Here is a 111,670-nt window from a genome sequence, read left to right on the forward strand (position 1 = left end):
CTGCATTGCGGACACCAAAGATTACAATGTATTATGCGGACACGACCTTCACCAATGAAGAATGCGTCCAAGAAGAGAGTTTATAGTTATTCGTACTAGGCATCCGTAAGACCGGATTTTACGATAGGGCTGGATTAAAGAGGTATATGGGCGAACGAAGTCGAGTGCGTCCGCTAGTTGATTAAAAAAGTGTATTAATATAATATGAATGATCGAAATCCTTTAGCTTAATGTGTTGAGCGAAGCTGTAGGTTGCACAAGGCCCGGTTTCCGATGCCTTTACATGGCAATGGTGGGCGAGCCGCTTTTGAATCACGCGCCCACGGTATGACTGCACTGCGTAATCTGAACACAGTTACCTCCAGCTTAATGCGAATTTTGAGAAGGATAGTTATATTCTCTTCCGTCATTCCATGTATTATACGAGGTGAGGTACCAATAATGCAAGTGGAAATCGAATAAAACTAACGTGACTAACTTTCGAAGTACCGCCAAGCGATTTAGCGTTCCGGTACGATGCCGTGTAGAAACCGAAAGGGGTGTGGATTTTCATCCGCCTCCTAACAAGTTAGCCCGCTTCCATCTTAGATTGCATCATCACTTACCATCAGGTGAGATTGTAGTCAAGGGCTAACTTGTAAAGAATAAAAAAAAAAACGTGAAAGCCCAGTGGAAATGACCTCTGCCTCAGATTCCTAAGGATGTGGGTTCGAATCCGGTCCGGGGCATGCACCTCTAACTTTTCAGTTGTGTGCATTTTAAGAAATTAAATATCACGTGTCTTATACGGTGAAGGAAAAACATCGTGAGGAAACCTGCATACCTGAGAATTTTCTTAATTCTCTGCGTGTGTGAAGTCTGCCAATCCGCATTGAGCCAGCGTGGTGGACTATTGGCCTAACCCCTCTCTTTCTGAGATTAGACTCGAGCTCAGCAGTGAGCCAAATATGGGTTGTTAGTGATGATAATGATGATGAATCAATAACAGCCGATGCTGGACATAGGCCTCTTGCAAGGAATCCTATGCACCATGGTCTCCAGCCGCCAGCATCCAGCGATCATATATACCCTTATTAATACATAATAGGTATCCTACCGCCATTTGTTCTGCGTCTGGCAACTTCGTTCATAACACTCCCGATGGTCCGCGCGGGCCGGGGGGCGTTAGCGATGAATGAAAACCCCACAACTAATGTACCTCACTACATCTACTTATTATCGATACAATATATTCATTAGTTGTTAGGTACATACTTATTCAATACACATCAGAATCTCAAACTACCCACTAGTCAGGGGCAAAAATCGCGACTCATTGAACCAGTAAAAGTTGGTGTCTGTCAACATCACACACATTAAGGAAGCCCCGGGATTTTCTGAAAAGTACTCTAACCGATGCATTCTGATTTATATGTGCGCCAGCTGGGCTCTCAGACCAAATGGTCCGAGGTTGGGCTGATCCGTGATCGTAGGATGAGAGTAGTTGCTAGGAGTAGTCCTAGCAAGCATGTTTACCTAGTCACCAAAGTCACTAAGTTTAAAACGTACCTACCTAACTATCATCTTATGGGTGCCACTCACCTCTAATAACCTTATGCATCGATTTGGTCGGTGGTTCATCGATCTTGTCTGATGTCGTAACTTCAGGCTGCTCCAGAAACGATAAAGATTACATTGAAAAAAAAAATTCTCAACTCAGTCATTATTTTCAAATTAAATAAAACATGTATAAAATAAACTAGTAACGCCCTCTATTGACAATAAATGAAATTAAAATATAGTATGAAACCCGCCATCTACAACATCTTGTTGTAAACAATACGCTACAAGTTTGTTTTTGATGCCAATGTGTCTACTCAAAACTAGATGGCTCTAGCAGTACAAGTTTGAAGTTTCTCATCACAGTCGATAAATGGCTGCGTGCGTCACATCGCTGCGCAATCAAGTCAAGCACGGAAATAACTAACAGCTGTTCTACAATATTCGGTCGGGCAACTCAGGTAGCAGCTGTATACAGAGCAATACGCAGCCGTTTTCCTTGGAAGTGCGATTGTTTGGACGTCGAATTGTGGCAATCTCATTGTTATAATTCGCATCGCTTTGTGAACAGTTCCAATTTTTAGTTGAAAAATCTACGCACGTTTTAGTGCTGGCGTCAGTGCGCGAATCGTGTTATTGAGTTCCTGGTGATATGTTTACCAAAATTCATACTTTGTTATTGTGATTTGAGACGAGTGGAAATGCCTCGTGAATACGTGGACCGCGAGGAGAGCCCCACAGTGTTATGTTAATAGATTCTCTAAATAGATAGCAGTTTTAATTTTGTCACTGTAGGGTAGGTGATAATAATGTCTAATACGGTGCCGACCAGTTCTGCTCTGAGGGCTCTGGCCTTAGAGTACAAAAGCTTGCAAGAGGAACCCGTGGAGGGGTTCAGAGTGAAGTTGTTGGGAGATGACAATTTGTTTGAGTGGGAAGTGGCAATTTTCGGACCCCCAGACACTCTTTACCAAGGAGGCTATTTCAAGGTAAGACAATTTTGCACTTTAGATCACAAATTACCTACATTATATTAATAATTTCAACTACACTTTGTTTCTATAGCCATTGATAACAAACTTACAAAATATTATACACAGAACAAAAGAATATAAAACACCTATTTTGGCCATCTAAAAAAACCATTATTCCTGCATAATAAGCAGTAGTTTTTATTAATTAGTAGAGATTTGTAAAGCTGTCTAAGTAATATGAAATGCTTTTCATATTTATTAAGATTCAAAATCAAATGAATGTAACTAAAACACACATAAGTATAATAGGTATATAATATATAAATAGCTAGGAATAAAATAATTATTATTAAGATTTAAAAACCTATTTTATAGGTACCTATGTAATTTGTATTGTAACTTGTAACATCACACAATATTACACACACCTAAACACATTCATTCATTTACTTACTGTATTGTTAAATGGATGCAAGATGTAACTTTTCAGTAAGTGGAAAACCTATAAAAAGATTAACAATTCACAGGGTGTGCAAGGTACTCAAACAAATTAGACATGTGAAACAATTTGCAGCCACATTTCTAATTCGCACCACAAATATTTGGAATGCCCTTCCAATGTTTGTGTTTCCTGACACTAATTTAAACACCTTCAAAGCAAGGTATCCATCTTCTAGGTAAGCATGCTACAAATTGGATCGCATTAATGCTTTCCATCATGCTTAATTGTAGTTAAGTGAAAACCTATATTGCATTAAAAATGGGAATGTTTCACAATATTGTAAGACTATATCCTTGGATGCTCTACAAAGTGAAGTTCTGTTATTGGTGACAGTCTAGTATCAGTGGGCTATCCGTTCATTTCTTCAACTACTCATATATACAGGTTGCTCAGGAGTATTTCCCATAACTTCAAGGTGTTGACGAATTCACTTATAGGAACCGAACTGCATGACTAATATTTATTTACCTTAATATACAAACTTTTTATGATTTCATACAAAGTAATTCAAATAATTCCGACTATTAATGTAACACATGCCTTTATCTATCCTTGCATTTTAAAATACTTTAAACTTGGCTACGTCATTATTATAAGGATGAGTATGTGGGACACATCTTAAGATCTATTTACCAAAAAAATATTATGTACCCCGAAAATATGAACTTTAGAACACATTTCTTGAACATTTTTATTTACTTAATTTTCAGTAAAGAATATAACCCCAGAGGTATAGGAAATATCTCAGGAGCACCCTATACAATAGATAATGGAAGGGTATTGTGGCTCAGCTAAAGAGCTATTTCTCACATAATGATTCCAATCTCCAATTTTCTTCTCTGCCCTCTGGCACGAGATGTTATTTATTCAATGTATAAATTAAGTATGTATAGATGGCATACAATACTTGGCTGAATTTCTAAATGCTTTTGGAATACATTGCATATAGTTATGGATTTTTTTTAATAAAGTACTTTTTCTAATTTCTTTCTTGATCAGTACCAACAAAGAAATTAGAAATGAAAGTAGAAAACACATGTCATTTCATAACTTATTTATTTTAAATTCTGTATGGTTTGTTTATAAAATGTTATATAAATTATATTAACCACTAGCGGACGCCCGCGACTTCGTCCGCGTGAAAGTCGTTGTAAACTTTCAACTACCCCTATCCTACCCCTACCCTTCCCCTTTCCCAACCCTACCCCTACCCTACCACTACTCTACCCCTACCCTACCCTACCCCCCTACCCTACCCTACCCTACCCCTACCCTACTCATTAAGGCTGCACTTCTTTATTTATTCCTCCCACCGCGAGTCGCGTCGAGCGCGGCAACCGTTACACAAAAATAATCCATATAACATGAATTAGTATTCACGCGCGATGGCTTAGCATATTTCTTGTATAACTTTGGTGTTTCTTTACCGATTTTTATGATTCTTTTTTTATTGAATAGGTTATAATGTTAACTTTCTTATTAGGGATGAGTGATGAGTGTTATAAACATAAGAGTAGACAAATATAATTAGAAAGCTCCGAACTGCTAAGCTATTGGGAGTTACACGTGTTATTGTGAGTCAACCATAAAAGATAGACATATATATGCTGTTGTGTTTTTATAGATAATTTTAAGGAGAACATTTCCGTCATACATGATTTCTATGTAGCTTTAACCATTAAGGCTGTACACGCGACGGAAGCTTAAAAAATTGAGTAACTTCTCCCGTTTTCTCAACATTTCTCTTCACTGCTCTGCTCCTATTGATCATAGCGTAATGAAAAGTATACTATAACCTGCCCAGGAGTATGTAGAATAATTGTACCAAGTTTCGTTAAAATCCGTCCAGTAGTTTTTGTTTCTATAAAGAACATACAGACAGACAGACAGACAGACAGACAGACAGACAGACAGACAAAAATTTTACTGATTGCATTTTTGGCATCAGTATCGATCACTAATCACCCCCTGATAGTTATTTTGGAAATATATTTCATGTACAGAATTGACCTCTCTACAGATTTATTATAAGTATAGAAGATATCTAATTGGTTAAAGCTTACTTATCAAATTTATTTTCATTAATTTAAGAACAAATTAATTATAATTATTTTTAGGTGTGAAATGACTAATGATTTATACCCTCATTTTTAATTTGTTTGATGGTAAACAGTATTCATCAAGAAAGGCTGTGGTATAGTTAACGCCTGTTTTTATTCAAAATTTAAAATAAAATCAAAATCTCCTTTTTTCAGTCAAGTACAAGTAACTACCTAATATACCTTCTGACTAACAATAAAAGTTTCACTTAACAAAAAACTGACCTTAAAGATGCATTACTCTAAAAAGCGAAAAATAACATTGTACCTACAAGTAGTGTAGTAGTCCTTTCTAATGTGGTTTGAATGTGGTGCCAAACAATAAGCTTTAAGTGCTTTGGCATAGCATGGCTGGGAAAGGGATTTTAGTTTTATTTTTAATACCTTTTGTTCTCTTAGTACACCTTTGGGACTCTTATGTTAACATTAATTTCATTACATCATGTAACAGCACAACAAACAAACAACCACACATTCCACATTCACAATATTAGTTAGGTTTACCAGGATGATAATTGTTATCATTAGCTCTCTCTCCTCTCTATAGAGAGGCCAGACAATAGTCTAGTTGTCACTTGTTTAAAAGGCTCTTAAATTGTTCATTACTCTTCTAATAGATTGAAAAAAAATATCATATTTTTTGAGACATGAATACATGAAAATTAAAATTTTTAAGTAAATATTTTTTTAAAAATAGGAGCCAATAGATGATGGCCGTGATGGTCTATATTTTATCTGTGTCATGACGTCATGTTAACTCTAAACCATATCAAAACTGAGAGAAGCAAAACATTGGACATTTTATTCCTCTAGTGACATCAAGTATCATTGTGACGTCACAAAATGGACGACAGCGTTTAAATATAAAAAAAATACATAATTTTTAAATCAATAATACAATCCATTATTTAATATAAATTAATTAATGTTGATATAAGTATTTTGGACCCCTTAATCATGTACTATATGAAAATTTATATTGTTTATATTAAATTTGATTATAAGTCAACTACCCTATTTGAAACAAGTTTACTATTGATAAAGCCTTAGTATGTGCATTGTTTAAGCCTGTAATAATCATACTATCGGATGTTAACATTATAAAAAACTGTGTTTTAAAAACAGTTTAAAACTATCAACTTCCCTACCTCCAAGGCATAAATAATATATTGAATATAATTAATATATTTAAGTTTAACCCTTGTGTGTATATTAAGTAAACTATTGTTCATAATTTTTATTTTTGTTCCAGGCACATATGAAATTCCCTCCGGACTACCCATATTCACCACCCACAATTAGGTTTCTAACTAAAGTTTGGCATCCAAATGTATATGAGGTGAGTACTTAACTTATAAGTTTAATACAAAAATATAACTTGATAATTTTACTAACTTACAAAATAATATCTTCAAAATTACCTAAATCTCAGAATTATACTCAGAATTACACAAAATTACAAAAATATAAAGCTAAAATCTCGTGATATTTATTTATACTTATAATAAAACTGTAACTGGTTCTATTATGTACATTGAAGATAATAATAATAATAATAATTTATTTGCTTAATTGTGGGTAGATAATTTCAATTGATTGTGGAAGATATTTTGATAATTTCTGTTGGAAGGCATGATACAATGGATACTGAATTCATAAATATTCTTTATTATTCTTTCTCAGTCCGTGTTTATGTTGACCGGGCATTATGCTGAAACTAGTGAATTAATTTAAATTGAAATTTGTCGTGATTTGAGACCATAGTACGAAGAATCAGAAGAGGGTGAAATAGGAGTTGAAAGTTTGTAAAGTGCTTCATATGTCAAGTTGAATTTGTAAAAATAGTATGAACTACCTGAAAAATACTAAAAATTATTCAAGATTTTTATGATTTTTTAAAGTTCTACCCATAAAGGTTTAACAAGGTTGCAGTTTTTCTAACATAAATCGTTCATGTTTTAAGTTATATTTGTGTAAAATGATTAGTGTCTATTATAAGTACTTATATAAGTAAGTGTATAAAACATGCGAAAATATTAATAGGAGAAGGTAAAATAGGGGATGAAAGCTTACAATTAATTCACGCGGCCGAAGTCGCTTGTTTTAAAATATTTTGAAGAACAAAATTGTGGTGATAACATGCAACTAATTGAGGAGAAAATATATTCAATCAATGGCATGGACAACTCCGCCGCCATTGGACGAAATTTTGTCCATTTCTCTTCTCAGTCGCATGTTAGCACTACAACTCTACATTAACAAATTGTAGGTACCTATAGTCGATATCGCTGCTTGATTATAATCTGTGAACAATTGTAAACAAACAAGTTATCTTTATTGGCGGCCCGTTTGACAACGTTGGTCTAGATAGAAAAGGAAGTTAAACACGAATGTACGTACCTACCTACGTCCTACATTTTTCATTCCTCTTTAGGGTAAACACGAACTACATATTTTATCGTACTAATATTATAAACGCGAAAGTTTGTATGGATGTTTGGATGTTTGTTACTCTTTAACTGAAGCGATTTGGCTAAAATTAGGAATGGAAATGGATTTTACTCTGAATTAACACATAGGCTACTTTTTATCCAGAAAAAATCCATGGCTTCTCGAGATTTGCGAAAACTGATGATTTTAATGATATGAATGTTTGTTACTCTTTCTTACTACTTAATCGAATTAGCTGAAATTTGGTATTGAGATATATTATAGCATTATATACAGATACTCTACGATAGCAGATACTTTTTATCCCGGAAAAATCTATGGTTCCCGAGGGATTTGTAAAAACTAAATTCCACGCGGACGAAGTCGCGGGCGTCCGCTATAATGATTCCTACTAGTTGAGCTTCCGTTTGTTGATTTCCGGCTGTCTGCAACCCGCTTGATGTCCTCGGTCCACCTAGTTGGGGGTCGACCAACACTGCGCTTTTCAGTGCGGGGTCGCCATTCCAGCACTTTGGGACCTCAACGTCCATCGGTTCTTCGAACTATGTTGCCCGTCGCCACTTCAGCTTCGCAACGCTGCTGAGCTATGTCAGTGATATTGGTTCGTTCGAAGAAGATCACAGTTTTGTGTTTGTTTTGTTTGTAATGATATTTTAGTAAGGTTTTGCGGCATTTCTTGCGATGCTCGGTAGGTACCTATACTACAGCCTTTCTTGATGAATACTGTTTACCAACAAAGAAATTAGAAATGAAGGTAGAAAACGCATGTAATTTCAGAACTTATTTATTTTGAACTATGTATGGTTTGTATAAAAAATATTACATAAAATATTTTACACATATCTAATTGTTCTAAGCATATATCTCAAATTTATTTTCATTAAGAACAAGATAATTATAATTATTATTAGATGTGAAATGACAAGTGATTTATACCCTCATTTTTAATTTGTTTGTTCGTAAAGTGGTAAAGATTGTTGGTAAAGTGTTTTTCAGATAGCATGGGTACGGCGACAGTTGAGTCTTACGACGTCTATAATACGTACTATTATCGCGAAACACGGACAACTTTCAAGAGCGAAACGAACTGTCACCTGCACCATGCTATCTGAAAACGCTTTAGGCATAGGATCGACTCCGTCTATTATAAAATTGTAATAGGTAACGTGTAGACAAGAATTCACAAGATTCATCACAATCGGATAATTGATTTAGAAGCTCACTAATGAATCACATTAAAACGGATTTTTTTACCGACCTACTAAGAGTACAGGCGTCTCTCCAGTGGGTCTGTAGCAGAGGGGGATTTGTGGCTAAAACCCACCACACTGCCGCAATGCGGATTGGCATATTTGCATTCACGATAGTAATAATTGTAATTACACATCGTTCGACATAAATAAGGTTGTAAATTTGCAATGTCCAACAAATCTGCGATCATAATTACAGTTCCATTTATATCTCGTTCGTATTTTCGACAGACAAAGGCTGTAAAATTGCAAAGACCTAAAAAACTTCGGTAAAAACGAAAAACGCTATGACAATGGCAGAAATGAATGTAAATCTTGTGTCCTTTACAAAATACGCCATAAAAGGCCAACGTTTAATAATAGCGACAGTGAATATAGGGCAGCGAAACCCAACGTTTGGTTTCCGATTTCCCAAATTTCCAACTTACCTACACCCAAGAGATTGCAAAGTTGCCTTTGAGTAATGACAGATCTTGATCACGTGACGTGTCGATAGCAAATGTCATTCCCACATTTACATTTTTCTAGTTTTCGAAGCGTTTGCGATCGTAGAAAGAGAATCGACGTGCCATTTGGCTACTGGTAGTAATTCTCGAGATTAACGTTATAAACAAACAAACTCTTCAACGTAGTTTAGATTAATCCCTATATCATAAACCCAGAAATAACTGCAAAAGAATATATTGATGACTAAAAATACCTTGTAGTGATAATCTCCCGGAATGTTTACGCATCGTCGACGTTTAATTTATTAAGTGATCTCCTATGAACACACATCAAAGCTCTCGAGATTCTTAGACCGGTGAATCATGGGTTATACTTGTGCCTGTTCCGAAACCGCTGATACACACTTTGGGGAAAATACTTACCTGTCAACGAGGTAGGTTCCGTCCTCGATAAATTATTGTTATTGGTTACTAATAATAATGTCCCGACTATATTTTCGGCAATAACAGTCAATCTCACCTCAGAGATTCACCATTATCAACCCATATTCGATTCACATGATGAGAGCAGTGATAGCCCAGTGGATATGACCTCTGCCTCCGATTCCGGAGGGTGTGGGCTCGAATCCGGTCCGGGGCATGCACCTCCAACATTTCAGTTGTGTGCATTTTAAGAAATAAAATATCACGTGTCTCAATCGGTGAAGGAAAACATCGTGAGGAGACTCGAGCTTAGCAGTGAGCCGAATATGGGTTGATGACGACGATTCGGCTCACTGCTGAGCTCGAGTCTCCTCTCAGAATGAGATTGGTTAGATAAATAGTCCACCACGCTGACCCAATGCGGATTGACAGACTTCACACAGGCAAAGAATTAAGAAAATTCTCTGGTATGCAGGTTTCCTCACGATGTTTTCCTTCACCGTTTAAGACATTAGAGGTCATATCCGCTGGGCTATCACGGCTCACCTCAGAGATTACGCAGAAGATAAGTGCACCTGTGTTTTCCGACACACATGTGCACTACAAGTGTGTCGGAAAATACTGGTGCACTTATTTTTTTACATGTTCTTTAAGGAAATGAAATTGTATGGAATGCACTATAGCTTTGCCTGTTCGTCGATGACACTCCCTTGATATGCTAGGACTGCGCGGGTATGAAGTCGTGCGCGCGGAGCATCGGGAGTGTTACGAACGAATTTGTAAAGCTATAATACCGCTGAGACCCCAAATTCAGGTTGTAAAATCAAAATACCTGATTTTTTTATCTAATCTCGAACACTGAGCCACATTATAAGTAGCCGAACTAGCTAACCGCGTTGTTAATGAGGCAGTTACTTAATAGAATAATTACTTAAAGGTCTATCTTATATATTTTATTTCAATATAAAGTATCAAACAACTATAATGGAAGATAACAGATCTCATGGACGTAATTAGTGGAAACGGTTCCTCCCCAAAGAAATGAGAAGTAGGTACAGACAAAAAATCAGTGTCATTTTTAAAGAAAATTGCTTCGGAAATAAAGAACGTCCATTTGACTTCTTCTCTCTTTTGGTTGAGATTCAGTACGAACCTCTTAAACTATAGCTTGGCAACTTCGTTCGCAACACTCCCGATGGTCCGCGCGGGCCGGGGGGCGTGTAGCGATGAATGAAAAACCCTCGACTGATGCACCTCACTTCCCCGCACGCAGGATGTCACACCCGCGCAGTCTTTACCCCCCGTCGCCCGCATATCATGGGAGTGTCATCAACGAAGTTCATCATCATCATATCAGCCGATGGACGTCCACTGCAGGACATAGGCCTTTTGTAGGGACTTCCAAACATCACGATACTGAGCCAACTGCATCCAGCGAATCCCTGCGACTCGCTTGATGTCGTCAGTCCACCTGGTGGGGGGTCGGCCAACACTGCGCTTACTAGTGCGGGGTCGCCATTCCAGCACTTTGGGACCCCAACATCCATCGGCTCTTCGCACTATGTGCCCCGCCCATTGCCACTTCAGCTTCGCAACTCGTTGAGCTATGTCGGTGACTTTGGTTCTTCTGCGGATCTCCTCATTTCTGATTCGATCACGCAGAGATACTCCTAACATAGCTCGTTCCATCGCCCGCTGTGTGACTCTGAGCCTTCTTATGAGGCCCATAGTTAGCGACCAAGTCTCGGAACCATAGGTCATCACTGGCAACACGCACTGTTCGAAGACTTTTGTCTCAACGAAGTTGCCAGAGTATAATATCATATTTACGAAAATTTAACTCATGTCTATTTTCAATGCAATAATAGTTTAGAACTTGAAATTTTTCCAACCATTACTTCAAATTTGTAGTGTTATTGTTACAACCAGTTATCAATTTTCGACGTTGGTCGGGTCGAGATTGCAACACAATTTGCGCCTTTGACACCGTGTCGTCATTTTGTCCTAGATTAGCATCTGATAGTAATGAGTAATAATAATAATAAAATCATTTATTATCTCTAAAACATAACAAAAAAATAATAAATAAATAAGTAAGCCAGTTATTCGGACTTTTTAACGAAATCTTACACTTTAGTTAATACATACAATTTACACATATAATAAAACTGGGTCGATTTCTATACATTTCTTCGCAATTCGAGATTTTACCTAAACCATTTGTAACGTTAGCGTGGCATAAAGGAAGCCAGCGACATCTAGAATCTATAGTTATAATACGACTTCTGTACATTCTGTTTAAACAGTATATTGAAGATATTTTGAGATTTTTTGTTGGGGGCATTATATAATCGATACTGAAGCTAAAAAATATAATGATTTTTTTGATTTTTTGTCTGTCTGTCTGCCTGTCTGTCCTTGTTTTTTAGTTATTCGGGCATCACGCTGAAACTATTAAATGAATTCAAATGAATCATGGCACAGTTTAAGACCATAATACGGAGAGGGTTATAGCATACTTTTTATTCCGAAAATAAAATGAGAAGGGGGTGAAACCGGGGTTGAAAGTTTATATGGAAAGTCCTTCATTTTTAGAGTTACAGTTTTAAAAATTTGTTCATAAATCATTAAAAAAAACATTTTTTTTTAAATTCAACCCATAAAGTGGTGAAATAGGGCTTGAAAGTTTAAATTGATTTCCACGCGGACGAAGTCGCGGGCGTTCGCTAGTAAATAAATAAATAAGCCTTTTATTCGGACCTTTTTAACAAAATCTTACACTATACTTTATACAACACAAAATATTACAGACATTTACATAATATATCTACATACATACATTTGAAACTATTCGTATATTTTGTTCTTATATATTTTCTGAAGGTTCATTTGCCAATTGGCAAAGGCCTCCTTCAACCTTCTCCATTCAAATCTTTTTCTGGCTACTCTCTTTAAAACATACGTTACATCTATACTAATATTATAAAGCCGAAGAGTTTGTTTGTTTGTTTGATTGAACGCGCTAATCTCAGAAGGTACTGGTGCGATTTGAAAAATTCTTTCAGTGTTAGATGGTCCATTTATCGAGGAAAGCTATAGGCTATAGATTATCCCCGTATTCCTACGGGAACGGGAACCACGCGGATAAAACCTCGCGGCGTCATAAACAAATTCATGTAGCTTAACACTATAATTAATGGATGAGTGTGTGTATCACAGACTTGCTTCTTCTATTCTGGTATTCTCGTCCTAGCACATACTCGTGTATGCGTACATCGCAGCATGTGTCAGGTAACTTTGCTTTTAAATTTAGTTCATCTAAATAACATGCGACGAAATAGATAAAATATCGTCCAATAGCGGCCGATTTGTCCCAGTCCCATTTCGTCCCAACGTAAAGAAAGAGATAGCTGAATTTTCGGATGCACCATTGGTTAAAAGGGAATGTCTATCCCCGGCCTAACCACCCGGCAATTCACATAAATGTCTAAAAATCTATATATATAAAAATGAATTGCTGTTCGTTAGTCTCGCTAAAACTCGATAACGACTTAACGGATTTATCTTATCTTGGTCTTGAAATGTTCGTGGTGTATAGGGAAGGTTTAAAAGGTGAGAAAAAATCAAATAATTTCCGGGAAAACCCTAAAAACTGCCCTTTTCTATTTCCCATACAAACGTTTTAGAGTCAAGCGGTAGGGGTAGGGTAGGGTAGGGGTATAGAAGAGTAGAGTAGGGATAGAGAATAAGTGCACTTATGTCAAAACGAAGCTTGACCGGGTCCGCTAGTTCTTGATAAATCTACTTTACTAATGAAATCATTACTGCATCGTAAAAAGTTTGCTACAACACTTAACGACATTGTTAATTTCATCTATAATTTCTCCCCAACAAGCAAAGATCGTTGACCATACAGCCTGAGTTTTAGGACATTTATTGAAGACAAATTTCCGTGATAGCCCAGTGGATATGACCGCTGCCTCCAATTCCGGAGGGTGTGGGTTCGAATCCGGTCCAGGGCATGCACCTCCAACTTTTCAGTTATGTGCATTTTATGAAATTAAATCTCTGCGTGTATGAAGTCTGCCAATCCGCATTGGGCCAGCGTGGTGGACTATTGGCCTAACCCCTCTCTTTTTGAGAGGAGACTCGAGCTCAGCAGTGAGCCGAATATGGGTTGATAATGAATTTAAGACTTATGGTTTGTTTGTTCGTTTTCTTGCTTGTTAAGCTTCTTGGTAATAAAAAAAATAATACAAATAAAATAATACAGCTTCAAATGTTACTTCGCCGCTTTGGTAACTTTTTGAACAAGAAGAGGATAAAAATGCAGTTTTCTTGAATAAACATACATTACAGTACATTACAGTACATTATATTATCATCTCCATAGACTTATATACGGGGGTATACCTGGGTTACCTGGGCTGGTGAGCATTTCCTTCGTCTTATAATCTTCACGAGATTAACTCAACGATGACGAAGAATATGGGAAATGCTTGTACAAAGCAATGCAGTTAGACAGCGGCTTCTGTCTACTTTTAGAATCTTTGAGATATTGAGGCATTAAAATTAATTTATTCACACTAGGAAACAATGAAAATCCAAGCAAAAAGTTATTCCGCAACGGATGTGCCGTTAGTTTTGTGAAGACCAATCCGTATAACGCGATGAGACAGGTCATCAAACTAAGCATGAATCACGCGGTGACACGAACCGTTGCTACAGGGGAAATGCAAAGATTTTCTATACTGTAGATATGTTACGTGCCTACAAAATCACCGCAAAAGGTGATCCGAATTTAGCTACTCTACTGAGCGCACAATGCACGTTATACATATAGGTTTAGATAGTTTTTACACTTCCTGAACACACAACTCGACTTTGTAGACTATTATTGAAGAATATTTAGGTACTAGCTGACGTCGCGCGATTACACGCGTGGTTACCGTTCCGGAATACGGAGATAATATATAATATAGCCTATAGCCTTCCTCGATAAGTGAGCTATCTGACACTGAAAGAATTTTTCAAATCGGACCAGTAGTTCCTGAGATTAGCGCGTTCAAGCAAACAAACAAACTCTTCAGCTTCATATATTAGTATAGATATTCAGGTACTGGCTGACGCCGCGCGGTTACACCTGCGTGGTTTCCGTTCCCGTAAGAATACGGAGATAATTCATAGCCTTCCTCGATATCTAACACTGAAAGAATTTTTCAAATCGGACTAGTAGTTCCTGAGATTAGCGCGTTCAAGCAAACAAACAAACAAACTCTTCAGCTTTGTAATATTAGTATAGATTATTTGTTTAAATAACTTTCGTTCAATGTGATTAAATGAAATTAAAACAATTAGCCCCCATTCAATCAATCAATTCGCACGAGCGCTTTTTTAACGGACGTTAAAAAAGCAAGTAGAAAAGTAAAGAGACTCAAGTAGAATAAATGCATTCCCAAGTATATGTTCACACGTCAGCGTTTAAAAACGCGACGCTTTTCTTCGAGCTGTGTTGCATTTTCAATTTTGGGCGTTGGAAATAGACCTTCATTTAACTTCATACTATATTTGAAAGCTTAAACGCGTTAAAAAAACGCTCGTGCTTTGAGGGTTTAGCCACTTTTGTCCGCCTCAGTATCGACGCGCTAGTGACATATCTAATAGCATAAAATCTTTAGGAAAATGCAACAAATATTGGACAGAAATATCGCATGTTATAATGGCGGAACCACAGAATAGATAAATAATAGTAGCGGAACTTTGAGGTTGTGTAATCTTTGACGTTTTGCTCGTTGGTTGAAGTATGGTTATGGTTAATCACATTACCTGCATCCGGGAGTTCGTGATATGTGACCAAACAAACCAGTACCAAAAAAACCAGTGGCATGCAATAGGTTTTACTTAGGGGTATATAAAAAGGGTATGCTCTGTGTACAATTTGTTCACAGAGCATACTCTTTTTTATATTCTTTACAAGTTAGTATATTATTTTAATTTAATTTTAAGTTCAATTTGTTTGTAAGTATATTATTTTTCCTCCATCCAAAATTTAATGTTAAATTATGTTAAGGAAAATATTGATACCTACTACTTAGTATAATTATACTGTTGGGATTTATCGGCGTAAAAAGTTCTTAGAACAGTTTTACATAACACATTTATATCCATAAGTACCTAATTCCAGAAAAATATTTTAATAAATCTCTACATATTCAAGATGCGTTAGTATATAATAAACCTAAAGATTGATAACGCCATACCATACCGTAACCGTCATAAACAAGGTTTAAAATAAAATTCGGAAATGCCCTAATGACAATCACAATCCATCTAGGTAGAAAGTTCTCATTAATACAAATTAATGAAGCCTAAACACAAGGTAATTAATGTAAATCGTTGAGGAGTTCCCTCATCTGTATTTTAGCTCTATCATTAGATCGATTAAAAACCTTAATTAAATTGTAGTGCTTAAAAATACTCAATAATAAAATTTACGAACACATTACGTACGGACGACTAATGTGTTCGTAATTTTTTTTATTTGATTTTTTCAAAGTTCCTCTCGATTTCTCCAGGTTTCCATCACCAGATTCTGACATGATGAATATGGGACCACATGGGGACACCCTTTAAAACAACAAAAAATATTTTTCAAATCGGTCTTAAAATAATCGATGTACATTGAATGAAAATACCAGTCCACTTGAGAACCTCCTCCTTTTTGAAGTCGGTTAATAAAATCCGTTCACTACGATCCGTACGATTTGGATCAGTGGACGCACTTGAATGACTTTCTATACAAAGAACACTAAAACCCTGCCATAAAGTTGACTTACTCACTACTACTTAAAGTTCTTTTTATTTTGAAGAAAATTGAGGTTTATATCTTAATCCATGTTTATAAATACGGCGGTAAACGTAGTACGTTCCGTCCAGGATACAATGGTTGAACGACCTTTAACTTGTGACGGTGATTACTAACCAACATTCAAACCTACCAACGAATTTACAAGCGTGTGAATCACGAAGTCAACGAACTAGTCTCAATCAAGTTTAAAATCACAGTTACATATATTGTGATGTATACAATTTGCATAATGATATGCGTTAATTGAATCGTGATATATTTTATTGGGTTACCTCAATTCTGTTGTTTTGTTCACGAAACTGTGTTTACTGATGTTGGAAAATTTTCAATTCCTTCTAAGTGCTTGTTGTGTTGTAATGTATACCAGCATATTGTTATTTACTGTACCCGGAAAATTTCCTATTACTTTAGAATAGTAGAAGCCATACTCGAGGAATACTGTTTACTAACAAACAAATTAGAAATGAAGGTAGAAAACGCATGTCATTTCATAACTTATTTATTTTAAACTAGCGGACGCCCGCGACTTCGTCCCCGTGAAACTCGATGTAAACATTCAACTACCCCTACCCAATCCCTACCCTACCCATACCCTACCCTACCCTTACCCTACCTATATACTAAATAATTTTTCTGGTTAATTTTTTTACACCTTGTGTCCGAAAAACCCAAATATCTTACGGAACCCTATTTTTTTCCAAAATGAAATTTAGCCTATGTTACTTGTGGATAATGGTGAAAGTAATTTCGAATGGTGAAATAATTTTTAAAATCGGTCCAGTAGTTTTTGACCCTATTCATTACAAACAAACAAACATACAAACAAAGTTTAACCTCTTTATAATATTGCATTGCTTATTTATAAAATTTTATTGAAAATATATTAACTATATCTAATTGTAGTGAGCTTCGTTATCAACCCATATTCGGCTCACTGCAGAGCTCAAGTCTCCTCTAAGAATGAGAGGGGTTAGGCCAATAGTCCACCACGCTGGCCCAATGCCGATTGGGCCAGCGTACTTCACACACCCAGGTATGCAAGTTTCCTCACAAAGTTTACCTTCACCGTTTGTGACACGTGATATTTAAATCAAATTTATTTTCATTAATTAACTTAATTAAATTAACTCAAGAACAACTTAATTATATTATTTATTATTAGGTGTTAAATTACTAGCAATTTATACTCTCATTTTTAATTTGTTTGTTGGTATACAGTACACATCCAGTAGGGCTGTAGTATAGGTTCAATTGTGTTTTGAACCCATTGAAATATGCACACAAAATCTGATCCAAATGGGTCCAGCCGTTTAGGAGGTGACAAAAACATGCACAAAAAGCAAGTGACCACTTGACCGGTAAAGTTTTTTTATAATGACTAGGTTCGTTAAAACAAAATGGTTTAAAATTGTGAAAAGAAAAACAGCTTTTAACGAAACGTACTCGTATGTGGTGACTCTATGCGGATAGCGGTTAAATCGTTATAATATTGAAAAGGTTGCCAAAATATGACGTAACAACACACGATTCGTTTCTGCCCTTTATTAAATGGCATAGGAACAACATACTAAGACTATATTTGCGATTATCTTAAAGTGTATCATCGCATAACTTCCGGTGAAATAAAAATTTAACGCTTCCTGTTGAATAACAAAAATAATGTGATGTGGTATATTATCATCATCATTATCAACCCATTTTCGGCTCACTGCAGAGCTCGAGTCTCCTCTCAGGGTTGGGCCAATAGTCAACCACGCTGGCCCAACGCGGATTGGCAGACTTCACACACGTAGAGGATTAAGAAAATTCTCATGTAAGCGCAGGTTTCCTCATGATGTTTTTCTTTCACCGTTCGAGACACGTGATATTTAATTTCCTAAAATGCACATAACTGAAAAGTGCATGCCCCGGACCGGATTCTCTCCGAATCGAAGGCAGAGGTCATCCACAAGGCTATCAAGTCTTATTTTCTTAGTTATCGGTATTATTATTTCACTGTCTGTTATTTTGTTTAACCCCACTATTAACTACTTACTACGTGGCATCGATTGTTATACTAAGCGCTGAAGACTTTAAATTAAATATATGTTTGCAAGGTACTCGTAATAGGTGACAAATATCATCAGAATTAATCTGAGACATTCTAAAAGGTTTAAATGAAAAAAATCAGCTCCTCGACGGGCACGAAACTCTTGTGCCTCTCACTTTTAAGGTCAGCGCACACGGCTTGCATAAGAAAACTCAACGAAGTCTACATTTCTCAGGTGGCAAAGAATTAAAAACAGTTTATATTTCCGGGCTTGTCGAAAATTACGCTCGAGTTTTTCTTGAGACAATTTCAGCAACTAAATCATCTTCTATGCTAATATTAGTGAACGCTCGCGTCTTCGTCCGTTCTTAGACCTCCTTAATCCGGCCCTCTCGCTAAATCCGTTCTTAGCGGACCTCTACTATCTATAAACTACCTCCCTGCGTTGCAGGGGTAATCTCTGGATCTCATAATTATCAACCCATATTCGGCTCACTGAGCTCGAGTTTCCTCTTAAAATGAGAGGGGTTAGGCCAATTGTCCAGTACGCTGGCCCAATGCGGATCGGCAGGATATTCTCACGGGAACAGGAACTACACTGATAAAACCACGGGGCTACGACTAGTAATATTCTATTGAAATAAAGTTTGTTAGATTGTACGAAGTAGTCATTGGATTTACTGAACCGATTTTGAAATTTCTTTTACCAATAGAAAACCACTTTATTTGTGAGTGTCATAGGCTATATTTTATAACCATATTCTCACAGGAACGGGAACTACACGGATAAAACCGCGGAGCGTCTGCTAGTAAAGAATACGTCGTACATCTTATTATCCTCGAACATTGGCACTATGGCCTTGGGGGTAATTAACCTTAATCACGACGTGATGTCTGAAGTCTCTCTGAACTTGTGCTACATTCACACGTTTCTTTAAATAGCTCCAGAAGTCGCTTTCGTCTCAGCACTGCTGCGCGTGCCAAATATTTCAATCGCATTCAATTCTTTGTACACAACGCGGTTGAGATTTTTATTGCTCTGCAACGCATCGTAGTATGCTAATAATGCGCAGTGCTTCCTCTATTTCTTACTAGCGGACGCCCCGTGGTTTCGTCTGCATAGTTCCCGTTGTCGTGGGAATACGGGGATAAAATATAGGATGATAATGTAGCTTTTCGTTGGTGCAAAATAAATTTAAATCGGTTTCGTATTTTAGCCGTGAAACCGGAACAAACAGACTCACTTTTGCATCCTACGAGTAGGTACTTCCCATCCTACTAATGTAAACGCATAAGTTTGTATGGATATTTCTGTTTATCGCAAAAACTACTGAATGGATTTGTCTAACATTTGGAATGGATAGGCTATTTTTTATCCCGGAAAAATCCATTGCATGGGATTTGTGAAAGCTAAATTTCACCCGTAGGTACGAAGTCTATACTAATAAACTAATAAAATCTAATTTTATAAACAAACCATACTTAATTTAAAATAAATAAGTTATGAAATGACATGCGTTTCCTACCTTCATTTCGAATTTCTTTATTGGTAAACAGTACTCATCAAGAAATGCTGTAGTATAGTTTATAGCAATGGATTTAACTAGGGAGTTTATAATATAATTAAGTATGGATTTTATATATATTTCACGTCCTTCATATTAAATAGTATTGATACATAGTACAAGTACTGATTGAGAAGACGTTCAGTTCATTTTTAACCGAGTTCCAAAAAGGAGGAGGTTCTACGTTTGGCTGTATGTATATTTTTTTTTCATGTATGTCCAGCGATATTTCCGACATTTATGAACCGATTTTGAAATATTTTTATTACCAACTTTTCTCAATTCGACCGTATATATTTTTTTTGTTACCTAGAAAAACTTCCTTCTCGAAACACCTCCGAATGCCGTCTTTTGTAAAGCACGGACACAACTCTAACGTCGAGTGTCATACGCCTTTATGCCACGGTAAAACCGCTTCTGTGCCACTTGACACACAAAGAGAGTAAAGTGGCGTCTTTTTACTAAACCTTTCTATAACAACAGTTTTTAATTCAAGAAAAAACTACCTGAAAATATCGTTACTTTGTGAGACAAATGGTTCTGTAACTTAGTTTAGGATTTTTTTTAAAAGGCAATCCGACATCCCGTTGTTTTCGCCCGCGTGGTTCCCGTTCCCGTGGAAATACGGGTTAAATATAGCCAATTTATAATATACTAGCTGACGCCGCGCGGTTTCACCCGCGTGGTTCCCGTTCCCGTAGGAATACAGGGATAATATATAGCCTATAGCCTTCCTCGATAAATGGGCTATCTAACACTGAAAGAATTTTTCAAATCTGACCAGAAGTTCCAGAGATTAGCGCGTTCAATAAAACAAACAAACAAACTCTTCAGCTTTATAATATTAGTATAGATACAAATTTATAATATATATAATATATACAAATAACGTGGTTTTCTACTGGTAAAGGTATTTTCAAAATTGGTTATGTAGATCCAGATATTTCCCCCTTCAACCTCACAAAATCTACCTTTTTATAATACCTATTAGTAACTAGCGGACCCGGTCCAGCTTCGCTTTGACTTATGTGCACTTCTTCCCTACCTCTACCCCACCTCTATACTACCGCTTCCCTACCCCCTAGCGTACATACACCTACCTACCCTAAAGTCGCCCAATTGTTTTGCCTTCTCAAAACCTCTCCATTAACACTTGAACTTTATGTTATGGTATTAAAGTTCAAATTAACTTAAGTATTATTCTCGTTCGCTCGTATCGTATATTATGGGAGTAAAGTAAAGTTTATTTAAGAATTTTTCGTACTTCAAGGAGTATTATAAAAAAAGAATTAGCAAAATTGGTTCAGCTGTTCTTGAGATTAGCGGTTAGCAAACATTTAGCAATTAATTTTTATTACTAAAGAAGTATAGATGAATGGTATTTAAACTGCCTCGTCGATCCAGTAGTTCGATCGTAATACGGAGTCATATAAAGTTACTATATAACTTCGGATGTCTTCGGTTCGAATCCTGAGTCGAGCTATTAAGTACAATGTTATTTTCTTCTTGAAAATTTTGCAGTAAAAAATCCCGGTCTAGTGTTCTCTCGGACAGCTTGTAAAACCATCAATATAATTATCGTTAACACCTGGTAGAGTTCGTTGAACAATTTTACATTACTAAACTGCCAACTCGCATTGAAGCAGCGTGGTGTGTCTAATCTCCATATCCCCTATCCTATAAGGACGAAAGGCCTGGCCTTTTGAGCCGATTATATACGGTAAAGAACTCTTAATACCTATAAACATTATGAGAGGGATGTAACGTCACGCAACCTTCAACCCACCCATGGTCATATCACCAAGGCCTTTGTGTCTCAAAATATTCTAACGCGCTTGTTCCGCAATACGCACGTTTCCTTTTAAAACGCTTCCTGTTTAATAAATTTGCAAGTTAAGTATTCATTTGCTTGACGTAAAAAATAATATCTACTACTATGAATGCAGAGGATATCCTATGTTCGGCTCACTGTTGAGCACGAGTCTCCTCTTAGAGTGAGAGGGGTTAGGCTAATGAATGGTCCATCACGCTGGCTCAATGCGGATTGGCAGACTTCACACACGTAGAGAATGGGGATGATGACTAGGTTTGAATATATTGATTTTTATGATACATTCGGGTAAATAGGGTCAATGTTAACTAATTTATACATAAAAAGCAAAGATTGTCTGGATATTTGCAAAATAAATGAGATTATAAAATTTCAAAAACTATTAAATTTTTTTTATCGTAATTAGAAGAAAATTTATACAGTTTTAGCTTCCTTACATTAAATGTGACATTTTTTAATATATGAACTATAAAGATAAACGCACAAATAACAAAGATATTAGTAATTTTGTTTGAACGCGCATACAAATCTAACGATCATTACATTGCCTATGACGTCATTTTTTCGAGCCATTTTGTATGGGGCGTTTTTCAGGGATCCGCGGCAGCGCCGCAAATCTGACTCTTTAAATCCCTGTAGCTCCGAAAGTAATGATCTCAGATACCCTGTTCCTTTTACAAAATTGCTTTACTATTAGTATACTCTTAATTTATATACAATTTAAAAAACTGTCATCATCCCTATTAAGAAACTTCTCTGGTATGCAGGTTTCCTGACGATGTTTTCTTTCACTGATTGAGTCACGTAATTTTTAATTTCTTAAAATTCATTCACACAACTGAAATGTTGGAGGTGCATGCCCCGGACTGGATTCGAATCCACACCCTCCGGAATCATATCCACTGGGCTATCACGCATGTTTATTTTAATAGGTTGATAATAAAGGCCAAAATAGTTAATAGGTTAGCAGGTTGGGTCGCTAAATAAGACTGACATTGATGATGAAGATGGAAATAATAATTTTATGGCTATATCAACAATGTATTACATTGTTTTGAAACAAAAACTCGCAGTGGAGGTCAAGACACGCTTTCTTTGTAAAGCCGTTCTGTGAACTGCCGTAGTATTTTTAGTCGAGGGCGACGCACCGAGATCCTCACTTTGTGCTCAATCATCGTAATAAATGTTAATTCAACATTAACCATTATTTTGACGGCCTCCGTGGCGCAGTGGTATGCGCGGTGGATTTACAAGACGGAGGTCCTGGATTCGATCCCCAGGTGGGCCGATTGAGGTTTTCTTAATTGGTCCAGATCTGGCTGGTGGGAGGCTTCGGCCGTGGCTAGTTATCGCCCTACCGACAAAGACGTACCGCCAAGCGATTTAGCGTTCCAATACGATGTCGTGTAGAAACCGAAAAGGGGTGTGGATTTACATCCTCCTCCAAACAAATTAGCCCGCTTCCATCTTAGATTGCATCGTCACTTAGCATCAGGTGAGATTGTGGTCAAGCGCTAACTTGTAACGAAATAAAAAAAAAAGAATTGACCATGTTGGATGTCACTGACGGAATCAGCCTAACCCACCTTTTTAGTTTATCTGGCTTTCATCATTAATTATCAGCCTATTTTTAATGTCCTACTATAGGGTCTGACCTCCTTTGTGGGAAAGGGGATATGGAGCTTAGACCCACCAAGCTGCTGATGTTAAATCCATTAATATAATGACCGAGGCCGACGGCTTAACGTGCCATTTCCGCGCTGAGAATTTTAACTGATTTTTTTTTTCAACGAACAACAGGATTCAAATCGAGCCAAAATGTTTTCAGCCATGATGTTCTATATTTTAACTGTTTCATGGCATCACGTTAACACGTTAACCTTAACCAAACGTAGTTTGACGTTTATTCCTTTAGTGACATCGTGACGTCACAAAATTGACAACATTTTTGAAGTTTGTCAAAAATTTAAAAAGTAAATACATAATTTCTAAATTAAGTTTTCTATGAAATACTTAACTTTTACTAAGATATCAATATACTTCAACCCATTTTCTTCAGACCCCTTTAATAAATATTGTTTAATGTTTAATATTAAATTTGAGTCAACTACCCTATTAATTCTTATAAAAATATATCTTTAGAGAGATGGCTTAAAGATGGATAAAAATGTGCGCGAGTGGTATTATAAGGATTCCGTTTTTGTACTACGTATGTTCGGAACGGAACCCTAAAAATTGACGCTAATAGTAGGAGTAGAACTAGGACAGTGGGTCGCGCATTTATTTCAATGAACAATGTTTTGCATTAGTATTTCTACTGAAATATTTTTGATCAAAGCCACATTGTCATTGCTGTAGCCATATTTGACATTTCACTTTGTAAGGCCTACTTTGGAGACATAGACTTTGGTTTACCCCCACTCCTCCCTAGCTAGGTATCCAGTTATGAGTTAGAGTAGTATAGAAAACACGGGAAAAGTTTTCAGTTTGCCTTAAATACTTACCCAAAAATACAGACCACTTTAGTTGTGCAGCTAATAATACGTAGGTATGCCAGTTATACATATAGTTAGAGGGCGCTGCTGTGCGCACGTCAACATCTTGTCTGCATTTAATTGTGTTTTTAAAATATAAAAAGTACATAAACAGTGTTAAAAAGTAATTTAATGTGAAGAGTTTTTGCCAGTGCACGTGAACAAACGTTATCCAAGTGAAATACCGCTTAATATCAGCAAAAACAACAAGACAAATATGTAACTATCAGTGACAGTTTATCATAATAAATCAGTGACAATTCAAAACAATAACAGATTTTGTACCAAATAAGTAATTCAAGTGATATTTTGTGACATTATTTTGACTAATTAGTGACAATACCGACAAATAATAAAGTGATTTTACGAAAACATACTTGTGTGATGACTCATAACAAACCGAATTGACGGTTTTTAAAAAACTCCTACTGCCACCTATTGACGAGTATCCGTACTATGAACTGATCCAAGATATTAACCATTGATACTTTGGCACCTCACCGCTAGATGCCGCTGTCAATTTAAAATAAAATATTGACTGCTGACAAGTTGGTACTCGTGGTATAAATATTCACAAAAATGGAAGAAATGATGAAATTACTGATGGAAATCCGAGAGGATATGCGGTACCAAAAGCAAGAGATGAATAGAGTTCAGGATAATTTGCAAAAACTTAATGAAAATATATCACAAAAGTTTGAAAATATGGAACTAAAAACAAAAGAACTTGAAGAAAAGTTGGAAAAACAGCAACAATGTATGGACAGATTTGAACAACAGTTAAAGAGAAGAAATATAGTATTTTTTGGACTAGAAGAAAATGAAAAGTACTATGGCGACCTAGAAGATATTATATTAAATTTATTGAACACTACTATGAAAATAGCTTGCGACAAAAGAGACATTGAATTAGTCAGAAGATTGGGAAAACGAAATGGAAATACTAGGCCGGTTGTACTATCTGTAACTACAATGGGTTTAAAAATTAAAATTTTAAGAAATAAAAAATTACTCAACGGTACAAACATTTACTTAAAAGAAGACTTTACCTCTAAAGTTCTTCAAAAGAGAAAGGAACTGCAAGAAGAATTTATTTCTAGAAGACAGCAAGGCGAAAATATTATTATGAAATACGATAAAATAATATCACTGGGTAATAATAAAAACTATACTAAAGATAAAGTTATCAACCAAGAGAGTCCGAAGTCGCGAAGCAACAAGAGAAAGCCACTTTCTTCTCCCGAAACTCTACCGATGCGCAAAAGTACCTATTATGCTCATAAAAAGAGTAAAACCATTGACTCCTATATGACATCAAATACTACTCTATCGAGCTCTACAATAGTATCGCCTCGAACTTAGCAACGAAAGGCCTCTCTCCTTCCAATATATAAAAACAGTGTAACAAACAGTATCTCTCCCAAGCCGGCTGGTCCCCGAGGGAGCAGTAGACCTTCACCCTCCATCCAACATCACCATCTATATTACATTGCTACATTTAATGTGAGATCTCTTGTAGGAATAGGCCGCCTAGAAGAATTAGAACATGCCCTACAAAATATCAAATGGGACATATTAGGAATATCGGAAGTTAAAAAAGAAGGAACACATATCATAGAGCATGACGAATACATATTACTTTACACAGGAAAGAAAAGTGGAAGTAATGGGGTAGGATTTATGGTAAAAAAGAAGTTTAAAAATAACATAATTGACTTTATGGCAATTTCTGATAGAGTCGCTAGATTGGACATACACATAGAAAGCATTTCAATGAGTATCATACAAATCTACTCGCCAACTGAAAATTCATCTGAAGATGAACTAGAGTGTCTCTACAACAACATTGAATTGGCCCTCGAAAATACTCTATCGAAAACATACTTAATAGGAGACTTCAATGCCAAGATCGGGTATGCCAACTCAGAGGATAACACTGTTATGGGCCCATGGGGATATGGAAATCGAAATAAGAGAGGATCAAGACTTATTAATTTTTGTTTTGAAAACCAACTCTACATAATGAATAGCCACTTTAAAAAGAAACCAAAACAAAGATGGACGTGGAAATCGCCTGATGGTCGTACATTTAATGAAATAGATTTCTTTATTACCAAAAGTAATGATATATCCTGCATCCGTAACATGGAAGTAATTAACACCTCACACCCAACTGATCACAGATTAGTCAGAGCTACTCTTGCCGTTACAGAAAAACATCGCAAGCACAGAAGAATTTTTGGAAAACATCAGTCAGGATACCAGCCAATTGAATGCGAACACGTAAAAAATGCCTTCACAGAACTATCAAAAACACTACAAACTACAAATGACATACAAAAAACTTATACAAATCTTATAAATACAATCCGAGAAAGCATTAATACATTGCCGGATAGAAAAACGGAAAATCGAATTCAATACTACGTGACAGATAAAGTGAGAAAAATGATTTCAGAAAGAACAGAACTCAAAGGAAAATTATTTAAAACAGACTCTGAAAGAAATCGTTTAAAATATCTTTATAAAAAAATTAGAAAATCCTTAAAAACTAACAAAGAACACTACAAATTAAAGATATTTGAAGAGGAATTGAGCAAAAAGAGATCTGTAAAACGCGGAAATAAACGTTTAAATAACACGAAAGAGTGGATACCAACTTTGAGAAACTCATCCGGCGCCACTACTACAAACAGAAACACCATTATTAAAGTAGCTACCGAGTTTTATCAAAATTTGTACAAAACGCCAGTCGAAATTGTAAATAACTCACCAATAAGAGATAAGAATATAGTTGAGATCCCTGTATTTCTCGAAAGTGAAATCCGGCGCGGAATCAATTCTTTGAAATGTATGAAAAGCCCAGGAGAGGACAACATAACAAACGACACTATCAAAGCAATTTCCGAACCACTGACTCCTATATTAACCGAACTATTTAATAACATTTTAGAACAAGAAAAAATACCAGAACAATGGGAAACCTCAATCATAACCTTACTTTATAAAAAGGGAGACCCCCAGGAAATTAATAACTATCGCCCCATTAGCTTATTACAAGGGTTATATAAATTATTTACAAATATAATACTCTATAGGCTAAAGGGAGAGTTTGAGATCCACCAACCCCGAGAACAAGCAGGTTTTCGAAGAAATTACTCTCCCTTGGACCATATTTTTACTCTTCGTCAAATCATGGAAAAATATGTAGAGTACGGAAAAACTATGTATTTAGCATTTATTGATTACTCCAAAGCTTTCGATTCCATTTTTTATGAATCCTTGTGGAGTGCTTTGAGGAGTCAAAACGTTGCTGAAAAATACATAAATATCCTTAAAGAAATCTACACGAAGAGTAAAGCAATAGTGAAACTTGAAAAGAGAGGGAGACCTTTTGAAGTAAAGCGAGGAGTAAGACAAGGGGACCCAATCTCGCCCAACCTTTTCACGGCTCTCCTAGAGTACATCTTCAGAAAGTTAAAATGGACCGGTTTAGGATTAAGTATAAATGGAGAATGTTTAAGTAATCTTCGCTTCGCCGACGACATAGTTTTACTGGCAAGAAGTCACGATCAGCTTGTACATATGATTAATACTTTAGATTCCCGCAGCCGAGAGTGTGGCTTACAAATGAATTTAGAGAAAACTTGCGTGATGACAAACAGTGACCGATATAAAGTTTCAGTGCAGGACAACGTGATTAAATATGTGGATGAGTATGTATATCTAGGTCAGAACATATCCTTCAAAGGACATTATGTCGATGAAGTCGATAGGCGGATCAAAAAAGCCTGGGCTGCATACTGGTCCTTAAAACATATATTTAAATCAAATATGGATGTTAAATTGAAGAAACAGGCAATGGACTCTGTAGTAACGCCAACTCTTTTATACGGCTGCCAAACGTGGCCGATCACTAAAGAAATAATTCATAAAATACAGGTTTCCCAAAGAGCCATGGAAAGGAGCATGCTAGGCCTAAAAATAAAACATAAAATAAAAAATAAAATAATAAGGAACAAGACAAAAGTTATAGACGCGGCCAAACTAGCATGTCTCCTAAAATGGCGCTGGGCTGGACACATAACAAGGACAACGGACGGGCGGTGGACAGAAAAGGTATTGCACTGGTACCCACGTGACGAGCGCCGGTCGAGAGGCCGGCCGCGACGACGCTGGCGCGACGACATCGTAGACACAGCGGGGACCACTTGGACAAGGTTGGCGAGAGATAGAGATACATGGAGAAGGATGGAGGAGGCCTATGCCCAAAAATGGGCGTTCCAATAATTAACTGACATAAAGAACTGACATAATATTAACAATGACGAAGAATTTTTCTGACATAAAATATTTATTAACATTTAAAATTGAAATTGACATGTTTAAAATTATTATCAAACTTATAATGTACAAATTGGAATTGACATGTTTAAAAATTAATACTAAATTTATTATGTATAATGTTTTGCAATTACTTTTATATTATTGGAAATAAAGGCTTTATTTATTTATTTATTTATTTATGCCAGTTATAGTCTATAACATTTATTATATTAGTAGTAGTAGAGGATAATCTCTAGATCTACTGAACCTATTTTGAAAATTCTTTTACCACAAGAAAGCCACGTTATTTGTGAGTGTCATAGGCTATATTTTATTGCCATATTATCACGGGAAAGAGCACGCACATAAAAGAGGTGATGCAACTGAAAGGTTGATCTTGGCCTCGTATGTTTAGAGATATGACTGTTATTGCTTATCAACCGATTTCTTGGAAACCATTTGTTCTTACTTGGTTTATCCTTCCCATATAAGAGTACAAAAGGATGATGATGATGATGATGATGATGATGATGATGATGACGAGTTTATAAGTATTAGTACATTTCAAAGGTTTCAAGATCTGTTTTATTATAGATTCTATATTTTTATTTTTATAGGATTACAAGTCTTTTCATAGAAATACATTTAAGGAAATTGCGTGTGTAAGTTAGGCTTTTAATGGATATTGCGGGTTGTGTTACCATAACTTGGCAGGCTCTTACTTACTGTACGTATAAAATAGTTGCCTAGACAAGTTTGTATCTCCTTACAGGACCGTTAGTAGTCTAGAAGTTTGGTTACTTTCACTGCGGCTTTGTTTCGCACCTAAGAGTGATTTCGGACTAGCGTATTTTTTTGCGCGTATACGGTCGGTTCAGCATAAGCGCTGAGACGCGCGCTACATTACGTGCTTAAAAAAACCGTGACTCGCGTACACGGGCATATTTCGGCGTGTTCGCTCGAACCGTTGGTGTCGTGTTAGTATCTGTGGGAGGTGTCTTTTGCAACTCGCGCTTTTACGAGCCTAGAAGCGTCAAGCGTGTCAACGCTCGTACGAGTTAAGCGTGTGCCAAAAGGCGTGCCTATATGCGCTTCCAAAAACGAGCTCATACGCGCGTATAAAACGCTAGTCTGAAACAGCTCTAACCGTATATTGTTAGATAGGTATATTATAAGTGTGTCACATATGTCGTTAACATACATAGTAAATATGAAATGTAAACAGCAATATTAGCACTTGTTTTTTTTAACGAAGCAGTTATTTCTAATCATTGGTTGCCAAGGAAATCTAATCTTCTAATATACATATAAAATTCTCGTGTCACAGTTTTCGTTGCCACACTCCTCCGAAACGGCTTGACCGATTTTGATGAAATTTTTTGTGCTTATCCGGTAAGCACAAAAAAAGTCCGGTAGTTGAAAATTGGTATCCAGCTAGGTAATTGTGTTCATGTTGAAAACTGAAAATTTCAACTAGTTGAGCTTTTTTTCCAAATTTTCAATCTATCTTTGTATGGGTCACAGAATAGAGAATGGTACAGAATGAGTTTACAAATATTAATAAAAGTGCGAGTTTATAAACATTAATAAAGTGCCTGAAGACGAAAGTCTTCGATCAGTGCGTGTTGGGGTCCCAAGGTGCTGGAATGGCGACCCTGCACCGGAGAACGCAATGTTGGTCGACCCCCCACTTCGGTCACACGGGCCGAAGACATCAAGCGGGTTGCAGGGAGCCACTAGATGCTGGCGGCTCGAGACCTTTTTGTTTGGAAGTCCATGCAAGATGCCTATGTCAAGCAGTGGACGTCCATTGGCTGATAATGATGAATGATGATGGATATTAATAAAAATAACTCGTATCTTATTTCGTTGGTTTTTGCAAACAGTTATCAAAATATTTAAACATAAGACGCCATTTATCTGGAAATTACTGATGCGACACTTTGGGTCGTACTGCCTCGAGAATGTATTAGTTTTTGAATGTGTATTTGGCTGCGTCACTGCCATGTTGCGTGCGCTCTATCTGCATATTATTCTTTATTCTGTGGTATGGATAGATAAATAAATAAATCTTCTTGTATTTTCAAGCAACATGTGCAATTAGATCGTACGCACTTCCTGATTACATACTTCATGTTGTGCATGATAACAGACTATTGCTATCATATTGCTATAGATTGCTATCATGTTCTTCAATCTATCCTTATTGCCTATTTTGCCCTTACTACGTATTTCCTGTATTCTCGATCTGTTGAGCAATGTTCTTAAATGGCACAATCGAGTTTTGTCATACTCGAATCTATCCTTTGTTGCGATCGACTCTATTGTAGTCGCAATGCCTATCTACTAACACCTGCTATTATTTCCATTCAGTTTTAAAGAGGCCAATTTAACGCTTGTGCACTTGACAGTAAATTGACAATATTTTTAGAACAAGAGCTGATTGACCAATCAACTTAATTTCAAATTCAACTGTTGCTGAATGAATTACTATTCAATACAGCTTGTCGTATACCTCGTTGGTTCAGTGGTTAGTGTAGGCGGTGCTTAGCCGGTGTTGTCTTAATTTAATCCATTTCTGACAGGACCACATGAAACAACACAGTCTGCAAAATCTAAATCTATAAGATATTCTCACATGGCTTGAATTAATACATCACCGGCTTAGCACCGCCTTCATACTGATCAGCAGGTAGAACATATTATGATGTTATTTTTCACTTTTTAGTTTAGTGGGTACGTTTTTAGGTTTTGAAGTCGGTTGTATTTTTTTTATTAAAATTTTTATTATAAATTAGAAGTTTGATATAAAAACGTATGCTATTGCCTATTAACGTTTTAATCCATTACCCACCATTACTAGTAGTCATATTTGGTACTAAATTATTTTATCTGTCAATGCTTCTAGCTATCTCATTACAATTAACTATTAAGTGATAAAGTAATCTTACTAATGTGAATGAATCCTTTGTCTTATCCAACTAAAATATTAAGATTAGAATAAGAGATTGTTGATGTTTTCCGTTACGGCATACACATACGATGATAAAAAATACAACCGACTTCAAAATTATAAAAATGTTTTTACTAAACTAAATAGCGAAAAATAACATCGCATGTGATACCTTCTCAGTTTGCTCAGTGCGATCAGTTTGAAGGCGGTACCAAGGTAGTGTTGTGTTAATTAAAGCCGTTTCTGAAAAAACTGTCTGAAAATCCTAAGTCTTTATGATTTATACGGCTTGAATTGGATTTAAATGGTTTTGACAGTCAGAAGAATCTAACACAGAACACTAACGAATCAGGGGCTTTAGCCATATGGCACGTCGATTCTCTTTCTACAAACGAAACTAACAAAATGTATGGGAATGACAGATACGATCGACAACTTGATCACATGACCGACCTGTCAATAGTGAATGTCATTCCTATACTTTTTTAAATTTTCGAAGCGTTAGCGTTTGTAGAAAAAGCACAAAGAGAATCGACACCACAGGGATACTGCCCCTGTTCAGATCGAATTTAACAGTATACTTATATTTATGTATGTTTGTATTTACGTAATGTTCCTCTGTAGCACCTAATAAACTATTCATCCAATAATGTTGGATTAGGAGGCAATCGATTCGCTATTATAGCCCGGGTAACATAGACTACATTTAATCGACGACAATTGGAGTCAAGGTTATCTTATTATTAAGTTTCAGTGTTTTTTCTGCAGTCGGGGTCCTTTTGTATTGTTTCTTCTTTAGATACGGAACACATGAAATACAAAGTAACATTACATTCTTGCTCAGAAAGTTATTAAACCTTTTCCGTATGTCTAATATATTTGTATGGCTTACGTAGATACTAGATAGGAAACCCGAAACACATTCATGAAGTTGGCTATGAGTAGATGATAGGTGGGTTTGTTATGTCGGACACGCTTTAATGGACTCTCTATACAGGGTGCTGGGGCGTATTTTCCATAACTCTGGGGTAATATTCTTTACCGAAAATTAATTAAAAAAATGTTCAAATTATTAATTAATTAAGTAAATAATATTTTTTTTTAATTAGATCTTATAATGTGTCCCTTAGACGCATCCTTATAATTATGACGTAGCCAAACTTGGAAATTTTGAAAAGCAAGGATAGATAAAGGCGTGTGTTACATAGATAGTCGGAATTATTTCAATTATTTTTTATGAAAACGTATTTTTTTTTTTTAGTTAAAAAAATATTAGTTATGCAGTTCGGCTCCTATAACTGGACTCGCCGACATCTTGAAGTTATAGAAAATACTCCCGAACACCCTGTATAAACCCTAATTACTAATTAGAGGGAATACTAATAATATCGAAATTATATGGCAAACATTCTTTAAAAATTATATAGCGTGCCACTGTATGCATAAATTTCTGTGTCGTATGGTGTTTAAGAACCTAAATGCTGGTTAAATAGTTTTTCTTTTGTAGCTACTAGTATATATGTATAAGGAGATAGCGGAAGAAGCTATAACAGGTAGGCACTCGAAGCGGTTTACCTCCACAATGTGCCCTTGGTCTGTCGATGTCATTTTTCTAGTGCAAATTATTCAACCGAACACTGTTAGGGTGATGTGACCTCGTTGTGACAGTGAATATCAAACAGATTGACATTGACAACCTCTCCGTTGTGGTTCCGTTCTCAACAATGATGTCCTGGGTTCGATACCCAGTCTTGAGTCAGTTTAGAAATTAATTTTTTCTAATCAAGTCACCGACATAGCTCAACGAGTCGCAAAGATGAAATGAGGCACATAGATCGAAAAGCTGATGAACGATGGGGTCCTAAGGTGCTTAGGGACCCCGCACTAGAAAGCGCAGTGTTGGTCGACCCCATACCAGGTTGGCTGACGACATCAAGCGAGTCGCAGGGATTCACTGGATGCGGGTGGCTCAGTATCGTGATATTTGGAAGTCCCTACAAAAGGCCTATGTCCTGCAGTGGACGTCCATCGGCTGATATGTTTATGATGTATCAGATTTGGTGTATGTAGAATGAACTTGTACCTTGTCGAAGTAAGCACGCACTTGCATTTTAGATTGCATCTCCACATATGATCAAGCAGGATTTAACACACGGGATATTTAATTTCTTAAAAAACACATAACTGAAAAGTGCATGCCCCGGACCGGAATCGAACCAACGCTCTCCGAATCGCAGACAGGGATCATTTCCACTGGGCTATCACGGCTGTTACGGTATTTCTTACATGGGGAAATCCTCGTGAATACACGTTTGCCACGGAAAAGCAAGCAGGTTATGTCTCGTACCGACTAAAAACCTACAGTGTTACAACCCGTTCTATCGGCAACTCTACCCGTTTAACCCGAAAACCTAGACAACTATACTATTAACAAGTTATGTAAAAAATATAGGTATAATACGAGGACGATAAGTCTATCTCGACGTTTATTACAAGTCATGATTTTCTACCGATTTAGCGAGTTTACCGTTTGGCTATTAGGCTTTCTAATTTTTTGTACATGTCGTCAAATTCATTAACCATTAAGTAATATACTTAAGTGCGTTTGGCGATGGCTAACAAACAATCCAATCATGATTTCGTGAAAGCATGACTTTGACTAGATCTTTTAAAACCTATATTTTCTGTAAAACAGTTCTTCAATGACAATCAGTATTTCCCCAAATTTTATCATAATGAGTTATTATAATAAATGTGTAAAGAAGCGGGCTCAGTGGTTAGGAGGAGGATGAAAATCCACACCCCTTTCGGACATCGTACCGGAACGCTAAATCGCTTGGCGGTACGTCTTTGCCGATAGGGTGGTAACTAGTATACGTACAACAAATCTTTCCCTACAATGATTCTAAATCTAAAAGCCGCGTATTACATGACTGTTGAATTGAAAAAAAAAACGGCAGGAAGGCAACAATGGACTTTACATAACGAGCTGGTTATGCACCGCCACGGAATCTGAGCTCGAGACGACTCACCGTGAAGCGATAAATTGTAACTAGATTTGATTACCGCACCGATCTGATTCATTGTTATAATAGAGCTAGGCGGTGGCGACTGGCGTGCGTAGTTTTTAGCTAGAGTAAGCATTCATCATCGTCGTCATTAACAACCCATATTCGGCTCACTGTTAAGCACGAGTCTCCTGGCCCGCTACGCTGGCCCAAAGCGGATTACCAGACTTCACATACCTAGAGAATCAAAAAAAATCTCAGATATGCAGGTTTCCTCGCGAAGTTTTTCCTTCACCGTTTAAGATACGTGATGTTTAATTTCTTAAAATGCAAATGTTATACAACTTAACAGCCACAATGTCCTACAAATTGCGCGGTACATTATCTCTTTCCGACGCTCAGAAATTTTTATTTCCTGGTAACTCAGTTAGCTACCAGATTTAAGAATTTTCGAAAATAAAAAAGCTGTTCGTCTCATTCGATAAAGGCGAAGCTACTCACGAAAAATTAGCTTGACAGTAATCAGTTGTAAAAAATGTTCTATGGATCCCGTACGTTAAAACAATATGTGACCTATCTATCTACTACTTTTTTTTTTTTTTTTTCAATTCTTTATTCAATTTTATAAAGTTTTACAATAATATTAAAACTACGTACCTAAATATCTATAACTACATATTATAAAAATTAAAAAGAAAATATACTAAATTTAAATTATATCTAAAGGCTCAGGCGTCGTAGAATTCGTCCGAATCGACTATCATAGGTAAAGTGCCCAGGAGGCTGGCAGTATTGCCACGTTGTATGGCAATACTAATTCTTTGGCCTAAATACAGGCCAGCCTTCTGGTCACGGGAGGTGTCGATTAAACGCTTTGCAATTTCTTTGTTTCTACTACTTCGTTCTATATTAATCGATAAGTTGAAAACGTAACTCAGTGATCAGTCTATTATTGAAATCACTTGTATCGTAATAAATGTTCAACAACTTCCTCCAAGTGCAGCGAGCGGGCTTACTTGGCATAAGGTGCGGTTTATTAAGAAGTAGAGAGGGCGGAAACTTGGCAGCTTGGCAACAGAGACATGTCACTATTATAGACCAAGTATGGAGTTACACATTGGACTTGGCATAATATCGCGTCAGGTTTCCGCTGCTACACAGAATATTTATTTGTTACGAGCAATGACATTTTATACTATAGACATTTATGTACGTTTATGATACGTGTCTACAAAATCACCGCAAAAAATGATACTTTAGCTACTCCACTGAGCGCACGTATGCACAATTTTGCGTTTAATTCCATTATTTAAGTATATCGTGTCTCAAACGTTGAAGGAAAAACATCGTGAGGAAACCTGCACATCAGAGAATTTTCCTAATTCTCTGCGTGTGTGAAGTCGCCATTCCGCATTGGGCCAGCGTGGTGGACTATTGGCCTAACCACTCTCATTCTGAGAGGAGACTCGAGCTCAGCAGTGAGCCGAATATGGGTTGATAATCATACCGTTTCTGCACTTCCTGAATACACAACTCGACATTTGTATACAAACAATATTTAAGTATTATTTGTTTAAATAACTTTCGTTGTTTACTATGCGACTTATTGAAATTAAAAAAATTTAGCCGCTTTTGTTCGCCTCAGTTAGGACGCGCTAGTGACATATGTCTATTATAATATCTTTGGTTAAAAGTATATTCATTAGGTACTGTACGATAGTATCTACCTAATGAATATACTCCTAACCAAAGATTATCGCCCTTGTCCCGTTTAGGTTGAGTTATTTAGTTGTGAAAAAATAACAAACAGACAGACTTTATAATATTAATATTACTTTATAGTATTAGTAAGTACGGATTGAGAGGAATTTTAACCAGTCGCAATACTTTTGTTATACCAATTCCTGTACCAACTCATTATTATATACATACACATAAATGAAATGTTTTTATTTAAAGCTAAAACTATTTCCGCTTCGATTTCGATAGAGTTCTCGAAACAAGAAATCTATATTGGCACTAGTCGCATTTTCTCTATTAGGACTTATTAGGTTAAGGGTGCTTTCCCATCAGAGATGTGCTTAAAAAGCACCCTTACTCTATACTACCTAATGAGAGAATCGTTCCCCTCAGAAAGTTCTAAATAAAATTCCACGCGGACCAATTCGCGGGCGTCTGCTAGTAAAATAATATATTTTAGACTGTTCCGGCATAAAGATTGACAAAATCTACATTAAACCTCGGGCCTGATCTAGTCTAATTATATTCTATCGAATGTTATTTTCAGCCAACGACCGGACTTTTTAGATAAATCAAGATTTTTTGCTCCTTGCAACCTGCTTTTCGATTTCAAGCTCTGTGGTAATCCTAAATAGTCCGAGTATCGAAAATTTGTTGTGCGATACACAAGCGTTACTGCGATATAAATTATGTGAATTTATATGTGAGGGCCAGAATATATCAGCCGCCATCTTATCTGATTCATGAATCTGTCATCGATTTTTCAACTGTTTTCAATAACAAGCCGTTTTGTGGAAAAATAAAATGCGACACAAACATCTCAGAAAATATGTACAAGTTGATACATTTATATTATACTAGCGGACGCCCGCGACTTCGTCCGCCCTTAGACCTCTTTAATCTAGCCCTTACAGTAGTATCGCTGTAAAAATGGAGTAACTTATCCCGTTTTCCTAACATTTCCCTTCACTGCTCTGCTCCTATTGATCGTAGCGTGATGAAAAGTATACTACAACCTGCCCAGGAGTATGAAGAATAATTGTACCAAGTTTCGTTAAATTCCGTCGAGTAGTTTTTGTTTCTATAACGAACATACAAACAGACAGACAGACGAAAATTTTACTGATTGCATTTTTGGCATCAGTATCGATCACTTATCGCCCCCTGGTAGTTATTTTGGAAATATATTTCATTTACAGAATTGATATTTCTACAGATTTATTATACTTAAATAGAGATTAAACTGTTTAATGTTAGCCGCACCCACACTGTCCAGTGTAACCACATGCCTGCAGCGCTGCTGGCAAAACTCATCGTGTGTTCATACAAGCCATAAAAATATGTATGTATTTCAGACAGTGCTTAAACATGTAGTTCTCTCAGAAACGGCTTAAATTAACACATAATCAGCAGGTAGAAAATAATAATATTATAATGGTATTTTAGTCTAGTGGGTAGGTACGTTTTTTGAACGTTTGTGTCAAAGTTAAAAAAAATACTGTAATTTATACTTCAAACAAATATAATTCGACACCCAACCCAAGGAAATTCTCTTTTTCACTCAAGAGATAGGTAATTTCACGTGTGTCTGAAATGAGCAGTCTTGCCAGATAGACAACAAAGTATAATCCTATAAGGTTTCCTTTTTTCCCTTTTATGCCAGCGACTGACGATCAAGTAATCTCACATGCCTGCAGCGCAGCAGCTTGACAACTCGCGATGTGCTTGACATCATGCCGATCGCGGCCAACACACGATGAGTTTTATCGTCAAACCGTTAGCGCTGCAGACTTGTGAGATTACTTCATCGTCAGTGGCTGTCTTTAGTGATGGTAGGTACGGAACCCTTAAAACTAAAGAAATTAGGAGTTAATATACCTAACTGCAATTTCAAGCAATGTTTTAGCAATCTGTTTGATACTGTGGACATGGCGTGATACACAAAAGTGTAGTTGTTGTTAGACAATGAAGCCTTCAGGCGCCAGTCGAGTCGTCTGCAAATTATTGTTAACAATCTCGTTCAATCTTCTTCGCTCCAATCTAGCATGAGCATTGATCACGCAATATACTTGTTATAGATGTTCTATTTCATGAAATCAAGGCCTACTGTAATAGGCAGCTAAAATAGGCTGATAATAATGAAACGTGTCCCTGAGAAAGAAGGGCAACAAAGTCTTACAATAGTTCTGTTATTTCCTTTTGATGTATGCAACCTTAAAAACCGACATCTTTATATCTTAACTAGTAGGACGTCCGCGACTTCGTCCGCGTGGAATTTAGTTTTTCAAAAATCCCCCGGGAACCATGGATTTTTCCGGGAAAAAGTAGCCTATGTGTTAAAAACATCCAAACATCAAAACTTACATCCAAACATCCATACAAACTTTCGCGTTTATAATATTAGTAGGATAATGCACAAATTGTGGTGCCACACCAACACTATGAACTAAACCAGTACAAAAAAAATCATACCCATTTACATGGGTACCCTTAATATATTCGTGAATCTTAAATATTCGTGAATCTACGGGAATAAACAGCCAATTAATACAAATATATCATGTCGTTTCCAGAACGGTGACCTCTGCATATCCATCCTGCACCCGCCGGTGGATGACCCGCAGTCGGGCGAACTGCCGTGCGAGCGTTGGAACCCCACGCAGTCAGTGCGCACCGTGCTGCTGTCCGTCATCTCGCTGCTCAACGAGCCCAACACCTACAGCCCGGCCAACGTAGACGCCAGCGTCATGTACCGCCGCTGGCGAGAGTCCAAGGGCAAGGACAAGGAGTACGAGAATATTATAAGGTAACTACACCCGCCGGTGGACGACCAGCAGTCGGGCGAGCGCTGGAACCCCACGCAGTCAGTGCGCACCGTGCTGCTGTCCGTCATCTTGCTGCTCAACGAACCCAACACCTACAGCCCGGCCAACGTGGACGCCAGCGTCATTTACCGCCCCTGGCGAGAATCCAAGGGCAAGGACAAGGAGTACGAGAATATTATAAGGTAACTACACCCGCCGGTAAACGACCAACAGTCGTGCGAGCGCTGGAACCCCACACAGTCAGTGCGCACCGTGCTGCTGTCCGTCATCTCGCTGCTCAACGAGCCCAACACCTACAGCCCGGCCAACGCGGACGCCAGCGTCATGTACCGCCGCTGGCGAGAGTCCAAGGGCAAGGACGAGGAGTATGAGAATATTATAAGGTAACTACACCCGCCGGTAAACGACCAACAGTCGTGCGAGCGCTGGAACCCCACACAGTCAGTGCGCACCGTGCTGCTGTCCGTCATCTCGCTGCTCAACGAGCCCAACACCTACAGCCCGGCCAACGTGGACGCCAGCGTCATGTACCGCCGCTAGCGAGAGTCCAAGGGCAAGGACAAGGAGTATGAGAAAAACATAAGGTGGACGCCCACAATCGCACACTTAAATGAAACTTTTTTTTTATAATATTTCATTTTAAACACAGTGGTCTTCCATCGGCTTATAATGATGATGATTAAATATATCCTTATCTAGTCCGCGGAGAAATACCACCACTTGGTTGGGATATAAGTAGACACGGTATACGTAGAAGGTCTTCCTCGGGTCAGGGACTAGATTAGACTGGACTAGATTGCATTTGACGGCATTTCGGGAGAAGTAGCAAAACAAATTAAACAAAATTCCGAATACTAAATGGTGCTAATGCTATTTGAAATATAATGGTACTATAGGTAATACAAGTTTGCACTTAAAATAATTTAGATTAATGGATTGACTAATGGGCGCTAAAGACAAATATTGTTTAAGTTTTAGTTTCTTAAATGCATATCTGTGTTATTTTTGCTATTAAGGCATATTCAAGTATTTTCATTCTTCATATATGTATACATATATTTAACTCAATGAACTCTCAAATTATCGCCACAGTATACTGCACTGCCGTTGGCGCATTTCCAATTTACAAGGACTTGGGAAAAACATGCAAAAACTTTCGCTTTGTTTGTTACTGCGAAACCATATCATGTATTTATGACGTGTACCACTTCCTATTCTTTTGATATATACTCGGAGCATTCAAATATTAGCCTCTCTGATTGTGTAGTTGCTATAGGCTGCTTATTGGGACCGCAGCTGCGGTATATGGGATATAGGCAAACGCAAAAGTTCTGCCAAAGTCGAATCCATGGGCTAGAACAACGGAAGATGAAGTGTTCTTCTAAGGATGTCCTTCCGTGAGAGTCGGAACCTCAGGATTGAAGGACATTTGTTTTTTTTTCAATACCTTACCTTTTTAAATATGACTAACTAGCGGACGCCCGCGATTTCGTCCGCGTGGAATTCAGTTTTTCACAAATCCCGCGGGAGCCATGCATTTTTCCGGTATGAAAAGTAGCCTATGTGTTAATCCAGAGTAAAATCTATTTCCATTCCAAATTTCAGCCAAATCGCTTCAGTAGCTGCAGCGTAAAAGAGGAACTAACATACTTACACGCTTACACACAAACTTTCGCCTTTATAATATTAGTATGATAAGCCCTATCCCACTAGTCGGAAAATACTATTAGAAGGGGGTACGACAATAGTCCAGCGGGCAGGGATCCGAACCATGACCTCTTGGTGACGAGTCCGAGCCCTTTACCTTCTGTCTGAAGTCTGAGACGTCTGAGACTCTGTCACAGTAGTGTACAATTCTTAAAAGAAGACTCTCATTTTAAGGGCTTTAATTATTCGTTACTGATTGATGTTAACGAAACAAACTATTTTTATTTTATTTATTTATTACCGGTGAGCTATTGAGCTTTATTACATTGGAATTGATGGACTTTGGGATGGGTTTGTGGACTGACTGAGATGAGTTTTATTAGAATTCATGTCTTCGGGACACTACCAATTATCTTTAATACACACCAAAGGCCTGTACACCAAAAACTTACACAAACATGAACATGCCTATCAAAAGTATGAGTCGGTCTTGCAAGTATGAGTAGGTACATTGTAGTCATGTCAGTTATAAAGAAGCCTTACCCACTATATCGATTAATCTCCATAATCCAGAGTCTTACCAGCTCAGCCTATGTGTGAAACATACTGAATGACCATGTCCTAAAAATAACAGTAGGAATACTCATATTATAAAAAATTGATAATAGGGGTAGTCCTGTTCCTAATTGTTGTTCATTTACTTCAGACACAAATAGTAGATTAAAATAGTAATAAAATAGTTTTCCAATTAATATGCATATTAAAAAGTTAATAAGTTAAAGTTCAATAATCGAAAACGAGTGTCCAAGATCACACTCTCCTATTTGAAATTGCTAACACTACAGTTCGTTTCATGTAGGATGGTGCGGGTGACAGTTTGTTTCGATGCGCTTGAAAGTTTGCCGCGATTCACATTAATAGTACGTATTATGAACGTCATACAGGCGACTGTCACCCATGTTATCTGAAAAACACTTTACAAGCTAGAATTTAAAACAATTTCTACCTATACAAATAAATAAAATTTAACTGAATGTTGGACGGGACTTTTGTTGGTAAATAGTTGATGTTTTTAGGAGTAAAATAGGCTATATTTTATATCCGTATTTACATGGGAACCGGAATTATACGAGGCGTCTGTTAATAATAAGTAACAAAAAAAAGGGACCCCAAAACCCGGAAAAAATTTAGATAGTTTATTAGGGTTTGAGTAATCGCAGTGATACAAACAAACATACATTATTTTATTAATAACATTTAAAAATGACGTGAGTTTACCAATACTTAAAACCGAAAATTCCGTTTATTTCCGTGTCACGAAGCGCAAATAACTGCTAAAGGCACGTCCCCAGTGGGCACGGTGTCTTAAAATCCGCGAAACCTTGACCCTGATATTTCTGAATAAACCTTTATAGCAATATTTAGCACTAAAACTCGTTCGCGAATTCTATTACGTTCAGTGGCGGATTACAAAGGAGAAACCCATTTTCTATACATATTCCCTGGTTACTCTGGTTTTCGGTTTCCTCCCGATGTTTTCCTTCACCGTTTGAGACACGTGATATTTAATTTCTTAAAATGGACACAACTGAAAAGTTGGAGGTGCATACCCCGGACCGGATTCGAGCCCACGCCCTCCGGAATCGGAGGCAGAGGTCATATCCACTACCCACTAGGCTATCACGGCTCTCTGTAACTAGGCTTAAGCTATAGGTATTTGCTTGCCGAACCTACATTTAAATCCGTTTAGTAGTGTCGGAAAAACAGACAAACAAATTCTCGTATTTACGATATATACAAGATCATCGCGATGTTAACTCATAAATATATTTTGTTGTTATACTTTAATTAAAATTACGGCTTCAAGTGCAAGAAGCAATTCTTCACGTTGCAATTAGTAAAACCAATTAAAGTTTACAAACATTGCACAACAGCCTGCAAAAGAGAGCGGTGTTTGTATTAATTAACATAATTATTAACAGTGATTGATCACTCTTCACGTAGCCGAGTCGTAACAATGTTTAGATATAAAAAAACATGACAAAATATAAATTAGTAAAACAAAATGCGCTAAGTATTAAAATTGAACATTTTGCAAAAGATGAGTGTACTCAATTGTTAATTAACAGTCTCTTAAAAAGTTGCGTTAACACATTCGTTGCGGTACGAGGTCAAATGACCTCGTACGTCTTGCGTCTTCAAGAGTTAGGAGGTCGATGGACCTCGTACCGGACCACATAAAGTTCTAGTATGATGTCAAAGAACCTCGTATCGCACAGAAAAATCACCTGTCACTATAGGTCCTTACGTCCGATAAAACTGATCGTGTGTTTGTCGCGATCGGCTTGATGTCATGCACATAGCAACCAACACACGATCAGTTTATCTGCTGTCAAGACGTTACCGCTGCAGGCTTGTGAGTTGGCCTGGTTCTGTTGTGGGCCGTTAATATAGGCTGATAATTGATAAGAATGATGTTTATAGAATAAGCAGTGCCTAAATGTTATCAATTATATTTACAGGAAACAAGCTCAAGTGGCGCGCATGGAAGCAGAAAAGGAAGGAATAGTAGTACCTCTTACATTAGAAGACTATTGCATTAAGACACAAGTCAAGTCGTCGACACAAGAATCTCAGGTAAGCAGATATGATCAAATTTTTACGTATCATCTAATGGCTTCAAAATGCAACTTTTAGAGACTTGCAGTCAATCCCAATAAAGTAAACGAGTCTCCTCTCATTCTGAGAAAGATTCGTCCTCAGGAGTGAGCCCAATATGGGTTGATGATGATGAAACGTCAAGATAATTAGGTATCCTTTGACTGATTAACTTGTTACAGAGATCACCTAAGTTCGGCTACGAAATCCAAATCTATGTTAGAGAATCGCCTCTTCTTTTGTAGGAGACTGAGGACTGGTATAAATATAAGATAATCTGGTGTAATTCAGTTATCACGCATCAGTAACCAATTGAGCTACAGACTAGAGCCACAGAAATCAGAATACATATGTACAAGCAAGAGCTTCAGTTGCCGGGTTGGGCTTACTCGTAGTTTGTCACTTTATGCTCTTAAAAACATGCTTTTGACGAAAAATGGATTTGAATTGAGTCATGGATTAGGTGATATAGAGCAAAATTTGAATGAAATCTAAAAAATTAAGCTGTTTTTCGTGTGTAAAAAGTTCCAAAAAGAGTTGCAAACTTGAGCCCTAATAGGTTTAATACCGTAATATGATTATGGCAAACCGTATAGCATAAGTTCAATAGGATAATCGTACGTCGATTGGGACGATACATGAAATCTTAATTACGTTACGTTTCCCTTATAATAATAATTATCTCGATAAACCAGCACGTTTTGTGATTTCAGTGCCATTGTCTCGCCCGGTTGTTTATTCGGCCGACTTGTTTGTTTCGCAATGATAATGGCATCCCACTAAAGCTATGCTATGTTTCGTCATTGCGCAAATTGCCTGTATAGTAAATAAATACAAATGTTTACGCTTCCCGACATTTGGCTAACGTCTGTATTGTTCTCGGTTTTGTGTAATATCATCATAAACTGCGTCTAAACTGAGCAGCAAGAAGTCGCTTTTTATCTACAGTCTACTAATATTTTAAAGAGAATGTAAATGCTGAAAAATGCTAGATCGATTATGATGATGAGATTTGAAATGCTTACACCTTTGGGAAACTACATTATTAGTGAGTAAAGTGTATCCCCCCCCCCCCTGTATTCCTAAAAGAATAAGAAACCGCAGGGCGCTAAAATACTACAAATATCTACACTTCAGAACCTTACCATCTTTTTTACTTAGCTTTGCTTTATGTATTGAGAAGCAATCCTTTCCTTTATTAACAGTTACCTTAAATATTGTTTTCGAGAGAGGTCAGGCCATGTATAGTTGGCCATTAAAATAGGCCTTATGGTGATGATGGTTGGATTATATTTCCACACGTTTGTTTCCAGCTTGACATGACAGATTTCTACGACGACGACTACGACGACCTCGACACCGACTCCGAGGGCGAGCTCGAAGGCGGCGAGGACGCCGACGACAGCGGCAACGGCGAGTCGTGATACGCCCCCCAGATCTCACGCGACGGACGGACCACCACACTGGAACTTTGACCTCTGAGCATTTGTTGAACAGCAAGGCTGACATGCTCTACCTACCCACTAACACATGTATTAGTTGACGAAAGCAATAACGTAGCATTTTGTATTTTAGATACATAACGGCGGATTCACATTGTGCCAGTTAGATCACTCGCAAACAGTGGCGTTATTATGGCAACACTGGCAAAATACTATGACCACGGCTCGAAGGGGCCGAGAACTAAAGATGAATTAACATAAAAAATATGATGTATTTTGGGACCCCCTCCAATAAATTCGATATGGTAAAATTACGCCAATATTCACAAATAAAGATTTTTAGCTGTAATGTTTTTGTCTGTAAAAATAGTGAGTTTTGTGTATAATATGTGCTGCGTAGATAGATGCACTTTGTCAGGAATATTACTATGCTTATGTATTTTGAATTCAGGAACGAACTAGGAAGTTTTGCTTATGTAACTTATGTGACAGTTGATGACTATGTAGGTAACTACCGGTTCTTGTTGGTCTAAAAGTAACTATTAGACAATGGCAGTAGAACATGTTTTTTGTCTTTAATTTTACTTGGAATTTTATAAAATTAGTGTTTGGTTTTGTTTGTGTACTTTTAAAAGTCTGTTTGGCTTTGAATATATTAGTAAGGTACATAAAATAAATGAAAAAAAAGCACAGCTGAGCAATTATTATGCTGTATTTATTGCGAAATAATCACTGTACCAAGTGCCATAGCCAAAAAAGAAGAAGGAACGTTCGACCGTTTCAACGTCACAACTGCCAAACACTTGGCGGAAGATCTGCCCATAACTGCCAAGACCGTCGTACTGAAAATGTTTACCACGACAAAAATATCGCATCGATTTGAAAGTTAAATATATCGGTAAATACGTTAAACCACTAGACTTACTTACTTACACTATATCCCATCAAATCCAATTTTACCAGAATGGATTGACTGTATCAGATCTGCTATCGCTAAATACTTTATTATTTTGCGCAAGATAATTTCGATTCGGGATATCCATCTTTCTCCTTTCTTTTCGTGCGCCAAATAAATTAAATAAAATTTCAGAAAAATCATCAATTACCTCCTTCACTCTGTCCTAAATACTTAGTAAGCTACTTTTACTGTTGTTGTGTAAATCTGCTTTAACGCTTTGTGTTAAGTCTCGAAGAAATAAACGTGCAAAATTAACACGTGTAAATTTGTAAAAATGTTAATGTTTTAAATATTACTGTACCTTTACTACACCTAAAACACACTTAGTAAAATTTTTGCCAGAATTTTAAGGCACGCATCATCAAAACAACTAAACTAAAAAATCGATTTTGTGTGTTTATTATTCGAAATTACACTGGTTAATAGAATCCCCAATATAATATACATGCAAATACAAATCACTATGCTACTACTACTACTACTTTTTTCTTTCGGTATTTACTCGGTACTTTATTGACCTTTATTTATATACATATTTTCATTCATGTGTTTATTATGTATATTGTTACAAAGTAATTCAGAGTGGTAAATTAAAGCCTTGTGTGTGAACGTTGGAGTCCGTGCCGATCGCTAACATTTATAGCTTAATAGCTCGGCATATGCACCACGCCATGCATGCCACTATGCGAGTATACGCTATGCATGCCACTATGCAAGTGTACGCCATGCATGCCACTGTGCGTTTTAGTGGCATCGTCTAAACATGGCGTCGTGTGTGTGCTCCCGGCTTAATTTTATGTAATAATATGATTCAATAAGTCATTTACTATTTTTTAATTTTAGTCTTTACTTAATATAAATTTAAGGCGTATAATATTAGACCAATATTTTAGTTTTTAGTTGTCATTAACAATAATTATTCTTAAATATGTTTTCTGTGATTATCGAGACAATATTGATTATTATTTTTTTAATAGCTTGACTGTATATTAATATTGTTTTTATTTGGTACTTTGACTAATACAAAATTAATTTGCAAAATAAAGATGGATGGATGAATTAAATTTAAAACTTGCCACAGTTAAGCTACTTTTTATTGCCTATAAATCAAAATGTATTTGATCTTATGTTATTATGTATCTTATGTATTTTATGTATTAAATCATGGTCACTAATAGATACAAGCTCACGTTGTTCGACGCTGAGTACGATTTTATCGTCAATCAGTAGCGTGAACAACGTTTTTAACTAGGGTAGGCATTACACATTTTGACGGCCTCCGTGGCGCAGTGGTATACGCGATGGATTAACAAGACGGAGGTCCTGGGTTCTATCCCCGGCTGGGCCGATTGAGATTTTCTTAATTGTTGGCTGGTGAGAGGCTTTAGCCGTGGCTAGTTATCACTCTACCGGCAAAGGCGTGCCGCCAAGCGATTTCCGGTATGATGTCGTGTAGAAACCGAAAGGTGTGTGGATTTTTATCCTCCCTAACAAGTTAGCCCGCTTCCATCTTAGATCATCACTTATTATCAGGTGAGATTATAGTCGAGGGCTAACGCTAACTTGTAAAAAAAGAAACATACAAATTGTACAAAATGGAAAATACCTTGTCCAATAATGAGTCCACAGTGTATTTCTGAATCTATGAAGGGCTCGTCACTGATCGTCATGTAAGTGACAGGGCTGGCAAAATACCACAGGCCTATAGGCCTTGCCATTTTGTACTAATTATTGATTGATTTGAATCAAAATGTCTAAATGATAATTGGAAAGCAGACTCATTCTTTCCGATTATCTGCACTTATCATTTTGTTTATTTAGCTTATTTGATGATAAAACAAATAAGCTAGATTATTTAGTCGGGTCTTTGAATTTGCCAAATGGTTGCAAAACATTTTAATCAGACAGGTTTTTTGGCTTTAAAAAATCAACACATGTAGGGCAAGTTACTTTGTAATATTAGTGGTGTAGTAGGTACACCTAAATAATTTTTCATCAAAAACATTAAAATACTCACACTACTCTATTGGAAAGATGCGTTGAAGCGATGGTGCATAATTTTATTTACATAAACTGCATTAGAAACAATCAAGTATGTAATGACAAATTTGTTTGTCAAACTTGAATGCCATGTTTGACAAACTCTTTATGCCGGCACTACATGTAGCTTCAGCGTTCGAACACTTGAATCAAGCTATGTCTGGAACGGGACTTTGAATCTTTGCTCTAATAAGTGTTTAAAGAAATGTACTTTTTCTTGTGGTGTCAATTTTTAGCATACATCAAAGCATTCAAAATTAAAGTCAAAGTATTGATACAGCCATTGAATAGGGATGATGACAGTTTTTTAAATTGTACATAAATTAAGAGTACGCTAATAGTAAAGCAATTTTGTAAAAGTAACAGGGTATCTGCCATCATTACTTTCGGAGCTACAGCGATTTAAAGGGTCAGATATGCGGCGCTGCCGCGGATCCCTGAAAAATGCCCCATACAAAATGGTACGAACTTATGACGTCGTAGCCAATTAATGATCGTTAGATTTGTATGGGCGTTTAAACAAAATTACTAATATCTTTGTTATTTCTGCGTTTATGTTTATAGTTCATATATTAAAAAATTTCACATTAAATGTAAGGAAGCTAAAACTGTATGAAATTTCGTCTAATTACGATAAAATATTTTTAGTAGATTTTGAAATTTTATAATCTTATTTATTTTGCAAATATCCAGTCAATCTTTGCTTTTTATGTATAAATTAGTTACCATTGACCTTATTTACCCGAATGTATCATAAAAATCAATATATTCAAACCTAGTCATCATCCCCAATTGCTTCAATAACTGGACCTACATAATCTGTCATTTAAATTTTCAAATGTTTGAATGTGTGCACCATCCTCAATCAAAGCCGCAAATAATCTAATTATTTGACAAACATTAAATTAACATCACAAAAACTATACACATCTACCATTGTATATATTTTATTTATATTATAACGTAATGATAACCCAAGTTGGATAGTGACGAATCAAACGCCTGCTGTACAGAGATTTATAAAATGGATTCAATCATGAATCATGAGTGTATGGAAGCTCAAATCATATGTATAATATTAATATAACTAAAGCTAATTCAGTACATTTAAGATACTAATAATAATCAAAGAGTACATGAATATACATTATGCCTAAGTGGTGGTCTGCTGATTAGTATAAATCAATCCTATAAATAAATATACAGGATGCTCGGCAGTATTTCCCACAACTCTATGGTTATATTCTCTAATAAAAATTAATTCAAAATGTTTGAGGAAATCTGAAAATAAAATGATTATTTTCAGAGTAAATAATATTTCTTTTGTAAATAGATTTTAAAATGTGCCCCATAAACGAATCCTTATAATAATGACGTATTTATATTTCAAAATGCAATGTATTCACCTAAAGGCGTGTGTTACATGGGTAGTCGATATTATTAGAATTACTTTGTAGGTATGGAAATATTTTTTTTTATTATTTTGTAGTTATTAAAATATTAGCTATGCAGTTCTTTTCCTATAAGTGGTCTCGTTAATACCTTGAAGTTATGGCGAATACTCCCTAGCATCCTGTATAGAATGTCGTATACTATCTGTCACTAATTTCGTTTGGTCTATTATTTGCTAAATATATATTAAATTATGATTATTTTTTCATGTTATTAGTGTTTCGTAGTGTGGAATTGTGAATAACATAGTACAAGTCACTAATTTAGTTAGCCACCACTGTATTATATCTAGTGTTACATGAACGAAATTATTTAAGTAAAATATTATAATTAATTTTTATTAATATACCTATGTACCTACGTTAAGCTAAATTTAAATTTCGAATTAAAAATATCTTACACAGTTTTAGAGTATCTTAAGATGTGCTAATATGATATATTGGCTGGGTTTATAGAAATTTATCAATCAAATGCTAAAATAATATAATATATATGTATTAATATAGAAAAGGAGCTAAATGATTACGCAAAATGTGGTGTTATGCTTAATAGATTGTTCTACTTTCTAGTAGCTGTGTATGTCAGACTTGAAAATTTGGCCTTAAAGTCTTTGGCGTCTTCAGACTAATTACATAAGGACTAGTATTACACCCAAATTCACGATTAAAATTGTCTGTCATATTGTGAGGAAAACGAGCTCAGATCGTTTTTTACACCATTCAACTACACAATAGTAGATTGTTATACAAGGGGCAAAAATTCCCATTATATACAAGGTATTTTTAGGGCACGAGCCGTAAAAATCAAATGAAAAAAATACGCATACCACAGACAGGAACGCTGCATTTCGTTCCCATTTAAATTTTTATCAAATAATCAGGCCCTTACTTTAAGTACTCGTACCCACCTAATAATGACTCTATTTGAATAAAACCTCCTTCGTCTTAAGGATGTCATTATTTTAGTATGATACCATTTACGAATTAAACCTTAACAGACAAAAATTAAAAAAACAACATTGCTTTAGCTCCTAAATGCTGAAATGCTTATTTAGCCCCTCTGGAGTGGTAATATGACAGTGTTTTTGAGCGACAGTAGCGATAAAAGGTATTTTTATAGGACTTCTTTAACCGACGAACAAGATTACAACTATAAAATATCGATTCTATAAAGACAGTTTTTGTTATCGCATGAGATCGTTGATCATATACTTTGACAGAAAAGTAACGTCAAGCAAGGCAGGTCCTAATGTAATTAGTCTGAGCTGACGTCATTTAATTCTGAAGTTGTACCTGTTGATTATATGTGTACACATTTTTCATACTGAATACCTCTAAGCTACCAGTCTAAAGGATAAATTAGAATGCCTATGGAAAATTAGCTACTGGATAGTTAGCTTGGAACTTATACTTAGATTAACTTGAGTCATACTTGTAATATACCTATCAGGTCTTAGCTACGTCTATATCATTGTACATATTATTCTATATTTTTAAACTATTTCAATGTATGTATTATTATGTATACTTATTCTAATTCATTCATATACTTACATAATCTTATTTCAAACCAAAAAAATAATGTTTTACCTAAAATTATGTTACTTTTCACTAACATGATTATATGTCAAGTTAAACATTTATTTTTTTACAGTTAGTGGACAAATTAAAAAAAAATACATTTTAGAATGAATGAATATCAAAACAATTTTAAGATTGTCTGACTACAATTCTGTTAAAAACAAAACTTTGTTTACTTAATAAAATGTTTCTAAAACAAATATTGTACAGTCATTACAATCAGATTATTGGAAAATAATTTAATTTGTAGCAACTGTGTGTTTTTATATGAACGCAAGACAATATTTGTTTTTAAAAATGTTAGTTCTTATTTTTAATGTTTTGTATGGACAGAATCATTGCCAATTTGTTGATGAATTTTTGACTACAAAATAGAATGTTGTCGAACGTTGAAGTATGAATTCACAAACTCGTCCGAAAATTATCTGTTAAATTAGATTAAGTCACATTAAGTTATAAATAAGTGGTTTGGAAAATTACTGTAGGCGACATCACGACAAAATGTTAAATATCTCAGTAATAAACAACATGTGTTTGGATGCTATATTGATTTTATTTAATTATTTTCATAAATCATTATCTTACCTGATTATGATTTTGTCACATTTTGATTTATGATAATGTAGATCTTGTAAGTAAATCCCAAGGTGCTGGAATTGCGACTCCGCACAAAAGCCGTGACAGCCCAAGTGCATACGACCTCTGCCTCCGATTCCGGAGGGTGTGGGTCCGAATTCGGTCCGGGGCATGCACCTCCAACTTTTCAGTTGTGTGCTTTTTAAGAAATTTAATATCATGTGTCTCAAAGGAAAACATCGTGAGAAAACCTGCATAGGTACCAGAGAATTTTCTTAATTCTCTACGTGTGTGAAGACTGCCAATCCGCATTGGTTCAACCCCTCTCATTCTGAGAGGAGACTCGAGCTCAGCAATGAGACGTGTATGGGTTGCTAATGATGATGACCCCGTACTAGAAAGCCCAATGTTGGTGACCCCCCTCCCCCCCTCCCATCAGGTGGACTGACGACAATAAGCAAGTGCAGGGATGCAGTTGGCTCAGGATCGTGATGTTTGGAAGTCCTTAAAAAAGGTTCTATGCCATGCAGTGGACGTCCATCGGCTGATATGATGATATCAGTAGTCCCATAATAAAGTTATAAGTTTTAATAAGTAAGTTTGTTGACAGAGTACTTTCTCTGTCTACAGTCAGCTAATAAAGTGTGAAAATGACATGTTCTTATCCCGCATAGCTAGAATTTGGAATCGGGACATCAAACATGGGGGGGGATATGGTAGCTGAGGTGCAGTCACGAACTTTAAATAAGAACATTTAAAATGTACACCAGCCACGCAAAAGAAATAACGACACTAGGTATTGTAGATGCTTTAATTAGAACATTCTTTGGGGGTTTCTACCAAGAAAAAATGTAAGTTTTCTCTGTGAGTGTTAACTGTAAACTCTTAATAGGTAGGTACATTGGAAGTTGTACCTATTAAACAAATAATTGTTTTACATTTAGCTACTTTTTTGTAATCTCTAGGGAGATGGGCGGCTCTCCCCCCCCCCCCCTCCCTTGACGAGGCCTCTGGCCTACTGTAACTGTATACTGCCATAGTTACTTTGTGATACTGATACCTACCGTCACGAAGCTTAAAAGCTTCTTGCCTACCAAAGGTAGACATTATAATTTATGCGTAAATCGATTTATGTGTACCTATCACTTCTTTCAATAATATTTTGGACAACTCAGACTTTGCGTATTAACATTTAACACCGCCGTCTATCGTAAATTTTATGCTATAGATTCTTGACATTTGACATTTGCTTAACTTTTTTATCTGTAAATGTAATTGTCAAAAAAATGTCATTCACGATTGTCATGTCATATCAAAGTCAAATGTCAATTCAAAATTCAATTTAGATTTTTGATGATGTTGTAAATGTAAATCATTTTTGATTTAAATTTTATGTTGTGTTTACTGTAATCTATTGAATTTTTTGAAATGAGTTGCTTAAGTGATATATCACGGTCTAGTGAATATTTGAGTTTTAGAAGTAGCATACCACTGCGGAAAATAGTTGTGGACTCAGATGGTTCCAAGGTAAACAAACAACTTTCGAGTTATCATTTTAACTGTAATAATGGTTCCTTGAATTTTAATTATTGTGCTATTTAGATTATAAATAATTTTATCTTATGTTTTCTTTTAATTCTTGAATAAACTGATAAAAGACATATGTTTTTCTGAGCTCTACTTAACTCTTAAGCCGTGGCTCTATTCGAGTTCTAAGCCTTGCCACCCTATCACACCACTGAGGTCCAGTTCTAAAGTGCAGTACAGCTTTATGTGCCTCTGGTATCACCAACAACCATTCATACAGAGAGACCAACACCAACATCATTTAGAGAGATATCAATGCTGTGTTATTGTTGAAATGAACGTGATACAGAGTACTTTCCTAAACAAACTAAGAGCTGTCCCTAAGAGCTCTGCAACTTATTGTAGAGAAATCAATAACATTATTAAGAACTACCAGGCTCCACTCGGTTTTATGTGTGTGGTTCCCATTACCATAGGAATACAGGGATAAAATATAGCCTATAGCACTCGGGATAGTGTAGCTTCCCAACAGCAAAAGAATTTTTCTAATTGGTTCTGTAGTTTCAGAGCCCATTCACTGGAAACAAACAATCAAGTCTTTCCTCTTTATTATATTAATATAGATCATTAAAACTGTAATCAACTAACCACTAATTATTTTTTTGTAACTGTAATTTATTTACTGAATGAGAAATGTCACTAAAATGTAAAAACTGAATTATTTTACAGGCATGGCGAATATTTGACAGTGGCCCAAAGTCAGTGAGTTGCCCTCTAGTATGTCTGACCCCAGTTTCAGGCACAGCTGACATATTTTTCAAGCAAATAATGGGTCTCACCACCCGAGGCATCAGGGTGATAGCAGCTGAACCCCCTCCATATTGGAATCTGAAGGAGTGGTGTGATGGGTTTAAGAGGTTGATTGATTACTTGGAATTGGATAAGATACATATTTTTGGAGCTTCTTTGGGTTGGTTTTAATTATTTTTTTATTAAATGAAACTTTAAATGTAAACTCTGTGTGATGTTTTAAAAGCTTTAGTGATTGTAAGAAGAAGTAATTTGGAAGTCCATGCTTTGAAATCCTGTAATAGGGGTTGAAAGTTTGTATGGAAAGTCCTTACTTTTTCAAGGTACATTTGTAAAAATTGTTATGTGAACTACTAGGAAAATACTAAAAATAATGCAATTCATTTTCAGATTCAGATTTTTTTCAATTTAAATATTTTATTTTAGGGCTAAAAAGGAGTTGAAGTTTTTATTTAATATAATTTGTTCATGATTTCCGTTATCTTCTTGTAAAATGATTAATGGAGTACTTATCTATACTAATATTATAAAACTGAAGAGTTTGTTTGTTTGCTTGAATGCGCTAATCTCCAGAACTACTAGGCCAATTTGAAAAATTCTTTCAGTGTTATTTTATAGAGGAAGGCTAAAGGCTTTACAATATCACTTTACTCCTACGGCACCGGTACCACTCGGTTGCAACCGTGCGGCGTCAGCTAGTTATATATAAAACATGCAAAAATAGAAGGGGTTGAAAGTTTGTATCAATTTTCACGTGGACGAAGATGTAGGCGTCCGCTAGTCTTAAATATAAAGATTATGAATTTCTTAAATTAAAGTTAGCTTGTAGTTTTATATACTTAAAAAAACAGTTAATCACAACATCCTTTTATAAATCTCCTTATTATAATGCAGCTTCATATTTTGTTAGCATAACCTGATAACATTAGGTGAATAACATTAAGTTTCAAGGTAATATAAATATAGAAAATATGAACTATTAATATTAAATAGTTTGTGATTTTATACGAGTATAAGAAAATATTCAAATTGGGTATTTTTCTTCATAACTAAAAATATCTGATCCTAGTTATATATTAATTTTTGGAGATTACTCCATAAGAATGGATTTTTTCATATATAGCCCCCAGTATGAAAAAATATGGGCAGTAAAATACTATTTTTTGTGCGCAATCTATTCTGCGCATCTTTCACCGTGCGCTGCCGCCAACAACACCCATGAGCATGCTGTTGGCGGGCGCGCACGCTTCGGCCTCCTGCTGCTCTTCGTTTGCGCACCTTTCGCATTTCAGGCGTAGTTATTGATACGTTCACAGTGTATTCAGTATTCACCTATTTAGACAGTCGATCTGAAAGAGTAAACTCCATTCGTGCGTCGAAGGTGACAAACTTTTTTATACTACAATATTTTGTTTGATATTTAGTATCTAGAGCAGCTCATTTCTTTAGTAAAATTTTTTATTTCACCATCCTGCCATGCCTAGGTCGGTGACAGAAGTGCTGCCTCATTTTTACACAAAGAATCAATTTTTCAAAGATGTAGTCAGTCTTCTTGCTGGAATGATGGCATGATTTACGTTTAAAAATAACTATTAGGAGTTAAGTTACCCTAGGCTTCTTTTTGTACTATATAGGTACCTAAATTAAAACCTAAAAAAAAATTAAACCATCAATAAAAATCATGAAAATCTATACACACTAATGTCATAAAGAGTTTGCTTGTTTGCTTGCTTGAACGCGCTAATCTCAGGAACTACTGGTCCGATTTGAAAAATTCTTACAGTGTTAGATAGCCTATTTCTCGAGGAAGGCTATAGACTATATATTATCCCCCATATTCCTACGGGAACGGGAACCACGCGGATGAAACTGCGCGGCGTCAGCTAGTCTAATTATGTAATGCTAATGTTATGATGATGATGTGTTTTTTTTATTTACAGGTGGATTTATAGCACAGAAGTTCACAGAAACAACAATAAACTGTCCGCGAGTCGCTTCTCTGGTGCTATGCAACACATTCACGGACACAACTGTGTTTGAGTATAATGATTCGTCTGCACTATTCTGGCTCTTACCTTCCCTTGTGCTGAAGAGAATGTTAATGGGGAACTTTACAACTGACAAAGTGGACAAAAGAATGGCAGAATCAATCGATTTTATGGTTGAAAGGGTAAGGCGTTTTCTTTTCTTTTTTTTAATTTTAGGTATGTTTTTGAATTTGAAACAGGTCATGAACCATAGACTTGTACTAGATATCCCAAACAACCCATCCAAGCCTAGGTTTAGACTTTAATGCCAGCACCTGTTAGCTGCTTTGTTTCTTTAATTTTAATTTTGAATTGTTAAGTTAATCTTACTATTAAAATAAAGCTGAAGAGTTTGTTTGTTTGATTGAACGCGCTAATCTCTGGAACTACTGGTGCGATTTGAAAAATTCTTTCAGTGTTAGATAGCCCATTTATCGAGGAAGGCTTAGGCTATGTAATATTCCTGTATTCCTACAGGAACGGGAGCCACGCGAGTGAAACCGCGCGGCGTCAGCTAGTAATTATATATTTTAACAGCAGATGCCCGCAAGTCTGTTCTGTTTGAAATTCTGGTTTTCACAAATTGCAAAGAATCCATAGATTTTACCAGGATAAACAGTAGCCTATGTTATACTTTAAGGTTTATCACTACCGAAATTCATTAAAATCGGTTCAGTGGTTTGGATGTAAAAAGGTAACAACAGACAGACATACTTTTGCATTTATAATAAGAAGGATGTTTGTTCATAGGCATCTTCAACAATACATATCCCAGTCGTTAAATTATAATTTGAAAGAAATGTTTTAGTTTGAACTTTTATAAAATAATTTATATTTATATTAAATTTGTAATTTTCAGCTAGAATCACTTACTCAATCGGAACTAGCTTCAAGATTAACCCTAAACTGCACACCTAACTACGTTCAACCACAATTACTCTTGCACTTACCGATCACAATAATGGATGTATGGGACGAGAGTGCACTGAGCTCCGGAGTACGTGAAGACTTGTACAAGTCGTATCCTCAAGCCAAGCTGGCACACTTGAAGAGTGGGGGTAACTTCCCCTATCTCAGTCGAAGCGATGAGGTCAATTTGCATTTGTTGGTAAGCTGTTTTCAATATAACACCAAGTCTAGCATGCGTCAAATGACATGACTTTTGAAGAGAAATATACAAAACAAGAGAAAAAAACCAATGGTGGTGGTGTAGTCCCAGTCCCAGAGAACTATAATTCCACTTGCGTTGCTATTGTTTGACATTTGTCTATTTTCCTTAACGAGATGCGTAGTTTAGTCGCATATTAGGCATACTGACAAGATGTAGGTTCTGGGTTCGATCCCCAGCTGGGCCGATTGAGGTTTTCTTAATCGGCCGTGGCTGGTTACCATCATACCGGCATAGACGTACCGCCAAGCGATTTAGCGTTCCGGTACGATGTCGTGTGTGTGTGGATTTTCATCCTCCTAACAAGTTAGTTCGCTTCCATCTTATACTGCATCATCCCTTACCATCAGGTGAGATTGTAGTCAAGGGCTAACTTGTAAAGTATAAAAAAAAAAATAACACCATATCTCGAGAACTGAAATAGACAAAATGTCAACCAATGGCGGCGGAGTAGTCCCAGTCCCAGAGATGATGATATTTCCACTTGTGCTGTTTGACATTTGTCTATTTGCGTTAACGAGATGCGTAGTTTGGGCACGTGTTAGGCATACTGACTTCTCTGAATGATATGAAATCAAGACAAGCCTAAAGATAAAGAGATCAATTTGTCTTCATATCACTCTCTCTTTAGTACCATTACAACAAAAGACATTGTATAAAACTGCTCTCACTGCATTCGATGTCTTGTCCACCTGTGTAGGTGATTGACACTGCATATTCTGTTGCGTGGTAAGTTGGTAACTGGTCACCATTCCAACTCTTTGGGACCCTAACAACCATTAACTTTTCGAACTATGACCCTGCCTATTGCTCCTTCAGCTTCGCAACTTGCTGAGTTAAGTCAGTAACTGGTTCTCCTGGAGATGTCCTCATTTCTGATTCAAATACTCAGAGAAACTACAAGCACAGCTCACTCCATCGCCTAATGAGTGCCTCTGAGCGTTTTAATTAATATAAAAGTATTGTTATAATACTAGTCAAAGTATGAGTAACATCTGTTTCTATTAAATGAACCCTACATGTGTTTTTTTCATTAATTTCCCCAGATACATCTACGGCAGTTTGATGGAACTGAACTGTCTCCGTCTTACTTGAATCTTCACAAACTGGCTGCACCGAGTAATCAGGCAGAGGAAGGTACTGTTAGCTACTTCAATGAAAGGGATAAGTTTGTCAAGATATCGTAAAAGCAAATATTAGGCATGTTTTCACCACTTTCTGACAACTGTCTGATAGGTTATTTACAGGTTTTGTCTGCCTTATTTGTTAGACTATCTGGCATTTATCATAAGGTGGTGAAACAACTTTTAAAGTGTTTTTCAGATAGCTTGGGTACGGTGAATCGGTTATAGTGAATCGCGGCAAACTTTCAAGAGTGAATCGAACTGTCACCCGCACCATCAACATAGTCAGTTTGCCACGCAACTCTGTAGATTTCTCTACACCCAATGGCGTTTTCCAGGGGCTAGGCGGTGCAATGTCCAGTGGCCCTCCAGCGGGGGGGGTCCTCGAATCCTTACCAGAAAATCGCGATAGAATTGAACTTGGAAAATTTCGAAAACGAAAAGGATCTGATGAATATGTTTACTTGAAAAAGCCTCACCAGTTTTGATAGTAGTGGGGCCCCATATTTTTATTTGCACCAGGGCCCTTGGTTACCTAGCTACGCCACTGTACACCATTAGTTATGGTGGACTACCACAATAGGGGGCATTATTGCTATAATTCTCGGCAAACATCTTGAACAATCCATTAAAATGCGCAGAAGTCGATTTGTCGGTCTCTTTGGTGGGGCGAAGGTAACGCGGGGGAATACACTATTGGTCGCGCCTGCTATTGGTCAATCAGTCCGCCTTGTCCATTGTCATAAAGTGTACCTGCGCGAACTTTCCCCCACTACGCCACTTTTTGTTCAAGATGTTTGCCGAGCTTTAATTGATTAGCTGTCTACAAAGAGGTGCAAAGTAGAAACTTCATTGAGTGAAACATTCATGGCTAATTTCCAAAACCATTCAATTTCAATGAGTTTAGATTTCAAAATCCGACCGAATTAGTGAAAATATTACGGCCATATTTATTATATACATGAATTATAATTTAAGCATCAATTTACTTAAAAAGTAAATTGGCGTAAAGTGAGATTTAAAATTTAATTCAGGTTTATAATTATGTCATAACAAATACAGCGCATAAGGCAGTGTCGTGACTATACTATCTCAGTCGAATATTGATTTAACATTTGATTATTTTTAAGGCCTCGCAGGCTGGGGGCCCCGTCGAGGGGGGTCTGTGGCGTTTTGCTAGCCTTCCTGGTTACGCCACTGGCTTAAGGTGTTAGTAATTGAACTGTATAAACAGCGTAATCCGAATTTATTTTGATGCTAATTACATTAAGTAATATTGTTTTATATTGTTAGAGACTACATACTTAGGTACGCCATTTCAATCAGCACTACTGCTATAAAAAATACTTAATAACACCCACATCGGGACCATGGCTAGTTAAGTTTTTCCACTAAAATTAGTAGTTATTAAGTAAAATAAGTGAACATTAGACATATTATTTAGCTAGATTAGCTAGTTAGCTGCTTGTTCATTCAATAGTATTTAACGTGTATTGTTTCTTATACTGTCGTCGAGTTTTGTGGTAATTAACAGTAAAAATAATTACATTTCGCAACACATAAATAAAAACATATTGACATCAATTGGACGAAATTTAAACGAGGCAGTAAATACACTCTTGACTGTAATATTTTCAAGACTTGCGGTGTCTAGCTAAATGTAATGCCGCGGTAAATATTTTACAGTAGTATTTTCATGAAATATTCGAATATTGTTTAATTTTATTATATAAAAATTATAATCCAACAAATGACTGTGTGAAATGTATAGACTGTATTATATTATGTTGTTAAATATATTTTTTAATTTTAAGAATAAACAGAAAAGTAATTTCATCATTAATATTATGTCAAGATACGATGCTCCCAACGATTGAATAACCATTGAAAAAAATCATAGTTAATACTTTCAAACATTTGGTAATGCAATACAATTCTTTTCCAACTACGATAATTTAATGAAAATCTGATAATAATTAAAACCAAGAGCCACCATTTTTAATAGTGTTTTTATGTTTTATGTGATTAAGATACTATAACTTAGATTAAGGATCTTTTTTTGACGTGACGTTTTATAATTCGATGGAGCCGCCTGCACACTCGAAAAAGATGACGTCATGCGTCGTTCCCTCGCTCTAGGGTTGCCAACTTTTTTAACAAGAAATAAAGTATATTCTGGTCTATGAAGATAATTAAGCAGTATTTTAGAAAAATGCAACCATTCCATCAGTATTTTCTTATGACGTTGTCACGTTCAACTATCGTCAGTAAACCGACTTTACAGATAACAGATTTTTTTCCATAGTTTGTAATTAAAACAGAACGACGCATAAAGTCATCTTTTTAGAGTGTGCAGCTGGCTCCATCGAATTATAAGACGTTGTCACGTCAATAGTTTTAAGTGGATATGTTGTTCCTTTCATATATCAGTGGTTATGGCAAATAATATAAACAAGCTAATATTAAATGAATTAGATTTCAAGGGGCATTATTCAAGTGAGTCCTTTTTTATACATATATCAATAGTACACATTTTGTATATTATTATAATCATGAAATAAAATAAATATTATGTTAATATAGTTTTATTTATTTATTTAATCGTTTCTGTACTTATTGTATCTACGTTTCCTTTTCTAAGGATATCTGTTTCTTATCTTTCTGAGCTTGTATGGCTTTTTGTCTTTCTTCATCATCGGAGTAGTATTCAGCGAGGCTGTCATCTTCGTTGGGTACGGGTTGTCCGGCCAATGTTGTGCTTTTCTCGTTAAGGGTTAATTTGAACATCGGGTCTTCGGACATGATTTCAGGCACTATCGGTTCTCCGTGAGGGACATGTTTGTTGTGTGCGGTTACTGTTGAATATATTGACATAGCCTGAAATAATGAAGATGTCATTAAATGCTTGTACAAGTAAAAATTTGGGATTTTTAAAAAACCGTAAACGTTGGTAAAATAACGTCTTTTAGGTCTTCTATTCTACTTTTAGGTCCTAATCTTTCAATTATATTTAATAGAGTACTAAATAGTTCAACCTGCCATAATTTTTTGACAATTTGATTTTCTTGCAACTTGCAGTAATGTTTACATATTTCATGCTTTTTAATTTTGACAGGTATATTTATTTTTTTTAAATACACTTGGGGTCACGGGTCATACGTGTGGGGTCAGTGGCGGATTTACAAATTTGCCGCCAGGCTACTAATTATTTTAAGCCCCTACTGAACTCTGAAATTCGATAGGTATCGAATCAATACGATTCAATAAAATTGCAAGTTTTAATATTTTATTAGGACGTACAGGCGTAAAATATTAAAATTATCGTTACATTTTCTTTAGAAGATAAAGTTTTTTGGGTCTAATTTGCTGGTCTCTAAAATCTTCCGTCCTAGGCTCCAGCCTACTTAGCCTACTGGTAAATCCACCATTGTGGATATTTGAAAATATTCCGGTCCCTTAACTGGGCATGGCCACAAGTTATTAATTCATGAAAAAGTTATAATCGTCCAAAATAGGACATGCGGTTTTCCATTTGTTTAATCTTTTTTGTAAATGTTCCTGAATTAATCAATCAAAGACGCCCAGACCGCTTTGAAAAATTCCTTTTTTCTTTTAATGAAAATTAATCCCATGGTCATCAGAATAAATCGAGGGACTCTTAAAATGTGTTGTGTACTGTTGGAGTACCTGCGCAACCAGGTTGGAGACATCTCCCGCGTTGGCCGGCAGTATCAGCGTGTTGTTGGTGCGCGCCAGCTTGTTGAAGGCGGACACGTACTGCTCCGCTACTATCAGTGACGCGGCGTTTTTACTCTCCTGCACAAAAAGCCCCAGAAGGAGGAGAGTGAGCATCAAGGGACAAGGAGCGAAAAGAGAAACAACTTGGTAGGGAATCGAGAAGGCGTCCCGGTAACACGCGATAGATCAAGTACCGGGTTCGCCCTCCATAGATGCGGCCCATATAACCGAAAGGTTGAAAGGGCCGTGGGAGGTGGTATTTTTTATTATTATTATATATTACGTAAACCCTTGATTACAATCTCACCTGATGGTAAGTGACACCTGATGGTGAGTCCACACCCCTTTCGGGTTTTTTTTTTATATCCGAATGCGGCGCTATTGGTCGACGTTTGTCTTTCTCTGCTCTCGAGATATGTGATGTATCTTAGGTGTACTGCACTAAGGTAATAGATAAACATAGTTACCGGTGAAGACAACGCTTTGGCGACGAGCTTCAGTCCGAGCGCGCGCGCCTCCGCCACCGCCAGCATCGCCTGTGCCTCGCCCGACGCCTTGTTGATTTGTTCCTGCTTCTCCGCCTCTGAACAATAGTTCATTCAAGTTAGGGTTTCTCAAAATGGGGTACGAGGGGTTCGCCATTCGACGGCAGGGGGTTCGCAACAAGATTTACGTAATGGTGCCTTAATAACTGTTACCGAGTCAGAATTAAGATTTGCGACAAGAAACAAGCACACCCAGTATATTAACATTAGAAACACAGTTCTTTTGGTACTTTATGTGTGACCTTTTATTCAAATAAAAGCCTTATTTTCTTCAACAGTCAAATTTATTTTTTATTAGGGGGGCGGGGGGAGTTTATTTTTTTTTATTTATTTAGTTAAGATATATTCACTTTAATAGATCCTTGTATTTTTTAAATTTTATGATACAGAGTACAAAAGTGGACCTGAAATGGACCATCTCCTTTCATGATTTAATTTAAAATGTAAACATTTCATCCAACCGGCTTCAGCTACAACAGTGAACTGAGTCAGCATTCTGCATTATACTGATGTTATTTCTTAGCAATACATTTCTCTCAAAAAAACATACCAGATCCTAATATTCTGGCCTGCCGCTTTCCTTCTGCCACGTTAATGTCTGCCGCACGGACACCCTCAGACTCCAATATGGCGGCTCTTTTCCTTCGCTCAGCTTCCACTTGCATCTGCATAGCTTCGTGTACTCTGTTTGGCAGCTTTATATCACCTAGAGAGATTATAGTATTTAGTATATATTTTAATTCTTTCCATGCTGAATTTCATTGTATTGTAATACAGAATAATAATAATATTTACTAAAAGTCATGTATTTTTCCAAATTTTCCAATCGACAAAAAGCTGTCATACATTTTGTGAAGTCACATTGTTACTTGATGTACTAAATGTCAAACAAATTGTTAATTAATATTTTTGTCAAATGCTCTGTTTGGTCAGGATTTCTTAACGTGACGTCATGAAACAGTTAAAATATAGATCAGCATGGTCAACAGCGTTTTAGCCTGTATTGTCAAAAAATCTTTAAAAATTGAATTTTTTATGTATCCAAAAAAATATGACGAGAGTAGAACAATAATGAACAAGTCACATTTAAAAACAGTGTCAACCAGCCTGTTGTTATTGGTATTACTTACGTATTTCATATCTAAGACAAGTTATTCCCCATGCTTCGCTTGCTTTATTGATTGCATGCACTATTGAAACATTCAAGGATTCTCTCTCTCTAAAAACCTTGTCAAGGGATATTTGTCCAAGTTCTGACCTCATGGTGGTTTGAGCTAGTTGTGTTATTGCAAACTCTGGGTCTTCCACCCCATATGATGCTGTGGAATAGGAATATTGTATGATTATGTAATATATACAATAGGGTGGGTCAAAGATAGTTTTAATTTTTTTTTAATTTCGGAATCTAATAGCCAAAATATGGTGCTAATTTAAAGTTTTCTACACTCTCGCCAAAATTCGATAGTACAAAATTTTTTTGTGTAGATCCAAGTACCTCATAACTACAATAAATGAATTAGTTTTGGCTGTAATGTGATGTTTAAATGAAATATATGTTTCTTTTATTATGATTCATTTCACTTACAACTAATAATAGGTCATTAATTAATTTTAGAAATCCATATTTTTCATATTTTTTAAATTTCAGGTTCTATACGGAGGTAGAAGATAATATCTGATTAAACTGAAACATTTTAATTAACTTCATAGTTACATAAAACACATTTTATTACAGTTAGAAGTCAAAACAAAACAATTTTTTTTTCTCATACAAAAGTGACCCACCTTAATGTACAAGCAGAAATATTTTTTTTACAAAAATAAAAACATTATTTTTTTAAAGGCATATTTGTCATATCTTTTAAATATGATTAATATTCTCATTCCCCTCCATTAAGTCTGAAAAGACTGAATAATATAACAATAAATTAAAATAAAAAATTCATTACAAATATTTACCTAAGTATGGATCTATGATCCTTAAATACAATACACCATCAATGCTCAGAGTAACATTGTCAGATGTTATAGCACTTTGCTTTGGCACATCTATGGCAATTTCTTTTAGACTTTGCACATATTTTATTTTGTCGACAATTGGCCAAAGCAGATTCAAGCCTGGTTCAAGTATTCTGTAGAACTTTCCCATGCGCTCTACAATCCAAGCCTGAAAAAAAGTCATGTACAGTTACAGTGGATGCTTCGTCAAGACTTTGTCCCCAAGAAACTCAAATTAATTATGAATATTTTATACTTTGACCCTACTCGTACCCCTTGACTTTTAAACATTTGTATGGGAAATAGGTTGTTTTTATAGTTTTCCTGGCAATTATTCTGATTTTTCTTACCTTTAAACCTTCCCTATACCTCCACAAACATTTCAAGTCCAAGATGAGATAAATCTGTTAAGCTGTTGTTGAGTTTTAGACTAACAAACAGAAATTCATTTTTAATATTATAGAAGATTAATTGATTATGACTATTATGATGGCTAGAACTCATGTGATATAAGGTCAGAGTATGCCCGTCTAGTTTCGAACCCATGCGGGGCCCTTATAAAACAAGTTATAAATAAATAAAATAAGAAATTAAATTTCATCCTATATTTCATCTTTTTTCATCTACATTTTAATAATATAGTCAACAAATTAGTTTCCTTTAACATAACTTGAAAATTACAGAAATTTATTAAACTTCCAATCCATGTTTAACTTCATTGAGGTGTAATTTTCAATATTAGTTATCTTAAAGGACTTTCATCATTTTCACGAATAGCAAAGTAGGTCTTCTATAGGGCCCCATTTATCACTATACCAAAATTCTTATAAGGAAGTTAAACTTGTCGTCGTTATCAACCAATATACGGCTCATTGCTGAAGTCGAGTCTTCTCTCAGAATGATTCTGAGAGGGCGGGGTTAGGCCAATAGTCCACCACGCATGCCCCGGACCGGATTCGAACCCACACCCTCCGAAATCGTTAAACTTGTATTATATCAATTTTAGTTATTAATTTATTTGTATATCAATCTTTATAGACTTAAAAAATCATTTATATCGAGAATAACTCATAAAATACACAGATTCTTTACATAAACGCTGATGTAATTTCATATACATAACCAACAATTTTATACCATTAGATATGTTATATGGCTACAAAATCACAGCAAAAAGTGGTCCAAATTTAGCTACTCCACACCAGCTATTGCTTTTACACGTCCTGAAGCTGAACACACAACTCAACATTAACAATATTTAAGTATTGTTTAAATAATTTTTGTTGTCTACTATGCAACTAAATGAAATTAAGACAATTAGCCACCATTGTTCGCTTCAGTTTTACGCGTTAGTGACATATCTACTAGTGTAAAATCTTTGTACATAACGATATAATGTAATACTAACCTCTTGTTGCGGCACGAACATGATGATAGTATTCAATGGAGTAGTCGAGCGATGTCTGACTGCTGCTATTCGGTACATGACACGAGCTTCATTTTGGTATTCTAAATTAAATGCATTCTGCAAAATTGCAATATTTTGGTTACAAATTAATTCCTTTACATTTTACCTCATCATTTCGTAACGTACCTTTAAAGGCAGAACTCGCGACACGAGATGTTTGGAACGTGAAAACATTTTTGTATGTATTCAATATTATTTCTATAATGTAAATTACCAAATGAGATCAATATTTTCCATTATATTATATCAACAAGAAATAATTTACGAATTTGTTGAAATCGGTCTATTGACATATTAGACATATGACAGATGTCAAATTAGCAGCACAGACAAATAATTGTACTTCCGATACCCTCTCTCTTTTGCTCTGGCGACTGGTCTATTCCATAGAGTAATATTCCATGGCCGAGACAAAGAGGATATTAATTAATGAACGGTAGTAAATATATTCATCTAATGAATGGTAGTAAAAGACTATTGCATGATTTTTTCGGTTTCGTAGTTTAGGATTTACGTAGAATTAAATTAGATAGATCGCTCATTATGTTATCCCCAAAGATTATAATTATTTTTTTAAATCACTACATTCTCCTTAGTCCTTAGTGACGTTCTCATGTTTGATCGATATTGGTAATAAATTATTTGATAACGAATTATATTTGCAGAAGATATCGCTTCATTTTTATGTAACAAATAAATTGTAATGAGTTCTTTGAGTTCTAATTCTGTAAGTAGTAGAGGTAGCATATCTGATAATAATTTTAGTTCACAACTAAGAAGATTAAAAATACAGGAAAGTGTGTTATCAGCCAATGTAAATAAATGTTTTTTATTGAATTCTGAAGAAAATGATGGTTTTAAAAAAAATAATAATAATACATTAATGAAGAAATATATTTCTAATCTGAAAGACAACTTTCAAGAAGTAAAAAATTTGTTCGAAGAGATAGCTCTTCAGACTAACGACCAACAAACCTTTGAAAATACAGGTAACTTTTGATTTGATATTGTTTTATTTATTTAAAAAAAAAGCACTTTTACTAAAATATTTGATTTTAAGTTTGAGTAGCAAATTTTAGCTTATTTTTTCGTTAAAACATTGCTTTTATAGTTTATGAAACTTCAGTGAATGTAGTGTTTTCATATACATTTTCGACATTAAATCACTAACTTGAGTGCCCATCTTCACTTTTTCTTAAGGTGCCTCTCCGACTAGCGAAGGTTGGCAGTCAGATTCTTGAACTCGTCTCTATCCTTCGCGAGGCGAAATAATTGTGCGGCGCTCGCGATCCCGGTCCACTCTCTGATGTTTCTCAGCCAAGACTTCTTTCTGCGACCAACGCCTCTTCTACCAGCAACCTTTCCCATCAAGATGAGCTGTAGAAGCTCGTATCTCTCGTGTCGTAGCACGTGCCCTAGATACGCGACTTTTCTCGTCTTGACGGTCTGCAAAAGTTCACGCTTCTGATTGACGCGTCGCAGAACTTCGGCATTCGTCACTTTGTGAGTCCAACTGATAGCCAGCATGCGTCTAAAAGCCCACATTTCGAACGCTTCTATACGTTTCCTGATGTCCTCTTTTACTGTCCAGGCTTCACATCCGTATAGAAGTATGGGCCAGATGTAACAACGCAGGAGTCGAATGCGCAGAGGAATCTTAAGACTGCGATTGCAGAGAACTTTTCTCATTTTGTTAAAACTACTTCGTGCTATTTCAATGCGAGTCTTAACTTCCTGATCGCTACTCCAGGTTTCATTAAGCCACGTACCCAAATATTTGTATTTGCGCACTCTCTCCACTTTTTGGCCGGCTACGTCGATTTCAAGGTTATCAATATTTCTTTTTGATATAACCATGAGTTTTGTCTTTGAGATGTTCATCCTAAGACCAGCTTGCTCACTGTAATCATTTACACTGGTTACAAGTTTTTGAAGTTCTTCCAGAGATGAGGCAATAAGAACTGTATCGTCAGCGTATCTAATATTGTTAATGTTTCTGCCATTAATTTTTACTCCACAGTCCAGATTTTCAACTGCTTCTGCTATGGTTGACTCGGAGTATAAATTAAATAGCGTAGGTGACAAAATACAGCCCTGGCGAACTCCCCTTTTAATTTCAACATAGCCTGTTTCTTCATTATCGACTCGAACCGTAGCTTGTTGATTCCAGTAAAGATTCCGGATTATACGGATGTCCTTGTCATCTAAGCCGACATTATGTAATATAGCAATAAGGCGGTCATGCAATACTCGATCAAAGGCTTTTTCGTAATCGATGAAACAAAGAAAAACGTCTTGCTGCATGTCTCTGCATTTTTGCACCAGAACCTGTACTGCAAAAAGAGCCTCCCTTGTACCCACTCCCGCTCTGAAACCAAACTGACTGTCTGCAAGTTGTTCATCACATTTGGATCTAATCCGTTCGTGTATGATGTTTAAAAATACCTTTAGAACTTGACTCATAAGACTGATTGTTCTAAATTCATTGCACTTTCTCGCATTGGCTTTCTTAGGGAGTGTAATGAAAGTTGAGGTTAACCAATCTTTTGGTAAATGGCCTGAATTGTACACGGAGTTGAAAAAGTTAACTAGCACATCAATGTTTTCCTCCTCGATTAATTTTAGTACCTCTATGTGAACATCATCTGGGCCAGTCGATTTTCCAGTTTTAGCTCTACTTAGGGCCTTTGTAACTTCATCCTTTAGGATTGAGTACCCATTATTCAAGTCACAAGGCGCAGCCAAACTTCTGGAGTCGTCAGCAAACATAGATGAAAGATGTTGCTCCCACAGGTGTTTTTTCGTTTTAATATCTAAAACTGGATGGTTATATTCGTCAGTGAGTTGGTGTGTGATATTTTTATGGCCAATGAAAGATTTTATTTCTCTATGCAAATTAAAAGCATCATGTTTGGTATCTTCACTAATATATTTTTATGTTTTATTTTAGATATAGATGAACTAAAGAGAAATATCCTAGAACTAGAAACAAAAATAAGAAACATGAAACAATTTATTAACAATGAATTAGAAGTTTTAAAAAATGAAGAAATTACTCTAATGGAAAAGGTATGGTTTATAATGTGAATATATAATGAGAAAAATAAAACTGTTATGCCAAAAATAAAACTGTACCTAATGTTAAAATAAAAATGTAACAGTAAAATAAATTAATTTCTATTTTTAGCCGGAAACTTCGCATACATCTATAAATGAAGGAAGAAAATCGATGAAACACAATGTAACTCAACGAAAAGGATATAACGAAATTGTACCTAGCCCAGTACGAGTTATAATTAATTCGCCATTTAAATGTTTAGTATGTATTTAATTTGTTGTGCTTTTCAAACTTTCGCTTTCCTCTGAGAAAATATATCAATATTTTTTTATTAGAATAATAATCATTGTTAGAGTAAGTGCACCAATTGATGTAGTTTTTTAAAGAACGACCTATCGAACCAACTATTAGCGCAGGGTAAGCACCACCCCTCCCACGGTCGCATAAGCATAGTTCGGACTACTTTAGTATTTTAGCCGAGTACTACTATTTTAGTAGTCCGAACCCGAAATAGGCCTTACTCGCTTGCAGAGCGCCGCGTACGTATTTACGGGAGCCTTGCATTAGAATGCTAACGCACTAGACTGGTTAGACGGCTTTTCAAAAAAAATCTCCTGTGATCAATGATAACGTAGGTGTATTATTATTTTTTTATAAATATTAATTATATTGATAGTCCATATTTTTAACCATAAATGTAACCACTTTATGCAAATTCACAAAAATGACATATTTTGGTAACGCATAATTATAGATCTGTTCAAAATGAATTATTTTTGAAACTATCTTTAAAAGCTGATAAAATTCCAAGTCCATAATTTTTGTACTTGCTCTACTTATCTGGGAATTAAGGATGTCTTTTCTAGGGGTACATTACAGTAGGTGCTATAATGCTTTTCCTACGCAAGTTAGCGGTTTTAAAGAAAAGTAAAATAATTATAACATTAACCGACAAAGTGGCAACAGATGTGGGTAAGCGGTAATAACCGAGCTTCTACTGGACTCACCTTCTGTTAATTCGTTGGTATAAAATATAAAACTTTGTGTGCAATCAAATAATGCAACCGATTTATAGATAATATCTAAATGTATGAAAAATAGTAAGTATGTAGGGATAAATAATTGCATAATTAAAAAAAAATAATAAAATTTTAGGAGGTGCAGCAATTTCAAGATTTTATGAAGAAAAGTCCAAATCGGTATGGTGGCTGGAACGAATACAATCATAACATTTTTGTACAAATTTGGAATAAATATTATGGAGAAAATATAATGATCGCAGTAAAATCAATTGAAGATTCGTTTTCATATCAAGATTTCAAGGAAGAGGTCTTACAAAAGGTCTCAGGTAATCATAATGCGATTATTTTAATTGAAAAAAATTTGAATAATTGAAATGAAAATTTGTAAGACTTTATATTATTTAAGGTACTAGTTTGGATTGTATTGATTCACATAGTAAATGGTATTCTGAATACCTTAATCTCAAAGTAAACCAGCAAAAAGCTCTTAATAAATGGAGGGAAAATAAAAGAAAAATTAGGCCAACCCGAAAGGTATATTTTGTTTTTGTTCTATTGCTAGTATCAAATTATTATTAGGTATAGTAGCTATGATTAATAAAATTTTATGCATTTAAGGTTCCATCGATACAAATCGAATCTCCAAATAATAGAAAAATACAAAGTTCGCCAAATTATGGCTCTGCTTTAGACCGAAGTGTTGGCAATGAAAGAAACCAAACACAATCTGGTATGATATACTAAAATTTAATAAAGTTTTCGTAAAATCGCTTTTTAAGAGTTAAATATCACAATGATACTAGCGGACGGTCATATAGGTATGTGTGTCCTGTAGGATATTGGTAATTTAACAAGTGTGTAAGTAGTTTCAAGCATTGGCTCGAAGATATTAACGGATGTAACAGCTTAACTCTGTAAACGGGATGGAAATCATTTCAATGATATTTCGTATATGCTGTACTGAACTATCTAGTTCATGAGTACTTATATAAACGTAGGTGCCTACCTAATTGAGTTAAAGTTCGTATTTAATTTATAAAAATATTTTGACTGTCAAATAGTTTTGAATGAGTCCTTTTTATACCTACCTCATACATATTTGATTAAAAATTATTAATTATGACCTTGTCTTTTTTACCATTTTAGATACATTTATCGAAAGTAGAGTGGACGAAGATGACATTTATAGGTAAGCACTTTTCACTACCTCTTATTATATTAGATTAGCCTCAGCGATGCTGAATCTAGCAGTTAGCTCTGTATCTAGCAGTTGCTTTAAACGGCAATTTAAGGATTTTTCGATGACATACCTATTTACCTAATATAATATGTACCTAAGTATCCAAATCTTTGTGCTTGTTGTAGGTACTTACTCATAACTATGTAATTAATAATGAAAATGTGTTGTCTGGTTATTTTAATCATAATTTTACGTTTTGCAGATATCAGAAATACAATTCATTAAATGCTTTAACAAAAACTGGCAATGAAAGTACTTCAGGAAAAGGTCAAAGTGTCATTAAAAAACCAAAAATTACGAAGCTAGATATAACGAGATTACTTAAACCTACTAAACAGATGTTAATAACTCAAAAAAGTGAAAAGGGGACTTACGAATTAAACAAATGTGTAGAAAATATTGCCAAATTGTAAGTTACATTACTACCAAATCTATATATCCTAGGAACATGCAAATACGTAAGGAAATATCTGGAATTATTTTACAAATTAAAAGACATGCCACGAAAAATAAGCGCGTGATCGTTTATCAAACTTAGTACAGTCAAAGTTCAAACTGAAAATTTACAGTATCTGCCTGCGCAAAATGTGCATAAAATTTTCAACCACACTTATTCATTAAAGAAAAATAAAATATTAATGATGTTTAGTACTACTATAAAATTAATGACTTTTTGACAGAAAAATAATACATCAGCCTCTCTACTAGTTACAACACCCTCACCTCACAGAGTTCCATTGTAATCATTATATAATTAATCGCGTGATACTCGATATAGACTTTCGACCCCCTTCGCATATTTTTTATATAATAAATAGTCCACTAACTCTGACATGAACAATTAATATTAAAAAATCTCTATGGGGTTAAAAAAGGGGTTGAAGCTTTTTTAACCCCATAGGGGTACAATTTAGAAAAATCTTTAACGACATTATTTTTAGTATTTTTTTGGTCATACATACATCAATTACACAGTACAGTACATATATCAATTTTTACAAATGTAACTTGATAAATTAAGGACCTTCCATACAATCCATATTAATTTAGGTTGCATATTAACCCCTATTTCGCCCCTGCTGATGTTATTTTTGCGACAAAAAGTATCATATTATAACCTTCTATGTACTACGGTTTCAAATCGTCTAAAGTTTCAAGTTTGAATTTATTCAGCAGTTTCAGCGTGATGCCCGGTCAACAAAAAACACGGACAGACTAATAGACAAAAAATAAAAGTTTTGGCTTTAGTATCGATCGATTTTCAAAATATCTTCAATGTACAGAATTTGACCTGTTGCAGTTTTATTTTAAGTATAGATTTAATTTATAACAATATTAATTTTTTTTTTATATAATGAAAATGTAACTTAAATGAATAAAAGAATAAGTTTGAAAAATTCAAAATGAGAAAATTTTCTTCTTTTTTTAAGAAAAGCTTAAAAAGAAATAATATTTTTTATTTTTTTTCATTTTTCAGGCGTACGCCATTATGGAGATTGAATTTGCGTGAATACTGAGAAGCTGTCATCCAGTTAGGACTACAGCTAGAGTCCTTTTCATGAAAGAAGTCCTGCGGCTAAAATCTGAACTAAAATTTACAGCGCTTTAAACAAATGACAATAACACCGCCAATAACAAATGACATGACTATGATATTAGCACTTCGTCTGGGGGACTTCTTTCATGAAAAGTACTTTAACTTGATAGTTGATACTTTATATTTTGTTCTATAAGTAGGACTAATAAGTTCATAATGTAGATAAATTGATCTGTTGAATGTTGAAAATAATATTACTATCTAATTAAATTAATATATTTGATAATACTCAATCATATAGTTGTGGACACAAAATATATTTATTGGTGTTAAATAATTTCGATGTGTGTTCCCCTAAAAAGTTGACGCGGCAATTTTGTTCGTGAATTTGGGTGCGATACGAGTCTATATGTATTTGGTCCGAGGTAGACGTACATACAGAATGGAAGTCTGTGTTCTCAGGACATAGAGAATTTGACTCAATTGATATGACTATAGTCAGATTGAGTAGGTATTTTAAACTATGTAAACAAACAAAAACAGCTGACTCAGGTTTGCTCAACATTTTATCATTATTTACGAATATTATCATGAAATAAAACTTCCTGTGGTAAACAAATATTTTTTTAATTTTATATTCCTATATAATATATCCTGTTATTTATCAAACAGATAATGCTTCACTTATATTAAGGGCCGTAGGCAATAAAGAACTCTTATAGTTTTGTTTCTTTATTATGTAGAAGCAAGCATAAGGTTTCCTCGACATATTTAAACACATTAATCAAAACGGTTTTCTCGGAGGACGATAAGGGTGATTGATTCGTACGTTTCTTTTTTGGTGACGGAAACAATAGCAACGCGGAATAACTGCTCCGGCTAGTACCAGCTCCGGTTCACTAATTTTCGTACTAAACTAAATAAAATTAATTAATTAAACTGATAAAAAACCCGACTGCATAAATGATAAAAAAACTGAAAAGAAAAAAAAAGCTCAGTCCAGAAGTGTAGAAAACAATTAGAAAACAGTCGGGACCTATTATATTGAATAGAATTTCGTCTACATTTTTTATTAGGTCCCGACTTTAGTTTGATCAATTTTTATATCATTTATGCCGGGTTTTTATATTTGTTTAATTAATTAATTTATTTCACACTTTTTAGTTACGATAGATGGTGAATTTCGGATTTATTGGTTACGTTTGTTACAAAGTACGATAATGTATACCTAAGTCCAACCGAAATTAAGTAAATATTCAAAAAATCTACGCAACCCTCGGTGGCCGAATCCGACTCGCACTTGTCCGATTTTTATAATCAATATATTTCTTTTAGTCTATTTTAGGTGTTTTATAACTACACTTCATAAACCTCGCACCTTATAGTCGTCCGCCTCGCGTATTATGTATAGACTTAATTAATATTAGAATTAATAAATAACGTTTTCCTAATTGTAGTTTTTTTAACATGGCCATGATATACTATTTTGAAATTCTCACAAAAATCCCTTGAATTTGATTCGCATGTTGAAATATTCACAAAAAAAAAAACTTCACCCCGATTCTATAACGTCTCACAGTCGTCTTGTTGGTTTTTTTTTCTAATTTCACCTATCTAAGAACACTTGGGTTATTAAAACAAATCTAACGTTATCTGAATTACGTAAATCCGTTCAACGGTTTGGAAGATATGAGGTAATAAAGAATATTACATACATACATACAAGATACGCGCGAAAAACATAACCCTTCTTGCAGTCGGGTAAAAACAGTAAACAAACAACAAATAAACTATAATTAACAATAACAACGAAACGAGAACAAAACGAAATAACAAAAATTACAAGGGAAGAAAATACGCACGACAGACTGGATTTAGTTAAAGAATCATTAACGAATACTGATATATAAGTAGGAGTATTAGTCATAGACAGCAAATAAAGTAGTGTTCTGTGCTGTGAAGTGTGAACTGTCAAATGTCAAATCTTCTTTCACTTATTAATACAAAATCAAAAAAATTATCATAGTATATGGTAATTCTGCAATAAATGAAAGGTTAAATTCACATTAAAATAAAAGAAATCATCGTTTTAATTACAACTTCTTTCTTCTTTTGATATGAAAATACGACATTTATAAAATAATTAAAGTTATAATTTAATTTTATAAATGCACATTTAATACCCATAAAACTCAATATCTTTATTTTTCATAATGGTTTGTGACTCATGTCTGCTTGGGTTCTTTTTATGTCGTTTGTATTGTTTTTGTGCAAACTCTATATATTTAACATAGAGGAATTAGAAATGGAAATGGATCGCACCCAAATGCAGCAACAAAATTGTCTGTCGTTTTTGAAGGGTACGAGGTAAACTCAGTCATCGATAATATTTAACAAAAATAAATAATAAAATATTTAACAAGAATAATATAATCTGTACACAGAATATTAAATTAATGGATCGATGTTTTGCTGTTTGTTCGTTCGTTAGAAGAATAGTATCTATTTTTCTTTTAGATATGCTTGTTTTTATTACAAATTTATTATTTATTATAATTATGTTTTTGATGACCTCCGTGGCGCAGTGGTATGCGCGGTGGATTTACAAGAAGGAGGTCCTGGGTTGGATTGGAGGTTTTCTTAATTGGACCAGGTCTGGCTGGTGGAAGGCTTCGGCCGTGGCTAGTTACCACCCTACCGGCAAAGACGTACCACCGAGCGATTTAGCGTTCCGGTACGATGCCGTAACCGAAAGGGGTGTGGATTTTCATCCTCCTCCTTACAAGTTAGCCCGCTTCCATCTAAGACTACATCATCACTTACCATCAGGTGAGATTGTAGTCAAGGGCTAACTTGTAAACAATAAAAAAAAAAATCTTAGATTGCATCATCGCTTACCATCAGGTGAAACTGAAATCGAACGTCACGTCATCTTTTAGTGAATTAGAAGTTGTTGACCATTTTTCATGCCATTGAACTACTTACTACACAAACCGGAATGATTAGGGAGTTTTTTCAGTCGACGAAAACGATTACAACAATGAAACATCGATACGATATAAGTATACACGCGTTAGATCGTTGATTGATTGACAGAGAGGTAACGTCTTGCGAGGCAGGTCCTTCTATAATTAGTCCAAGATAATTAATTAATTGTATGTGAATCCGGGCTCAAAAGGGCTAGAACCCAGAGCCGTAAAGCTTATTATTAAAAATAAAATGTATGTAAATCGAAACGAAAAGTGTCGCTTAAAAGAACCTTTTTGAGTAGTATTATTGTTGTGTAAAAAACCTAAAGTTGTGGACTATACGTAAATCAAATGACTATCTTTGCCGTTTGTGACTGACACTGACAAGAGTGACAAGTGACAGGCGACAGCAGAATCTAAAATTCAAACTTTTTACTTTATTATAGTATTGTTATTTTGTAATTTAGAAATAAAAAATAAACAAAATCAGATGTTTCTGTTTACTGTTCAGTAAAGTTAGTAAGCCCTATTAAGAAATAAAAGTGCAATACATCGAAGAAGCAAAATTAAGCAGTAATGCAAGCCTATAATCTTATGTAACTATTGCGGTTCGTCGTGCCGTATTGGTATAATATTTAATTTTATAGAATGACGTCGAGGTACAGATATTTCTGGAGAAGATTTATGCACATAAATTTTAACTACAAACTAGTTCCCCATATAAAGTTAAATAAAACACAACAGAATGGCACTCTGCCATGCACAGTTGGTTTCTCGGTCCTAACGTTGTTGGGATTTGAAAAAAAAATGAACGCCGAAGACGAGCTCATTTTAACGATTAAGCACTGCATACTTTTTGTCCAAAGAGGTGAGTTTGACAAAGCAGAACAACTTCTACATGTTGCACTAAAACAAGCACAACAAATTAGTCACCAACTGGGTGTAACGTACATTTACGACGTGATGGCGAACTTAGCTCTCGAAAGGGAACAGTATGATAAGGCCAAACGACTATTTATTGCGGTAACACAGAGAATTATGGCAGACGGGGCCACTGAGGATGACCTTCGTGTTATACATATTAGTGTTAAGTTAGCAAGAATTAGTCATATGATGAAAGAGTATTCTACAGCGCAACTTGGCTTTGAATGGTGTATAGACAAACTAAATAATGCTTACAAAAAAGATCCTTCAGAAGACAACACAAAATTACTTGCAATGGCAGAAGATTGGTATGGTCGGCTGTTTTTAGATAACAACAAAACTGAAATAGCTTATCAATATATGAAGAAAGCCTACGAAAGAATGAAAGATTTAGTTGATATTGATCAAGAGCATCTAATCATACAATTAAATGACCTGGGTACTGTTTGTGATCTATTGGGCAAAGCTGACGAAAGTATAGAATATTATTCAAATGCAATTGATCTTGGCAAAAAATTTCCTGATATGCATGACTTGGGTGCAATGTACGTTAACCTAGGAAGAGCTTACATAAAGAAAAACATGTTGGATATAGCACGAAAATCATGCGGACAAGCTTGGAAGCTAGGTGTCACTACAAAAAATAATGATGTAAAACGTGAAGCAGAACTTTGTATACAAGAAATAAGAGGCATGTCTTAAATACATACTTGTTTTATTTCAATGTAAATTATTGTTTTACATATGAGAAACCAAATTAAAATTCCTATAACAATAAACCTTTGTGGTACCCTGTGAATTATAATGATTTTAATGAGGTCATGCCATAAAAGAATACTGGTTTTTCATAAAACATTAAAAAGTTATACAACTGACTTAAAGACTCATATGTTACTTTATCTTTAATCTTCTTTTACATACTGTTTAATTTAATGAAAGATACGCAATTACAATAATATTATTTAATTCTAATAGTTTATCAACAATAAATTGACAAGTTCTATAAAATTATTACACACACTGGACTGAGAGGATCATTTACAAAGATTTTTTTACTATTAACATTATATTAAAAATATATGCAATCATACATTGAAATTTAAATGCATTTGAAAACAAATCATTTCAGAATTATATGATAAATATACATTTATGTCTTACTATTTATATTGCTTAACGATTTAAAATTATGCAATGTTATTGAGCACTGTCCTTTGTGACACTGAATGGTTCTGCAACTTCTTCCACATGAGTATCAGTAATGACAACATCCTTTACTGGCTTGTCATTTGAAGTGGGAGTCTGCTCAATTTTACGGACAACATCCTGTTGAAGATAAGATTATTGTAATTCAAGTGTGATATATATGATTTTTTATGATATTTCTCTAGTTTAGATAAATCTATACATATTATTAAAGGATCTTGCTTCTCTAGATACGTCTATGTGATATGATAAACTCGTAATAAGGCTGCCTTTGCATGTTAGGTTTCATTTATAATGTTTTTTATTTATAATTGTATTTATAAAAGTATTTCTTCTAAACTACTGGACAGATTTTTAGTTTAAACAAATATATAGTCATCCATGAGAAAGATTTAGGTATAAATTATTATTATCTTAACATAAATGTGTCTTTTATATAAAAAGTTCCACATGGGTGAATTCACAGGGATATGAAACTTACACAATGTCCAACAGCACAATCTTTAAGTTCATGGAACATTTTAGCATGTGTAGTAATTAATAACATATTAGTAAGTTGTAATAATAGTTGTCTAGCATGAGTCATGTGTCTTGCAAAAACAATTAAATCAGTAACAATGTTTTTTTTGTTTCCCTTGACTACAATCCCACCTGATGATTAATGACTGTGCAATCTTGAATGGAAGCGAGCTAACTTGTAAGAAGTAGGATCAACTCCACAGCACCCCTTTCAGTTTTTACATGACATCATACCCGAATGCTAAATCACTAAGCGGCGCATCTTTGAGGGTCCTCCCCACCAACCATACCTGGACCAATTAAGAAAATCAATCGGCCCAGCAGGGGATCAAACCCATTCTCCATCTTTTAAATCCACCAGGTCAATGTTATACCACTGTGTCACGGATGCCGTTAAATTATGTGAATCGTATAATTTATCAACAACATTTGAGATGAACATATCAATATGTTTTGCTTATATTTATTTATGATAAATAAGCTTATAATTTCAACACAAATAAAGTAGTACAAAAAATACATACCATTCCATTCAGTACTTTGCCAAAAACAACATGTCTGTTGTCCAACCAAGGAGTCTTGACTGTTGTAATAAAGAACTGAGACCCATTGGTATCCTTTCCAGCATTAGCCATCGACAACCAACCAGCTCCGTAATGACTCAGCTTGAAGTTCTCATCTTCAAATCTGTCACCGTAAATGCTGCGACCTACAAATACAAATTTAAAAATTAAACACAACTAGCGGACGCCCACGACTTCGTCCACGTGGAATTTAGTTTTTCACAAATCTAGCAGGAACCATTGATTTTTCTGGAATGAAAAGTAGCCTATGTGTTAATGCAAAGTAAAATTTATTTAGATTCCAAATTTCAGCCAAATCGCTTCAGTAGGCGCAACACCAAGGAGGAACAAACATACACACTTACACACAAACTTCCGCCTTTATAATAATAGTGTGATTACTTATATAAATTAACACCTAAAAGATGTGTTTGTTCATGTAGTCATGGCAAGTCAATGGGCATCTATTAGTAAACATAATAAAACCTTTTATTGTTTCTACTACATGCCAATTTAAAGGTTTGTTATATTGGCTATTATTTTTATCAGATCAATTATAGATTTTAATTACATTCCAAATTAATCCACTAATTGGTAATAATAATTTTGTTTTTGTAGAAATCTTTCAATAAATAACATATATGAGTATCTTATCATGTTATGTAACGATTGAAGTGTATGCATGTCAATAGAATATAATGCCTATAAAATACTTGAAGTTCAAAAGAATGTCAAATACTCTTCAACACTTCAAATTTTTTTTTCAAGCATCTTGAGATAGATAAGATTATTTTAAACAAAATCTCTCCAAATATTGAAAACAGAATCATATTATGATTAAAAAGTTCTTTATTTTAGCTGATTTTTCTTTAAATCTGGCTCATCTACAAAATATTCTTGAGTATATTAAAGTTACAATGCACAAAATGACATTCACATATAAATATCCTACCTATGATATGGGTATCGTCAATTATCTGAGAAACTGTACTTGATTCATCATAATAAAACAAAACTATATAAATAGGTATTATATATATATATTTACTTACTTACAATTTAAAAATTAATCAACCTCAATTTTTATTTAGTCTGTAAGGTGCATAAACCTACAATCAATTCATCTAAAATAATCCTTTTCTAACATTACAAACATAAAAGTGAGTTTGTTTGTTATTTACTACCCTTTACTCTTTTCTCAACTAATCAACATGAAATTTTGCATTCAGAAACTCTGTGTATCACAAAAATTTTAGATATCAGCGGTAAAGTAAAGGCATGACGGCGTGTTTTATGTATGACCTGTGCTTAGCAATACACGCAGCTAATTTACATCAGACTACATTACAGTTTGCATTAGACTACATTAGCCAAAAAATTGTAAGGAAAATATGCTTACCGCCAGTACCATCACCCTTGGTAAAGTCGCCACCCTGGATCATGAAATTTGAAATAACTCTATGGAACTTGCTGCCCTTGTAGCCTTCGCCTTCAGGCTTTTGTGAGAGCTCAAAGAAGTTCTGGACAGTTTTTGGCACAGTCTTGCCAAACAAACCAATCTCAATTTGGCCAATGTTATCTCCGCCGATGCTAATGTCAAAAGTGACCTGTTTGAAGAGAACAAAACATTCATTTTAATTGTTTATTATATATATAGAGATAATTAAATTGTTCTAGATAAGATATTAAAAGGTCTACTACTATCAAGTTCTACCATTATAGAAAGTTTTTACTTACTATAATTGTTACTAAATGGGCTAAAATTTATCTTATTTTAGTAAATAATACCTGTCTATTATTATTAATTTATTTCTTGGCCTTAATCAAAGTGTCAAAAATTAGCTGGTGAATTAAGACACCATGATCAGAATCCATCTTAATTGTTCAGGTAATTGAAATAGCAGCTTTGATTTAATTTTGGGAGGGTAGGTGAAATATTTATTTATATGACTGCATAAAATGTTGTATGTGTGCTACGTGTGCCGCGAGCGAGTTTATAACGGGAATTTCAACACAAAGAAAACTTTGCATCTTGACAAAAAGTTGGGAGGCGTCACAGCCACAAGGTCAGTGACCTTATAAATAATAGGATCATAAAAAAAAGAATTGGATGTATTTATGAAATACAATTACAATTTAGTTGTAGATAGGTTTGGTATAGTTTACCTTATGAGTCACTTTGGGACCTTTGGGTGCATCCGCAGACCAGGCAGTGGATGCAATTAGAAGTATTCCGAGCGTAGTCGCAAGTATAGCCATGATTATAATTAATTTGGTTTTGAATCTAGTAATCTTTAATATTTTTAAAGCTTTTTAGAAATAAAATTAAGCTAATTGTAAAAATTAGTTAACGAAGTAGAAAATCGTCAACCGGCACCGGCAAAAACATCACAAAATTGAATGAAAAATGATGAAGTAAAAATTAAATTGAAAATTGTACACGTCAGTTGCAAAATTACCATGAATAATAGAGCAAAGTAATGTCATAGAGTGGTGAATGAAAACGAACGATAGGACTAACCACACTAGCAATATGGAATCCAAATTAACCGGAAAAATAACTTTAATATTTTCTTATTTTTTTAAAGGCATCTTTGATTAAAGAAATAGAAATTAGAAACTACTTCCTTGGTCTAGTGTTGCCTAAACTCTTTGTTTTGTCTCCGGAAGTTTAAAAGGCTATAACCTCAAGTCAAATCATTCACGTAAAAAAGTAAAGTGTTTCTGTTGTCTATGGAAAAAAATAAATGACAAAAATCGCAAAAATCATCGAAGTTTCACGCAAGGCGTTTGTTATTTCTTCATATAAGGTGTCGTAATTTTAAAAATTCAATTGGATTAGAAAGTGAGGCCGATTGAAGAACTAAAGAACTATTGTGATTTTATAATGCGACACCAAAGCTGACGTTATGTGGCAGCGACTAATTGGATTATAATAGCCAAGTTATGATTCCCTTTCACGAATTGAAACTAATTTCGTAACAATAAATGGCAGCGAATTGAAAACATATAATCATGGATGGAACCAATGCATCAACAGACTTACCGCCCGTTAAAGAGGAGACGTTTTGTAAATACGTTTTATATTATGAGATGAACAATTCAAGGTATCTATTACCTTTGTAGTTGGTGTCCTTGTGGAGATGTTTTTTTTCGAACGCTGTTGTTTTTGTTCTGACACCGTTGTTTTCCGCAGAGTCCGCATTTGGGATTTGATAATATTGATACCGAACGCCTTATTCGTGCTCTTCTTAGTGGTAAGGTTTAATAAGGCCCAGTTGAAGTTACGCGCTACTAGCAGCCCCATATTCCTGACCTTCTACTCCTTGGTGTGGGGCAACGTGATCATCAGCCTCATACGATGCGTGGTGTCAATGACTGTGAATGCTGCAATGCCAGTCGGTGGCACTATCGACAAGATATTATGGGTCACAGTGAGATTCTTTTTACTGGCAACCGAAATGAGTGTGGTTATATTTGGATTGGCTTTTGGTAAGTTAGTAATTAAATTCCAATAGCTAGTTTAAACCCTCAATAACTGCATGGTAAATGGGTTGGACTCTATGCAAGAGGTCATGGTTCAATCCCTGTCCGCTAGATTATAATTATCATAACCACTTATACCATAGTCTTCCAACTGATTAGAGAGGAATATTTAAAAGATTTAGCAAAAGGGGGTAATTCATGAACTTGAAATTGATCTTGAGAATTATGCTATTCTACACTACGCCCGGCGGTTTCACCTATGACACATACAAATAACACAGCTTTCTAGTAGCAAAGGAATTTTTACTATTTTAAAACTCAGTTCAGTAGATTCAGAGATTACTCCCTGCAACACCACAAACTTTACCTCTTTATAATATTAAATAAGTATAGATGAATTATCTATTATCAGTTACAGCAACAATAACTAAAGGATGGTTTCTACATAGACATTCTAAGAAATAAAAGATATTGCCATATTCTGTTTCTCAACCATTTGTCAACAACATCACATGCAGTATTAACTTGACTTCTTGTATATTGATTGTTAATTTTCATTAGATTCTGCCCTTATGTGAAATATCAGTAACTAGCGAAGTACATGCTTTATTAAATAAGGAAGGAAAATAGGCAGTTCAATTTAAAAAACTGCACACTCATAACATAAATACTTATAATTATAGTTGCAATGCATGATAATGATCAGTGTCTTAATAACACAATGACTATGTAAAGTGTTTTTTAGATAGCATGAGTACGGTGACAATTCGTTTCACTCTTGAAAGTTTGCCGCAATTCACAATAATAGTACAAATTATGAATGTCATAAGCCAACTGTCACTGTACCCATGCTTCCTTTCTTCTGGGCCGTTTCCGCACTTAGCCATTTGATTGACCGTTGTGTGTGCGTGCGTGTACCCATGCTATCTGAAAAACACTTTAGTAACAATAATGGTCTAATATTGCTCTCTATGCTACAGCTCTACTCAAAGTGTACTGTTTACTAACAAACAAATTAAAAATGGGGGTATAAATTGCTAGTCATTTCACACCTACTAATCATTAATATTAACATGTTCATAAATTAATGAAAATAAATATGATTAATAATAAGCTTCGAACAATCAGATTATAGTGAATATGTTTTGAATAAACAACCTAAGTTATGAAATGACATGCATTTTCTACCTTCATTTTTAATCAAGCAGGGCTGTAATATAGTTACTATGATGACGGTCTAACTCGGTGGGGTTGAGTAAGTATATTTACCACTCAGGGCAGACTGGAAATTTGCAGTCTCCTCTATTTATGTTTTTCTTAATTTGAGTTACAATTTTATCCATTGAATCTAATATACATCTTAGAAATTATTGAAAATCAGGGTCTGTTGCATTTTGTTGTTTTGTTGATCACAAATTTTAACAGTTACTCATCATTTGGACTTAAATAATAATAATATATGGAATGTGGGCCCTGCAATTTTTTTGACATAAACATGGGTATGCAATTATGACTGCTGAGATATTCTTATGCATCTCTCTAAATTAATTGTTATCTGGTCATAATTAACTTCCCCAAGCAATACAAATACAAATCTTCATTGATTAAAACATACAAGGTTTTACAAAAATCATTGTTGAGACCTTCTTTTGGGTGTTTTGGCCTGTGAGAGAAAGCCTCACTCTTCCATAGCCAACATAACATCCGAATGTATGAATAGCTTGTGTGTGTTTGTGTGTGTATTGGCACAACTGTTAGTGACACTTTTCACAGTCACGGTTCTATTACAAAAAGTAATGCCTACTTCTATGAAATTCAACACAATTTTTTACGACATTTGTTATTTTCAGGTCATATGGACAGTCGCAGTAGCATCAGATACGTGTTGCTGGCAACATCCTTCATATCTCTGGCCTTCACAGTCACACAAGGCACGCTTGAGTTTATAATGCCAAACGATATGTTCCATATCGACACCAGAGAGTATGACTTGTTTGGACACGGAGGAATGTTGTTTTGGTTCACTTCGTCATTGGTGTTTGCTGTGATATATTTTGTGATATTATTATTGCCATGGATACCTCTAAGGGAATATTTGGCATTACCAAGTAAGTTAATTTTTATATCAATTAGCTGTATTTTTATATTAATGTAGCTTAAGTAGACACTAGTAGGACTGGCTAGACTAGACTAGGATGACAAAAAGCTCACAGCAGGAATAAAGTGGAGAAGACGGAGAGCAATGGAAGTTGCTGGAGATGGCCTAAGCACTGTGCTAATAGATATTCTATAAAAGAACTTAAATTAAAATAAAACGTAATGGTTGTAAAAAGTTTAATATCTTATCAAAGAAATAGACAAATGTGAACTGCTATCTCTTACATTACATTTAGGTAAAAAAGATGGGACTAGGACTGCAGCTATTGGTTGACAGTTTGACTATTCCTCTTCATAAGATATGTCATTTGTCCCTTTCTAGGCCAATTGGGCACATTTGTTGGTAAATAATGTTTTTAAGGAAGGATTTAATTTATAAATAATTTACTAAAACCTTGCCTGAAAAACATTTTTTGTTAAAAACCGCATTCACAATATTGAAATGGAAAAATGACCTAACTCACATGAGTATTGTCATGTGGGGCCTTTAATCATAAGCGTTATAATCGTGCATGCAATTTTTACATTTTCATATTATAGAACTGAATAATTAAAAAATATATTTATTTTTGTTCCTATTCTATAGTTGTAGCTTTCCTTATTTGCTTCCTCTCGATTTTTTGAAGTTGGTTAAAAATCATTGAATAAATCTCCTATAACTTTCAATAATTGTGTAACTGAAATGACAAAAAACTATCTAAGTTAAGGCCGTGAATATAAACTGTCTGACATTGTAAGCTATTACTCATAGTGATGATTTAATTTTTTACCTAAAATCTAGTTTCTTTTTGTACTTTTATATTACTCAGTAAGATACTTTTAAATGTATAGAGTGATTGGAAGTCTTGACACTCTCAAGGCTAAAGGGACCAAGTTTAATTCAAGGCCTTTACTTTTATTTTGAGTGAATAGCCATATTGTAAAGACTTGGCTAAAATATAGATAACTATCATTTCATGGACACTTATTGTGTGGTCTTAAAAAATGTTCGTTTTCCGTGGAATGGAAGGAAGGCAGTAAGCTCTATAAGTATTTATTGACTTGAGCATACTGTTATTTATCTACATTTATTTATTTATATCTTAATATATAAATGTGAAAGGACATTCATCACGAAATCTCGAAAACCACTTGATGTACAAAGATGAAATTTGGCAGGGAGGTAGTTTATAGCTAGTATGTATACACACGATACGGCCGGATTAAGGAGGTTAATGAGCGAACGAAGTCGCGGGTGTCCGCTAGTTTATTATAATTATGTACAAACATAAATTTGTTTTTACAGGCATAGTAATACAATTTTTCCTTGAATTAGTTCCACCTATCTATAAAGACAATTAAAAACCATCAGCTATAGATTTCAACTATATGTTAATTTTAACGGTTAGTATATTTTAATTCTCAACCTAAAAAGTTCTCAGTTCTAGAAATAAGAAAGAATCTTATTTAGGTATACAGTGATTGTTAATCAGTACTATACAAATACCTGTACAAAATAAATAATTTTATTCAATACTTGCTGATATTTTTAATAATATTAATAAATAATTAAAGGTATGTACCCTTAACAGTATGTACCATATTAATAATAATTATGTATTATAATGAACTGCAGTGTACAAGGTTAATAGATAATTATAATATGTTATTAATATATAGCGATAAAAACGGTTTACTTTTCATCTTAGTTGCTCAAATCATAAATCATAGCATATAATGCTAAATGTTGTTTATTAAGGTTACATAATCAGTGGTATTAAATACATTATCTATATATATAAAAGAAAGTTGTGTTAGTTACTCCACTTATAACTCAAGAACGGCTGAACCGATTTAGCTGAAAATTGGCAGGGAGGTAGTTTAGAGCCAGGAGAAGGACATAGGATAGATAGGGTAGGGTAGGGTAGGGTAGGGGCAGGGTAGGGTAGGGGTAGGGTAGAGGTAGTTGAAAGTTTACATCGAGTTTCACGCGGACGAAGTCGCGGGCGTCCGCTAGTATGTGTATATATGTTTAAAGAAATTTATTTCCTTATTTCACAAAATGTGACCGAAGTCAGTCAATAGAGAAGATAATAACTTCACTATACTTATTTGACACAAGATAAATCTTGAGAGGCATTTTAGTTGTGTAGGAATTTGATAACATCATCTTTGTTTTGAAACAGTTGGTCATTGAATAGTTCTCCACGAATAATCACTGATTATTATTATGTCCGGTGCATTTTTAAGATGCCATCTCAGTAAGAACATTTTGCGTATTTACTTATCTATTCATTTTAAAGAGAATCATGCTGTTTAGGACCCTCTTAATTAATTATAGCTAGTATTGGGCGGTGTATTACAACTAACTACTAACTAATCTTTGGGATGGTTCTGCTAAATACTAGTTCGCGCCATCGCCAGTCGCCACGCTAGAACGATCATTATTACTTATAGATAACGCTGTCGAAATGGAAATGTTTACCCGCCGTCACATTGTAGCATGTATGTTTTGTTTAAAATCTATAATATAAAAAATAATGTATGAAATATGCTAAGCGCAAATCTCGATTTTATAGAATATTCCTGAATAGAACTCTTTAGGGTAGTGCAAGGTAGATGTAGGGTCGGAGTAGGGTAGGGTAGGGTGAAGGGGTCAAAGTGAAGCTTCACAGGGTCCACTAGTATTAAATATATTTTGACAATACAGACATCCCTTTCTAGCCTTAAGTGTATTGTTAGTCCCAAACACTAGAAAAGGGGTAGGGTAGGGGTAGGGTAGAATAGGGGTAGTTGAAAGTTTACGTCGAGTCGAAGACAGAACTCAAAACGCTACTTTAAAACTGGCTTGTGGCTTAGTCTAATAATCTCTGTAAATACTATTATCAGATGGTAATGTTTGAGACCGGGAAAGGTATATAGTATAACATGCATAACATGCCCTTCGAGGTGAGTTACATCACTAACGGCTCTCTCTAAGTTCCAACTGGTATTCAGATTTTTTCTGAAGATGAATTGGTATGAGTATAAAAATTCTTGTATCTAAAGGCTTTAATACCTGTTAGTGACTACTTAGTAGCATAATTTCAATGTATTGAGAAGCCCTATGATGGTTCGTGAGCAGGGGATTAGCGCACCCTCCGTCTCCAATTTTACGCTAAAGTTATTGAAGGATTAGATATGTATATCATGTCTTGGTATTGTTGACTTTTTTAGATAGAAAATGTATTTTTTTAGTTAAAGTTCTTTACGTACGCTTAATTTGAGGTGTAAACTGGTTAATGCGTTACGAAACGTGTAATGGAGTGAGGCGAACGGGTGTTGAGACTCACACACTCGTTTTTTAAATGAACTATTATAATTTTAAGCTCAGCCAAATCTCACACGTCTATCGTCGCGATATACACGGGGTATATCGCGACGATAGATCGCGTCATCATTATTACGTGATTACAGCGAAGCTCTCCTTCTACCTGTACGTGCTGCTGCTCGCGCTGCTGGACAGCACGCAGGCAGTGGGCGCGGCGCTGCTCACGTGGGGCTCGGTGCCGTCCGGCCTGTGCGTCGTCGACGTCACCACGTGGCTCTACTTCTCGCTCTACACGCCGCTCGTCTACCACACGTTCCTGAGCGAGTTCTTCAGGTGAGATGTTGGTACAATAGAATTTACTGACTTTACTGACTGAGTGACTTGACTGACAGACTGACGGACTGAATTGACTGACATACTTGAATGACTGACTGGACTGACTGACTTGACTGGCCGACTTGACTTTCTTTTTTTTTCGGTTTGAAGAACATTGTGAATTTACGCGTAGGTATATGGTGTCCAACATTTATTGCCCCAGGTGGACATTCGAAGGGTAGGTTGACTTAATAAGTGCCTATTGTTGTTGATGTTTTGTTAGAATATGGGTTTTCGGTTCGTTTTTTATTTTTTTGTACAAGTTCGAATTAAATCATGCATAAAAATTACCGCATTATCAAAATATGAACACAAAACACAGAAACACTATTGATAAATATAAGCTGAGTGAGTTTATAGGTCATGAGATTATCACAATAAATTATAAACCTTGTGAAACACATAATAAGTGAACATCCGTGATTCATTATAGATATTTTATAGACTCTTCATTAGAGTTGGAAATTAATTTTGATACAGATAAATTGAAAACAAATATTTTATGAGATAAAGATGCAAACAGTGTGGGTGGAAATAGATTGATGCCCGAGAGATGTTGAAAAGGTTGATTCCTTATTCCTTGTGTTTTTCTTTTCAGTGTATCACAACCCAGTATCATGTTCTCGTACAAGGCTCAGATGGACGAGCCAATGGACGACGACCAAGTGTCGCTGCCTCACCAGCAGAGCTTTAGCTCGCTCAAAACTGACTCTGATTATATCTATCAGGTATGTATAACTACACACTACATATACACTTTATAAGTGCATAGCATCTCTCTATACATATTCCTATTATACATACTTTTTAAGTATTCCAGTTTTAATATCAGTTTTAGTTTTTACTCATATACTCGTAAGACGAAGTTGGAATAGAAACTTATTGGAGAGATTCTGTAACTCTCCACCTCAGTAGCTCGATGGACCGGACTCACACCTAGAGATCTGTGGTTCGATCCCCATCTGTTGGTTTAGTCTTGCAGAGGGTGCAAAACACAGTCTTCGTAATTGGATTTTCAGCCTATTTTAACAGCCCATTAAAGGGCCAGGCTTCCAGGAGAGGGGATATTTTTGAGGATATAATAATTAATTAGTCCTTTTTTTAATCTAACATTCACTTTAAAAATAATTAGTTATATTGCCATATAACATTAGACTTTCGTATTTTCTCTCTCATTTATTTATTTTTCATTTTTTTTTTAATTTTTAAAAATCTAAATCATCAATATAAATATAAAATACAAAACACTATTAAAATTTTATAAAAAAAATCAACCCTCCCGCTGCGGGATATTTGAGTGCCCAAGCAAGCGGTGGTCAGGGCTACAGAGTGAGGGACCTCCTCACAATACGCACTGTCTCAAGAATCACTGACTTCTGTATCCGACTCTTGATCCAACAGTTAAGCGAAAGCTTCTTTGGTATTTATCATTATCGTTAGAGATGTAATGTTCTAGTAATAATAGTCTCTGAGATAAACCGCGGACGGACGGACAAGGCGAAACTTAATTCTTTGTTGAATGTAGAAGTGTAACGAGAATAGTTCTTTCTTTTAATAGTTTCGTACAGATATGTTAGATATATTACATAGTTATTGTTCCAGCAGAGCAACAGCGTATACGACAGTACGCTGTTCGAAGCGGGCGGGACGACCCCCATGAACGCAGTGTACAGCGCCTCGCTGCAGAGTCCCGACTCCATAGCGTCGGGACAGTCTATAGACATCGGCGTACCCACGGGGTTCCAAAGCCAAAACATGCTCTCAACATAACAAACAAAATGTAGATAAAACAAATACCCTATAGAACGAGGGCCTACGGTAGCTAGATATACCTCATTCTTCGAAGGCTGAAAGTTTGCAAGACTTTGCTTCTAGAATAGGTAAGCATGGTAAACGGTTTGTGTTTGTTAACCAGTGGCGGATTAATAAATTTGGCGCCAGTGGGCTATTGAATTTTTGTAGCCCCTACTAAACTCTAAAACTCGAATCAATACAGTTTCCTTAAATTGTGTCAATAAAAATGCAAATTTTAATATTTTATTAGGACTGTACAGAGTGTGTAGGACTAAAATATTAAAATCATCGTTACATTTTCTTTATTTCTGTAGAAGAGAGTTTTTTTGGGTCAAAGCCGCCCTCTAAAATCCGCCGCCCTAGACTTCAGGCTACTGGTAAATCCTCCACTGGGTAAATCAATCATGGAGTTTGAATCATGGTGGCTCAACTTTGGTAGGTAGCAGGTTTCAAGGTTCCTGATCCTAAATTTATCCAAATATAAAAGGTATTATGATATTTCGATGTGATAACTTCTTATGGGAGGGTAAACCGCTTTGTAACGTAACGCGTTACGGCGCCACTCTGTCTGGCTTCCCTTTCTCAAGCATACGGCAGCAGTTTTGAATTATCACTTATGTCGATTTTTTTTACGGTACTGTATGAAAAATTATGTCGTCACTAGTCCTTTAGTTTTATGGCAACCCTTAGATTGATTTTTAACAGTGTTTTTCGATGAATCTTGAATTTGTTCCTTAGCGCAAATCTCGAGAACGGTTAAATCTATTTCGCGAATTATTTTTAGAATATACCTTAAACTGTGAAGGGATGTTTCTTACTGAGAGAGTTTTTTAAAAATTGCCTGATAATTCTTGAAATTTTTTTTCTATACTCTCGTACCAACGATTCGTAATAATACTTAAAAGTCAATTTGAACACCATACCATAAAGTTCAGGTGCTAGTAAAGAGATTCCAAGAGGGCAAAACAATAAAGTGAAGTTATGGTAGGGTAGTAGTAGGGCAGGATAGGGTAGAGGTAGCGAAGAAGTGTCCGCTAGTATAAATATAGTCAGAGGCACAATTATCCGCCCTTTTTATAAGACGCGCGTATATTAAAGTGGGCGGATAATTGTGCCTCTGAGTATAAACTTTGTATGGTTGAGTTCTGGACACTTGAAACCTGCTACCTTCCAAAGGCACCACAGTCCAAATTCAAATACAGTACTTACCTATGATAGGAGCATAAGCTGAAAAACATTCAGTTTTCATAAAATAGGTATGTCTGGCAACCGCAGGCTCTTATTCCACTATATTGATTTCACACATCCAAAGAAACATACTAATTACTAATTTAAGATGTTTAGGTGTATACAGTTATAGTTTTCAAAGACTTGTTGTGTGTACTTTTTCTTTAAGAGAATCTCGTAATGGGTATACATAATTCTGCTGCTTTTAAAAAACTTAGAGTCTATGTAATGGATCCATCCACGTTTTCATGGTAGATTAAGGCTGATACAGCATCTTATATATGTGACACCGAAGTAAACTAATCTTGTAATTTAACACCAAAACTTATAATTAGTAACTATCTGTTAAGTAAAACTAATTAATCGCAAACTAATATAATTGTCTAAGATCCGGCATTAAAAATATATACCCTCATCTGTTATTCATTAGTGTTATGAAATAAATGACAGATAATGTTCACAGTGAAAATAGGTTGCCTAGTTAAATTTTCAAACACATTTTGCATACCAAATCTAGGAAACCATGAACTTGATCAAAGGCAACCTAATACAGTTAAATTAAGCATAAATAAGTTTTCATTTAACATATAAGACGACTAAATACTCTTGATGAGGGTATATAAATAACATTATATATTACTTAACTGTTTATAAATGGCAACCCACAGTTGCAGTGTGAAGGCAACCTTTACTTTTTCAATTATTTTGGGTATATTCTATTAGATAAGTGTACGATTTTTTTTAATTAACCAATGGGGAAGGAGATTAAATCAATAAAAGAAAAACATTTCATTCTGTTCAGCCGCAATTTAGCTAGGCAACCTATGTACAATGCAGTGGCATAGCTTGCCTTGGAGGGGCTCTATATCAAAATTATTTGGGGGGGCCCAATAGAAGTGCGGCAAATCCGAAAATTAGCAGTTTTTTATGTTTTTTTCTCCGTGAAGCTCCAGATTAAGAGAGATTGTGGATTGAATGTTTACTAATTATTGCTTTTACACATACGGGACACAGGGGCCCCGTATCATTTATGGTGGTAGTACTACAATGTGAAAGTTATCTATCAATTATTAATTCGTATCCCAATTAAATAACAGATGAGGCTAAATATTTCTTATGCCGGATCTCGTACTATAAGAATCAACTGTATCAGTTAAAAACTTACAATAAGTTTTCGTGCGTTAAGTCAATCACTATTGTAAAATTTAGAAAAAACGTTCCAGCTAAAGTCATCTTTTTATTACATAGTTGAATGGCGATACTTTCTGTTTGTCGATACTTTGCTTGAGTTGTTAATAGCATTTTAGAGTGACTGATTCAACATCTATTTTTAGAATTATCATAGAATCTTCAATAAGTAAAAAGAATTGACTATTTACAAGGATTTTAAATGCAATAGAACATGTGCTTTGCATTCTAAATTTTTAGTAAAAATGGATTCATCAGAAATTTTGCAATTTTATCTTACCCTCGAATTTGGCTGTCTGCTAAACCTACAGAAATTTGTGAAATTTATCAAAAATAATACCCATAAAGAACTTTCTTAATCATGACAACTATTTTTAAATAATTTAAAGTTTTGTCTCTAGTTATTTAGTATTATTCTACAACTTTTGCATTGTATTAATTGAAAGTTGAAACTACATTTTTATATTTTGTGTAACTTTGGATTTGGCTAACATGACTTGAAGTTTTGTGAGTCTTGGTTGTTGGAATACAGAATTTGTCAAAAAGTTGCAATTTTTACAAATAAGTAAGTGCACTTTAAAAAGAATATGATCTTAGAACAGTCAAATTTGACATATAAACCGAATACACCAGCGGACCTAATATGTGTCTTGGTGTACCATTCAAACAATGAGTCACTACATCATATTTTTATCTTGGGTTTTCAATTTCGTTATCATCTAAATTAGTTATTTCACCGAAATGACCTTGACTGCGCCATTTCACATCGTTCATTCGTTACCCATATTTGTCTGACTGCTGAGCTCGAGTCTCCTCTCAGAATGAGACGGGATAGGCCAATAGTCCACCACGCTGGCCCAATGCGGATTGGCAGACTTCACACACGCAGAGAATTAAGAAAATTCTCTGGTTTCCTTACGATGTTTTCCTTCACCGTTTGAGACACGTTATATTTAATTTCTTAAAATGCACACAACTGAAACGTTGAAGTGGGTTCACATCAAGTTGCAGTGATTTTCGTTTTTATTTACGTTCGTCTAACATGATTATTTCAACGAAATTACGTAAATACGAGTTTTTAGTTTTAAAATAAACTTACTATTACTATTACTATCACTACTATACTAATGTCACTTTACGTAAAACGACGATAATTGTGCCATTTCGTTGAAAACACAATGTTAGATGATTGCAATAACGAAAATACGATTAAAAACGATGTAGTGATTGATTATATATTTGAATGGTACATCAAATTACATGAAAACCCTTTTGATATATGAGTGATTGATTCATTTATAATGTAGTTTCATCTTACCATTGCCCTCAATATATTTTCCACATTTCCATTTTGTATAATTTTAATTAGTTGTGAACAGTGAGTGAAACAGTATTTCCTTTTGTTTAGTATTAATTATATGAATAATATTACTATTCTTGTGATTGAATCGGCTATTATAAATCGAATGTTTACCCATAATGTACGCTGCGAATGTTATTTTATATTTAGATATAATTGACACCGATTGGTTTTTATATTATTTTTTATTGTACTGTGATGGTTTACTACTTACATACTTATTTTAATTTTGTTGTTTATTTTGTATTGTTTATTGATGCGATAGCGGAGTTCAGTGCAGTAGAAATATAACGCAGCAAAGCTACGAGTGTTTATACTACCTGCACTGAGAACATTGACATAATTTCATGAGGAAATCAATATAAGGTGTTTTGGGGTCATTACAGATGGGGATATTCTGAAATTAGAATATCTGGCTTTTAATAGAGGTCCTATATTCGATTCCTAGCTCAGGTCAATTTAGAATATTATATTTTCTCAGGTCTGGTGGTAGGCTTGGATATTGCTAGACCTATCTACCTATTGTACGATTATTATTAATTCCAGTCAGTAAAATGACAAGTGCAACTGTCACTGAAATGTCATTTCGCTAGTAAAATGGCAAGTGCAATTGTCACTGAAATGTCATTTTACTAGTAAAATGGCAAGTGCAATTGTCACTGAAATGTCATTTCACTAGTAAAATGGCAAGTGCAACTGTCACTGAAATGTCATTTCACTAGTAAAATGGCAAGTGCAATTGTCACTGAAATGTCATTTTACTAGTAAAATGGCAAGTGCAATTGTCACTGAAATGTCATTTCACTAGTAAAATGGCAAGTGCAACTGTCACTGAAATGTCATTTCACTAGTAAAATGGCAAGTGCAATTGTCACTGAAATGTCATTTTACTGACTAGAATTAGTAAACTAAGAATACCGGCAAAGAGGTATTGTCAAGCGATTTTACATCAGTATGATGTACGTAAAAAAATATTAAACATGTGAATACGATAGAATTATATCTTTTTCTAGTTAGCCTGTTTTAATTCTGGACTGCATTGTCACTTAACATTAGATGAGATCACAGTCCTGGGCTACTTGGTATTGAATACTAAGAATCTACTAAATCAGCCAATATTATTTTATATTATTTTGGTCTTCAATAGTTTTGGTAGACTTCTACAAAAATAGTTTTGAATTTCCCCATTTTCCTCAATCACCCCATAGCACCTGCTAATTTATTTAAACACATTCGAATGAATTAATTGTTGAATCTATAATATTCTATAGTGTAGTGATGTATAGGTATCGAAAGTTGGTACCCAAACAAGATTTTTATACTACCTACAAGAAAAACTGTCAGAAAACTGATCAGTGAATAAAAAAACAGATTTCTTTTGCAGATAAATTATAGTAATAAATCTGTTGATTCCTATACATCCAATCGAATTTTAGTCTAGTAGAATATGAATTTGGTATTAAGTTGGCGGAAATAAAATTAAAAAAAAAAATGAATAGTTCTCTGCCAGGCTTGCTTACTAGTCTTAGTTTTTTATAGCAATGAAATACTTTTGGGTGTAGTTTATAAAAATGTTTAAGTAAAACTTATAGTAATTTAACTTGAACTCTTAAATTGAATTGAGGGCTAACAAAGCTCTAAAAATTATTTAAGTTTAACATAGTTTTTATGCACTTACTCATATGCACGCTTTAAAGGTTTCGTAAATATTATTTAAAATTGCCTTTTGGTTGATTTCCACCCTTGGTTAGTATAAAATAAGAAACGAATCGAGTAAGTGTTCAAACACCTTTAAACTATTTGAATATTTTGTTTTGTTTCAAAAGATAAAGTCAATTTAACCTCGAATTAACGACATCAAAAAGCAGTAAATGATTGTCAATTTTCCTTTATGAAATGTGATACTTCAGGATGTATGTATGTACTAAGTGAACTTATTTTAAGTGATATTTTGGTTGATGGCATATATTTTGTTATTTTCTATCTTAGGAAACTATTAAAGTAACAATTTTATTGGTGTTGGTCTTATTTTAAACCTTGTAATAAAGCAAACATCATTAATAGTTTAATAAAATTTATTTTGTCTATTCAGTCCGCAGTGATTCAAATATAAATGGATGCTTCAAACAATCAGTGGGGGTTAATCTTTGGTTTTCATCCAAAGCTAACATTTTCTCCAATAGATCTTTTAGATTTGTTATAATCTTTTCTTCATTGATATTTGCATTTTTGAAACTCTTCCTTAGTTCTTTACCCATATCTCTCGAGGGAATAATATTGGCAACTTCAATAACCTTTTCTCTACCAGTTAATTCATCTGTTTTGTGTAAGAGAAAATTATTATTGTAATTAAAATGTTGGTCTTTAAATTTGCCTTTCCTTAATATTCTACTAGGTATCCTTCCTTTTAAGTCCATAAAACTTTTCAACATTCTATTATTAGAGCTTCCAGTGAAGAGTATTCTACCAGTAGCCATCTCATATATTGTACAAGCAGTTGACCATACATCCACACTGTGCTTGTATGGTATACCAAGTATAATTTCAGGCGCTCTGTAAAACCTAGATACTAAGTATGGAGTAGGTTCATTATCATTTATTTTCATAGCGGATCCGAAATCACAGAGTTTAAGAGTATTCTTTTTTTCATTTACTAAAATATTATCAGGTTTTATATCAGCATGTATAATGCCAATCTTTTTCAATAGTCGAAGTGCAAGTAGCAACTGTCTACTGTAACTTGTCAGAGCTTTCACATTAATTCCATGGTTTTTGCCATATTTCTTGAGTACACATCTCAAGTCCATATGCAGAGCTTCAAACACCAAACAGAGATGTCCTTTGTGCATAAACTGTGAAAGTAACCTTACACAGTGATATTTATTTTCAGAATCAGCATCATTAATTTCTTTTAAAATCTTAATTTCCTTCAAGCCTGTTTTGTACATCAACTCATTGTTTCTAATTATTTTAATTGCAATTTCACTATTTGCTTTACTATTATCTTGAGCTTTTACAACATTAGCGTAAACACCTTGGCCCAATAAAGATTTAATTGTATATCTATTATTATTAACAATGTCCCCAACTTTAATATTATAATATCCTTCACAGTCATCCCAATTGTCATTTAGCTGAGAAGTTGTCTCATTATTGTCTTGTGTAACAATATCAATATTCTTTTTAGATGCAAAGTCTTCCTCTGAAAACATATCAGTTACAATTTGAGGTTTTGATAAATATTTGGGTGAATCTTTTTTCACAACCTCCTTTTGTACATTTTCATGACTATCTTGAAAATGATTTACTATTAGTTCTGTTTTACATTTTTTTGCATTTAGTTGTTCTAATAATTGTTTTCGTTTAAGTCTTCTCTGTTCAATTATATTTTCCTCATCTTCAGAATCTATTTGGTTATAATCTTTTTCTGGTGAAGGTTGTTTTAACGTTTTGCTAATGATTTCAGCTTCATGTAAACTACCAGTATTGTGTTTATATTTTGATTTTTCAGAACATTTTGTTTCAGTTTTACATTTTTTAATAACTTCTTTCCTTTTATTTCCATCTTTTTCAATATTTTTCAGCTCCTCCTTTATAGTTTGCCTTTGCTTCATTAATTCTTCAATACTACAACCATGTCTGATAGGGAGAGGAGGAGTTTTGCATTCACTTTGTTTAAATTTTGCACTGTCCTTATTACTTTTTCTACCTTTATTTCTTGAGTCTCTTGTAGAGTCATGTTTTGAATGTTTCTCATATTTATCAGCCATATCTTAAATCACTTGGAAGTGAAAAACATAGGCTGTACTTCGTTTTTAAATGTTCTATTTCCTCTGTACCTGTAAAAAGTAACATTTGTTTTGTGGTTTTAGTTATGTGGTCAAAATTTTTAAACAAATGTGGCTAAATATCATAATTTGGGTTTAATATATAATTTATAAGCATGTCAAATTTATGATGGCTGATATCTTGGATTTGGCAAGTTACTTGGACTGACAATGGCCATAATAAATTTGACATGTTTGGCAGAAAATTAATTCAAGTGCTATGGTCTATATTATCATTGATTACATTTCCACCCTGTCCTTTGTCATCTGCAACATTACTCAGTTTGTTGAACTTTTCATGTTGTTCTCAATGAAAACTCATTCAGTGCTCCTCTCATTTAGCCCCTTTCTGTCACTTTACTTTGCCATCCATGGTATCTATATTGAAAATCAATATAAGGTTAATGAATAGAATTGAACAAGTAGGGTTTGCAAGATTTAATTAATATAAAAACTAATCTCTTTATATCCTGTGTCCCTCTTTTGGGTCAAAGAACTTAAAGAACATGATTTGAAAAATTCTGTAAAACAATTAATATATTATTTAAAAGTTCTACCAAAAGCTAATATTGAATAATGATGATTTCAATAAAGTTTAGTTCATCCACCTTGATGAAATGTTATTTAATCATTATTTTTTGCCACAATACTTTATATTGTTCCAGTACAGGCTTGAATACTTATAAACGTAAACTGATTCAAAAACTAAAAGGCAAGCTCTGTCCTGTCCTACTATTGTTATAACTAATGGTTATAACAATTTTCCAGCTATAATCTGAAATAGAAGTTACTTTAGAAATTTAGAAGCACCATGTAACTTCAGGTTAGGTACCTGGGGTATACCCTGTTGCCATAGAAAATAAATGGTAACAGGGTATAGTTTTTGATGCTTGGATTTCGTCTTCAACTTATAGACATTCTAAAATATTAGATAATGAGAATAGTACACACAGCATGAAATGTTTTCTCAACATGGCATGACTTTGTGTGCAAGCGTAAGAAAAGCAATTATTTCATGTTATGAGCACTAGAAAACTATTGTATTGTTATTTTACTAAATTGGTTTTTAAGCGTATGCTGTCAATTCATTGAAAATAATGACAGGATCACGATGAAACGATAATGTGTTTGGATTGGTTTGGTTAAGATTGGCAGCGCACGTCATATTTAATAAATAGAATAATAAAGTTAAAACTAATTTAAACATAATATTTCACATAGTCAATTCACAAACTTTATAAATTATTATTATTTTATTAAATTTGTAAAGCACAAACAGATTTTTTTAGAGATTTTAAGAAAAAAAGGGAAACGTCAAATTTATTTTTTTAGTTTATAGGCTTAACGGCTCTGAGTGCTAGCCTTTTGAAACTATGCCACTTAGATGAAAGCGTGACGCACAGATTAAATAGATAAAACGATTATTATCAATAATCTTTACAGACAGTTTTTATAAGCGCGTATGATCGTTGATCTTATAATTTGACAGAGGGGGTAACGTCTAGCAAGGCATATCTCTTAATATTAGTCTGAGGCCTGTGGTGAAAAACCATAGAATTATAAGGTACAATCGTAAATCTATGTGAAAAACCAATAACCATAGACACAGAGTAACTGAGAACTTTGCTATATCTATTTGAGTATCAACTACCATATTCTAATCTGTGTAATAGATACTATCTATTAATCTGTGTTATAAATATAATCTGTGGTTATAACCTACATTTGTCGAATGTTGTCTTTGATTATAACCTAAAATTTTATCGGCTTTAATTTACAATTATTTTTTGTGAAAATATTTAATGAAAATGTCGTTTTTTTACACATTATGCAGGATATCTTCAGTAAACAGCTTTCGTACGTTGTTGCCGTGTAGAGGTTTTCACACTACACAAGGTTGTTTTATTTACTATTTTGGTTTTTTTCAAGATAATATGTGTTTCTAAATAATAATATTTTTTCAGCACAACTCCTGTATTCTCCGTCAGTTTTAGGTATTGATGGATATCTTAATACCAGAAAGAGGGTTAAAGAGCAATTTACAAACTATTCAGATAAGTTTAGAACCAAAATGAATGACTTTGTGTCAGATTCAAAAAATATGATTTTTACCGAAGACCTAAAGAATATAGTGCATATAGCAGAGCCTACAGATTTGGATTTAGTGGTAAAAATGGTTAAAAAGTAAGTTTTGTGGTTTTGTGTATGATTGTTTCACCACAGTCTATATTTCTGTACTAATATTTTATACAGGAAAGATTTGATTGTTTGTTTGTTTGCTTTGGCTGTACTATCCCCAGCAATACTGGCTAAACTATACTATCCCCAGGTGTTTTAGGCTATATTTTATACTCGTAATCCTATGGGAACTATGCTGGTAAATCCTAGTGGTGTCTGCTAGTACTTGCTATGAAAAAAAAAAATTCTTGGCATCTCAAAACATATTAAACACCTTTGCGCTACCATCATCTGTTACCTTTTTCTTTTTTCTGATAAACTGCTATCAACGAAATTTGGTATTTAAATATATTAGACATTTTAAAGCAAAACATAGGATACTTTCAATCCTTTAAAAGACTATGGTTCCAATGGGATTTTAAACATAGAATATTCATTGACATAGCTTTTTGTACTTAGTTAAGTTACATTGTCTTAGATTTGTAGTAATTAACTTCATGGTAACTTACCATAAAAATGGGAATTCAGTAGATGTTCTGCTAATTAGGGAAACCCTCATCTAGTAAGTAAGTAGAAATAACCAATTTTTTAAAGTTTTAAGTTAGAAAAGTTTTATATAGTCTCAAAAATATTTATGTATTTTTCAGGTTCAATACTCAGAAGTCTGAATTTAGGTTTAGTTCCTTCATATTTGGCCCTATAGTAATGAGGATGTTCTACTTTTTGGATGCACCAATAGAGGCTTTACAGGTGTTGTATAAATTATTTTCTGACTATTTAAACTTAAGGTATTTTTAATGGACTGTCTTGTTTTAGCCTATGTGGATTACAAGGTTCTGGGTTCAAATCCTGGGTCAGGCTGTAATAAGATATTAAAATTTCCTTTCTTTTAAGAAATTTTCAGTCAAAATTCTAAGCTAGGAGTTTGGAAGTAGAAAGTGTTACACCCTGTTTCTCGGGGAAGCACACTAAGCCTGTTGAATCCAGCCACTATCATTAACATCTGGTTGTTAATGAATTTAATATTATCACTTATAACACTGTTTTCCATATCCTCTCACCCGCTCCTTATTTAGACAATGTTTTTTGATGGCCTCCATGGAGCAGTGGCATGTGTGGTGGATTTAAAGACAGAGGTTCTGGGTTTGATTCCCGGCTGGGCCAATTGTGGTTTTTTTAATTGATCCAGGTCTAGCTGTAGGGTGGTCTCGACTGTGGTGTATCACCCTACAGCCAAGCTAATGTTGTGAGAAACTGAAAAGGGTGTGGATTTTCAAGGGCTAATATGTATAAAGGGTCTGGCGAGGCCAGATGTGTGATCAGTTCTAACTAGGGATCATTCCACCCGTTTCCCAAGTCAAGGGCTAACTTGTATAGAATAAAAAAAACGTCATAAAGATTGTGCCGATTATAAGAAAATGGTTTTTGATTTTATCTTTCTTCTATTTTAAAAACACTACTAGTATCATGTTTGGTGGTTTTTAAAACCAGATATTTTCTTTATTTGATTTTTTTCAGTGTTTTGAAGATCCTGACAATGATGGATTTTTTGATCAGTTGGTGACATATCAGATATTGTTGGATCTCCTCTACAACCATCAGATGTATGATGAAATGTACAGGATATTTGAGAGGGTTCAAGAGAAACAAATAAACATGACAAAGTTCCCTAAATATTCAGTGGTTTTGATCTTGGCGGCTTGCTATAAACAAGTAAGATTTATAATTTTGAGTTTGTCTGTACTTTATTATTGAATGTAAAGATTTTTAACACCTTACTATGGCTTGGCAACTTCGTTCGTAACACTCCCGATGGTCCGCGCGGGCCGGGGGGCGTGTAGCGATGAATGAAAAACCCACGATTGATGCATATCACTTTCTCGCACGCACGATTTCACACCCGCGCTATCTTCGCCCCCGTCGCCTGCTTATAATGGGAGTGTCATCAACAAACTTGCCAGACTATACTAGTGTTTAGTGTAGTGTATTTTTCTTGTGCTGTAGAGTATTTAGAATATTTTTAGTACTCTCTGTGCGATCTCTTTAATATATAATGATTATCTCTGTAAAAAAGATTTTGTAAATGTTTCTATGCCCATCAATTCAATAAAATAGAATTAATATTGGTGTGTATTTTTTATTTTTATATTAATGACATTTTAAATTATAATGTTACTGCTTTAATATAATTAATTGCAATTTTTTAATTATTTGGTATTAATTTGTAGAATACACCACAAAGTATGGAGTATGCTTCAAGATTATGGTTAGAAATGGTCAATGTTGGAACTGTACCATTAAGACGAGCTGCTACATTAATGGCGGGTATGTATGGTTCTTCTTCTCTTTCCTGGGCCTTTTCCGCACTTGGCCATGGGCTGGCCGTTGTACGTAGGTCAATTTGGTGCTGGTCCCCACTGGTGCTTTTCGGTTGGCTGGAGTGACTCCAGCCAACCGAAAAGCACCAGCAGAAAAGCAGGCCTCAGCAGGCCGCCCAGGTCGCCGAACGCCTCTTGGAGTGTTGCTAAGTGAATGGGTATATATGTGCTGCGCGTTGTTCAGATACACCTCTGAATCTAAACATAACATGTATCGAAAATTGAACGCTAAATCGTCTTTGCTGGTAGGATGGCAACTAGCTACGGCCTCAGACCAATTATTGTATAGGACCTGCCTCGCTTGATGTTACTTTTCTGTCAAAGTATATGATCAACGATCTAATGCGATTATAAAAACTGTCTCTATAGTATCGATGTTAAATAGTTATAATCGTGTTCGTCGGTTAATGAGCTCCGTAAAAATACCTTTCTGTGTAATTGAGTGGTGTAAAAAACGGGCAAAAACTTCTATTTTAGTATAAGATATATACCAAATCTAAGCTCGTTTTCCTCAGAAAATGACAGACAATTTTGTTCGTGACTATGAGTGCGATACAGGTCCTTCTATAATTGGTCTGAGGCTACGGCCGATGCTTAACAGATTAACTTTTACTATAACTTTCATTGCATTCACTTCTTGCATTTTTATAGGTAATTGTCAAAAAAACTTTACATAACTAGTGTAAATAGGTGTAAAAATTTTACATAACTTTCCAGCTTTAGCGTTAAAACAAGGGAAGCCACACATAGCATTGGAATCTGTATCGCTACAAAAACCACACTATGTCACTATTAGAAACATTAAGGTAAGTATAATAATTATTATATAGTATAATTATTTTATTAACAATTGTTATTCAAAATTATAATTTTAAATAATTGTTATTCAAAATTATAATTTCGAATAATATTAAATATAAAAATAAACAATACATAACTTAAAATAAGTAAGTTATTAAATGACATGCATTTTCTACCTCCATTTGTAATTAGTTTGTTGGTAAACAGTCCACATCAAGTCATCATTGTCAACCCATATTCGGCTCACTGCTGAGCTCGAGTCTCCTCTCAGAATGAGAGGGGTTAGGCCAATAGTCCACCACGCTGGCCCAATGCGGAGTGGCAGACTTCACACACGCAGAGAATTAAGAAAATTTTCTGGTGTGCAGGTTTCCTCACGATGTTTTCCTTCACCGTTCGAGACACGTGATATGTAATTTCTTAAAATGCACACAACTGAAAAGTTGGAGGTGCATGCCCCAGACCGGATTCGAACCCACACCCTCCGAAATCGAAAGCAGGGGTTATATCCACATCAAGTATGGCTTTAGTATAGAATTTAGTCGTTTCACTGAGCTTACATAACTTTCAGGCTATGGCTTTATCACAAATGGAAAGGGTCGACGATGCAATAACAGTACTAAAAGGAGTTTTAGAGATTGATCGACCAGATCAGAAAGACAAACACACATTCTTCCAGGAAACTGTAAGTTTGATATTTTTATAGTAATTATAAAAACTATAAGATTATGAAGCTAATGTTTTATATTTTTTTGAAACACTAGTGTATTTTACTTCTTGTAAGGCTCACTTCGTTCGTTTTATAATAGAGATATTAGTATAAAAATCATGAGCATTTTTCCAAAAACAAATGATTTTTTATTGCATTATTATTGATTTATTATTTGCAGATTAACACAGTACGGGAAGCGATCGAAAAAAGTGATAATAAGGATATCAAAAAAGAATTTGAAAATGTTGAAAAAGCGCTAAAAGACCGTGGCCTAATTGATACACAGGTATTTACAGCTTCAAAAAAATAGATTTTTCCTTTCATTATCTTGGAAAAATAATGAGCCCATAAATATCGTAATTAACACCAATTAATAGTTATATAATGATTTATTTATTTTGCTATCATCCGCGAAACCAGAGCATCCTCAGGAGATGTTGACTCTACAACGTGCAATTGCAAAGCTAAATTTCTTTGCAATTGCACGTTGTAGAGTCAACATCTCCTGAGGATGCTCCGGTTTCGGGGTGAAACGTACGTAGAGAGTATTTTGTCGGACCTGGGTGACGTTGTCGCATGGGTTCGCCGAATTTTCGCGGATGATAGCAAAATAAATAAATCATTATATAGTCATGATGAACTTCCGCAAAGTAACGCCTGCTTCTATCCAATACCAAGTAATAGCTTTAATACATTTGTTAGTCCATTGGTTAGTCTATGCGGCTTTGGATTACGGGGTATTGGGTTTGAGTCCCGAGTCAGACTGTGACATACTGAGCTTTTATTTATATAGAGTTAAGTGTCCCCTCCTCTACCAGCGTTCATGTATCCAGAACCAACCGTTTAGGGGTATTTTTATCGGATTATTTGCGCATTACTTATGGAATTAAAGTGCTAACTTAATCTACGGAACCCTATATTGAGCGTGGCCCGACACTCAATTGGCCGGTTTTTCTTTTTAAATAAAATATCTAATTTATTTTTTCATTAATTTCAGACGTTAGACCAGTTAATTACATCTGATATACACATAAAGACGGACAGAATTAATGTTATGCAGAAAGGAATGTCCAAAATGCCTTTTGGAATGCGGCAGAGGAAAAGAAATCTGGAGTGATCTTAAATTAAATTAAAATGTTCTTGTACATAGTAGTTTTAATTTATTTTTGTATAGAGTGCGATTGGGTTAAATGTTTGAATACCGGTAAATAAATTGAAAACTTTGCGTAATTTCGTTTGAGTTATGTTTAAATCACCAACTGATATAAAAGTTGATCATTAATTAACTTACAGGTAGTTGACGATTCACAACTTGTGATAAATATAAATAAATGATTATAAATTATTTATAATTATCAAATTGTTTAGAACTGTAAAATTAATATTTTGAGATCAAAAGTCCTAGAATAGTTACTTCGAATATTAATTACATATTAATATGATTCCAAAATGTTTTTTTTATTTCTACGCAAGTATTTGTTTAAGTTATTGTTCGGGATATGCTGCCTTTAACTGTGATTGTTGTGGAAGTTAGGTATTAGAAATTATCAAGTGACTAATAAATTGTTACAATACATTATGATATATTTTATTCGACTGCCATAACACTAAAATAACCTTAAAGCCTTAAACCCTGCACTATCAGATATAAGCCCATTTTGATAATACACTTCAGGACCAGGGTTTCCTTTTAGGAGAGGGAATTTTCTTCAAGCTGCTTCAATGTCTTGTCATGTTTTTTAAACCATTTTACTTTAATTTACTTAGTTGAGAATACTATACAATTGATAAGTTTCTTAAAGTACTTGGAGGCCATTGGACCTTCACACGGAAAGTAAAATTATATAAAATTTTAGTAAAAGAAAAAAAAAAGAAACAAATACTGAACCTTGACGTTTCAAAAGTGCTTGAAATATTTTTTTTTAATTTTAAATTGTGACTCTCACTGTTAAATGTAATGTGATTTCTGAGGCATAAGGTTTAAGACTACCCACTTTCCGGTTTCAAACCTGGTCCTATAAGACTTAAAATAGGTTAGATAAATAGGATTTATTCTACCTATTTTAGGTAAAAATTACCTATTTCATGAAAAAATACGTACGTACGTACCTACGTAGTTATCTAACAAGGAATCTAAAGAAAACGACGCAGGCTTTGTTTTATTTATCCAGTGACTGAGTTAGCATACTTAATTGGATGGCTCGTTAACGCAAGTTACGTTTACTGAAACAATGCTCCCAGCTAACACAGGGCCTTTGTTATTTATAATTCTATTAAAACTTAGTTTTCTTCCATACAAACCATGCGTTAAAAGTTTCATTTTATACCATTCCTGAAAATAGTAATTTTTTTAAAATACTTAGCTACCTACTTTTAAAGAAGGGTTTTGTTTAATTACGTAGGATATTGATGTCCTTTTCCTGACGGTCCTCAATCCCTGAAAACGAAAGTCTTCGAGCAGCACGTCTTGCCGGCCGTCTTTACCTATTGATTCGTGATTTGTTCGCTAACTATGGGCCTTATTCGAAGGCTCACAGTCTCTCAGCGGGCGATGGAGTAAGCTATGCTTGAAGTTTCTCTGCGTAATCGAATCAGAAATAAGGAGATAGGCATACGACAGCGAGTCGCGTAGCTAAAGTGGCAATGGGCAGGCCTATGTAGTTCGAAGAGCCGATGGACGTTGGGGTCCCAAGGTGCTGGAAAGGCGACCTCGTATCGAAAAGCGCAGTGTTGATCGACACCCACTAGGTGGACCGAGGATATCAAGCGGATTGCAGGGAGCCGTTATGCTTGACAGTAAGCGAAGCAGCCTTCACTCTTGACTTGAAGATACCCATATTGTAGGTGGTAGGAAAAACGAAAAGCTGGAAGCGTAGATATTCCATAACTTCGCGCAGTGCGAATGAGGAACGAAGATTTTAGGGGGAGATGACGAATTGCACACGCATCCTACTAATATTATAGACGCGAAGTTTTGTATGGATGTTTGTTTCTCTTTAACGACGCAACTAATGAACCGATTTGGCTAAAATTTGGAATGGAAATAGATTTTATTCTGGATGAAAAGTAGCTTGTTAAGATAGGCAACTTTTCATCGCGGAAATATTCATGGTTCCCGAGGAATTTGTAAAAACTAAATTTCACGCGGACGAAGTCGCGGGCGTCCGCTAGTAGAATAATAATTTATGAAGGAGTATATTATAAAAAAGTATGAAAAGTGAAAAGCTAAACTGAAACCACATAAGCACTTAAACTTTTATTTTTAAAAACGCCTACAACACAAAATTAAGTAGGTAAGTCACATAGGCTGCAAAGTGCCTTCAGCCTTTACTAAAACCAACAAAGCGGTAAAATAAAATCGAAAAGAAAACACTTGGGTAATTTTACCCGCTATCAGTGCCATAATCACGGAGCGTGAGCTCTGGCTGCGAAGGGGATAGTGTGAGAGTTAATTACCTCGGTTTCGATCCACCCTATTACCTCACTCCACGACGTAAATTGATGCCTACGGAGATTTCCGTATTTTGTCGGTGGAAAATTTATTGACGCCATTGGTTATTGTCGCTTGGGTATTTTTTTGTTAGTTATCATTATCAGTCTGTTCTTAAAGCCCACTACAGGGTATAGGGGAGTAATTCTTATAAGTAAGCGGGCTTAGGGTGATTTTGATACAATAGTTATTAATTTAGTTCTTTATCTTAATTGTACAAGTAATATGATTTTCTATTTATTATAGGTACATATATATTTTATACATTAAGAAATACACTTCACATTATAAATTCATATATAAATCACACTATATATCTTTACATCTATAGTTTAATTGATACTTAATTATTATTTTTAAACATATTTGCTGCTTCTAATTAAATTTAATTCACTTGAATTTGTTCTCATTTTTATTTTTTTATGTTTTTTACGTCACACGGGTCTCAGCTGAAAATCAGCGCCGTGTGTTATGCTTGTATATAGTACACGGCATATGCTGAGCTGTACACCCTTTCTTTTTTAAGGGTTACAGACAGACATGCTGTCTTTAGTTAAGGATACTGTTTGTAACTTTTAAATTTGAATAAATTTATTTTCTTTCTTTCTTTCTTCTTTCTAATCAGTGGCGTAGCTAGGTAACCAAGGGCCCTGGTGCAAATAAAAAAATCGGTTGTCTGTACAGACTTCACAGTTCACACAAGTAGATAATAAAGAAAATTCTTAGGTATGCAGGTTTTCTTATGATGTTTTTCTTCACCGTTTGAGGCACGTGATATAATTTTTTTTTAAATGCACACAGCTAAAAAGTTGGTTGCTCACGGATCATATTAAGGGTAATAGGTATAGATACATTTTATTCTAGCGATAGCCCAGTGGATATGACCTCTGCCTCCGATTTCGGAAGGTGTGGGTTCGAATCCGATCTGGGGCTTACACCTCCAACTTTTCAGTTGTGTGCATTTCAAGAAATTAAATATCACGTGTCCCAAACGGTGAGGAAACCTGCATATCATAGAATTTCCTTAATTCTCTGCGTGTGTGCACTGTGAAGTTACCAATCCGCATTGGGCCAGCGTGGTGGACTATTGGCCTAACCCCTCTCATTCTGAGAGGAGACTCGAGCTCAGCAGTGAGCCGAATACGGGTTGATAATGATATTGATGATGAAATTTTATTGTACGTACCACAAATGCCAGAGCCAATGTTGTATATCGGTGTGGTAGCTACTCGTAGTTTATGATTTCATTACAAATAACTCACTTTCGGCCCATTAACTCGGGCGCGACGGAAATTTAACTCAACGTTTAGTGTACCGTATTTTGGCGGTGGAAAATTGCTTGCTATCACATCTTATTTATTTTTTTACAACTTTTTAAAACGTTCTAGGTAATCAGTATTTAAATTGCTTCTTTTGCTGTTGATTTCGGAAGGTTTTTAATGAAATTTGAAATTTCTACCGTTTATTTAAAGAAATAAAGTTGCATTTATTTGTTGGGTTAAATTTTTAATAATATTAATATTTTTATGTCGATAATGACAAGATCAGTACCTAAGTCAATGTATGTTTTATATATTTTTTAATTATTGTAAAAATTCGACAGCGGTGGATTTACAAAATGGAGGTCCTGGGTTCGATTCCCAGCTGTGCCGATTGAGGTTATCGTAATTGATCCAGGTTTAGCTTGTGGGAGGTTTCCGCCGCCGCTAGCTACCACCCTACCGGCAAAGACGCACCGCCGAGCAATTTAGCGTACGATGTCGCGTAGAAACTGAAAGGGATATTTAAAATACCACGCAAAAAGTGTAAAAACAACGATATTTCATACTATTGTTATTCGTTTGTTACGTGCCTACAAAATCATTGCAAACAGTGATCCAACTTTAGTTACTCCACTGATCGCACACATGTGTGTTTACAATTTAGTGTTTACTAACATTATATAGGGACTTATTTGTATATAGTTCACACTTCCTGAACACGCAACTCGACATTGTAGACAATTTCTAGGCAGGTATTATTTTTTAAATAACTTCGTTGTTTACAATACGACTAAATGTAATTATGACAATTAGCCACTTTTATCCACCTCAGTTTCGACTCACTAGTGACATATCTAAAGTATAAAATCTTTGTGCAAAAATAAACAAAAGGGAAATGAATACCGACGCACCGCTTTGAAGAACTCTTGTTAAAACTCTTAGTGGCACTGAAGTTTGAAACCGATAATGATCGCCCGCAAACTCCACATAAAATGTACCTAAATGAGTACAATTTCAGAGAAGTCGGAGCATACTCATTAAGAAAGCTCGGGATCGATACAGCTGGGCCACGGTCTTTACTAATATTATAAAGCTGAAGAGTTTGTTTGCTAATCTCAGGAACTACTGGTTCGATTTGAAAAATTCGCTTCAATAGCCGCAGCGTAAAAGAGGAACACACATGCTTACACAATTACAGACAAACTTACACACACACTAACTTTCGCACACACAAACTACAATGTTACACACAAACAAATCTCAAGTCGTAGCACGTGGTGCTACGGTTTCGTAGACTTTGTAGAGCTTTTTTGTAGCTACTCGTGTATAAATGTTTTAGATATTTTTAAAAATAAAAACGCACATCGAACCACCGAGATTGTCGAGACACTCAAACACTCGTTTTTAGGATTACGTATCCAAAGGGTAACTAATTATTGCGACTCCACTGTTCGTCCGTCCGTCCGTCTATCACAGGCTGTATGTATCTGGATAGTTAGATGATTGAAATTTTCACAGATTATTTATTTCTATTGCCGCTATAACAACAAATACTAAAAACAGAATAAATAAATATTCAATGGGGTTCAATACAATAAACGTGATTTTTGTAATTATTATGGATAATTGTACGGAACCCTTCGGGCACGAGTACAACTCGTTCTGGCTGGCTATTGTTGTTGACACTTGACTCTGATTTGTTTGAGCGTTGAGAGTCGTGGCCTGGGGTTACAGCAATTCAAATGAGCAGCCAGCGGCAATTGTCTATAGTTCTTTTTTTTAATTAAAACTTTCACCGTCTTTATTGCACTGTTACTTATTTTTATGTAGAATCACTTTTTAGTGAAGGTATATAGAATAAGTGAAATACTGTGGATTTATGTACCTAGGCACAAACTAAATACAGGGTACCTACAACTAGGTTACTAGGAGATAAGGGGGCGTTCATAAATTACGTGAGATGTTTTAGGGGGGGAGGGGGTCGAGTCAAATCTCATCTAATCTTACGTTGGAGGGAGGGGGGGTCTCGGCAAATATCACGTAATTTTTTTTCTGAATGAAACAAAAAAAAAATACTATTTTGGTCAATTTAATCCAGATTGTACATGCTTAAGATTTAAGCGTAATCGTAATACGATTAAGATCATTTCCTAATTCGTTCTAAAAAAAATAATTAAAAACATATTTAAAAACTAGCAAGCAAACAATCAAGATAAGATAAGAAATATATAGGACCAGACGACCCAGTTGAATGCCCCGGCTTGTTGTAAAATCGTTTAAAAAAACTTTACGCGATCATTGCTCTTAATTTTAAGAATTACTTTATGAGTAGGTATGCAATAACGTCTGGAAAGTTGTAATTAATTGATTTACTTATAGCTACCAAAAAATCTGAGCTCTCAAAAGCAATTTGTATTTCGTCTTTATTTTAAGTACTTAGTTGTGACAGGTCGCAGAAGTTCACGCGATGAAATACATTTGCCGCAGAATTTTCATTGAGATTAAAGGAAAAATTTCTGAAAACTTCGAATTTTTTGTCTTAACTTTTAAAAGGATCTTAGTATTTTCAGATTGTAATTATGGATTTTTGTTTTGTGGAGGTACCTGATTCTTTTTTATGGATTCTAGTAATATTATAAATACAGTAAGTAAGAATTTTTTGGATGTGGTCAATCATGCAAAAATCACGAACAAATACCGACTACAAAATTGACGGATTTTGTTGTAATTTGGGACAGAGGTTATAGGTCAACAAATATTTTTTTTATAATTCATTATTAAGTTCATTTTTCACCTGATTAATTATGAATGTGAATACACATACAATTATTTTAGGAGTCTTATTTTTTAGGATACATCATATTTTAGTTTGCCTCAAGCTTTCCGGATCCTAGAGCACAATGATATGATATTATGTCATATCCTCTAGGCTCTAGCTTTCTCTAACTTATTCCTCTGTCTCTCTGAAAATTTCGAAAAACATGGGG

The 111,670-nt window shown here is 35.0% G+C and overlaps 9 protein-coding genes across 17 annotated transcripts; 6 read left to right on the forward strand and 3 right to left on the reverse strand.

Annotated features, from left to right (window-relative positions):
• Nucleotides 1-1,910: 1,910 nt before the first annotated feature.
• LOC112045149 (ubiquitin-conjugating enzyme E2 R2) lies at nt 1,911-51,682 on the forward strand. Its single transcript, XM_024081234.2, has 5 exons — nt 1,911-2,528; nt 6,367-6,453; nt 39,112-39,344; nt 43,533-43,647; nt 44,982-51,682. The coding sequence occupies exons 1-5, from the start codon at nt 2,349-2,351 to the stop codon at nt 45,090-45,092; spliced, it is 726 nt and encodes a 241-aa protein (XP_023937002.1). The 5' UTR covers nt 1,911-2,348; the 3' UTR covers nt 45,093-51,682.
• A 1,346-nt stretch (nt 51,683-53,028) lies between these two features.
• On the forward strand, nt 53,029-60,950 carry LOC112045163 (maspardin). Its single transcript, XM_024081253.2, has 5 exons — nt 53,029-53,243; nt 53,973-54,213; nt 55,994-56,223; nt 56,940-57,188; nt 58,295-60,950. Exons 1-5 carry the CDS (start codon nt 53,145-53,147, stop codon nt 58,433-58,435), a joined length of 960 nt encoding a protein of 319 aa, XP_023937021.1. The 5' UTR covers nt 53,029-53,144; the 3' UTR covers nt 58,436-60,950.
• Nucleotides 60,942-66,427, reverse strand: LOC112045183 (stomatin-like protein 2, mitochondrial). The gene is made up of 8 exons (XM_024081273.2): nt 66,248-66,427; nt 66,062-66,178; nt 64,615-64,822; nt 63,786-63,974; nt 63,206-63,361; nt 62,578-62,693; nt 62,060-62,188; nt 60,942-61,249 (listed from the first exon to the last, which is right to left on the reverse strand). Exons 1-8 carry the CDS (start codon nt 66,293-66,295, stop codon nt 60,995-60,997), a joined length of 1,218 nt encoding a protein of 405 aa, XP_023937041.1. The 5' UTR covers nt 66,296-66,427; the 3' UTR covers nt 60,942-60,994.
• Nucleotides 66,428-66,715: 288 nt separating this feature from the next.
• On the forward strand, nt 66,716-73,867 carry LOC112045182 (coiled-coil domain-containing protein 112-like). Of its 2 annotated transcripts, XM_024081272.2 has the most exons (9): nt 66,716-67,110; nt 69,072-69,190; nt 69,309-69,440; nt 70,335-70,527; nt 70,608-70,735; nt 70,820-70,931; nt 71,348-71,390; nt 71,644-71,850; nt 72,919-73,867. In XM_024081272.2, exons 1-9 carry the CDS (start codon nt 66,825-66,827, stop codon nt 72,956-72,958), a joined length of 1,260 nt encoding a protein of 419 aa, XP_023937040.2. In that variant the 5' UTR covers nt 66,716-66,824; the 3' UTR covers nt 72,959-73,867. The 2 variants fall into 2 exon arrangements, with proteins under 2 accessions (XP_023937040.2, XP_052743755.1); XM_052887795.1 differs by lacking the exons at nt 70,608-70,735; nt 70,820-70,931.
• A 2,455-nt stretch (nt 73,868-76,322) lies between these two features.
• Nucleotides 76,323-77,576, forward strand: LOC112045185 (tetratricopeptide repeat protein 19 homolog, mitochondrial). Its single transcript, XM_024081277.2, has one exon. The coding sequence runs from the start codon at nt 76,596-76,598 to the stop codon at nt 77,571-77,573; it is 978 nt and encodes a 325-aa protein (XP_023937045.1). The 5' UTR covers nt 76,323-76,595; the 3' UTR covers nt 77,574-77,576.
• LOC112045186 (peptidyl-prolyl cis-trans isomerase 5) lies at nt 77,570-81,606 on the reverse strand. The gene is made up of 4 exons (XM_024081278.2): nt 81,326-81,606; nt 80,559-80,766; nt 79,121-79,305; nt 77,570-78,197 (listed from the first exon to the last, which is right to left on the reverse strand). The coding sequence occupies exons 1-4, from the start codon at nt 81,416-81,418 to the stop codon at nt 78,069-78,071; spliced, it is 615 nt and encodes a 204-aa protein (XP_023937046.1). The 5' UTR covers nt 81,419-81,606; the 3' UTR covers nt 77,570-78,068.
• A 280-nt stretch (nt 81,607-81,886) lies between these two features.
• LOC112045184 (transmembrane protein adipocyte-associated 1 homolog) lies at nt 81,887-96,048 on the forward strand. Of its 3 annotated transcripts, none has more exons than XM_024081274.2 (6): nt 81,887-82,266; nt 82,356-82,651; nt 84,496-84,753; nt 88,238-88,424; nt 89,065-89,194; nt 90,057-96,048. In XM_024081274.2, the coding sequence occupies exons 1-6, from the start codon at nt 82,175-82,177 to the stop codon at nt 90,234-90,236; spliced, it is 1,143 nt and encodes a 380-aa protein (XP_023937042.1). In that variant the 5' UTR covers nt 81,887-82,174; the 3' UTR covers nt 90,237-96,048. The 3 variants fall into 3 exon arrangements, with proteins under 3 accessions (XP_023937042.1, XP_023937043.1, XP_023937044.1); XM_024081275.2 differs by having other exon boundaries at nt 81,888-82,266; nt 90,069-96,048; XM_024081276.2 differs by having other exon boundaries at nt 81,890-82,266; nt 90,072-96,048.
• A 44-nt stretch (nt 96,049-96,092) lies between these two features.
• On the reverse strand, nt 96,093-99,227 carry LOC112045187 (serine/threonine-protein kinase PRP4 homolog). Of its 6 annotated transcripts, none has more exons than XM_052887791.1 (3): nt 99,097-99,207; nt 98,107-98,240; nt 96,093-97,874 (listed from the first exon to the last, which is right to left on the reverse strand). In XM_052887791.1, exon 3 carries the CDS (start codon nt 97,803-97,805, stop codon nt 96,120-96,122), a length of 1,686 nt encoding a protein of 561 aa, XP_052743751.1. In that variant the 5' UTR covers nt 97,806-97,874; nt 98,107-98,240; nt 99,097-99,207; the 3' UTR covers nt 96,093-96,119. The 6 variants fall into 6 exon arrangements, with proteins under 6 accessions (XP_052743751.1, XP_052743750.1, XP_052743749.1 ...); XM_052887790.1 differs by having other exon boundaries at nt 98,918-99,174; XM_052887789.1 differs by having other exon boundaries at nt 98,695-99,174.
• A 347-nt stretch (nt 99,228-99,574) lies between these two features.
• On the forward strand, nt 99,575-105,507 carry LOC112045188 (pentatricopeptide repeat-containing protein 2, mitochondrial). Its single transcript, XM_024081279.2, has 9 exons — nt 99,575-99,758; nt 99,827-100,046; nt 100,688-100,790; nt 101,559-101,753; nt 102,269-102,365; nt 103,136-103,224; nt 103,791-103,904; nt 104,110-104,217; nt 104,929-105,507. Exons 1-9 carry the CDS (start codon nt 99,665-99,667, stop codon nt 105,046-105,048), a joined length of 1,140 nt encoding a protein of 379 aa, XP_023937047.1. The 5' UTR covers nt 99,575-99,664; the 3' UTR covers nt 105,049-105,507.
• The last annotated feature ends 6,163 nt before the right edge of the window (nt 105,508-111,670 follow it).

This window comes from Bicyclus anynana, chromosome 20 (assembly GCF_947172395.1).
Source record: "Bicyclus anynana chromosome 20, ilBicAnyn1.1, whole genome shotgun sequence".
In the NCBI taxonomy this organism is placed as follows: Eukaryota; Metazoa; Arthropoda; class Insecta; order Lepidoptera; family Nymphalidae; genus Bicyclus; species Bicyclus anynana.

What these genes read in the sequence shown, in the direction of transcription:
- LOC112045149 (XM_024081234.2), top strand. Translation starts at nt 2,349, where the DNA reads ATGTCTAATACGGTGCCGACCAGTTCTGCTCTGAGGGCTCTGGCCTTA. An exon ending in GGCATCCAAATGTATATGAG is followed by an intron (nt 6,454 to 39,111) that starts GTGAGTACTTAA and finishes TGTCGTTTCCAG; the next exon opens with AACGGTGACCTCTGCATATC. An exon ending in CGTCGACACAAGAATCTCAG is followed by an intron (nt 43,648 to 44,981) that starts GTAAGCAGATAT and finishes GTTTGTTTCCAG; the next exon opens with CTTGACATGACAGATTTCTA.
- LOC112045163 (XM_024081253.2), top strand. Translation starts at nt 53,145, where the DNA reads ATGAGTTGCTTAAGTGATATATCACGGTCTAGTGAATATTTGAGTTTT. An exon ending in TGGACTCAGATGGTTCCAAG is followed by an intron (nt 53,244 to 53,972) that starts GTAAACAAACAA and finishes ATTATTTTACAG; the next exon opens with GCATGGCGAATATTTGACAG. An exon ending in AGGTCAATTTGCATTTGTTG is followed by an intron (nt 57,189 to 58,294) that starts GTAAGCTGTTTT and finishes TAATTTCCCCAG; the next exon opens with ATACATCTACGGCAGTTTGA.
- LOC112045183 (XM_024081273.2), bottom strand. Translation starts at nt 66,295, where the DNA reads ATGTTTTCACGTTCCAAACATCTCGTGTCGCGAGTTCTGCCTTTAAAG. An exon ending in GGCCAGAATATTAGGATCTG is followed by an intron (nt 62,694 to 63,205) that starts GTATGTTTTTTT and finishes ACTATTGTTCAG; the next exon opens with AGGCGGAGAAGCAGGAACAA. An exon ending in CCAAAGCGTTGTCTTCACCG is followed by an intron (nt 62,189 to 62,577) that starts GTAACTATGTTT and finishes CTTTTTGTGCAG; the next exon opens with GAGAGTAAAAACGCCGCGTC.
- LOC112045182 (XM_024081272.2), top strand. Translation starts at nt 66,825, where the DNA reads ATGAGTTCTTTGAGTTCTAATTCTGTAAGTAGTAGAGGTAGCATATCT. An exon ending in ACAAACCTTTGAAAATACAG is followed by an intron (nt 67,111 to 69,071) that starts GTAACTTTTGAT and finishes GTTTTATTTTAG; the next exon opens with ATATAGATGAACTAAAGAGA. An exon ending in AAGAAACCAAACACAATCTG is followed by an intron (nt 70,932 to 71,347) that starts GTATGATATACT and finishes TTACCATTTTAG; the next exon opens with ATACATTTATCGAAAGTAGA.
- LOC112045185 (XM_024081277.2), top strand. Translation starts at nt 76,596, where the DNA reads ATGACGTCGAGGTACAGATATTTCTGGAGAAGATTTATGCACATAAAT.
- LOC112045186 (XM_024081278.2), bottom strand. Translation starts at nt 81,418, where the DNA reads ATGGCTATACTTGCGACTACGCTCGGAATACTTCTAATTGCATCCACT. An exon ending in GTCCCAAAGTGACTCATAAG is followed by an intron (nt 80,767 to 81,325) that starts GTAAACTATACC and finishes CTCTTCAAACAG; the next exon opens with GTCACTTTTGACATTAGCAT. An exon ending in GCAAAGTACTGAATGGAATG is followed by an intron (nt 78,198 to 79,120) that starts GTATGTATTTTT and finishes TATCTTCAACAG; the next exon opens with GATGTTGTCCGTAAAATTGA.
- LOC112045184 (XM_024081274.2), top strand. Translation starts at nt 82,175, where the DNA reads ATGGATGGAACCAATGCATCAACAGACTTACCGCCCGTTAAAGAGGAG. An exon ending in TATATTTGGATTGGCTTTTG is followed by an intron (nt 82,652 to 84,495) that starts GTAAGTTAGTAA and finishes TGTTATTTTCAG; the next exon opens with GTCATATGGACAGTCGCAGT. An exon ending in TTCCTGAGCGAGTTCTTCAG is followed by an intron (nt 88,425 to 89,064) that starts GTGAGATGTTGG and finishes TTTTCTTTTCAG; the next exon opens with TGTATCACAACCCAGTATCA.
- LOC112045187 (XM_052887793.1), bottom strand. Translation starts at nt 97,805, where the DNA reads ATGGCTGATAAATATGAGAAACATTCAAAACATGACTCTACAAGAGAC.
- LOC112045188 (XM_024081279.2), top strand. Translation starts at nt 99,665, where the DNA reads ATGAAAATGTCGTTTTTTTACACATTATGCAGGATATCTTCAGTAAAC. An exon ending in GTGGTAAAAATGGTTAAAAA is followed by an intron (nt 100,047 to 100,687) that starts GTAAGTTTTGTG and finishes TGTATTTTTCAG; the next exon opens with GTTCAATACTCAGAAGTCTG. An exon ending in TCACTATTAGAAACATTAAG is followed by an intron (nt 103,225 to 103,790) that starts GTAAGTATAATA and finishes CATAACTTTCAG; the next exon opens with GCTATGGCTTTATCACAAAT.